The sequence below is a fragment of the Pteropus medius genome, unplaced genomic scaffold (genome assembly GCF_902729225.1).
Source record: "Pteropus medius unplaced genomic scaffold, Ma_sr-lr_union100, whole genome shotgun sequence".
In the NCBI taxonomy this organism is placed as follows: Eukaryota; Metazoa; Chordata; class Mammalia; order Chiroptera; family Pteropodidae; genus Pteropus; species Pteropus medius.
In genome coordinates, this window is record NW_024351568.1 from 1 (window position 1) to 103,012 (window position 103,012).

Sequence of the window (103,012 nt, forward strand, 5' to 3'; positions counted from 1 at the left end):
GACGTGTTTCTTTTTCTCCTCATGCTGTGTTTCTCTGTCTTTGTTTCTATGTCTTAGGCAGATCTGCTATGTCTCCCAGTCTTGGCAGGGTGGTCTTATGCAGTAGGTGTCCTGTGGGGCCGAGTGGCACAGTCTCCCTGATTACCTAAGCTGTATGTTCCAGGAGTGTCCTTTGTGTGGGTTCTTTGTACTCTCCTGCTGTAGTTTAGCCTTGATTGCTGTTGGCCCATCCGTAGGTGGGACTGGCCCTTAGGCTTACTGTGAGGATCGGCCACAACCACAGCACACAAAGTGCTGCGCAGGAGCTGATCTCATGGAGTGGAATACATCCCAGCAGGCTCTGGTGCCTGCCAAGACCACCCTTTGGATGTGTCACTTGTGGGGCTACTTGGGTGGTGTTCTGTTATGGTTTGAAGCTGGCTACTGGGTATGCTGGTTCCGGGGTCTCTTGGAAGGGACTCCTGTGCAGTCAAAGGTCAGCCACCACCTGTGACTGGTCTAGGAATCTCTGGTAGGAGCTCCAAAGCAATCTGTGGCTGGTCACTGCCTGTGCTGGACCTGGAGGTATGTGGGAGAAGCCATGCCGTGAATCGAGGCTGGTCATCACCAAAACCAGGCTTGGGGCAGCTTAGCAAAAGGCCGAGGGACTCCATAGGCCTGCCACCACCTGCTACCCATCCATAAAGCTCAGCCACTGAAAGAGCCTCAGTTGGTACAAGTGGCATGAGAGTTGATTAGGGTGGGGGTCTCAGGGAGTCACCAGCGTTAGGTGACTTGTATTCAGTGGATTAATGCAGATTCAGATTTGGTGCCAGTGCTGAGCCTGGGGCCACTCCGTAAGTCTCAGAGCCCACCAAGGCCAGCCACCACCTGCCTGGGACCTGCAGACCCCCAAGAGCTGTCTAAGAAAAACTGCAGTGCAGGCCAACAGTGGCTTCCTGCCAGCAGAGAAAAAGCCTCTGGTGGTGTGCAAGTTTGGTGGGACAGAGTCCCAGGGAGTCATCAGGGTGCAGTGAGCAGGGCTCACCAGGCCAATGAAAATTCACATTTTAATGTGTGCAGTAGGGCTCAAGACAGAAAGATTGCTTCAGCCCCCTGGCTACACAGGAGGAGGGCTCAACACAGGGGTGATGGTGGCTTTCCCTCCAGCCGTCACCCTGTGGTCATACAACTCAGTCTTTTCCTGTATGTCTGTGTCACCTCTCTAGTTGCTGTCCCTCACTGGTGAATGCCTGGGAGCGTGAGTCTGTGTGCAGGCCCTTTAAGAGGATGCCTGAATTTCCAGCTGCCTTCCATCTCACCAGGACAGATGGAATCCCAACTGATTTTCACAGCCAGAAGTTTTGGGGGCTCCTCTTCCTGGCACCAAGGCTCCAAGCTGGGGAGCCCTGTCTGGGGCTGGGGCCACTCCCTCCCTGTTCAGGGTGGACCTCTGCCGCTGAGATGTCCCTCTCAATTCTTGACTCCCACACGTGGGTGCAGGGCCAGCCCGTTTCCCGTCTTCACCTGTCTTACTAGTCTCAAGATGGCTTTTTTATATTCTTATAGTACTTCCGTTCATCTTAGTTGCAGTTTTAATGCAGTCATGGGATGAGACAAGCACAATGTTCACCTACTCTACCATCTTAACTAGGACTCTTACCTGATTTTTCTTGATCTTTTCATCCTTGTGTTAGTAACTGTACACTTGAGTAAATGGTCTCCTTTCCAGCTGATTTAGACAATTTGTAGCATATATGGACAAACAGGGCTTGCTACTAGGGTCTCTAGTAGCAAGCCCTGTTTGAAACCACTGCCTGTACTCTAAGGTCATGGGATTGCCACTTGCTGGGCTCTGCTGTTAGGTGGGACCGCTGGTTTGGCTCTGTACACAAGCAGGGCTACTGGTGGGCTCCCTGATTGCGTGGGTTTGTGACCTATATTCTGTGGTCAGGTGGGGCCACTAGCTGGGCTCTGCAAACACCTCTGGTTGCAGGCTGTTCTCCTTGATAGGACAGTGCCTCTGGTTGGCTTCCATGATTGGGCAGGGTGGCAGGCTCTGCTCTGCAATTGACCTTGGTTTGGTGGGGTGTCGGAAGCCAGCCGACCAAGTCAAACCGGGTACCTGAATGGGGGAGCGGGGACTGAGAAAAAAGAGAAGACAGACAGGGTGCAGGAGGGAGAACAGATCTCACAACTGTCTCTCCGAGTTTATTTCTTATCCTTCTTTTTATACATAATCTGTTCCTTTTGATCTCCCAAGATAACATAATTAAAGTAACATCCTGAAGATCAAGGTACAATCGACACTTCCTTTCATACTCCCTTTGACACTTCCTTTATCTATACTTAATCTTCTTCTTCCTGGAATTCCACAGAACCAGCCTTTTCCTTTTCATGCAAGCAGGCCTCCCGAGATAATCCATGCACTCTTTTGAATTTGGGGAGCTTTATCTCCCTACAGTGGGGCCTCATGCTGTACTTCCTGACTGGCTGCTGCCACCGGCTGGAGTCCGTGTTCAGGTGAGGCCATAGACGAAGCTTTGCCGTCGGCCAGGGCCTCAGGTTGTGTTGTGTGATCAGGTGGGACTGCAGATTGTGCCCCAAAGATGAGTATGGCTGCAGGCTGGGGTTTGTGATCAGGTATGCCACTGGCTGTGCTTCACTATTGGGAGAAGTCACTGGCCAGGCCCTCTGATTAGGCAGGGACTCTAGCTGTACCTCACAGCTAGGTGGGGCTGGAAATTGTTCCATGATTGGCCTGGGTCATTGTGTTGGTTCCCTGGCTGTGTAGGGCTATAGTCTATGCTCTGTTATTGGGTGGGTCACTGGTCGAGGTCCCTGCCTGGGAGTGGCCACAAGCTGTGTTCAGTAATCAAGCAGGACCACAGGTCAGGATCTACTGCTGGGTGGAGTTGTAGGCTGTGCTCTGCAGCTGGGCAGTACCATAGGCTGGATTCCAAGGCTGTTCGGAGTCACTGTTTAAGATCCCTGGTTTTGCCGGGTCAGAGACTATGCTTAACAGTTGCGCAGGGCTCCTGGGTTAGCTCCCTGCCTGGTTGGGCCACAGGATGTGCTCCGCAGCTTCTGGACATCTGTGGCCACACTTCCTGGAGTGACAGGACTAGAGGATATGCTCAGCCATTGGGTTGGCCTGCGAATTTCTCCCCTGCCCGGGTAGCCTGTAAGATGTGCTCCGTGGGTGCCAGGCATCTGTGGTCATGCTTCCTGAAGGGTCAGGACTCAAGGCTATGCTTAGCAATTGGGTGGTACTGTTAATTTGCTCCACTCCTGGCTGGACAGTTAGATGTGCTCTGTGGGTACTGAACCTCTATACCCAGGCCTTCTGCTGTGGTGGGACTGGTGGCTATGTTTAGCAGTTGGGAAGGGCTGCGAATTTGCTCCCTTCCTCGAGCAGAGCCATAGAATAGGCCCCATGGCCAGTAAGGCCCATTGGTCTAGGGATCCAAATCAGGCAGAAGTGCCAGCTGAGCTCACTGGCCAGATGGGAGCAGTGGCTCAGCTTTGCAGATGGGCAAAGCCACTGGCTGCTCTAAGCAGGAATGCAGTCTGCCAAGACCTAAGTGTTGGGTGCTGTAATCCCCACCTCCCTCTTAGCCTCTATCTGATGCCCAGTGGTAGAGTTCCACACATCTCCCCAGTGATCCTCATGAGGTGAGACCTGAGTGGTCCTCTTGGGAAGTATCCCTCAGCACTGGGGAAGCTACATGTCCATCTTAAATTCTCTTTTTTCCACTAGAGAAACCACAGGCCCGGGGAGGCCTTCTAGGCGTAGAGCTGTATTGGCCTGGGAGGATAGGGCAATGCGATAAAAATGAAGCTGTTCCTCATACCCATTTAATGTGATTCTCAGTCTCTACAGGCTAGGGGAGAGCTTCAGCTCATAGACACCATTTTCATAGTGGTGTCTAATCTATGGATATTTGCTAATTTGTTTTTTCATGCAATACCATAGCATCTGTGGATTGCTTGCTAAATTTTACCAAGTGGCCCCAGAGGGGGTTAAACTTGGCCTGCAGCTGGACCCATCTCAGAACTGTGCCAGTGGGACACCTACTACACAAAGCCATGCTAATAAGACTGGGAGACTTAGGAGCTTCGCTTAGTACATAGAAACAGATGTAGAGAGGCAGCCAAAATGGGAAACAAAGGACAGAACAGAGCTCCAGGAAAAATGGAGTCAAGCAATCTACCAGATTCAAAACACTGGTTATAAGGATGCTCAGAGAACTCAGGGGAAGAGCAGATGAACTCTGTGAGAACTTTAACAAGAGATAAAAATATAAATATGGAGATGGAAATTATAAAAAGGAATCAGTCCGTAATGAAGAATACAATATCTGAGATGAAGAGTATATTAGAGGGAATCAACAGAGTGGATGAAGCAGAGGATCAAATCCTCTCCTATAGAAAATGGGGTAGTGGAGAACACCCAATCAGAATGGCTTAGTTACCAAGATAAAATAATCCAAAATAATGAAGATAACATAAGAGCTTATGAAATTACATCAGACATACCAACATTTGCATTATAGGGGTACCAGAAGGAGAAGGAGAGCAAGAAGTTGAAAACCTATTTGAAGAAATAATGATGGAAAACTTCCCTAACCTGGTGAAGGAAATAAACATACAACCCTAGGAAGCACAGAGAGTCCCACACAAGATGAACCCAAAGAGGCCCAAGCCAAGACACATCATGATTAAAATGCCAAACGTTAAATACAAAGAGAGAATCTTAAAAGTGTCAAGAGTAAATCAGTTACCCACAAGGGAGCACCCAAAAGACTGGGAGTTGATTTCTCAAAAGAAATTTTGCAGGACAGAAGGGCATGGCACAAAATATTCAAAGTGATGAAAACCCAAGATCTACAACCAAGTTACTTTATCCAGCAAAGTTATTATTTAGACTTGAAGGACAAATTAAGAGCTTCCCAGACGAGAAAAAATTAAAGGAGTTTATCACCACCAAGCCAGTATTACAGGAAATGTTGGAAGGACTTCTTTAAGAAGAAGAAAAAATATGTCTTAAAAACATGAATAAAGAATGGCAATAACTACAAGTACCTCAAACGAAAAAGAATTAAGTGCTCCAACCAAAAGATAGGGTGGCTGAATTGATAAGAAAACAAGACTCCTACATATGCTGCCTACAAGAGACTCACTTCAGATTTAAAGACACAGACTAAAAGTAAGGAGATGGAAAAAAGTTATTGCCTTGATGGACCTAGGGGTAATTGTACTGAATGGAGTAAGTCAGATAGAGAAAGACAAATGCCATACGATTTCACGTACACGTGGAATCTAAAAAACAAAATAAACAACAACACATACAGAAACTCATAGATAGAGAATATTTTGAGGGCTACCAAATAGGAGGGGAGGTTGGGAAGAATTGGTCAACAAGGGCAAAGGGATTAACAAGTACCAATGGATAGTTACAAAATAGTCATGGAGATATAAAGAATAGCATAAGGAATATAGTCAATAATATTGTAATATGTAATGGGCAGAGGGGTACTAGATTTATTAGGTTGATCACTCTGTGAGTTATATAGATCTCTAATCACTATGCTGTACAACTGAAACTAATATAGTATTGAATGCCAACTATAATTGAAAAAAAATCATTGAATTGTATATTGTAAATATGAGCAACTAATGGTCTTATATTTCAGTAACGCTGTAAAAAAAGATGAAGGAAGGGAGGGGGAGGGAGGAAGGCAGGAAGGGAAGAAAGGAAAGAAAGAAGGAAAAAGGAAAAAGGAGGGAGGAAAGGAGGAAATGGTAACTAAGCGAGGTGATAGATATGTTTATTAGCTTATGATTATTTCAAAATGTATATCAAATCATCAAGTTGTACATCTTAAATATACACAATTTTTGTTAACTATACCTCAATAAAGCTGGAAAAAATTTTTTGAAAAGACAAAGATTGTCATACTGTATTTTTGTTTAAGATCCAACTATACGCTGTCTACATGAGACACACTTTTGGTTCAAAGATACGAAAACAGTTAAAGTTATTTTAAAAGATATATCATGCAAACACCAACCACAACAAAGCTGGAGTGCTTATACTAATATCAGTCAAAACAGACTAAAATAAAAATTTTACTAGAGGAAAGAGGGACAGTTTTTAATGATAAAAGAGTCAATCCATTAGGAAGATGTAACAAATTGAAACACACATGCATCTAACAATAAAGTACCAAAACACATGACTTAAAAGTGGGGGAAAAAATTAAGAGAGAAATAGATCATTCAACAATAAGAGTAGGAGGGTGAAATACTAACCATTTTCAATAATAAGTAGAAAAACTAGGTAGAAGATCAGCAAGGAAGCGGAGGACTTGCACAACATTATAAACCAACTAGATCTAACAGACATCCACAGGATATCAAAACAGTATGGTATAAAACCAAACAGATTAATGGAACAGAAAGACAGTCCAGATGTAAACTCACACATATATGATCAATTAATTTATGACAAAGGATCCAAGAATATAAAATGGTAAGATGACAGTTTCTTTAACACAGGGTGTTGGGAAAACTAGAGAGCCACGTGCAAAAGAATGAAACTGGACCACTATCTTATACCATGCACAAATATTTTTATTTTATTTTTTATGTTTTATTTTTTAGGCGAGGCAACCTTTGGTTGACCTCACAGATTCCAAGTACCTTGTCAGCTTACAATCCCTTATTTAATTTATTATTATTATTATATTTATTATTATTTACACCTACAGCACCTGGTCTTCCTAGGTGGTCTCCCATCCAAGTACTAACCAGGCCTTACTCTTAGCTTCCGAGATCAGATGGGATCGGGCTTCCTCAGGGTAGCATGGCTGTAGATCCACGCACAAATATTAACTCAAGAATATTAAGACCTGAAATCATAAAATACCTAGAAGAAAACATTGGTGATAAGCTCCTTGACCTGAGTCTTGATGATGATTTTTTGGATCTGACTCCAAAAGCAAAGGCAACGAAAGGAAAAATAAACAAGTGGGACTAAATCAAACTAAAAAGCTTCTTCACAGCAAAGGAAACCATTAACGAAATGAAAAGGGAACCTACTGAATGAAAGAAAATATTTGTAAATCATATATCCAATAAGAGATTAATATCCAAAACATATAAAGAACTCATAGAACTCAATAGCAAATAAATAAATAAATAATCTTATTAAAAAACAAGCAAAGATCTGAATAGAAATTTTTCCAATGAAGACATACAGATGGCCGACAGGTACACAAATAATGCTCACCATCACTAATCATCAGGGAAATGCAAATCAAAACCACAATGAGGTATCACCTCATACCTGTTAGAATGGCTGTAAGCACAAAGACAATAATAAGAGGTCATGAGAATGTGGGAAAAATGAAACCTTTGTGCACTGTTGGTGGGAATGTACATTGGTACAACCGCTATGGAAAAGAGTATGATGGTTCCTCAAACAATTAAAAATAGAACTAACATATGATCCAGCATTGCCAATCTGGGCATTTATCTGAAGAAAATGAAAACACTAATTCAAAAAGATATATGCACCCCATGTTCATTGCAACATTATTTACAATAGCCAAGGTATGAAAATGACCTAAGCCATTCATCAATGGATGAAGGGATAAAGAAAATGTGATATAGATGTATAGACATATCTCATTTTATTACACTTTGCAGGTATTGCATTTTTATGAACGTTTTGGCAAGACCCTCCACCGGCAAAATGATTACAACTTCCTGAAGACTCAGATGATATTTAGCATATTTTTAGCAATACAGATTTTTTTCCTGCCCCAGAACGTGAGAAATTCAGGGTCAAATAAAAGAAGGTAATTTATATGCTTTAACACATTTCATCAGGGCAATACATAATTTCTCTTATGACAAACAAGAGTAGGGATGAAAATATGAAGCAGAAATTATCTGCAAAAATCAGCCCTTCAGCCTATAAAAATGGGGGGAAATGGTAAAAAGTCTTGCCCAACACCCATCATGAGGTCTGCAATACGAAATGAGAAAGTAATCTGCAGGTAAAGTCGTATGTCCATCTCACAGTATTTAAACCTATTTAAATGGATTATATTGAACAGCAACATGGGCTAATCTTTATTAGTATTTAAATACTGTGAGATGGACATATGACTTTACCTGCAGATTATAAGAGATCTGAAGAACCCATCGCTTTATAATCAATACCCTAATAAAAGATATTAAACTTTCAGATATTACTAGCATATTTTAAGTAAGCATTGTGAAGCATTACCTTGTAAAGGTATTAAGGATAAGTTATCAAAGAAATTTCAAAACATACCTGAATTAATATCTACTCAATGTCAATTGTGAATTCATCTTGGATCTCTGTATTTAAAACAAATTAAGATTCAAGATATAATCCCAATGAGTTTTTTAGTTGAAACTGGATAAAGTCATTTAGAAATTCTAATGAAGAAACATCTATTTCCAAATAAAAACTGCATATTAATAATATACATATCTTTATTTCCAAGTAATAAATTGCTGAAATTTTCAAGTAAAAGACTGCTGGAAAATAGAGCACAGAAATAGATTTGAGGATGAGCACTTAATATATGATAAATAATATTTTAATTCAGTAGAGAAAGACAAATAGTTTTAATAATTGGTTCTGACATATTAGCTTTATTTCCAGATAGAAAAAAGCTGACATCCTGTATCACGCCAAATACAATACATATACAATTAATTCTAGGTGGATTAAGATGTTAAATGTGAATGTATATATACTCCCATAACCACATATAAGAAAACTGCAGTTTTTTCCTTTATCCTCTTGCCCTCTGAAATTGTCTATAAGCAAGACCTAAGAAACCAAAACACTGCAAATAATTTTATAGAAATAAGATGAACATAAGAATGTTTATTGAAGCACTACTTTTAAATCGCAAAGAGTTAACAATTTGAAATATCACAATTGGGGAATAGCTGAATAGGTACAGGTAGAAGCATATTGTGAAATACGCTGTAACCATTAAATCATCATTTATGGACTTGAAGGGAAATCCAAAATGTACGGACAAATGTAAAAAAGCAAATGACAGAGAACTGTATAAAATATCATTCCTTTTTGTAAAAATATACTATAATTTATTTGTTAATGTTTAAGGACAAAGAACACAAGGTTGAAACATTACTCAGGAAATATACAGAGGGGGAGTGGGGAAAGGAGGGGACAGAAATATTGATTTTTAAAAGTTTATTGGCATTGTTTCATTGGTTTGGGTGCAAATGCATGATCTCTGTGATTTTTGATGAGGAATTTAATAAATGACTTAAAGTATACTAACAAAGAATAAGAAACTTCATTTAGCAATTCTCATTTGGACAGTAATGCAAAACATTAGAATGAAATAGCCTGTTACTAATCGTCCTATTTGCAGATATTTTGCTTACTCTACTTTTCTCAAATTATGAAATATGCCTGTAAAAAATTAAGTAATTCAATGTTAAAAAAAAACCGAACAAAACCCTCTAACATACCTATGAAAAAGGGAGCAAGGAATGAAAGGGCTGACCTGTAGTTACTTTGGATATATAGGTTTTCCATCCAGGGTAGAAAGCTGTTTGAGCACGAAAAGTTAGGATCAATCTCCAAACGCTAACCCAAACCTAAAAAAAAGCTAAACTATAGGACATTTATTTTTTAAATTTCAGGATTTCTTAATCTAGGACTTTTATAAGTCTTCTATACTATAATTGCAGAGCTGAGTAGTTGCTACGGAAATAGTTTGGCCCACAAATAGTATACCCAGCCCTTTATGGAAAACTTGCTGACCCTTGGTCTAGAACACAATACACAGTATGTAATTCCAGTGACACATTTGCTGCTAGTGCAAAATTGTGACGGCTTGGCTATTTTTTCTCCTGAGAGTTTGACTTTTTAAATTTTCAGTTGTGTATATGGCTCATGAATGGGATATAAAATATATACAATAGTCATGCACCGCAAACTTCAGTCATCAACAGACTAAATATACAAGACTGGTATACCATATAGCCTAGATGTGTGGTAGCAACACAAATTGTGTTTATGTAAGCATACTCGTCTGCCCAACAATGAAATTGCCTAACTACGCATTTCCCAGAACATATTCCTGCCATTAAGTGGTGCGTGACTATCCTATTTAACTCACATAATGCTTAAAATAAAAAATTTCATGTAGAAAATATTAGGGCTGAATCAAGTCCCTTTTTAAAAAGAGTATCTTTATACTTGGAGTTTAGCTACTTTATCTCTGGAAATATTTTAGATCTATAACTGTTCACATCTAAGAAATTCTGGGTAAATTATTTTGTGTGTACTCCTCCCTCCCCCCTTAAATTTGAGGCCCTGGGATTAGCACTATTAAAAACTTCTCCTGCAAGCCTTTTGCACACTCATTGTTCTAGTGTCCAGAATAAAAGTAATCCGTGGGTCACTTGCTACTTGCAGAGTCGATATATCTTCTTTGGTCCTCATGTTTTATCTTAAATCTGAGCTGCCATTTAAAAATCAAGAGTCATCACTGAATAAAAAAGGTAGATTTATGGATTCTCTGAAGTCAGAAAAGCTGGCAAACGGGGCTGACTTAACTCATAGCATCGGTTGGCTGGAACTGGGCACTGGGCATCCTTTCTAGCTACTGTCCCAATCAGGTTCACTTCTATTATTCTTTTGCTACCTACAGTTCCCTTATTTCTTTAGTATGCTCATACATCTCATGGATGATACTGAAAAATAGCTTCCTTGTTTCCTCCTAATGCAATTCTAACATCAAGATTACGTCAGTTTGTTATGACATGCCTACTTCTATATAATAGTTCCTTGAACACCTTAGGTAATGTTTTGCCTAAAAAGCAATTGGGTTTGGTGCTTTGGCAGTTAATAGCTACTATATCTCATGCTAAATTTCCCTTTTCCTTTGTTTGTAAGAGTCTTCCAAGAGTTCTGATTTTGAGTCAACACTGGTACTGTTTGTCTTCCTAAAAAATAATTGTTTAGGTTTTCAAATGTTTTTTATTTTTTTTTAAAAAAACTACTCAGTATAGCATTTTAAATCAGTAACTATAAGGTTTCCCTATCTTTATATGTATGTGCATATATATTTATCCATTTTTCAAACCTAATGCTATTTGTCTTTTCATACTTTTTCTTCATAAGTTACAAATTTTTTGTGTTATTATTATATGTAGTAAAAAGATGCCAGTCTGAATAAAGTCCTTCCCACACATTATACACATTACTTTCCCAACACCCAAGATTATTTCATGTTCTGTAAGACATGAGAAAAAATTTTCTTAATTCATTACCCTCAATGGGTCTTTCTTCAATCGTATATTTTGCCTGATGTTGAGTAAGGTCTGCAGAAATAATTATATTTCAACAACTACTACTAATGACAATGATGAATATAACAGTGACCAACATTCATTCAGTGATTATTTATTATGACAGGCACAATTCTAAACACTCTGTGTCTCATTTGATCCTCACACAAAATTATGAGGTATTATCATTATCCCCATTTTATAATTTCTACTGAGACATACATGTATAAAAAACAGAAAAATGCTCAGGGTGGATAAATACTAAACAGATAACGACTATCCTTTGGAAAGGGAAATGGGTACAAGAATAGTGGTCAAAGGGTATGTTTGCTTTATTTGGAATGTTTAAATCTTTTATAAGGAATCTATATTCATGCATTATCTCTGTAATTAAAAGATACAATACAAAGATATGCCACGGGAGAATGTCCATCAGGACACTGTGTATAATGGCAAACTGTAGAAGAAACTACAGTGTCTATCAATAGGGATTTGATAAAATAATACAGCAACACGAGGAAACACCATAAAGCCAGCCACAAAAGGATCTCTATTTACTGAGTGCAAAGTTGTCTGTGAACGTTTTGACAATAAGAAAGTCTAAATTTTCTAAAGAGCAAAAAGAGTAAGTCATCTTCAAAAATAAAGAGGCCACTTCTCTGTTATTAAAGGTATTTTAAAAATAAAGGTATCTTATAAACCATGATGTAAACAGATGGACTTCATAGTCATATAAATTTAGAATGGATTGAAAAATTAAAAATATTACTACTATAAAGTAGGGGAAAAAATGAAAATCACAGTATTACATTTAAGCACGAATTCTCTGATGTGTAAGGTTAGAAGGGGGTCAAAAAAGTTGCCATTTTCAATATTTGATACGTTGAATTAGGTCAAGAGAAATATAAACTTTATTAAAGGGCTTCCAAAATGTATTCTACCCATGGGGTGTTTTTCCTACATTTTTTTACGGGCTAAATAAGCTGTAGTCAACAAATAAGATGTTTCTACATTATTCTATTTAGAGGGATTATCATCAAGATAAATTCTCTGATTTTGAAGTTCTGAGTTGTAGTTAAAAGCCTTCCCACACATTTCGTATTTCTATGGTTTATCACCAGTACAAATTTTGATGCTGAATAAGTTGTGAGCCATAATTAAAGGTCTTCTCGCATTCCCTATATTCATAGGGTTTCTCAGCGGTATGAATTCTATGATGACTAATAAGTTGTGAACTCTGAGAATAGGCTTTCCCACATATCTTACATTCATAGGGCTTCTCACCAGTATGAATTCTCTGGTGTCGAGTAAGGTCTGAACCAGAACGAAAAGCCTTTTCACACTCCTTACATTCATAGGGTTTCTCACCTGTATGGATTCTCTGATGTTTAATAAGCTGTGAGCTTTGACTAAAGGCATTACCACACTCCTTACATTCATAGGGTTTCTCCCCCGTGTGAATTCTCTGATGTTGAGTAAAGTTGGAGCCACTACTGAAGGCCTTCCCACATTCTTTACATTCATAGGGCTTCTCACCAGTGTGAATCCTCTGATGTCGAGTGAAGTTGGAGCCACTACTAAAGGCCTTCCATTCCTTACATTCATAGGGTTTCTCACCAGTGTGAATCCTCTGATGTCGAGTAAGGTCTGAGCCACAAATAAAGGTTTTTCCACATTCTTTACATTCAAAGGGTTTCTTGCCAGTGTGAATTTTCTGATGATGACTGAGTCTTGAGGGATGTCTAAAGGCCTTTCCACATTCCTTACATTCATAGGGTTTCTCAATGGTGTGAATTATCTGATGTGCTGTATGCTGTGAGTCACGTCTAAAGGCTTTCCTATATTCCTTATTTGGACAGTATTTCTCTTTATTATGCATGATTTGCTGTAATGTCAAGGGTGGATGCTGACTAAAAGTGGGCATGCCTTCATGGGTGTATATCGGTTGACTGAAATGTCTCTCCTGAGAGCCATGTTGTCTTTCAAACTGGCCATTACATTTCCAATCATCTCTGAAACTAGAGCACTGAAGGTCATGTCTTGTAAGTCTTCCCATTATCTCCCACTGGGCTGACTCTATTTCAAAAATTTCCTTCTTCAGAAATAATTTCTTGGTCTGACATCTTGATCCCAGGACTGAAAGAAAATATGAAAGTAATCACTCACATTTTTCTTATTTGGGAAAAATAAAACTTCAATTAAAATGGAAGAATTAAACTGAGTTTTTAAGAAATGGACTAGAAGAGTGAAGAGAGATCACACAGGAAGATGAAGGCAGTAAGTAAGCCAATAGTTTCCAAACATTGCAATAAGATCAGAATTACTTAGGGGAGCTCGCTAACTATAAAGATGTCTTAGTCTTACGTCCCTTGTTATAGGATGATTTTAAACACACGAACACACGAACATCACATATAAGAGCATGCCACAGCATGAACTGTAAATTAAGAGAAATGATCATACCCACTTAACAGAGTCGTCAGGATTAAGTGAATATGTCAAAGGGAAAATTCTAAGGGATTGGCAAACTATGACCTGCAGCACTGCGACAGTTTTTATGAGTATAGTTTTATGGGAACACCGCCAGAGTTATCCATTTATGTATTGTCTACGGCTGTTTTCAAGCTGCGATGGCAGAAGTGAGTAGTTGCACCAGAGATCACACTGACTGCAAGCCCAAAATATTTACAATCTGACCCTTCAAGAAAAAGTTTGCCAACCCCTGGTTAGATCTGTGTCGTCCATTACAGTAGCCACTAGCGTATGTATCTACTGGAGTTTAACAATTAAAAATAAACAAAAATTCGAATTCAGTTGGCACTATCCACTTTTCCAGTCTTCAAGAGCCAAATATGGCTAGTAGCTACCATACTGGAAATATAGGAAAAATACAGGAGATTTCCATCACTGTTGAAAGTTCTATTCGACAGCAATTGTCTAGATTTAGTAACTGGAGGTCTCTTTAACGAATGACAAAGAAATAGAGTGCGGCAATTCACATGGGAGAATAGCTTAAGAAAAGTCAAATGCTGATTGAATTTAGCATGACTGGTAAACAGGTAGGACTCTTTAGTGGCTAGATATATCTTTAGGGTTTGAAGAAAATACTACTTGCTTTGGAATTCTGTGATGCTGACCTCAGGAGAAAAGGACTTACACACACAGGTACTACAGTAGTGCCGACCAACTGACACAAAGGGTATTTGTAGGTTCAGAGAGAAGAAAAGAGAATATAATGGGAGTTGACATACTGAAAGATCATGGAAACGAGAATCGGTTATGAGTTTTGAACCCAGACTCAGTTTATTACAAGCTTTGTTCTCTTGGGTGGATTAGTTCATCTTTCTGAGCCTCCAATTCTGTCTATACGATAGGAATGATAACTAAATTTCATGATCATTGTGAGGCTTAAGAATATATGAAAAGTATTTGGTATAAAATAACAGTTTAGTATTTTTAAGATATTATGAAAGAATTTCTATACAAACATAGGGATGTTAGGCAAGTGAAATGCTTTAAAGAACACACTATGGACCCGGAGAGAAACCTCAAGCCAAAGAATTGAAAATCGTTCTAGTACCACCTTTTCTTCCCTTCACATGATTCAGCACATACTACCTAACCTTGCTCTTAAATATATCTTGAAATTCTTTTATCTTTCCGATCTAACATGAATTCTCTCTCTCTTGGACTACTGGAATAGCCTTCTACCTAGTCTTCCCTCTCGAGGTTTGCAATCTTGAATCCACATCACTAGAACAGCGTTGCCGGCCACTGCTCTGCTTAACATTCTTTAGTAGTTTCCTACGATGTTGCTCTTAAAGTAACAGCCAAGCTCCTGAATGTGGTCTCCAAAGCTGTGAACGATCTGGTTCCCGCCCACCTCTTCAACAGAATCACACGCTATACTCCCTTTTGGTTTCTAAACTCCATCCACGCTGGCCCTATTTTGCAGTTCTTCAAATGCTCCCAGAACTTGGTCCTCCCAGAGGCCTTTCCACATATTTTTCTCTATGTCTGGGTGTTTTCTTTCACTCTTGTCCTTGATGACTATTGCTCATTTTCCAAATATCTACTTAAAAGTCATGCTTTTTGAAGTCTTCCTTGATCCCATTACCAAATTATACCCTCTTTGTAATTATCCTTTAAGCACTGTTCTCTTCCTTAACATTTTCACAGTTTGTAATTACGTATTTATTTAGGTTCATTTAATATCTTTTCCCTCAATAGGTTAAGTTCTGTGAAGGCCAGAAAAATGTCTATTGTCTTCATCAATGTGCATTCGACTCAGCACAGTACATCGTATATACTGGAAGACCAACAAATATTTATTGACTGTCTCAATGTCTCAAAAGTTCTTCTAGAAAAAAAGGGCATACTCTTTTCAAACATGGCACACTGAACATACACATCTGTTACCACTCCTTCATGAAGTCCCACTAAGTGACAGTATTGAGATTCAATGAAAGAAGAAATTCCATTAGGGTAAAGAGAATGGGAGAGGAAAGTGCAGCAGCAAAATTTTGGAAGCTACAGAGTAGATGATGGAATAGTAATAAAGGATATCTCAACCATAAAAAAATGAAACCAAAGTCGCAGATTGGTCCTACTGTGTAGAATCCCAGGGATTTCCAGGAATTGCCAACATCATGTACCTGTGAAAGGAGGGTGCATGAGGGGCTCAGACAGCAAGATTAATCAAAAATCCTTACCAGACAAACCTCAGGATCTCCAACCTGCTCCTTATAGTAGTAGGCTGATCCCCCAGCCTGTTATCCCAGTAAATTCTCTGAATCTGGAAGCCAAGCTTATTTACTAATTCCCAGAAAGGGAAGGATTTCATTCTGGAGAAAACAAGCCCAGGAGAGAAGAAAGACCTGATAGGTGGCATCAGCCAATAAACTGTTCTAGGCAGATCACTCTACAGTGACTACCGCCAATAAATCTACACATCCTTAGACACAAACAAGCTCTAATTGGCTTTTTAATGCCACAGTTTTCTATGTGTAGATAGCCTTGAGTCACTGGCTAGTTCAGAAAAATCTTAAACATAAGAGATTAAAATAAAGAGGAAAAAAAGAACTCAAGAAAGAGACAGGAAGAAATTTTTTTTAATTAAAAGAATTATTCTAAAAACAACATATAACAATCTCTCAAGAATTAGAACTTAAAGTCTCACAGAAAGTAGAGATAAATAAAAGGAGAGATGGAAAATTAAAAACGTTCTAGGACTACGGCAAGATATGTAAGATCTGAATCATTCAAAATGTAATGAGCCCTTGCTATGTGTCAGTCACTGGATATAAAAAGTAAATAACATTCGAAACACAAGGAACAGAGAAAATTATAGGGAACAAATGATCAAGAAAATTTCAGAGATTTTTAGTTTTCAGGAAAAAAAGTCTCAGTGCGTGCCCAACCAAATGAAAAAATAAAATGAACGTCATGATACCTAAACATGAACTATTATAACATCATAAAAAATAAATTCTAAAGGCTTCCAAAGTGATTAAACAGGTCACAAAAAAGTAAGAACCTGAATGGGTTTTAGACTTCTCAAAAACACTAGATGCTGTTAGATTTTAGAAATCCATGGAGCAATGCCTTCAACATTTTAAGTTGAGTTTTTCAACCAAAAATTACATCTCCAATCAAACTTGACGGTAAATGAAAACATATTCAGACATATAAGAATTCACAAAATATATTTACTTCTCTTACACACTTTCCTTGGTTGCTTTTGAAGATATGCTTCAGAATAATGAGGGAATAAATCAAGCAAACGGAAGGCAAGAGCTCCAACATTCAAGGTATGTAAGGCATCGATAATACAGATAGTCAAAAGGAATTCCAAAAAAGGCGGTAAAGGGAATCAACGGGATGATCCTAAGGGAATCCACATAATTATAATGAAGGAAAATTCTAAAATCACAGCTATATAACAGTCTCAACTAGGACAAAAGAACAGAGAGTTAGAGGAGGGATGTCTCAGTTAAAAACCAAACCACAGTTACCTGCAGTGTCTGAAGAGATAGATTAGTGACAGATAAACAGACAATTAAAGACCTCTCAATGAAGATAAGGATTAACAGCATGGGGAAAAAAAAAAAAAGTCACACAAGAAGCAAAATATGACTACATAGCTCAGCAATAAAACCATTTACCTAGTTGTTAAGTGAACTGAAAAATGGCTTAATTTTCAGAATGTGTGATGTAATTCTATTTAGAAGATGAGGACAGAGGGTGTATAGTAAGCTATCTCTTCTAATATCACAGTGTAAAGTCAATCACTAAAATTAGAATTCTTGAAGAAAAAATTCTCAGAAAGGTAGAAAGTGACACCCTCTGCAAAACAGTGAGTCATGGGAAAGGAAGTAAAATGTAAAATGAGTCCTAGAAATATAAGGCGATGATGCAGAACCAACAATGAAACAGATTTCCAGACCTGAAGAAAACTCGTAGTAATCAAATGGTTCCCCTTCTGTGCTGAGCAATTTATGATGGAAGAGTTTTACCTAGCTGTATCTTGGTAGAATTTCTGAGGGTCAAAGAAAAAGAGAAAACTCCATAGAACTAAAAGCCTAGATGAATCAGGTCGTATCCTACTCATGTCTGTACGTGGTTGTTGCCCCAAGAATTCTCTAAATTTTACATAATTACCAGACTTGAGATAGCAGGAGATTTAACACAGAAATCTGGATTTCTGGCTTTCCTTGAAAGACTGGATTATCTGGCACGACTGGGCCTGCATTCTCACATGACAGCTGTCTCCTGGACTTAACGAATGCTTACCCCTTTGAAACAGGGTATAGCCTCTCTCTCATTAGCCACTATCCCCACTACTGCCTAGTCCCATATGAACCCTCAGGCCAGTGTCTCAGTTGCCACGTATATTTGCAGTATTGCTTTCCTTCTTTTAACCTTCATTCCTGAAGGGTTTTTGCTGGATATAGAATTCTGAGTTGAAAGTTTCTCAGCACAATAAAATATTGTTCCACTTTCTTCTAGCCTACATGATTTATGAAATCCATTCATTCAAAATTAGTTTCACTATAAGTAATGCATGATTTTTCTATGGTTCTTTCAACCTATCTTTTGACATCCATTTTCGGCAATTGATTACGATGTATCAGCATGGATTTCTTTGAGCTTATCCATGGGTTTATCCTTTTTGGGGTGGCTGAGCTTCGTGAATTGCTGTATCTTTCACAAAATTTGGTAAGCCATTATTTCTTCAAATATCTTTTTAAGTCCTGAATTTCTCCTCTCTCCCTGGAACTTTAATGACAAAAATGTTAAAACTTTGTTGCTGTCCCACATGTCCCCAAGGTTGTATTTGTTTTGTTTTTTATTTTTTTATTGTTATTCATATTGGCTAATTGGCAAGTTCATTAATTTTCCTTCGTTACCACGTGCGTCTGAACTGGGTGGGTCCACAATCCAAACTTGTGTTGTTCAAATGTCCACTGTAGTTTGAAATCAGGAAGTCTGATGTCTCCAGCTTTGATTTTCTTCCTCAAATTTGCTTTAGCCATTTGGGGTCTTTTGTGGGTCTATACAAATTTTATAACCAAACACTTCTGAAGAGAAAGGTGGAGGATCTGACCCAACAGAGATCAGACTGTTCTATAAAAGCAAGAGTAATTCGGACAGGGATAGATGGAACAAGAGAGACCTATGTATACATGGAATTTTAATACATGACAGATGGAACACTGTGGATCAGTGGAAAACAGATGGACTTTTTATTTAGTGGGCAAAGATAATTTGTTTTCTGTGTGGAAAACGATTACAACTGATCTCTATTTCAAAACTTTTATAAAAATCAATTCGAGTTACTTTAATGGGACTTTAAAAAGAAAGTTGAACATAAAAGATAGTAGAAAACTGGGCTAGAGAAAAGTTTCTTAAGACCACAAAGGTGTGAAGCATACAGGAAAAAAAGTAGAATTTTTGAATAAACTATATATAATTTAACTATTCAATATATAATTTAACCAAACACTGAAAATTACTTTTCGTCAAAAAGATATGAAGAAAGTGAATAAAGAAGCTACAACTGGAAAAGATGTCTATAAAACATGTTCCTAACCAAAAATTAGTATCCGAAAAATACATAAGAAGTTCCTAGAAATCTTAGGAAAAAGATAAATAGCCTAATACAAAAATGATCTAAGTGGTATTATACAGAAGAGACACTAATGACAAATAACATATGGAAAGGAAATCATCTTTAATGGTAACCTGAAATATTTAATTTAAAACAGTAAAATAAGATTTTATACACATCAATCAGAATATTTAAAAAGTGGGAAAAAAATCTTACGATATTAATTATAGGAAGAGATGGTGATACAAACACTTGGAAAATAGTTTGGGATTACCTAGTAAAGCTGAATAAGTATGTATGCCAAGATCCGGCAATTACATTCCTAGGTGTATTTCCTAGCAAATATCTCACATATGCAAATCTAGAGACTTACATGTTATCTTAAAATTTTATGTTAATTATGTTATATACATCTTATTGCATATATATAACTATATACGAAACTATATAATTTTTTTAAAATAACAAACAATGAAAAGGTCGAAGAGTTAAAAGGTCAAAGCTGAAGTATGTATTAGTGAATCAACACAAATCGAGCCTAGAATTCTATGTAAAGGCAGTATAAATGGAAAAACAGATGAAGAGTAAAAGACACTGGAGATGATCCAAATGTTCTAATGTCAGATTAACAGAAGCTTGAGAGAAAGAAGGAAATGGTAGCAAGGTAATAGTTGAAGGATGACTGCCAAATCCATCTCCTATCACCAAAAAAAAAAAAAAAAAGCGAGTCCTCAGATTGAAAAATGTAACAGCAGCAAAAAATGGAGGCAATAAAGGTAACCAAGCTTAAATACATCACAGTAAAAAATTAGCCCATTAGAGGAAAAAGATTATAAAGGAACAACAATCATCATACATCTAGAGGAAAATATAGGAGAATATCTTCATGGTGTCATGATAAGCAGACTTCTAAAATAGGGCAAAGTGCATAAATAGCATAACTCTTGTTTACAGAAGATTCAAAAATAGGCCAAGGAAGAATTTCTTACATAAGACCCATGAGTGTGAAGCACAAAAAAAAGTGATAAATTTGACTAATTTTAAGGACTTCTATTCGCAAAAAGAAATCATAAAGAGAGCTAAAAGACAATTCCGGCAGAAGATATTTGCAATTTTTACAACATACAATGTACTCATAAGCAGAATATATAAATAACCCTTACACATCATTAAGAAAAATAAAGATGATCTGACAGAAATATAGGAAAAAAGTCTTCAACAAATAATTCACTAAAGAATTATTTCACTAGATTGATAACAATATGAAACATGTTCAAACTTATCAGTAAATAATTCAAATAAAAACAACACTGAAGTATAATCATACAACCGCCACTTGGTAAAAAACCAAAGTTTGACAATTCCATACATTAGGAAGCATGTGAAAGAATGGGAGCTCTCATATACTGCTGTTGGAATTGTAAACTAGTACAAGCATTAAACACAAGTTGAGGAAAACCCAATGAGAACAGCAAAAATAAAAAAAAATAAATAAGGATAGTTTAAAGGACTTCTGAGTCAATATTAAGTGTACCAACATTTGCATCATACGGGTACAAGAAGAAGAAGAGAGAAAGCAAGGGATGGAGAAAACCTATTTGAAGAAATAATAATGAAAAACTTCCCTAACCTGGTGATGGAAATAAACATACAAGCCCAGGAAGCGCAGACAATCTCAAACAAGATGAACCTAAAGAGGCCCACACTAAGACACATCATAATCAAAATGCCAACGGTTAAAGACAGAGAATCTTAAAAGCAGCAAGAGAAAGTTATCTAGGAAGAAGCACCCGTAAGACTGTCAGATGATTTCTTAACAGAAACTTTGAAGGCCGGGAAAGCTTGGCATAAAACATTCAAAGTGATGAAAAGCAAGGACCTACAATTAAATTTATTCTACTCTGCAAGGCTATCATTTAGAATTGAAAAAAATAGCTTCTCAGACAAGAAAAAGCTAAAGGAGTTCATCACCACCAAACCAGTATTACAAGAAATGTTAAGGGGACTTCTTTAGGAGGAAAAAAAAGAAATAAATATGAATAGTAAAATGGTAATAACTACGCAACTCTCAATACTTACTTTAAATGTAAATGGATTAAACAGTCCAATCAAAAGATATATGGCAAATGAAGAGATAAAGGAAGACCCATACATATGCTGCCCAGAAGAGAACCATTTCATATTGAAAGACACACACAGGCTGAAAAGTAAAGGGATACAAAGACATTTCATGCAAGTAAAAATTTAAAAAAACAAAACTAGGGTAGCGATACTTATATCAGACAAAAAACACTTTAATACTAAGCCTACAACAAAAGACAAAGGACACTACATAATGATAAAGGCATCAATGCAGCAACAGGATATAACTCTTGTACCCATTTACACACCTGAAACAGGAGCACATAAATTAAGGAAATATTGACGGACATACAGGGAGAGATCGACATTAATACAGTCATTGTAGGGGATTTTAACACCTCACTGACATCAGTGGATAGATCTTCCAGACAATCAACAAGGAAACAATGGGCTTAAATGACATATTTGACAAGATGGTTTAATTGATATTTTTAGAGCATTTCGCCCCAAAGCAGCAGAATATAGTCTTTTCAAGCACAGACAGAACATTTTCCAGGACACACCACATGTTAGGCCACAAAACAAGTCTCAATAAAATTAAGATGACTGAAATCATAGCAAGCAATTTCACCAACCACAATGGCATGAAACTAGAAATCAATTACAAGAAAAATACAAAAACCACACAATTACATGGAGGCTAAAAAACATCAGTAAACTAAACAGTAAATGAGTTAACAAGGAGAGCAAGGAAAAAAAGCAAGATATATTGAGAAATGAAAATGAAAACACAACAGCCCCAAATCTATAGGACACAGCAAAAGCAGTTCAAAGAAGGAAATTCATAGCTCTGCACGCCTACCTCAAGAAACAAGAAAAATATCAAATTCACAATCGAACTTTACCCCCAACTAGAAGAAGAACAAACATAGCTCAAAATGAGTAGCAGGAAGAAAATAATAAAGATCAAAGTGGAAATAAACAAAATAGATTCTTAAAAAAAAAAACAAAACACAACAATATGAAAGATCAATGAAACCAAAAACTGATTCTTTGAAAAAATAAAACTTATAAACCTTTACCCAGATTCATCAAGAGAAAAACAGGAAGGACACAAATAAATAAAATCAGAAATGAAAGAGAAGTGACAAATGACACCATAGAAATATGAAGGATTATAAGAAAATATTACATACAACTATATGCCAACAAATTGGAGAATCTGGAAGAAATGGATAAATTCCTAGAAATATACACTCTGCCAAGAATGAATCAAGAAGAAACAGAAAATCTAAACAGATCATAACTATTAATGAATCAGTCAAAAAGAAATTCTCAAGAAAGTCCTGGATCAGATGACTTTACAGATAAATTTCACTAGACATTCAAAGAATTAACACCTATCCTTCTCAAACTATTCAAAAAATTCAAGGGGAGGGAAAGTTCACAAGCTCATTTTACAAGACCAGCATTACCAAAAGACAAAGACATTACAAAAAATTTAAAAATTATAGTCAATATCTCTGATGAATACAGATGCAAAAATCCTCAACAAAATATTAGCAAACCGAATCTGGCAATACATTAAAAAGCTCATACGGCATGATCAAGTGCGATTTATTCCTGGGATGTGAGGTTGGCTCAATATCCACAAGTCAATTAACGTGATACATCACATAAACAAAATGAGTAAGTCATATGATCATACCAACAGATGCAGAAAAAGCATTTGACAAAACCCAGCATCTATTCATGATAAAAACTCTCAGGAAAGTGGAAAGAGAGGGAAGATACCTCAACACAATAAAGACCATATACGACAAACACAGAGCTAACGCCATATTCAATGGGTAAAAGCTAAGTGTTTTCCTTAAGATCAGTAACGAGACAAGGATGTCCACTTTCACCACTACTACTCAACACAGTACTGGAAGTCGTAGTCACAGCAATCAGACAACAAAAAGAAATAAAAGGCATCCAGATTGAAAAGGAAGAAGTTAAATTGTCGTTATTTGAAGATGACATGATAGAAGATATAGAGAACCCCAAAGAGTCCACCAAAAACTATTAGAACTGATAAACGAATTCAGTAAAGTAGCAAGATACAAAATATTCAGAAATCAGTTGCATTCATATACACTAATAACAAACTATCAGAAAGAGAAATTAAGAAAACAATCCCATTTACGATTGCATCAAAAAAGAAATAACTTACGAATAAATTTAACGGAGGTAAAAGATCTGTATTCGAAAAATTATAAGTCACTGAAGAAAGAAACTGAGGAAGATACAAATAAATTGGAAGTATATACCATGCTCATACATAGGAAGAATTAACATCGTCAAAAAGTCCATATTACCCAAAGATCACTAATAGGGATCAAAATACCAATGGCATTTTTCACAGAAGGAGAACAAGCTATCCTAAAATTTATGTGAAACCATAAAAGACTCTGAATAGCCACAGCAATCTTGAGAAAGACGAACAAAGTTGGAGGTATTGTGCTACCTGATATACTGAGAGGCTACAGTAATCAAAACAGAATAGAACCCAGAAATAAACCCACGCGTAGAAAGAAAATGTGGGCAGCAAACTCTCCTACTGAAATAAGCCAGGCAGAGAAAGACAAATGCCGTATGACTTCACTTATATGTGGAATCTAAAGAACAGTATAAACAAACAAAATGGAAACAGTCTCATAGATACAGAGAATAAACTTAGAGTTGCCAAACTGGGGTGGGAGGATGTTGGGAATCTGGGGGGAAAATGGTGAAGAGGGTAGAAAGTATAAATGTATAAATTAGTAGTTAAAAAATAGTCACTGGGATGTAAAGTACAGAACGGGGAATACAGTCAATAATATTGTAATAACTATACGTGGTGACATGAAAAGTAGACTTATTGGGAGAACCACTTGGTAAATTATATAAATGTCTAACGGCTGTGCTGTATACCTGAAATATAAAATAATAATGAATGTCAACTATAATTGAAAAATAAAATAAAGAAGAAAAAAAAGACCTCCCGACCTGGACAGAGTCATATTTTATCCAACCATACAGCCCCATGAGACTCTAGCAAGGCGCTCTGCCTTCAGACGGCACTCCATAAAATGCTGAATGCATGGCAAAGCTCTTCTTCCCTCACCTTTTGGTTTTATCAGCAGGAACCTAACATTAAATCTGCATAGAAAACCACCAGCCTACAACAGCTTACCTTCAGTATCACCGTAAGACCAGCTTACCATTTGCAGGTCAGTAAACGAAATAAGAAAAGAGAATCAAATAAAATGAGAAGCTTCCTCCTCAAGCCCTCACAAATGCCTTGCAGAACTGGCCATGGCAGAGAAGATCTTTAATAAAGAATGAACATGTGATCATAATGAAGCTATGCCAAGATGGATAAAAACAGGCTGCATGGGAATGTGCCTGAAATCATTCAAGAGTCTTGCAGGTTTGTTGAAGATTTTATGGCCACCTGCTCTCCTGTACCTTCGTACTTGGTACGAGTACTGAAAAGGGGCAAAAAGAGGGGACTGAAAAAAAAAAGAAAAACTGAAAATTTGGCAGCTCAAGATATTACATCTTATGATTCATTCTTTTCTCTCCTAGTCCTAAAATACAGAAAATGTTCATAGTAGCTGTTTCAGTCAAAAACTGAAAACACCAAAACTGCCTATGAATATAGAACTGATAATCTGTAGTGTATTAATATAATGGAACGAATCAGCTCTGCAGTAATGACATGTATGAATCTTAAAGCAAAATGCTCAATAAAAAAGCAAGATAAATATCTTATCATTTACCATATATATATAGTATTAGTCATATTATATATATATATGTATATATATATATATTCCATGTATATAAAATCCAAACTCAGGTTAAACTGTATTTCTGTGGGTGGTACTCTTAGGTGGTAAAATTATGAAAGGACATAAATATATTGTGGATACAGAGATCTTTGCTGGTCATGTTGTAGTTCCTGACGTGGGTGATGATTCCACAAGTGTTCACTTCATAATTGTTTGCCTGTCTACCTTTTCTGTATTTGTGATAATTTGCAATAAAAAGAATTAAAATATATTAACTGTGTGCTAGGCATATCTATGGCATAAGTGGATGGATGAATCAAAGAAATAGAAAAAGAGGCCCTGAAATACAAACTAACATAAATGAGAACTTATCACTGAATAGGCAGATAAAACAATGACAAAATGAGTATTTAAGTAAATGGTGCTAAAATAAGGTGTGTGTATGTGTGTGTGTGTGTGTGGGTGGGGGGAAAGTAATTGATTTGGACTCCCAGTTGATACCTTATTGCAAAGGAAAACTTCAAGTGAATTTAAATGCTATAAAACAAATTGCAGAAAGTTAAAAAAAAAAAAACAGAATAAAATATCTATGAAATTTGTAGAGGTCCATTAATATTCTAAAATCAGAAATCATAATAAATACAAAGGAGTTGACTATAAACACATTAAAACATACATATTAAAGATGCCAATCCAAATTAAAATTAAAAAGTAAAAGCACCCTCTGGAAATGGGTAAATGTTTTTATTTCATAAAATCCATAGAAATTGACTGGAAAAAAAAACCACAATAGTCATAGATAAAATATATAAAATAGAGTAGTGAACAAGTTAAAGATAACAGCATCACTAAGATGAAAGTGTTCACTCTCACTCAGTATCATGATACAAATAATCCAGTGTACCGAGAAAACCACTATAACATTTATCAGAGACGATAATGGCATTAAAGTTAGGTAAGGGAGAAAATGCTCTATTTTTCGGAATTACGTATGAGGTTATGCAACGTGAAATGACACGAGATCTTGGACCTGAAAATACTTGAACATGACAACCTAGACGGGTGAAGCACTTGCTCCTGAAACACAGACAATGCACACGTGCCCCAGGGCCCTCGAATGTTTGCATTCCTCAATCTGAAACGTTCTTCCTCCTAGTAATCACGTACAGTAATTCACTGCTCTACTTCAGGTCTCTGCACAAATGTCGCCTTAATAGAAAAAGTTTCTCATAACGTGTCACATAAAATAGCACCCTCCTTCCCCTCTCTCCACTTTGCTTTTCTTTTTCGCACTTAGTACCTGATATATAGTCCTTTGTGTGTCTCTTCCTGAGCTGTGGGCTAAGCTCTGAGAACAGAGATTTTCTTCATGTTCTATTCACTCCCGTAACCTCCGCGTTGAGAATAGAGCCGGGTGTGTAACAGGGACTCCATCGGCATATACCGAATGATGTGCTGTGCCGTTTTCTCTTCCTTCGCACCAAATCCCTCTATCTTTGCCAGCTCTAAGTTGTCGATGGAGGCACAGACCCTGTTTCCGACATTCTGTCTAGAGTCAGGGGTGTGCACACTCCAGTCTCCTATGACTTCTGTGTGCATCAACTCCTCTACATCGTTAGCCCTCACTTTCTGCCGAGCTCCCTGTTTTAACCTCTTACGGTGGTTCGACTTGATAGACGTTACAGGTAGACGTGTTCTGGTACCTCTACTAAGCCATAAAATCCGTAACTGCTTATTCTTTTTTTCATCTCTGCGGCATCTCGCAGAGTACCTCGCGCACGTTATAAAATCGGTCAACGTTCATTAAAAATATGGATGAATCCGTGAGTGTATGAACTACTGTATCTAAAAACCTCTAGAAAAAAATAAGTCTTTGGCAATGCAGAAAAGAATATATTTCAAGAGAAAGGGATGCTTTTTAATGACTGATACGAAAGAGGATGAGAAGCTGGTAAGGAACTAGATCCAAAATAAGGATAGAAAGGAGCACTGTTAGAGAGTGTGGAAGAGGGCACCAGCTGGTTAGAATCTGGAGAGAAGTGTAAGAGGAAAAAAGCACGCGCAGTGTGTAAATTAAGGGGAAAAGCTGAGGTCACCTGAGAGCTCGTGCTGGAAAGGCTTACTTTTGCACCACAGGCCCAAAGCTTTTAAGGGGAGCTTCCCAGACAGCATCTCAAAGGTGAGGGGGTCTCCACTGACCAACCAGGCTGTTGCTGCCATGCCTCACTTACCTGGACACTGGCCTCCCGTTACTTCTCTGTCAACCAACCAGGGCTCCTTCCCCTGCTCCAAGAAGGAGATCACATCTGGTTTAGAAATAGAATGTCCTGCTTACAAAAGAAGTAACGAGACATGTTTATGATGAGAACGTCCTAGAATTCAAATCCAGTCCCTTCATTAAGAAAGAGTCAAAGAAAGGTATAGGAGATTTATGAAACATTATGAGGCTCTGAAACTTCCCCCACAACTCAACGCGGCTGCTTCTTTCTCGCTCCGTAATATTAAAAACATTCCTCTGGGAACAGGATGTGGAAATCTAACTGGGTACTTGAAAGGCAGGTGAGTATTTCGCCCTGGAGGAAGGAGACCTTCTGAGGACAGAATCTGAATGAACATGGACAGATGTCCTTACCCATCGAAACCAGGTTGTTGTAATTCTCCAACATCACATCTCTGTATAAATGTCTCTGCTCATCATTCAGGCATTCCCACTCCTCCTGAGAGAAGTCTATGGATACATCACTGAACATCACTGACTCCTGGAACAACAACCACGTATATGACTCGATTAATAAAAAGGAGCGTTTTATGAAGGCGAGAGAGAAGAAACAAATAAAGGTAGAGGAAGCGAAAAACAGCAAGAAGACAGATCGGGGCTGACTGTCTGAGATGCGAGGAGAGGGCCGTAAACAAGTCAGCGTGACTCAATCGCTGCGATCCGATGTCTTCGTTTCCTCTGGACAAAACTGCCTGTGTATAGTGGGATGCTTCCACTACCTAAATAATTTTGGGAAGGTACAAAGTCTAGTTAAGAGGAGTTTCCTAATTAAATGAAATAGTAGATACGAATGCCCAGCACAATCCCGGTCATACGATGCGTCATCAACACGTTTGAGCTTCGTTCTCTCTCCTCTTTTCCCAAATACTAAGTAAAATGTCAGAATAAGGGATAAAGAGAACCCATTAAAAGCATCCACGGAAGAGTAGGTCGTATAAAAGACATCAAGAATCAGAGAGGCAATGAGGTTCTTAACGACAGTTCTAAAAACAAGACATAAGGACCATTCTTCAATATTCTGATGGAAAAAGGAAATTCTAAGCGAAAATTCTATAACCAAACTATTATTCTGTTGTGAGAACTGAAAAAAAGACACCCCTAGACGTAAAATGACACAAGCACAAGTTCTTAGGAAACTACCAAAAGATGTGCTCCACCAAAATGGGGAAGGAAACCAGGTAAGAGGAAGACATGGGATTCAAAAAATAGGAGAACTGGGAAGGAAAATCCCAGGTAACCAAAAAAGGGCAGTCTCGGAAAACTGCAGTGGGCCTAGAGAGTAACTAGAGCAGACGGGAGCAGGGCTAAAAAGGGAACAGAGATGGAAGTCTCCATGTCCAAGAGGAATGATGCATTTGACCAGATAGAAAACACTGATTGGCATATGGCAGTGATTGTGGAAAATTCTGGATATAAATACACGGACAGCTAAGCAAATGTGGGGGAAAAAAACAATTAACCCCAGGAAAAATGAGAAGTTGTAATAGAATAAAGCTGAGCTAGCTCGGCAATGAGCAATATTTGCAGTCCTAATGTTGTACACACTATCGATTTAACCAAAAGTTGCGATAGGATTAATAACAGAACCAGAGGGAACAATACGGGTGCAATACGGGAGTACAACGTCCCTTCCACTCTGCGGTAAGTCGATGAGATAATAAGTAAATTGATTCATCAAAAGATAGCAAACTGTACTCAAGAGTTGAGGACAGCCACCTTTTTGGAGTGGGATTGCTGATGGGATAAGACTGGAATAGTACTACTTTACTTGTAAACATATGTAAAATGAGTTTAAAAAATATTTTATCTTAGAAAATTAAATTTGTATGTAATTCAAGACTAATTCGTTCTGATGTCATACTATTATATTAAGAGTTATCCCTTGTTACAACAAATTCTTTTTATAAGCATATTTTTTCACTGAATAATATTCTATTATATGCATATAAATGATAACTTCTCTTTGGCTTTAAGATATGGAGGTATAGGTGATATTTAAATATCTCCCCAATGTGGGCCCAAACTTACTGATAACCACCCATTGTTCAACTGTAAATTCCCTTTGTTCCTGAGCTACAGGAAACTGATGAAGGATGACCCACATTCATACAATAGCATCACTGAGGGCTATTTATCACAGAAGATCTTGTGGGGTATAGGACCTCTGTACTGACCACCAGTCACAGACCCAAACCTAAAAGCTCATGTATCCGGTCATTCCATAAATTAAGACTGAAACCAAACAAAACCATTCTACATATTTTTTTCACTGGAAAACCTGAGTGTGTGGAAATGATCAGGGCTTTTCCCTATGAGGAGTCCTTAATTTCTCATTTTCATGCTATCAAACCATGGCCCAAGCAAATTAGATTCATCAATAAATGGGGAACACATTTCTATCAAGATTTCTGGCAGAAGTCTGAGATGGAAGATGCTGAAGGATTTACGAAATGAATTTGTAAACTGTTTAAAGGAAGAAGGTGGGGAAAAAAGGAAGGGGGATTTGGGGAGCGCACTGGGTTGTTTAGGAGGAAACAGGGGTGGGGGTCCTGAAGGGGACCATGTTAACCAGTGCAAAAAGTTTTTTTTGCAAACCTGGTCTCAATCAGACCACTTTTACATCATGTAATTCCCAATCTCTTTGTGGGAACAAGTAAGGATTCTTAATGAAATTCACAAGGACTTTCCTGATATATTTTAATCTAAGACCTCTTCAGAGAAACTTGTTATCCGACCACATGGCCGTCCTAACAGTTATCACTAAGAGTGTAAAGATCTGTAACCAGATGTTCTTTTTTTCCTACAATGATTATCTACCCATTTCTTTTTTCTATAACTATCTCCACCAAGAGAGAAATATTTGACTTGGCTTATAGGAGACCTTTTCCTTTAGAGCAAGGGTAGGAGAACTTTGGCATTACTTATAACTAAACTGTCTGAGAGTTAAAAAAAACAAAAAACAAAAAAACAAGAAAACGAAAAGTCTCATGATGAGGAAAGCAAACGTTTACATGTACTAGGGGAAAATGACTCCATTTGAGCAAAAGAAAACAGCACCTCACCTGAGCCATGGCTTTGGTATTGCAGAAAAGGACCAGTCCTCCTCTGGACTCCTCTTTTGGAAAAAGGCGGAACTGGGGGAGGCAAAAAAAGCTACATAAGATCTCACTTGCCTTACAGTTCCCCAAATGATCATTTCCCCTCTGTTCACTCCACACAGACACTTGAGGGGTTATTAGAGAGAAGAACGGGCAAATATCTCATTACCCCCAACTCCAGAAACCTCAGGTTTTGACTAGAGCAGGACAGATTTATGCAACCTAATACGGCTTGAGAATATAGTTTGTATATATGCACACATACACACAAAGATATAATTTTTTATACAAATCACAGCATATTATACATACCATTATATATACATTGCTATTTTTACTTGCTTGATAGACGGGATCCCAGCTAGTACCTAGAGTTACATAATTATCTTAGCTACATTGTATTTCATTACATAGATACACTTTATTTAACCAACCTGCTGTGAACAATCATTTGGGTTGTTTCGAGTCTATCATATACATTGCTATTTTTACTTGCTTGATAGACCGGATCCCAACTAGTACCTAGAGTTACATAATTATCTTAGCTACATTGTATTTCATTACATGGATACACTTTATTTAACCAACCTTCTGCCAATGATCATCTGGGTTGTTTCGAGTCTTTCACTATAACAATGTTACAATAGAGATCCCTGTACATATATCATTTTACCGGTATGTGAATTTTGAGTGATTAATTCCTAAAAGTTGATCATAATCATTTTAGTTGGATATACATTGGTCAAAACAGCTTTCAATGATCTTGGATTGTACAATCAGGTCCCATGTCCTGAGCAAGAAACGACTGATTGATAAACTAGGTCCTCTAACCTTGTCTTAAAGAGTCTTGCCTTAAAATAACTGAAATCAAAAAAAGCAAAGTAATATTACTGAAGCTTTAGGAAAATATTAACATTAGCATAACAATAGGAAAGAATTAAGAGTATACAAATAATGAAGAAATGAACTAAACCCACATCACTGATGCTTTAGAATAGCTTCTGACTGTAAGTGAAGCAATAATTTTAATCATCATGTATGTTCTATGTACTTAAGATGCTTAAAATATTCCAAAATAAGTTACGCTAAAATACTAATAGAAGTCAAAATTGTTTAAAGAGAGCAATTAAATTTGTGATTGATGTTTAAATTTTTAAGAAAAATTTTTTTGATTATTAGATATAGGAATATAATAAACAGAGCATTGTAAAAGTATAAACAGCAGTGAGTTATTTGATCATTAAACAATTTGTCAATAATTTCATGTAAAACTAACGACCCAGGAAGCAGTACCATGCTATCAATTATTTAATGGCTACTTCTACCCCTAGACACTCATTGCATTCCCCCAGGTGTATACATAGTCCAGGAAATGAAAACCAAAGTAATCCATACATGTCTCTCCCTTAAAACCTGAAAGCATTCTTTCAATATTATTCTTATTATTATTACATCGAATTATTGAAAAACAAAGAGAAAGGAAAAATATCTTGGAAGTATCCAGAGGAAGAAAAAACATCACCAAAAGCACTGATGAAAAAAATGAACAATATCGGGAATGAAAAAGGTAACATCATTACAGATGCCACGGACATTAAAAAGATAAGCAAATACCAATAACTTTATGTTCTTAAGTGTGAAAGTTTAGACGAAATCGACAAATTCCTTAAAAAATATGCTAAAACTGACAAAACAAACAAAATCCAGAAAATTTAAAGTGTTAAATTGTACAAATAAAAATAACCATTACAGCAGCGTTCACATAAAGTTTTAAAACAAGGGGAAACTACGGTATACTGCTCAGAGAGGCATCCATAAGAAAAAAAATTTCATACATTTATCCAGTCACACAAATCACATAAACGCCACGGGCACATAAAGCTAGAGGGAACCTCCAACCGAGGCGACAGGGCCGCAAACCCAAGGCCTCACACGGTCACAGGCACCGCACACCTGTAAGCAAGCGGTCGCAGAGTCACAATCACACGAACCACAGATCAAACCACACAGTACTCACAAGTGCCTCCATCTCTACTCTGCAGCACAGTCACACGATCACACACCCCTACGGGGACGAACGCGGCCACATCCCCCGAGTCCGAAGGTGCGCACCCCCGCACACACAAAGCCGCACGTGGTCCCCATCCCACACAGACGAGCGCGCCCACACGCACCGCCGGGAGGCGTCGGGTCACGCCCGCACAGTCACAAGCTCCGGGACTGTGCACCGCACGGTCCTCACTGGAACGGCAAGTCAAAATCGCACGGCGGGTCACCGCACAGCACCGCAGAATCTGAATCTCACCTCCTCCGCGGTACAAAGCCGAGACTCTGGCCCCGGCCCCGCCCTCTCCCCGGGATCCTCACCCCGGGCCTTTCGCGCCGGCCGAGCCGCAGCCGCCTACCGCCCCGAACTGCAACACTTGCCGCTGCCGACCTGAGAGTCCCGCCAGCGCGTGACTTTAAGGCTGGCGAGAATTCACGCGAGAATCACGCTGTGCCGAAGAGCTCTCTGGGAAATGCAGTCAGAGACGCATCTGAGGAGGGCAAGATGGCTCCCGGCCATCGGAACTCTTGGCCGGTCTTAACCGCGGCCCCGCCGAAAAGATTGCGCCCCCTCATCGAACCGCGCGCACTGAAGGCCTCACAAAGCCCGGCTCGTGGCTCCCAAAGAAGGCCACTCCGATGCGTTTGGATTGGGTTCCTTTCCGGACCTGCAACACTTTCCCCAGGAGTTGGACAGGTTCAAGAAGAGGAGGGCCAGGTTGCAAGGGAAGACGGTAACGCGCCGCTGGGCCTTCTGGGAAATGTAGTTCTGAGACTGGAATGCGATGGAGGCACCGTTTGAAATTCCCCGTAGTTCTTCACACCCCGGAGACTTCGGGGCTTGTTAACTGCGCCCAAAAAGTCAACCGGTTCCGACGTGACGTGGCTTCGGCATGGGGTTCCTCAAGCAGAGGAGATGTGGAACCTGAGCTTGCGAGTCCCAGAGCTGGACAAGGAGGCCGAAAGGGGGGTGGTGAGGCGGGCTCTGCAGAGAAAAAGAGTCTGGTGTGTGACTTAGGTGTCAGAGGTCGTAGAGAGTGGGAGAAACTGGGTTCAGGGTGAGTACGTGTGACCGGGGTTGGATTTTGGAGAGTAATCGCTGAGCTTCATCGCTGAGCAATGACAAGAACAGGTCATGGTGAGTCATCATGTACCAGACATATAACTTCTTTAGTAAAAGGTTTATCTTTGCCTGAAGCAAGCCCTGTCCAGTGTTTCTGTGCGGCTAGCTTAACACACCTTTGAAATGTCCCTTTTCAGAACCCTCAAGTGGAATCCATCCTCATGCACTTTCATTCTCTCCTTAATCCCCAATTCATAAAAGAAGCTGCAAACCGCTATTCTAAAAACCATTGTGTTTCAGTATATTGAGATCTTCCTTCCAGGCATAACCTCTCGAAGGAAGATCTCAATATACTGAAACACAATGGTTTTTTTGAAATTCTCTACAGGTTTGGATGTTCTTACGTCAACAAACATTAAGACAATTTACAGTCCTACAAGAAAATGAATGAAACTGCCTTTTATCTATTCTTCTATGGGGTCCATTTGTTCAATGAATACATGTTGAATTTTATATGATAACTTAAGAATCATCAATAAATAAAATGGACAGATATTTGTAATAGCAGAACCGGCTTAAAATGGTCCTATCCAGTGTAATGAAATACTGATTTGCCTTTTAGAGACAACAGACCAAAACTTCAAGTCATCTAACTGAAGCATGCACAGAGGAGAGAACTTTGACCTCCGGCTGCACCCGGAACCAAAGTCTTGCCACCCCCACCATGGAACCAAATGACCAAGGTATAACCAGAACTTGAATGCTGGAACCCCTTCAGGCGCCAAGGGCCCATTGTTCAGGAAAATCCGGTGCTGACATCCTTTTACCATAAATGGCCAAGTTCCAAGGTCCTCCAATTAAAACTTGTCCTACTAGCACTTTTACATACCTGTTTTTCCTAACCACTTAAAACTGCTTTTATTCTCCAAATTTTGATGCGTCGTATTGTCATTTTCATTTGTCTCATATCTTTCGATCTCTTGCTTGATTTCTTCTTTGACTTTGTCATTCTTTAGTAGCATGTTGTTCAATCTCCACGTTTGTGGGTTTTTTCCCTTTTTGCGGCTGACTTCCAATTTCAGAGTATTGTAGTCAGAGAATATGCTCGGTGTGATTTGTTTTCTTAAGTTTGTTGAGGCTAGTTGTTTGCCCCTGAGATATGGTCCATGCTTAAGAATGTTTCATGTGCACTAAAGAATATTCTGGTGTTCTGAGATGAAAAGCTGTGTAGGGCAGGCCTTGTGGTGGAAAATTCCCTTAGCTTCTGTATGTTTGGAAAAGTGTTTATTTCTCCTTCATATCTAAAGAACTTTGCTGGATATATTATTCTTGGCTGGTGATTTCTCTCTTTCAATAGTTTGAATGTTTGATTCCACTGTCTCCTGTCTTGTAGGGTTTCTGCTAAATAGTCCAATGATAATCTGATGGGATTTCCCTTATAGGTTATTGTCTTTTCTCTGCCATCTTGATTGGAACTCTCTGCTTTTCTTGTAAAAGTGTTTAAGACTTCTCTATTCAGCAGGATATATAGAGGTCTTTTATTTCCCAGTAGGTGACACTGACATGCAAGATTTCATTTTCTCTTACAATGATCAGGCTACTCAGATCTCTGTGGGGTGGTGGGAAATGCCCTTTATTCCATGGGGAGGTGAGCATCTCCTCTGTGACCAGGTCACTGTGCTCTCAGGGCACCACCCCTGTGGGGGAATGTGATGATGGGGGATATTATTCCAAGCCTGTGAAACCCCAGCACTGCCCCTTGCAGTCAGACTCTGTGAGCAGTGCTGCATTACCCAAGGTGTTCTAGGTGTCACAGCTGTGATGGTTTTGGGTAGGATGGGCTGGGCTGGGCTGGGAGAGGCCAGCTACTTTATTTATGGCTTTGTTCTTTTCTCAGTAATGGCTGCTGCCAGGCCTCAGCTGCTATACCTCTGTATCTCCACCCCTGTTACTGGGATCAGCCACAGTGTGTGTGCCTGCCTCTTGGGCGTGGGGGGTGGGGGCAGGGGGAGGAGGACTGGGTTGGTGCCTGCTCAAGACCAAGGTCACTGCCATGCTGGGGAGGAGTGGGACAAGAGGAAAAAATGCTACAAAACTTATATTTTGAAGATATTTTTTCTTGACTGAGCACTTGCTTGTTCCTATATACATTTGACTGTTTTCCAGAGGTACTGCATTGTTAGTTCAGAAAACTTGTTTTATTCAGTTTCTGTGGGGTAACAACTGCTTGGAGCTTTTTAATTCAACATTTTGGTGATGTCACTCCCAGGAATTATATGTCACATATTTCTTGTTTCAACAATTTTTATTTTAAAATGAAATTGGGGCTTAGGGAAGTTTTATAAATTCTCCAAAATTACAGTTTGTTGATAGAGTTGGGATTATAGCCTCCCAATGAAGCGTCTTTGTCTTACCATCTATTAGGAGCACACAGGAAGCATCTGAGACACTTACCCCATATGTAATTGACTGCAGTAGAATTAAGCAGGAAATGAATTGTCTTAGCTTGGGCTACTATAATAAAACACCACAGACTAGATGGCTGAAACAACAGACATTTATTTCTCACAGTTCTGGAGGCTGCAAAGTCCCAAGATCAAAATGCTGGCAGACTTGGTTCCTGATAAGGTCTACTCCCCAGCTTGTACATAGCTGCCTTCCATTGTGTGCTCACGTGGCCTTTCCTTGCTACATACACATGGAGAGAGATCTCTCTTCCTATAAGTGTCCCACCCTCATTCCCAAGGCCCCATCTCCAAATACTATCACACTGGAAATTAGGGATTCAACAGATGAACTCTGAGGGGATTAAAACATCACAATTTGAATAAATGCAAAGGCATACTATATTTGGGGGCCGAATATCAATATTATGTTACTTCTCCTGAAATAAATGTATAAATTTAATGCAATCCCAATTAGAATACCAAAGGATTTTCATCATGAGAAAACTTCATTTATATAGAAATGAAATCAATTTAGACTAGGCAATAAAACTGGAAAACAGCAAGAGGGACCTTACTCTTGTTACGCAGTATCAAAATATAAGGCTAATGTCAAACTAATGTTATCGATTAGTATGACATTAGTATGGGAACAGAAAAATAGATGAGTGAAACAATACAGAAATAGGTTTTGATATAAATGAAAATGCAAAGGGGTTTCAGTTGAAGAAAAAAAACCATATGGGTAAATGATGACATGGCAGTTTCGGTTCAATGGTGTGGTATGATTATCAGTAAAGCATCAAGAACAGGCCTTTCCCACTGACCTATGTCTTAGATTTACCTTAGATATACCTTTCCATCAGTTTTCTTGAATAACATTGTAAATCCCTCATTTGTAGTCTCTGTAAATCCCTCATTTGAATGGGGAGAGCTATGAATTGGCATGTAGACACTGACAGCCTATGTGATAAAGCATCATAAGTCATGGGAAACCAAGGAAGTGGTCCCCTGTGCCTAAGTGGATATTAGTCTTACGACTGAGTATGCCCCAGGTAAGGATGGCATACCATGCAAACGCATGGGTGGATTATTTTAAAATGTCCCGGATGAGAACATTAATGTTTCCCAGCGCTTAGGTGAAGCATACCCATTCTGACCTCTTTCCTCTACAGTGCTGAGGCCTTGGAAGCTATGTTTATTTGGGCAGTTGCAGGGCAGTCTGATGAACCTGTAATCAGAACAAAGGTGCTAATGAACCTAATGCAGCGTTAAAGCCTATTCTGTTTATTTGCTTCCCAGTTCAAATCTGTGATTGCTGTTGATGTCAGCTGTGTGACTAGCTGTTGAACAGATGAATTATTTTAATGAACTGTGCTTGTTCGATGGAAATCTGTCTGGAAGAAAAGAACAATGAACCTGATTTTATGTTACATTAAAAATTAAATTCTAGATGGATTATTTACATATTGAAAAAACTTGCAAGAAAACGAGAATATATGCAATCTAGAGGTTAAAAATATCTTAATCCATAAGCTTAGAAACAATTAATACATATTTGATTATATAGAATTAAAATGTCACTTTTATAAGAAGTATTAGACAAATTCCTAATATCTAATATACAAAGAGGTCTTCAAAACTGACAAAAATATAGATAATCCTATAGCAAAATGGGCTAACAATATCAAAATTTCCGAAGAAGCAAACCTAGGAGCAGGTGAATTTTATACTCATCAGACAAGCATGAATTTGTGTAGCATAATACTGTTGTTGGGCTTGAGGAAACTTGGTTTTTTTTAAATCACTGATGGCGTCTATTAAAATTTTAAAATAGCACATATCTTTTGATATGTCTAGCCATCTCTTGCCTGTAATCTACCCCCCAGCAATAAAACACCTAAAATATAAGAGCCAATTACAAGCATGTTTAGTGTAATGTCCATGGTGGCAATAACTAGCAACAAGCTGAATCAGTAGGGGATTGGCTGAATAAATTTACAGTACACAGTATCACAGAATACTGTGCAGCAACTGCTCATCCTATTTTATCTGACCATTATAATTAATCTCGTCGCCGGGCCCTAACACTTCCTAGTTTGGTCTGAATTGAGAGTTCATAGTTCTGGGAACTTCGAAGGTGTGCAAGCACAAGGGTAGAACACTTAAATATAAATGTTTAATGAGAACTGGAAGAAAATACAACTTAGATTCATGTTGATATACATGTATGTTATTTAGATACATTACATAAGAAAACCAACTGCTGGCATTTATCATCTTATCTCGACACTAACTTTTGAAAATGCTAACAACAAGCAGGGCAGTGCTATAGTTATATTAGCATTTTGTTATTTTGAATTTAAAAGAAATTCATACATTTGAAACCAAGCTGAAGTTTAAATGTTGTATACTCATTTTTATCAATTCAAAAAGAGCACTAACAGCTTTTTATATTGTTATTGTGAAAAAGGATCAAGTATCCCTTTCAAAAATCTCCCCTTACCCCAAATTTGCTTCAAATAAAATACTGTTTAGGACTGAGATCTCTTTTCAGCATCCTTTCTCCCCAAAGAAACAAACAAGAGGGAAGGGATTGATTGTCTCTGGCAGAATAGACAAAATATTGGTCTGACATTAAAATTGAAGCTGAAATGCAAGAGTGGATGTTTTACTGTGTCACCTTAAAAAAAATAAGAGTAGCGTGGTTTCCTTATTTAAAAAATGTCTAATTTCTAATAACAGTACTGGGGGTATTAAGTTCTCTGATGTTTCGGTAAAAATTCTCTCTACCAGCTCTGTACATGATCCTTAAATATATGTGATTTGCCCAATCTGTTGGCAAATCATGCTAAACTTCTTGCTGTAACTTCTAATTGATAACAGATTAGTGATTTGATATGTAAGAGTTAATTTAAATAGTTGGAGCTGTTAAGATACCATCCCAATTTAAAAAGTTATTTCACATCTTAAAGATATGACTTTAGAAACATTTCCTATAAAATATTAGCATGAGTAGGAATGTGTGTCCATTTTAACATATGTTTTATGCACAGCTCCCCTACTCATCTTTTTTTAATTTTCAGAAGTTTAAAAGTGGCACAAAAAATAAAATGAGCACATATAGTATCACAACCTAGAATTAATGTTTGGTTATGTTTACCTAGAATCTTTACTTTTTTAATGAGACATTTAGATACAAAACTGAATTATCCTTTAACTACCATGCTTCATTCCATTTCCCTTCCACTGCATTCCATTTCCCTTCTAGCTGCAACCACTTTTGAGAACTGAGTATGTATCCTCTCAATCCATTCTTCAGAGTTTTACATAAAAATGTTCATCCATAACTAGTGTTTAATATTGGCGTTGGTTAGTGGTGATTTAATTAAAATCTCCACAGATATCATAACATATTCATCATTTTCATTTTTCTTCACTATTTTTTAGATCTTTCTGTTAATACAAATTTGTTGTACTTAATTACTAGAGAATATTCTACCATGTGACGATGTCATATTTTACTTAACCATTTTACAAGACACATTTGTTTATGTTATTTTGTTAATATAATTCATGCTGCATTGAACATAAAATTACATGACTTCTTGGGTACATGTATGTTTCTTAAGTATATGTATATATATTCAAGAATGAGTATTCTGGAATCTAGTTTAGATTTCCCCTCCTCCAAGGTTTAAAAAACATTCTATAAAATTCTTGTATTACTAAGTTTTGCTTTTTGCATTCTAGTGTTTAATGTTACTGAGTTTCATGATAAATATTTTAATGTATGGTGACAGCAAATATCTATTATTTTTCTATATGAAGACTCAATTACCCTGAGACCATTTTTGACTCGACCATGATTTCCCTACAAACTTGTGATGCCACTTCTGTCAATTACCAATTCTTCCCAAAGGCATGCATATGTTTCTGGATACAATATTGTTACAATCTCTTTTTAATGACTGAATCAAGAGCCAATAATTGATTATGCATATAGCAAAACATATAACAAAAAAAAATGACAATTTCCTTAGTTACAAATCTTTATCTTAATGCATCACGCAGGCCTTCCAGAACCATGTCGATTAGTGTCCACGACTGGATCCCTACTTCAATGAAAATACTTCCAAAACAGCATTAACAATATTTGTTATGGGGATCCTAAGGGTGTAAATCTCAGTGTTTTGAGTTGTTGCTAAAGGATTTTCCACATTCATGTCACTTTATATAAAATGAATTTTATGAAATAGTATTAAGTGTGAATTCTGTTGAAGGCTTCCCTAAATTGAGAGCATTTGTAGAGCTTTAATGAGTGTGAATTCTCTGGTGTCTAATGTGATGTGACTTCTGGCTGAAAGCTTTCCCACATTCACTACACTGATAAGGCTTTTCTCCAGTATGAATTCTCATATGTAGAGCAAGAGTTGAGAACTGAGAGAAAGCTTTCCCGCATTCGTTACAACCATACGGCTTCTCACCCGTATGGCTTCTCATATGCACAGTAAGAGAAGAGCTTTGACAGAAGGCTTTCCCGCATATTTTACATTCATAAGGTTTATCACCTGTATGAATTCTCACATGTACGATAAGTGATGTGATTCGAGAAAAGGCTTTTCCGCATTTATTACATTCATAGGGTTTCTCTCCTGTATGAATATTGTGATGTTTAATGAGGTATTGTTTCTGCCTAAAGATTGTTCCACATTCATTACATTTATAGGGTTTCTCTCCAATATGAATTTTCTCATGCTCAGTGAGATTTGACTTGCCACTAAAGGCTTTTCCACATTCCTTACATATATAGGGTTTCTCTCCTGTGTGACTTCTCTGATGTCTAATGAGGCTTGATTTCTGAATAAAAGCTTTCCCACACCCTTTACACTCATAAGGTTTCTCTCCAGTATGTATTCTTTGATGGATAATAAGGTTTTCCTTCTGGCTAAAGGCTTTTCCACACTCATTACATTTAAAGGGTTTCTTTCCGCTATGAATATTCTGATGTTTAATGAGGTATTGCTTCTGGCTGAAGGCTCTTCCACACTGATTACATTCAAACGGTTTCTCTCCTGTATGAATCTTCTTATGCTCAGTGAGATATGATTTGCCATTGAAGCCTTTCCCACATTCTTTACATACGTACGGTTTGTTTCCAGTGTGACTTCTCTGGTGTTTAATAAGGCATGGCATCTGAATAGAAGCTCTCCCACATTCGTACGGTTTCTCTTCAGGATGATGTTTTTGATGAGAAAGGAAGTTTCCCTTCTGGCTGAAGGCTTTTCCACACTTACTACATTTATATGGTTTATTTCCTGTATGACTTCTCAAATGTAGAGTAAGGGATGAGACTCGAGAGAATACTTTACCACATTCAGTACATTCATGTGATTTCTCTCCAGGATGCATTTGCTTATGCTCTGTGAGGTTCTGCTTCAGGCCAAAGGTTTTTCCACATTCGTTACATTCATCACATTTCTCTCTAGTACCAATTTGACCATGCTGAAGGAGATCTGACTCAGTCTGAAGGCTTTCCAACATTCTTATCAAGCAGGTATTTTCCCCGATAAGACTTCTTGAGTATCTCTTAACATGTGACATAAATAAAAGCCTTTCCACATTCACTAAATTTACATAGTTTCTCTCCACTATCAATTCTCAGGTATCTAATGAAGTTAAATTTGATGAAAATTTTTCACATTGATTATCCTGAGATGAGATGATTACAAAACATGATGAAACACAGCATTCTCATTATATTCTTAATGGTTCTTTCTTAGCTTCTCTCATATTTAAGTATAAACTACTTTCCAAACTCTTAAATTAAGTCTCATACGTATAGGTGTAGTCTTAAAAATCAATGTCTGTGATCAGAGGAAATGCTTTTCTGTTTCCTAGGTTTTCTGACTTTTTCTTTAGCTGTATTTTCATGGAGAAGGATGAGACTTAACTCACAAGTCTTTCAACGTGTGTCTTTATAAATTTCCCAGGCCTCTTCTAAAAAGAATATAAATAAATCATCATTGAAGAGTTAATAACTAAAATATTTAGTACCTAGCATGCAGTAAACATCCAATAAAGTAGCTAACGTTATCATCATCACTAATACTTGTGAATTTTTCCACTATTAATAAAAATTCAAAGATACTCTATTATAAAATAAACTGTATTTCAAACCTACTCTGCTAGTATAAAACAAAGCTCAGATGCAAATAACATTCACGGGTGCATGTAGTTTTAATTGCTTTTAAATGTAAGCTTGCACATTTCATAAATTAGTAGAATAAAAGAAAACAAAGAGCAGGTGACAGGATGAAAGGACAAACACATAAAATTGGGAGAGCCTAGGATGAAGGGATAAAAAAATAAAATGAATACAAGTATTATTAAAGAGGATGTTAAAGAGCATGTGTGGTTAATTAAGATACAGCCATGCACTGAATGATGACATTTTGGTCAGTGATGGACCACACACAGGATGATGGTCCCACAAGGTTATGTATATAACGTAGGTTTGTAGTATCTAGATGGTAGGCTATACCATCTAGGTTTGTGTAAGTACATTCTATGGTCTTCATACAGTGATGAAGTTGCCTGACACATTTCTCACAATGTATCCCCATCATCAAGCAGCGCATGACTGTATTCATTTCTACATCTTCCTTCTACTACATTAAAATGGAAGTAAGAGGGTGAAGGGGAGCACATACTCATAAAAACGAAAAGGTCGGAGAGACATCAGTAGATGAAAAGTATCAAGAAGTTTTGAAAGGAAAGCAAATAAAGGGCTATAAATTAACAGCAGAACTCAGTGGCTTACATAAAAAGCCAGCAGATGAGGATAAAACCTAAAAGCAAGGTAATTTGTGACATAGCTATCAACAGATAAGCTCTGTAACTGCAGAAACTGAGATGAGGCATAAATAAATTTATTTTAAAAAGCAGCTGATGTGCCTAACTCTCATAGCTGGAAGGAAACAGGAATTTATTATCCAGATAAAAGATAACGTAGTGTCCCCAATTTTAGTAATGACAGGCAAAATAGATGAGAGTACCATACTGAGAAGAGGATGAGGAAAAGTTTCTATATAGAATAAGGTCCCAAACCCTTTCTACCATTGGACTCCAGAAATGCTGATGGTTGCCAGGTGTCAAATAACTGAAAGGTTCTTTTCTGAAAATATGAGAAGACTTTGAGAACGCCTATATACGTTGACATTTGGAGTCATCTTCAAACTCAATTATAAAAAGATAAATAATCTAGTTTTTAAATTTGGCAAAAAACTAGAACAGACATTTCACAAAATAAGATATAGGAATGGCCAGTAAGCATATTAAATGAAGTTCATCTGAATTAGTAATTAGGAAAATGCATATTAAAACCTCAATAAGATATACCCATTAAAATGGCTAGTTAAAAGGACTGCCAATCCAAGTGTGATAGCCTGAAGCAACTGTGATTCTCATACATTATTGGTGGACATGAAAAATGGTAGTCCCCTTGGAAAACAATTTGAAAAAGTTAAATATACATTTGCTATTCTACCCAGCAATCTCACTCCTAGGCATTTATTCAAGAAAAATGAACATATATGTTCACACATAAACTAGGATTTGAATGTTCATAATAACATCATTTGTAATAGCCAAAAAAATGTCTATCAACTGGTGAATAGACAAATTATGTCCATGTTGTATACTAATCAGCAATAAAAAGGAATAAAATATTAATATGTTCAACATGAAGTAATCTCAAAATGTAAAACTAAGTCAATGAAATTAAATGCAAAAAATGATGTACTATATGGCTACATTTATATGAAATTCTAGAAAAGGCAAAGCTATAGTGACATAAAGCAGATTAGAGTCACGAGGGTATGCAAGGGGGACTGGTTCCAAGACCACCCCTCGCTCCACCCCTACCCTCATAGATACCAAAATCCATGGAAGCTCAAGTCCCTTATATAAAATGACATAGTATTTGCATATAACCTATGCACATTTCCCCATCTATTTTATTTATTCATTTATTTTATTTGTTTTCAGGATTAGGGTTAGATTTAGGGTTAGGGTTAGGGTTAGAATTAGGGTTAAGATTTAGGGTTAGGTTTAGGTTTACTCTCCCATGTATCTTAAACCATTTCTAGATTACTTATCATACCTAATACAAAGTGAATGGTACGTAAATAGATGTTGTACTGAATTGTTTAGTGGCTAATGACAAGGAAAAAGTCTGTACGTGCTCGATACAGATGCAACCATCATAAGCCTAACTACAGGTATACCTCGAACATACTGCAAGTTCAGTTCCAGACCAACACAATAAAGTGAATATCACAATGAAGTGAGTCACACAACTTGTCTGGTTTCCCGCTGCATGTAAAAGTTATGTTTAAACTACGCTGTAGTTACTAGGTGTGCAAAGCATTATGTGTAAAAAAAAGTACATAAGTTAAAAAAGTACATAAGTTAAAAAATTCCATATTGTTAAAAAATGCTAACTATTATCCGAACCTGTTGGAAAAATAACGCTGATAAACTTGCTCAGTGCAGAGTTGCCACAAACCTCCAATTTGTAAAAAAAATGCAGTATTGACAAAGTGTGATAAAGTGAAGCAAAAGAAAATGAGGTGTGCCTGTACATCGTATAAATCAGCAGCAATGTAACTTTTTTTCCCAAATATTTTCAATCTAAGGTTGGTTGAATCCTTGGATGTGGAAACTAGATATGAAGGGCTGACTGTATACAATTACCAAAATGTATCAAATAATATCCTTAAAGAGGGTGTAAATTAACCTCAATAAAGCTGAAAAAGTAAATCTTTCCACACTGAAGCTCTACAACAATTACAAATTATTAAATAATTATCTTGTTTGTGCTGAAGACTGTAGGCAAAAAAGGGAAAGACACCGGCCTTTCCATCAGAGAGCTTAGATGTATGTCTTAGACATCAAAGTGAAAAATACAAAGATAAGAGTGTATAAACTTAGGATCCAAGTTGCTTGTGAGCTACAATATGGGATGGAAGTACAGAGATTGGAAGGCCGGGAGTTACAGACATTTTAATAAAAATGAAGTTCAAGGTTAAACAATGGATGGGACTTTGATGGATGGATCACTGTACAAACTATGGCAAAGATGCAAAAAATTTCATATATACGGAGGGAAAGGTAAGAAGGGTACAACCAATCCTATATTAAACTGGAATAATAATAATCATAGTCACCAAGTATGTGGTGAGAGAGGGAGATTGAAAATATATTCATGTATAAAATATACATCACCCCTGGTGGAGAGTAAATAGATATTGTTTAAAGAAATCAGGGACGGAGACTAAGAAAGTTATGAATGTAAAGGCAACCAAGAGAAAGGGAAAAACACCAACTTTCCAAATTTTCAGAAGAAAGGACATATTCTAAAAACAAAGCAATTAAGATTCTACAGTGATAGATAAAAAAGATGAGGTGAAAGTTAAAACAAAATGTATAATATTAAATAAGAGAACCAATTCCAACCATATTGTTCCTGTTAATAAATGCAGGTAGCAGGGAGGGGGGGAAGGTAGACAGTGGAAAATATTAAATCATTTCTTCAATTAAAAGTTAATTAAAGAAACAAACAAAATATTTCTAGCTAAAGTCTAATACTTACATAGTAAAACCCACCTAAACTATACATATACATATACACACACACACACACACATATATGCATCTAAAACAATATGTATCAGAAATGCTGAAAATATAGAATAAAAATAAAGATAATCATGAGTATATAAACTATAGAAATCCAAGATACAAAAACACATTAGTAATGGAGAAAACTACCTCTCTCAAGCTGTGAGATAAAATCCATAAAACGTGTATGAAAAATAGGAAAATAAAAATATGTACTAGCCTATAACAGCTAATCAGTTTATTCTGTATTTTGAAAACAGATAGTAAACCATCTTTTTAAATGCTCAAAGAACAGTCTCAAAATCTGCCCATATAATAAATAGTCCTATGAAACCTCAAATATTCCACAAAGTAGAAGAGAGACAAACAAAATACTATGACAAAAAAAAAATTAGGAAAATAAATATCTTTCATTTGTAAATTTCAAAATGTATTGGCTTGAACAAACTCACTGAATAACTGTAATAAGTCTAGCCCATTCATACATGCTAGTTTCTTAATTACTCACCTGAAGACCACGTTCTTTACACTTTTTCCTCAATCATCCATTGCTCTTCTTTGAACTGGCAGCTTTAAACGTCTAAATAGTGGCAAGGGACTTGGAAGTTACTATTGAGGATCAAAGCAACATTCCAGAATTCAGGCTGAGCCTTTAGGACTGGCAGAAGTTTTAACGGATAAGGAAAGGGCGGCTCCTAGGGATGCGCAAGGAAGTTGGCCTGTGAAACAGAATAAAGTTAATGATGACACTTTGATTTAGAAGCTGAAGTATGTGCATCCATGTGAGCGCACGGAAGAGTATTTGTACTTTGCGCCTCAGGCCAAATCCATCATTGTGGGGAGTCAGTTATGGACATGTGAAAGCGTGTAACAAGGAACAAGGATATTTGTGTACTTGGCAACAATGTAAGAAGTTGATATTTGTGTACTTGGCAACAATGTAAAGCGCTGGGAAAAACCGGGAGGTAACTGTTCACATAGCAATCACTGCAAATTCCTTGCTACAGTTTAGCAGAGAGTTCTGAGTTGTGAGAATCTCATTGTTCTACTAGATAAGTAATCTGGCTAACCTTGGCTCTTGACTACTGTCTTTCTTATTGTAATGCTATAAATGGTGTGTTCTAAATAAACTCGGGGACACAGCTTGAATCTGTGATCCCTCCTGCAATTCTGTCTGTCTTCTTTCTTTTCCTCAGTCCATGCTCCCCCTTTCAGGTACCCTCAATTACTTCGTCGGCTGGCTCCGACACATCATACAATTTAAATGCACACATTTCAGCAATGGGAAACATTTCTCTTCAGAATTTAGGTTATACAGACAAACTATGTGACTAAGTTGCCAGAGTTCTCCAGAATCAGAACTCATGCGAGTCCTTTTGCGCAGGTGTTACTTGTGGCCTTGCTCTTGATTGAACAGTCACTTTTGAATATAATCTTCTCCCATAACAACACTTTTTTCATAAATTTAAAGTCACCAACCCTGAGTGATATGGATAAAATGTAAAGGAAGTTATTCCAGTATTATTCAAGGCTCAGAGTTCTTTAAATTTTTAGAAGCCTAATATTTTACCTAGGTTATGAAACTCTAAGAGAAATGAAATATTTTAAGTGGCCTATAATTACATGGTCATTCATGGACTTAGCAAGCACATCTCTTTATCATTCATTAAATGTAATGATGAGACCATAGTCTCCAATTTTTAATGGGGCGTGACAAAGGATCAGACTTACTCAGAAGCTCTTCCATTACTCAGATATGAGGCTTAGAATCTGGCCGGACAGTATTATGAATTGATGAAACAGGTAATACAAAAGAGGCAATGAATGGAGGCAAACTGTAGGAAGATGGTATCAGAATGACATTTTAAACAGAAACAGTTTGAAGTTCCTGTGCAACCTCCAGGTGGATCTGTCCATTAGACAGTCAGATAGGTGGATGAGGAGCTCAGGACAAGCCTCAAATAGGAATGGACACTGGTTATTCTTTTGTGTCAACTGAACCCACAGTAGAATGCTGTTACTCTTAGAGTTCTTAGAGGCAAAAAAAGACAATCGAAGTCAGAAACTTACTAATACTAAGAGCTGAAGGACAAAGAGAAATATAAGTCACTAATGGAGTTGTGTGTACGTGGGAGGGGGGTGGCTCCTTGGTTTTGACTGGAATTATAAAAATGAGTAGTATCAGGGAAGTCAAGGAAACATTCAAAAATGAGGCAGTGATAAACATGTGAAAAGCAATGAAGCGGACACCGAAATCTAATTCCTCCACCCCAGTTAAAAAATGAAAATGTACAAAACAGGCAAGCAAAAAATGTGATTCTCACCCCTGCCCTAGCTGCTGCATCCTCTGTCCCCTGACAACTGTTTCTGTGTAAATTTCAAGTTTCTCCATGGAACTACAAATATACATTCTTATCTCCATTTACTCAAAATACCCATATTTTACACCAAACCCTGTGTACCTTGCTTTCTTCAGGTAACAAAATACCTTGCAGACTTTTAAAATCTATCTAAAAGATGACATATACTTCCATTTGCTAAAGTCTTCTTTTGGGTCCTTCATTAACATTTAAAAACAATGTTAATATAGCTTTTACACATTTCTTTATCCCTAGGTGTTTTATCTGATTTGCTGCTCCAAGTACCATCTTCTCTATAACTATTACTGATTATTTTTTATATATCAAAGCTATTATTTTTGTATATAAATTTTTGTACCGCGGTACTTTTTTCATTTTATTGAAAAATATGTTGTGTGATAATGCTGGAAGTAAGTGTCTTTGTAGATAGAAGAAAATTTGTTAAACTATATTTACAAAGGCCATTTGGTTTGGGGAAAACCTGGTCAAATCGGGAATCACGCTCATTTACAAACTAGACAGTTTTCAATTGGTTACCTGATCTCGCTGCACCAAAGACAGGACAACTTGCTTCTCAATTATGTTGTCCTGTAGTAGTGTAAATTACCTCTTAAAGCTACTCCTGGGTCCGGGGCTTCTCAAAACAGCCTCACCCAAGTTCCTCCAAAGACTTAATTAAAGTCAATCCCTACGGGGCCCCCAATAAAAAGTTTTTCGGAAATCCCCCCACCCCAAAATTTACTGATTTTATTTTCTATACGACTCCGCTTTTATGTAAAAATCGCTTTAAAAATTATCGCTCGATTGCTTAGCCGTCTTCCTTTGGCTTTCAGAGAAATGAATGTTCCAGGAAGGTGCATAGGTATCATCATTATTTCAGAAACGAGAAAGGTGAGGTTTAGAAGTTGCTGCCCCACAGTGCTCACAACGCCATCCATGCTCACAACGCCATTCATCCTCACAACCTTGGAACCACGCGGTTTTTCGCGCAGGCTGTTACACTCACCCTGTTACCCTCCCGTCCCCCAGCCGCGACCCACTCCGGTTTCTTCGTGTAACCCTGCCCCTCCACAGCGGCTTCGAACCCAACACGTCACCGGCGATTCCTCCCCTGCCGCTTCCCGGACCCGGTACTGAGCCCAGAAACCCGGGCCCCAAGGCCGGACCCGCGCCCGGAGGAGCCGACCCCACACTCACCAGCAAACAAAGACCGCGATGGCGAGCAGCACCGTGTGCGCCTGCGCACTGCCCGGGCCGGGGCGCCCTCCCGGGGCTGGGGCGCACTTCCGGGGCCCCCACGCCGGAGATCGGGACCGGAGGGAGTCAGCTGGCACTGTTCCGACAACGGTGGACCGCGAGGCCCAGCAGTTCGGTGGCCGGGTCGGCTTTCCGCGCGCTCCCGCCTCCGCCGGGCTTCGCGGCGCTGTCTCCTGGGGGGAGGCAGCGTGAGGAGGCCGCGGCCGGCTCTCGGCTGACGTCGGGGCGAGGCTGCCGCTGGGCAGGGGCAGTGAGTGGTGTGCTCGGGCGGAGAAGCTCGGTTGCAGCACGCCCGGCCGACGCCGACTGGGAGCCACAGCGCGGCGGGCCCGGAGCGCCCGGCGGATCCAGCGCCTCCTAGTCGGGCGCGAGCGCCGCGCGAACTACATTTCCCAGAGGGCGCTGCGCCTGCCGCGCCGCCGCGCCGCCGCGCCGGGACGCGGTGATTCGACTCGGGCCGCGTCCGCTGCGGGCGCGGTGCCCGAGTGGTTCCCTCCGGCCGCGGACCCGACCCGGGGAGACCGAAAGTGGAAAGTCCAGAGCCTTGTGTGTCAGGGTGACAGCGTCTGGTCCCGTGTGTGCGGGCGTGAGGAGCGTTCTGCAGGTGCGGCCGTGAATCCCTGTAGTATGACCGTTACCGTTGGACCGTGTGTGCGGGTGTGCGCGCCTGCGGATTACCCGTGACCGTGTCCCTGTGGCGGGTGTGTGATTGCGACCGTGTACTCCTGTTTCTGTGCACGTGTAGGGAGCTTTGTGGCTGTTCTGTCACCGAGGCCCTGTGGGGATTTTGACAGCAGCCACTGTGTGGGGAGGGGAGGGAGCGGGTTTGTGACTGACGGTGTTTGTGTCTAGTGGCGGGCGTGTGCCTGCACGCAGTGTGTGTGTGTGTGTGTGTGTGTGTGTGTGTGTGTGTGTGTGTGTGTGTGTGTGACTGTGACTGTCCAGTTTGTGTCCAGTGACCGTCACATAGTCATATGTTGAAGGAGGAGAGGGCTCTGCCCCTAGACAGTAAAGACCCTGACTCCTCTCTGTGACACTGAGCTTGACGTAGAAGCCCCATTCTCCTCTGTAGCCCTTCTGTGACGGAGGGGAAACCCGAGCAGGATGACCTTGTCATCTGGGCCCCAGAAAGATTCCTTGTCTCCCCCGCTATCTCTATCCTTCTCCGAATTAGCTCTCCGGGGGAAGAGGAAAAAATGGTTGTGACATCAAAAAGTCATGTTTAAGGTGCACTGGTACTTTCTCTTTGTTCTGGAACTACTTTATTTTCTCAGGATGTGATTCTTTTTCTTTCTTTCTCGGCAACACCTAACAAAGACCCATCGAATAACCTAGAACCTACTATTTCTCTTTGGAAATATCCAGAAGCCTAATTTACCATACTCATATTTCTTATGGCTTCAGGCTTCTGGTCAAGATTGAGGAGTAGGTATACGCTGTGCTCGCCTCTCTCACCACATCAAAATTACCACTAAACTACGGAAGAGCCATCATTGGGAGTTACCTGAAGTCTGGCCGAACAGAAGTCCTACAGCTGGGAACACAGAAGAGGCCACCTCAAGACTGTTTAAAAAGTAAGTAAAATATAGCAAATGATTCAGGTTTTCTTGTGTGCAGAATATTTTGGTTTTACCTATATACACAAATGTAAACATGTAGATACATATGCACATGTGTGTACACGTATACTTACATATTTTATATTTTCATGTAGGTGATACTATAACTTCCCACATAATTGAATGATCTTTGAGAATATTTTTAATATTAGATACTATTAGTTGTTTTGTCATGTGCGACCAACCCAATATCCATTCTTTCTTGCTATAAAAATTCTCATTTTGTTTGAAGAACTGTGCTCAGCTTAAATAAAGACAGACAAACAAAAACCCTACATGTTCTAGCTTCCCTTATATCTGTAAACAAAAGTTGTTAGATTGGGCTTTTCAGACAGTTCCAGACAGGTATGAGGTGGAGGCAGGGCACGCTCAATGGGCATGAGTTCTTCAGGCCCTCTTCCTTTCCCCTTCCTGCCTGGACTGTGGCTGTGGTGCTGCATGTGGAGCAGCCATCTTATAAACATGTATTTTCTCAGAAAGGAAGGCTATGAGAATTTACACTATTATGTTCATTCGAAATTGAGGATTTTAATTTGCATATGTTCTGTTGACCTTAAAACAGTTATTTTACCAGCAAAAATGGGTTTATTCAGGAATAGCAAAGAGTTGCAATTTGGGACATATAAGCTATGGCAAAACATGAGCAAATCTGTAGAACAAATAATCCGTATTTGTGCCACTGATTAGAAATGCCACCTTTATAATATCGATAGTACTATATTCCCTTCTAAGTTTAGTTAACATCCACCCCTGCACAGTTACAGGGTTTTTTTTTTTTGCTTTTATCGAGGAACTTTTAAGATCTACTCTCAGGTGCTTTCACATATACAGTGTGGTAGTCATCAGGCTGTACATTACACTCCTAGGACTTATTTTTCTTATGACTGGAAATTTGTACTTTTTGACTATCTGCACCCATTTTGCCTATGCCTCTGGCTCCCACCTCCGGCAATGAGCAACATGTTCTCTGTATCTATGGGTTCAGATTATTAAGATTCCAGATATCAGTGAGATTTACAACATATTTTTTTCCTCTGACTTATTTCACTTAGCATAATGCCTTCAAGGTCCATCCCTGTTGTCACAAATGGCAAAATTTCCTTCTTATGCCTGAAAATATTCGTACATATATATATATATCAATTTCTTTTTTAAGCCAAGACATGGAAATAACCTAAGTTAAACATGTCTTGGATTTGTAAATAATGCTGGAATGAACATGGAGTGCAGATATCTTTTTGAGATAGATATCGTTTCCTTCAGTAGGTATCCAGAAGTGTAATTGCCGGATCACATGGTAGTTCTATTTTTAATTTTTTTGAGGAAGTTCTACACTCTTTTCCATGGCTGCGTCATGGACAAAGTGGCTGCACACATTTACATTCCCACCAACAGTGCACAAGGGCTCCCTTTTCTCTGTATCCTCACCAACACTTGTTATTTCTTATCATTTTAATATTGCTATTCTAACAGATGTGAGGTGATATCTCTTCATGGTTTTAATTTGCGTTTCTCTAATGATTTGTAATGTTAAGCATATTTTCATGTCCCTGTTGGCCATTTGTATGTCTTTGGAGAGATGTCTATTCAGATCCTCTGTCCAATTTTTAAAGCAGATTTTTTTTTTTTTTTGCTATCGAGTTATATAACTTCTTTATATATTTTGGATATTGATCCCTTATCAGACATATGAATTGCAAATATTTTACTGGTTGATCCTGGTCTTAACATATGCATCCTAACTTATCAGAAACAGCTTTTGGTTTATACTAGATTCCTGTGAGATACAGAAATGTTACTCCTACATAATCCTATTCCTTATCACCTCCATTTGTGGTAATGTGTTATTTACATCACATCTATAAGTGTTTCGACAAAATTTGTTGTAATTTTTACTTTATATAAATGTATGTCTTCTAAAAAGCTATGAGAACAAAAGAAAACCTGTATACATTTGTAGCTTTTATATTAATTTTATCGTTTTTGATAAATTACTCTGTGGCAGCCTGACCCTGCCTGACCATTTCCTGCCATTTCCTGCTCGAATAAGTTAGTTCCTGACTGACTCCCGTCCCCAGGAATCTGCGGCTGACATGGCAGTTGGGACACCTGCTGAAAAGGTTAAGCCAGTTTCCTTATAGCTTGGCAGCCAATCAGTGTTCTCCTTCCTGATGTGGACTTTCTGTAGCTGTGTGTATATGCAGTAATACGAGACTATATAAATCTGCCCGCCCTGTTACAGTCGGGGCTCAGCCCTTGGATGTGAATCCGCTGAGCCGGTGTCGGCATCAATAAACGCTGCTTCCTGCTCACAGCTTCAGTGTCCCGTCTTTCTGTCAAGAATCCCACAACGACTTCAGTGTGCTTTTGGCAAGAAGGAATGGGTAGGGTAAGGTAAGCAGGCTTAGGATTGGTTCGTTTGAACAATTTCACAGCGCTGTGGGGCCTAAAGCTGTCCCTAGTTGTAGATGGCCCGGAGGTGACTTGAGCAGGGGAATAGTGGCCCTGAATGTAAGAGCCTGGTAATGGAAGTTGTTGAAGCACAAGTTCCCGTTGGCTAGTTTGCATGTGAATAGCCTGCTCACAGGTGAGTCGTTTACAGGCATACTTTGTTGAATGGTTTCACTTTATTGTGCTTCGCAGATATTGTGTTTATGACAAATTGAAGATCTGTGGCAACCCTGTGTGGAGCAAGTCTGTTGGCATAAATTTTCCCAGCAGCATTTGCTCACTTCGTGGTTCACACTTTGGTAATTCCTGCAATATTTTAAACTTTTAATTATTTTTATATTTGTTATAATGATTTGTGATCAGTGATTTTGATGGTACTATTGTCATTGTTTTGGGGTGCCACAAACCAGCACCACATACGTTGATGAACTTAACAGTAAATGTTGTGTGTGTTCTGAGTGCTCCGCCAACTGCCTGTTTTCCTCTCTCCCCCTCTCCTTGGTCCTCCCTATTACCTGAGACACAAGAATCTTGAAATTAGGCCAATTAACAACCCTACAATGGGCTCTAAATGTTCCGGGAAAGGAAGAGTTACATATCTCCCATTTTAAATCAAAAGCTTAGATTACGAAATGATTTAGCTCAGTGAGGATGGCATGTCAAAAGCCAAGGTAGGCTGAAAGCTAAGCCTGTTGCACCAAACAGCCGAGTTGTGACTGCAAAGAAAATTAAAAGTGCTACTCCATTGAACACACAAATTGTAAGAAAGCAAAACATCCTTATTGCTCATATGGAAAAACCTTTTAGTGATTGGATAGAAGATCAAACCAACCATAACTTTCCCTTAAGCCAAAGCCTCATCCAAAGAGAAGCCCTAACTTTCTTCAAATCTATGAAGGCTGAAAGATGAAGAAGCTGCATAAGAAAAGTCAGAGTTTGATTCATGAGGTTTAAGGAAAGAAACCATCTCCATAATATAAAAGTGCAAGGTGAAGCAGCAAGTGCTGATGTAGAAGCTGTGCAAGTTATCCAGAAGATCTAGCCCAGATCACGAATGAAGGTGGCTACACTAAATGAGAGATTTTCAATGTAGCTGAAACAGCCCTCTGTTGAAAGAAGATGCCATCTAGGACTTTCATAGCTAAAGATGAGAAGTTGTTGCCTGGCTTCAAAGCTTCAAAGACAGGCTGACTCTCCCGCTAAGGACTAATGCAGCTGGTGACTGTAAGGTGAAGTCAGTTCTCATCTACTATTCTGAAAGTCCTAGAGCCCTTAAACCTTCTACTAAAATCTATGAAACAACAAAACCTGGATGACAGTACATCTGTTTACAGCACTGTTTACTGAATATTTTAAGCCTACTCTTGAGACCTACAGCTCAGGTTTCTTTCAAAATATGACTGCTCAGTGATAATTCACCCAGTCACCCAAGAGCTCTGATGGGGATATATAAATTAATGTTTTCATGTCCGCTAACACACATCCATTACGCAGCCCATAGATCAAGGGTGATTTTGTCTTTTGAGTCTTTAAAAACAAACATTTTGTGAGCTTATAACTGACATAGAGAGTGAGTCCTATGGATGGATCTTGGAAAAATAAATTGATTAAGAACATTTATGATTGGGGGAAAGTCACAATATCAATATTAACAAGAGAGTGGAAGAAGTCTATTTGATTCCAACTTGGATGACTTTGAGGGGTTCAAGACTCCAGTGGAGGAAGTAACTGCGGATGTGGTCGAATAGCAGAAAAATTAGAGGTGGAGCCTGTAGAGGTGACTCAATGGCTGTGATCTCATAATTAAACTAACGAAGGAAGAGTTGCTGTCTTATGAATGAACTAAGAAAATAGTTTCTTAGGATGGAAGCTACTCTTGGTGAAGATGCTCTGAAGATTTCTGAAATGACATCAAAGGATTTAGAATATGACATAAACTTAGTCAATAATGCAGCAGAAGGGTTTGAAAGGGTTGACTCCAATTTTGAGAAGTTTTACTATGGGTAAAATGCTATCAAGCAGCATCAGATGCTTCAGAGAAAATCATTCCTGAAGGAAGGAATCAATCGATGCAGTAAACATCATTGTTTTCTTATTTTAAGAAATTGCCAAGCCACCTAACCTTTGGCAGCTGCCACCACGATCAGTCAGAAGCCATCAAGGAGGTAAGACTCTCCACAGAAAAAAAGATTATGGCTCACTGAAGGCTCAGATGAGGGCTAACATTTAATTTTGAGTAATAATGTATTTTAAATAAAGATCTGTGCATTGTTTTCTTAGATATAGTTATTGTATACTAGCCTATGTTTATAGTATGGTGTAAACATAACTTTATATGCACTTGGAAACCAAAAAATGTATGTGACTTGCTTTATTGTGATATTCGCGTTATTGTGGTGGTCTGGAACTGAAAATATCTTATGAGGTCTGCCTGTGCTATCTCTAGGAATTGGCTGTCCTGAGAGGCACATTTTCTCCAGGGTCAGGAAGGCCCCAGGCATCAAATAATCATAAATACATAAAACAAAAAGGCACTTATTTCATTAAGAAATATGCATTTAAGGGTCCTCTATGTGTTTTATGGCTTAATGATTCATTTATTTAAGTCACTGAATAATAATCCATTGTATAGATGTACAGAAGTTTGTTTATCCATTCACATTTTAAGGACTTCTCGGTTGCTTCCAATTTGGGTAATTAAGAGTAAATATGCTGCAAACATTCAAGAGTGAATTTTGGGGGATGTAAGTTTTCTACTTCTTCGGGTGAATGCGTCGAAGAAAAACTGTTAGATCCCATGTTAAGACCATGTTTAACTTTGTAAAAAACTGCTGTCTTCCAAAGTACTTGTTGCATTTTGCATTCCCACTAGTAGTGAATAAGAGTTACTGTTCCTCCACATCCTTACCAGCATTTGGTTTGTCAGCATTTTGGCTTTGACTCATTCAAATAGGTATATAGTGGTATCTCATTATTTTAATTTACAATTGCCTAAGGTCGTATGATGTTAAACATCTTTACATATGCTTATTTGCTATTTGTATATCTTCTTTTGCGGGGTATCTGTTCATGTTTTAATGAATTGGATTGTTAGTTTTTACTGTTAAGTTTTAAGAGTTCTTTGCACATTTTGAATGCATTTATAACATGTGTGTTTTGAGAATCTTTTCTCTCGGTCTGTGCCTAGTCTTTTTATTCTCTTAAAAGTGTCTTTGAACAGCAAAATTTTAAAATTTTAACGAAGTCTAATTTATCAAGTTGTATCTTTCATGGATCATGTTTTTTGGTGTTTCTAAAAAAATTATTGCCAGTCCCAAAGTCACCTACATTTTATCCTGTTATCTTCTAGAAGGTTTTTAGTTTTTCATTGTACGTTTGGATCTATGATGAATTTTGAATTTTTGAAATATTTAAAGCCTGTGTCTAGATTCATTTTTTTAATGTGGACGTTCAGTTGTTCCAGCAGCATTTAATGAATGGCCTCTTTCTCCATTAAATTCTTGGCTTTGTTGTCAGAGATCAGTTTGCTCTATTCGTGTGAATCTATTCTTGAGCACTCTAGTTCATTCCATTGAACTATCTATTATTTGCTAATACATACTGTCTTGATTATTGTAGATTTATAGTAAATCTGAAGTTGGATAGTGGTTATTTTTCCAACATATTCTTTTTCAGTATTGGGTTGACTCTTCTGGGTCATTTGCTTTTCCATAGAAACAGTTTCGTTTTTTCAAATTAAATTTATTGTGGTGACATAGGTTAATGAAATTATATAGGCTTCAAGTGTACAGTTCAGGAATACATTATATGTATATTGCATTGTGTGTTTACCACCAAAAGTTGACTTTCTTTTTGTCACCATATGCTCGACTCCCCTTTACCCTTATCTACCACCCTCTCCTCCTCCCTCTGGTAACCACTAAACTGTTGTTGCTTTCAGTTTTTTACTCCACATATGAGTGAAATCATATGGTTCTCATCTTTCTTTATTTTGCTTAGCATGATGATCTCAAGCTCCATTCATGTTGTCGCAAATGGCAGTATTTTATCTCTTCTTGTGGCTGAGTGGTATTCCATTGTGTATATGCACCATATTTCATTTGTCTCATCATCCATCGAAGGCCACTTCAGTTGTTTCCATGTCTTGGCCACCTCGAATAATGCTGCGATGAACATCAGGATGTATAGATCTTTACAGATAAATATTTTCAAATTTTTTAGGTAGATACCCAAAAGTGGGATTGCTGGGTGACATGGTAATTCTATTCTTCATTTTTGAGGAACCTCTATATTGTTTTTCATAGTGACTGTACCAATTTACATTCCCACTAGCAGTGTATGAGGGCTCCTTTTTGCCCACAATCTCTCCAACACTTGTTATTACTTGTCCTGTTGATGACAGCCATTCTAACAGGTGCAAGGAGCTCTGGTTGTGGTTTTGATTTACATTTCCCTAATAGCTAGTGAAACTGAGCATCTTTTTATATGTCTCTTGGCCATTTGTGTGTCTTCTTGGAAGAAGTGTCTGTTCACGTCCTCTGCCCATTTTTAATTGGATTATTCGTCTTTTATTGTTGAGTTGTATGAGTTCTTTGTGTGTTTTAGATTTAGGCCCTTCTCAGAGGCATTGTTTGCAAATATCTTCTCTTATTCAGTTGGTTGCCTCTTTGTTTTGTCGATGGTTTCTTTTACTGTGCAGAAGCTTTTTAGTTTGATGCAATCTCATTCACTTATTTTTGCTTTAACTTCCCTTGCCTTTGAGGTCAAATTCATAAAATCCTCTCTAAATCTAGGGTCCACGAGTTTAGTATCTATGTTTTTTTCTATGAAGTTTATTGCTTCAGGTCTTATATTTAGGTCTTTGATCCATTTCGAGTTAATTTTGGTGTATGGTGACAGAGAGCAGTATAGTTTAATTCCTTTGCATATAGCTTTCCAGTTTTCCAGCACCATCTATTGAAGAGGCTTTTCTTTCTCCATTGTATGTTTTTGGCTCCTTTGTCAAAAATTAGTTGCCCATATATATCTGGGTTCATTTGTGAACTCTCAGTTCTGTTACATTGGACTGTGTGTCTGTTTTTCTGCTAAAACCATGCTGTTTAGATTATCCTTACTTTGTAGTATAATTTGAAGTCAGGCCGAGTGATACCTCTGGCCTTGTTCTTTTTTCTCAGGGTTGCTTTGGGTATTCGGGGTCTTTTATGGTTCCATACACATCTGATGATTTTCTTGTTCTAGTTCTTTCTTAAATGTCATTGGGATTTTGGTGGAGATTGCATTAAATTTGTATATCGCTTTGGGTAATATAGCCATTGTAACTGTGTTGAGTCTTCTAGTCCATGAACACGGAGTATCTTTCCATTTCTTTGAGCCTTCCTCAATATCATTTAATAATGTCTTGTAGTTTTCGGTGTGTAAGTCCTATGTGTTTTATTCTTTTTGTTGCAGTTGCGAAAGGAATTGGTTTGTTTTGTTTTCCATTTCTTTTTCTGCAATTTCATTGTTAGTATATATGAATGCAATGGATTTTTGTGCATCGATTTTTGTATCCTGCTACTTTAAGGTGTTTATTGTTTCTAACAGTTCTTGGGTGAAGTCTTAGGGGTTTGTATATAAAGAATTATGTCATCTACAAAAAGTGACAGTTTGATTTCTTCATTTCCTATTTGGATACCTTTTATTTCTTTCTCTTGCCTGATTGCAATCGCAAGGACTTCCAATACTATATTGAATAAGAATGACAAGAGCGGGTAGCCATATCTTGTTCACGATTTAAGAGGAAAAGCTTTCAATTTTTCACCATTGAGTATCCTATTAGCTGAGGGTTTGTCATATATGGCCTCTATTTATGTCAAGGTACTTCCTTTCTAGGCCCATTTTATTAAGTGTTTTAATTATAAATGGATGCTGTATGTTGTCAAATTCTTTTTCTGCCATCTATCGATACGATCATATGATTTTTATATTTTATTTAGTTTACGTGGTGTATCACATTGGTTGATTTGCACATGTTGAACTATACTTGTGCCCCTGGAAGGAACCCCACTTGATCGTGATGTATAATCTTTTTAATGTGTTACTGTATTCACTTTGCTAGTATTTTGTTTAGGATTTCTGCATCTCTATTTATCAGAGATATCAATCTGTAGTTTTCTTTTTTGTGTGTTATCTTTACCAGGTTTTGGAATCAGGGTGATGTTGGCCTGATAAAATAAGTTAGGCAGTATTACTGCGTCTTCAGTTCTTTAGACGAGTTTGAGAAGAACAAGTGTTAAATCATCTTTGAATGTTTGCTAAGGTTAACTAGCGAAGTTATCTGGTCTTTTATTTTTAGGGAGTTAGGTGATTCTTTCAATTTTCTTACTGTTGCCTGGTCTATGTAGATTTTCCAGTTCTTCATGGTTCAGCCTAGGAAGGTTGTATATTTCTAAGAACTCATCCATTTCTTCTCAGTTATTGATTTTGGTGTCATATAATCTTTCATAGTGTTCTTGTATCCTTTGTAGTTCTGTGGTATCTGTCATGACTTCTCTTCTTTCAGTTCTGATTTTGTTTATTTGTGTCTTTTCTCTTTTTCCCTTAGTGAGTCTAGCCATGGGTGTGTCATTTTACTAATCTTTTCAAAGAATCAGCTTTTCGTTGCATTAGTTTTTCCTATTGTCTTTTAAAATGGTTTTTATATTTTTATTCTTTAAATTATAGTTGACATACAACATTATATTAGTTTAAGGTGTACAACACAATGATTAGACATTTATATAAGTTATGAGGTCATCACCCCAATAAACCCAGCACCCATCTGACACCATACATAATTATTACAATACTACTGACTATATTCCCCACGCTATACTCTACATCTTCATGACTATTTTGAAACTACCAATTTGTATCTTTTAAACCTCTCCACCTTCACGCATCCCCCCATCCCCCCAAATGGACAACCATGAAAATGCTCTCTGTATCTACGAGCTTGTTTCTGTTGTTTGTTTATCCTGTTCTCTAGGTTCCACATGTGACATTTGTCTTTCTCTGTCTGACTTACTCCACTGAGCACAATACCCTCTAGGTATTCCACGTTGTTGCAAATAGCAAGATTTCATTCTTTTCGATGGCTGAGTACTGTCGTATTGTGTATATATACCACATCTTCTGTCTCCTTTCATCCACTGAGAGACACTCAGGATGCCTACATATCTTGGCTGCGATGAACATATGGATTCACACTTCTCTTCAAAGAAGTGTTTTGGGTTTCTTCAGATACATACGTGTGGTCAGTCCCCACATAGCAGCTCATACACTGCGGTGGTGGCCAATCCACATAACCAGTCAGTCTGAGGGTCAGTCCCACCCACTCACATGCCAACAGAAATCACGGCTTAGCTATAACAGAAGGGCACACGACCCACACAAGGGACACTCCTGGAGCTCCCAGCTTACGTGTTTAGTCTCTCTGGTCTCCCAGTTTCCTGTCACTGAGACCCACAGGACACCTACTACATAACGCTTCCCTGCCAAGCCTGGGAGACGGCAGATCTACCCAGTACACAGAAACTGGTTGATCAGGCCCTGACCTCGGTCAAAGCAGGCTGAGGCCCAGGCTGGCAGCTGGACAGCGTATCAGAGAGAAGCTGGGGAGCCTCACCCCGGAGGCCTCAGCACAGGGCAACCCAGGGGTGCCAGAACACCATCTGGTCTCTGGGTGGGCACATCTTGGGTTCAGGCCACTGGCTTATTCAACTCCAGACTGTCACACACACGCTGACATCCTGCACCACTGCCCAGTCGCATGGGGTACTATCCAGTCAGGGACAGTGGGATCGGGGCGGGGTCCCAGTGACAGGGAACCGCGGAGGTTCCCCGTTGGCCAGATCTCCCCACTTAGCGGAGGAGGCGTGGCTGCGGGAGACAAAGGGCCCCGGGTCCCACCCAAGGCCTGGATCCCACCCAGTGGAAAGGCTCTGCACATGTGCAAGGGGAGTTGCTCCAGTGAAAGGAAGATAGTGTTTTATTTTCCAGCCGCGGGGATCTATGTCGCGAGGTGGTGGGAGCGCCCCATGGGCCTTTCCCCACCGGGAGCGCAGACGCGAGGCTGTGGGCACAGCAAGCAGAGCATCCTCCATCGTCCGCGAGGGTTAGGTCCCGCCGAGAGAGCGCGAGCGCCACAGGCATCGCTATGGGAAGCCGGAGGGGCTCCGTCAGCCTCACCGCCCTTCTGAGGTGACAGTGGGCCACAACCTCTGGGGCAGGAGGCCTAACACGCTCCACGAAGGCTGCAGGTGGGGTCGCGGTGTCCGCACCAGGCTCCCGCAGCGGCGTGTGCACGGCGTGGGGATCCCCACTGCCCTTGGGCGCTGGAGCACGGGGCCCCGCTGCCCGAGCCCCGGACGCATGAGAGCCGGCTCCCACATCCAGGCTCCCGCATCCAGGCGGGCGGCACCGGCAGTAGGGACGGAGCCGGGCGGGGTCACGGTCACGCCCGGAGCCCTGGGCGCCCAGTGAGCCGACCTCTTCCTCCACCATCACCGCAGAGCGGGTCTTTGTTAGGTTCGCCCAAGGGGTTAAGCAAGGTTTATTGCAGCAGGGGGACAGCGGGGCTGAGCCGAAGATGGCATCGGCCCGGAATGCGAGGAGACCCGAAACATGGGGCTGGAGGCGGGCTTTTTCGCTGGGAATATTTCGGGCGCGGATATCGGCGGGGAAGGGAGGAGTCAGTGAGGTGCGAGGTGAGCGTGCAGCGTTGCCAACCTGGGCGTTGCAAGCTCCGGTTCCCACACAACGGTCGGGGAAGTCTGGTTCCCACACGGGGAACAAGGATGGGTAGGGATAGGACCCTCCTGGACCTAACAGTCTACCTACGCCGCGCCAGAAAATACTCATTTCGGGCACCGCAGCCGGTGACGGGGTTGGCCGTCAGGTCATGCTGGTGTCCTTGAAAACGGCCCATGCAACGACCCCAGTATCGACGCCACCCTGGAGCTCTCAGAGACCATCTAGTCGCCTCCTGGGTGTGGTGGCTGAGAGTGCGGGCGCTGGGAGGAAGGGTGCACGGGCAAGCGACAGGGACTCAGAAAACAGCGGCCCGCCGGTGGCCTTCTACCCGGGGCTCCGTGTATCGCCCAGGCCCATTTCCCCCAGCAGCGAGATACGGGAAATTTGAGAAAACGCCAGTCCGAACTGGGACCACGTGTGCTTCTGGCGCCCTCCACGAGCTCCCGTGACAGCGCCGCCTCCAGCTCCACCTCCGGTACCTGCGGGCGACGGGTGCGGAACACCTGCTCCCGGCCCCCCACCGCGATTGGGGCTGGCTTCCGCGAGCCGATCAGCACAGGGGGGTGCTGGTCGACCCCACATGGATACACTCTCTGGCGAACTGAAGCAGCACCAATGCCCAGGAGTGACCCTGAGAAACCTGAGAGACCCGATGGGGTCTCCTGCAACCCAGAAATTGGAGAAAACGCCCTCAGGATGTTTGGATTCAAGCTGCCCTTCACCGCTGCGGTGTGCGGGGCACCGTCTCCTATTCGCCCACGGCAACCCTGGTCACCTTCCGCGGATTAGGGCCACTAGAGGGTGCTGGTCGACCCTTCCAGAGTGCCACCACCCTTACTGGGACTTGCCCAGTCACTGCATCAAACTCCTGCAGGTACAATCTCCGTTGACTGGAGAAAACATCATCCATGCGGGACCGGGATAAACCTGATAACGCCGCCGGTCTCTTGGAACTCTGCCTCGGGCACCGAGGCCAAATCCCATCCCTTCACTCCTGCGGAGCTCCAAGAAGAGCGAGAACAGCCGCGCCCGTGAGAGGCTCTGCCTAGACCCAGGCTGGCCAATCCAACTGTCCGGACAGAGCCGGGTGGGTGACATGGCCATGCCCGGAGCTCTGTGCACCGGGAAGCCGACCTCATCGGCCATTAACACCGCAGAGTGGGTCTGGGCTAATGAGGCGGAAGAAAATGCGGATTTCGGTTACGCAACAGGTGACGGGCCTTGGGCACCGTAACCAAATCCCACTCCTTCTGATTTCCATGGAGCTCCGGGTCGAGAAAACTCACAGCGGCCACCAGGTAGCGACCGTCAGCCGGATGGATTCTCATCACAGGCAGCCACGACCGACCACGGGCCATCCAATTGTAACCGGTCCACCTCGGAGCGTGACTCTTGCGCGGGCCCAAGCTGGGAGGAGAGGCTGGCGGCTCAGCAAACAGAGTGTCCTCTCACGCGCACCGGTGGGCTCCAGCCAGGTGAGCCCGAGCGATCACGGGCATGACTCTAAGCTCCAGGGGAGCTCCGAAGACAACTGGAGGGGCTGCGTCAGCCTCGATAGCCTTCTCAAGCCACGGCGGGCCACAGACTCGGGAGGAGGACGCCTGACCATGGGGCACGAAGCCTGCGTGGTGCGGTCGCCCTGTTCGCAGCAGGCTCCAGCGGCGACGCGTGCCCGCTGTGAGGACACGCATGGCCCTTCCGCGCTGGAGCCCGGAGACAGTACCGCAGCCCAAGCCCCGGGCTCACGGGAGCCGGTTCCCACATCCAGGCGGGCGGCATCAGCCGGATGAACAGAGCGCAGTGGAGGTCATGGTCATGCCCAGAGCTGTGTTCTCGGGGAGCGGAACACATCGGCCACTAACACCGAAAAGCGATTCCTGGCTTACGTGGCGGATTTCGGGTACCGCAGCTGGTGACGGCGCGGTTGCACAGGTCACGGAGGGCTCCTTGACCACGGCGCATCCACCCACATCGTAGTCCCTACCACGCCAGAGCTCTGGCGTTCGCGTCCACCGGCAGGGACCATTCTGTCCGCGTTTCGCGGAGAGGACACGGATGCCCAGGACTCAGGAGGACCCGGCCGACCCGTGGCCGCCTACTCCGTGCCCGTTTCCCATTCTCCATCGCGGAAGCGAAACCAGAAAATTTGCGGAAAATGCGTTCGGGATGCTGGGACCCAGGCCGGCCTTCACCTCTGGGGTGTGCGCGCGTCCTGACACGAGACACCGTCTCCTGTTCTCTCATGGCAACCGTGGTCGCCTCCCGCGGGTCAGGGCCACCGGCCGGAGCTGGTCGAACCCCTGCAGGGTGTCCAACACGTTCACTGCAACTCGCCCAGTCACTCGAACTCCTGCAGATACAATCTCCGGTGACTGGACAAAACGGCAACGTCCGCAAATGACTAGGAAAAAGCAGATCGAGCCGGCGGCTTCCTGGAACTCCGCCTCCAGCACCATGGTCAGATCCCACTCCTTGGGTTTCCAAGGAGTTCGGGGAAGAGAAAACAGCAGCCACCAGGTGGCGACCGTCAGCAGCATGGATCCTCATCAACCAGCGGCCATGGCCCGCCGCGGGCCATCATCCTGAATCTTAATCGGTCCACCTCGGAGCGCGACTCTTCCCGGGGCACGAGCTAGGAGAGCCTGGCGGCTCAGCAGAGCGTCCTTTCCCGTGGGCGCGGGTGGAGTCTGGCCAGGAGAGCGCAAGCGATCACGTGCATGGCTCTGCGAAGCCCGAGGGGAGCACCGCACAGAGCAACCATACGGGCTGCGTCGGCCTCGCTGGCCTCCTCAAGTGACGGCCGGCCACAGACTCGGGAGGAGGACGCCTGACCATGGGGCACGAAGCCTGCTTGGGGCAGTACCTCTACCAGCACCAGGTCCAGCATGTGCCCGGCATGAGGACACCCGTGGCCCTTCCGCACTGGAGCCCGGAGACAGGACTGTGGCCGGAGCCCCGGGCAGCGGCTTCCCACATCCAGGCAAGCGGCATCAGCCAGAGGAACGGATTCGAGTGCGGTCAGTGTCATGCCCGGAAATCTGTGCGCCGGGGAGCCGACCTTGTTGGCCACTAACACCGCAGAGTGTGTCGTGGCTCACATGCCAGAAGATAATAGATTTCAGTAACCGCAACTGGTGACGCGGCGGTCCGCAGATCACGGAGGGCTCCTTGACCACGGCCCTGTCACTACCATGTCAGAGCTTCGGTATTCGCACCCACGCGCAGCGCTGGTATGTTTGCATTTTGCGAAGAGGCTTCCGACGCCCAGGACTCATACGGACCCGGCCAGCCCGCGGCCTTTGAGTCCGTTTCCCCGTTCTCCACCGCGGAAGCCAGACCTGAAAATGTGAGAAACGCATTCGGGATGTTGAGACCCAGGTTGGCCTTCGCCTGTGGTGGATGCGGGCGTCCGGGTCACGATCTCTTGTTTCCTGCGCAACCGTGGTCGCCTTCTGTGGGTTAGGGCCGCTGAGCGGTGCTGGCCGACCACCTTCAGGTTGCCCACCACCATCACTGGGACTTGCCCAGTCACTGCCTCAAACTCCTGCAGATACAATCTCCGGTGACTGGTCAAAACATCAACATCCACTTTTGACCGGGACAAACCTGGTAACGCCACTGGCCTCCTGGAACTCCGCCTCGGGCACTGAGGCCAAATCCCATCCCTTCACTGCTGCGGAGCTCCAAGAGGTACGAGAACGGCCGCGTCCGTGAGAGGCTCTGCCTAGACCCAGGCTGGCCACTCCAAATGTCCGGACAGAGCCTGGTGGGCGACATGGTCATGCCCGGAGCTCTGTGCGCCGGGGAGCTGAGGTCCTCGGCCCCTAACACCGCAGAGCGGTGATGGAACAAAGTACGGATTTCGGTTATACGATGGATGACGGGCCTCGGGAACCATGGCCAAATCCACTCCTTTGAGTTTCCGCGGAGCTCCGGGCCGAGAAAACTGACAGCGGCTATCAGGTGGCTACAGTCAGTAGGATGGTTCGTCATCGCGGACGGCCACCGCCCACCGTGCACCATCACATCATCCAAGCTTAATCGGTCCACCTCAGAGCGTGACTCTAGCCCGGGCCGGAGCTGGGAAGAGAGGCTGGCGGCTCAGCCTCGGCCAGGAAGGCGCGAGCGATCACGTGCATGGCTTTGCGAAGCCTGAGGGGAGCCTCGGAGACAGCGAACGAGGCGCTGCGTCAGCCTCGTCGACCTTCTTAGGCGACGGAGGGCCACAGACTCGGGAGGAGGACGCCTGACCTAGGAGCAGGAAGCCTGCGTGGGGCAGTCGCCCAGTACGCAGCGGGCTGTAGCACCACCAAGTGCCCGACGTGAGGACACCCGCTGCCCTTCCGCACTGGAGTCCGGAGACAGGAACGCGGCTCACGCCCCGTTTGCAAAGAGGCGGCTCCCACATCCAGGCGGGCGGCATCAGCCAGAGGAACGAAGACAAGGGAGGTCTCGGTCACGCCCGGAGCTCTGTGCACCCGGGGAGCCGACCTCATCGGCCACTAACACCGCAGAGCGGGTCTTGGCTCACGTGGTGGAAGAAAATACGGATTTTGAGAATCTCAAATGGTGAGGCAAGTTCCACAGGTCACGGAGGGCTCCTTGACACTGCTCATCCATCGACGCCCCCACCACCACGTCAGAGCGCCGGTGTTCGCGCCGCGCGCAGGGCCGGGCCGGTCCGCGTTCCGGCGGAGACGTCTCAGACACCCAGGACTCACAAGAACTTGGCCGGCCCGCGGCCTCCTACGCCGAGCTCCGAGTGCGTTTCCCCGTTCTCCATCAAGGGAGCGAGACCCAAAAATTTGAAACGCCTTCGGGATGTTGGGACCCGACTGGCCTTCACCTACGGAGTATGCGGATGTCCGCACGCGGGACACCGTCCCCTGGTCTCTCATGGTCTCTCATGGTCTCTTCCGCACATTAGGGCCACCGGCCAGTGTTGGTCGACCCCCTCCAGGGTGCCCACCACCTTCACTGGGAATCGCCATCCCCCAAACTGCTGCATGTACAGTCTCTGGCGAATGGACAAAGCACCAGCATCCGCGCATGACCGGGACAAGCCTGATAATGACGCCAGCCTCCTGGAACTTTGCCTTGGGCACCGAGGCCAGATCCCATCCCTTCACTTGTCTGCAGCAACTGCGCCTGTGAGAGGCTCTGCCTAGACCCAGGCTGGCCACTCCAACAGTCGGGACAGAGCCGGGTGTGCGTCATGCATATCTGGAGAGTGCGTCATTGCCTAAGGCGGCACAAAATACCGTTTTTGGGCGCCACAGCGGGGGACAGAGCTGGTCCACAGGTCATTTCGCACTGCCGGTATTGCGGCCCACCCGTGGACTTGACGCTTCACTGCCGACCCAGAAATCTCATGTTCGTGCCCACGGGCAGGAGACAGTCCACCTGTTTCCAGATGTGAACTTACATGTCTGCGGAGCCGTGAGGATCAGGCTCGCGAAAGACAGTGGGCGGCCGGTGGCCTCCTACGCAGGGCTCTGGGTACTGTCCGGGCCAGTTCCCAGCCTGAAGCGAGACACGAAAATGTCGAGACCAGCCGAGGCCTGCTACTGGAATTACCGTGATCCTGTCACATCTTAGAACCACCTTGCGTCCCCGGACTGCCGCAAATGATTACGAGTCGGTTCCATAGGTCACGAAGGGCTCCTTGACCATGGCACATCCAAGGACACCCTCATTCCTATCACGGCAGAGCGCCTGTGTTCACGGTCACGGTCAGAGTCCGATCTATCCACGTTTCCGCGGGGAAGCCTCGGACGCCCAGGACTCACAAGGACACGCCCATAGCACGGCCTCCTACCTTGGGCTCCGTGTCCATTTCCACATTCTCCTCTGGGAAAGTGAGACCGGAAAATTTGAGGGGAGCTCCTTCAGGATGTTGAGACCGAGGCTGGCCTTCACCGCTGGGGTGTGCGGGCCTCCAGGTGCAGGACACCATCTCCCGTTCTACCGTGGCAACCTCGGTCGCTTTCCGCGGGTTAGGGCCACAGGAGGATGCTGGGTGACCGCCTTCAGAGTGCCCACCACCTCCACTGGGAGTTAGTCACATTTTCGTGCTCCTGCAGATACAATCTCCGGTGACTGGACAAAGCACCATCTGCGTGTGACCGGGATAAAGCCGATAACGCTGCCGGCCTCATGGAACTCTGCCTCGGGCACCGTGGCCAAATCCCACTCCTTCGAATTTCCATGCACCTCCGGGGCGAGAAAACTGACAGCTGCCACCAGGTAGCGACTGTCAGCCGGATAGATCCTCATCGCGGGTGGCCACGGCACACCGCAGGCCATCACGTCATCCAAACTAAATCGGTCCACCTCGGAGCGAGACTCTTGTCCAGGCCCGAGCTGGGAGGAGAGGCTGGCGGCTCAGCAAACAGCGTCGAGTCTCGTGCGTGCGGTGCGCTCTGGCCAGGAGAGCTCGAGCGATCGCGTGCATGGCCCTGCGAGGCCAGAAGCGGCCCCGGAGACAGCACCCGGAGGGGATGCATCAGCCTGGCAGAACTTCTCACTCGAGGGCACCCCACAGACTCCGAAGGACGCCTGACGACCGGGCACGAAGCCTGCATGCTGCGGTCGCCCTGTCCGCAGCAGGTTCCAGCAGCGGTAGCACGTGCCCGGCATGAGGACACCCGCTGCCCTTCCACGCTGGAGCCTAGAGAATACCACGGCCCAAGCCCCTGGCGCTCGGGAGCCTGTTCCAACATCCAGGCGGGCGGCATCAGCCAGATGAACACGGGGAATGCAGTCATGGTCAGGCAGAGAATTCTGGCGCCCAGGGAGCCGACCACAATGGCCACAAACACCGAAAAGCGAATATTGGCTTACGTGGAGGATTTCGTTTACCGCAGCTGGTCACGATGCAGGTTACAGAGGGTTCTTTGGACCACAGCGCATCCATCCACACCCTCGTCCCTACCATGCCCCAGCTCCGCTGAGAAGCCTGGGCACCCAGGACTCACAGGGACCCGGCCGTCTCGTGGCCTCCAACCATGTGCTCCGTGTCCGTTTCCCCGTTCTCCACAGCAGAAGCCAGGAGGGAAAATTTGAGAAACACATACGGGATTTCGGGAGCCAGCCTGGCCTTCACCTCTGCGGTGTGCGGGCGTCCGCGGGCAGGACGTCTCCTGTTCTCTCGCGGCAACCCTCGTCACCTTTCGCATGCTAGGGCCAACGACTGGTGCTGGTTGGCCCACTCCAGAGCACACAGCACTTTCACTGGGACTTGCCCAGTCAACTCAAACTCCTGCAGATACAATCTCCAGTGACTGGAGGAAACATCAACATCCGTGCGTGATCGGGACAAACCTGATAACGCCGCCGGCCTTCTGGAACTCTGCCTCGGGCACGGAGGCCAAATCCCAACCCTTCACTTCTGCGGAACTCCAAGAGGAGCGAGAACAGCCGCGCCCGTGAGAGGCTTTGCCTAGACCCAGGCTGGCCACTGCAGCAGTCGGGACAGAGCCGGGTGGGCGACATGGTCATGGCCGGAGCTCTGTGCGCCGGGGAGCCGACCTCATCGGCTATTAACACCGCAGAGCAGTTCTTGGCTACTGTGACGGAATAAACTACGGATTTCGGTTACGCAACTAGTCACGGGCCTGGCCACCATGGCCAAATCCACTCCTTCGGATTTCCGCGGAGCTCCGGGCCGAGAAAACTCACAGCGGACACCTGGTGGCAACCGTCAACCGGATGGATCATCCTCAAGGGAGGCCACGGCCCACCATGTCACCCAATTTTAATCAGTCCACCTCAGAGCACGACTCTTGCCCGGGCCCGAGCTGGGAGGAGAGGCTGGTGGCTCAGCACACAGAGCATCGTCTCATGTGCGTGACCGATCACACGCATGGCTTTGCGAAGCCTGAGGGGAGCCTCGGAGACAACAAATGAGGCGCTGCATCATCCTTGTCGACCTTCTTCGGCGACGGAGGGCCAGAGACTCGGGAGGAGGACGCCTGACTTAGCTGCACGAAGCCTGTGTGAGACAGTCGCCCTGTACGCAGCCGACTGCAGATTCTCCCTGTGCCCGACGTGAGGACACGCGCTGCCCTTCCGCACTGGAGCCCAGAGACGCGAACGCGTTGTAAGCCCCGTGTACAAAAAGGCAGCTTCCACATCCAGGCGGGTGGCGTCAGGCAGAGGAACGAAGTCAAGGAAGGGGTCTTGGTCACTCCCGGAGCTCTGTGCACCCGGGGAGCCGAACTCATAGTCCAATAACACCGCAGAGCATGTCTTGGCTTAGGTGGTGGAAGAAAATAGATTTTGGGGGACCACAACGGGTGACAGGGCGGTCCACACATCATGGAAGGCTCCTTGACTCCGGGCATCCATCGACAACCCACACCTACCGCGCCAGAGCTCCGGTGTTCGCGCCCACGTGCAGGGACCGTTCCGTCTGTGTTTCCGCAGAGACGTCTCGGACGCCCAGGACTCATGAGGACCCAGCCGGCCCGCGGCCTCCTTACCCCATGCTCGGGTTCGGTTTTCCCATTCTCCAGCACAGAGGCAAGACCCGAAAATGTAAGAGAAACGCTTCAGGATGTTGGGACTCAGGCTGGCCTTCGCCTCTGAGGTGTGCGGGCGTCCGGGCACCATCTCCCATTCTACCGTGGCAACCTTGGTCGCTTTCCGTGGGTTAGGGCCACAGGCGGATGCTGGGCGACCCCCTTCAGGGTGCCCACCACCTCCACTGGGAGTTGCAGTCACATTTTCGTGCTCCTGCAGATACAATCTCCAGTGACTAGACAAAGCACCAACATCTGCATGTGAGCAGGATAAAGCTGACAGCACCGCCAGGCTCCTGGAACTCTGACTCGTGCACCGTGGCAAAATCCCACTCCTTCCGATTTCCGCGGAGCTCCACAGGGTGACAGCTATAAAAGTGGACACCAGGTGGCGACCGTCAGCCAAATGGAGCCTCATCAGGGTCAGCCATGGCCCACCGCGTGCCATCACATCATCCAATCTTAATCGGTCCACCATGGAGCGCAACTCTGGCCCCGGCACATGCTGGGAGAGGCTGGCGTCTCAGCAAACAGAGCTTCCTCTCTTGTGCGCATGCGGTTTCCACCAGGAGAGCGCGAGCGACCATGTGCATGGCTCTGCGAAGCCCGAGGGGAGCACCGCAGACAGCAACCGGACGGGCTGCATTAGCCTCGCCGACTTTCTCATGTGATGGCGGGCCACAGATTCCTGAGGAAGACGCTTGACCATGGGGCATGAAGTCTGTGTGGAGCAGTTGCCCTGTCATCACTAGGGTCCAGACGTGGCGTGTGTCCGGTGTGAGGACTCCTGCGGCCTTTCCACACTGGAGCCCAGAAACAAGACCGCAGCCTTAGCCCTGGGCGGCGGCTCCCACATCCAGGCGGGCGGCATCAGCCAGAGGAACGGATCCGAGTACGGTCAATGTCATGCCCGGAGCTCTGTGCGCCAGGGGTGCCGACCACATCGGCCACTAACACCGCAGAGCGGGTCTTGGCTCACGTGTCAGAAGATAATACGAATTTCGAGAACTGCAACTGGTGATGGGGTGGTCGTACAGGTCACTGAAAGCTCCTTGACCGTGGCGCAGCCAAGGACGTCCCCATCGCTGCCACGCCAGAGCTCGACTGTTTGCGTCCACGCGCAGGGCTAGTTCTGTCCGCATTTCGGCAGAGAAGCATCGGATGCCCAGGACTCACCAGGACCCGGCCCGCCCGCGGCCTCATGTCCATTTCCACATTCTCCACTGCAGAAGCCAGACCAGAAAATTTGAGAAACGCATTCGGGATGTTGGGACCCAGGCTGGCCTTCATCTCTGTTGTGTGCGGCTGTCCGGGTGCCGGACACCATCTCCTGTTCTCCCGCGGCAACCCTCGTAGCCTTCCGCGGGGTGGGGCCAGTGGCCGGTGCTGGTCGACCCCCGCCAGGGTGCCACCACCTTCACTGGGACTTGCACAGTCACTCCCTCAATCTCCTGCAGATACAATCTGCAGTGACTGGACAAAACATTAACATCCGCACGTGACCGGGACAAACCTGATAATGCCGCCGGCTTCCTGGAACTCTGCCTCGGGCACTGTGGCCAAATCCCACTCCTTCCAATTTCCACGGAGCTCCGGGCCGAGAAAACTAACAGCGGCCACCAGGTAGCAACCGCTAGCCAGATGAATCGTCATCACGGGCAGCCACGGCCCACCACGGGCCGTCATGTCATCCAATCTTAATCGGTCCACCTCAAAGCGCGACTCTTATCTGGGCCGGAGCTGGGAGGAGAGGCTGGTGGCTCAGCCAACAGAGGGTCCTCTTTCGTGCGTGCGACTGGCCTCTGGCCAGGAGAGTGCGAACGATCATGTGCATGGCTCTGCGAAGCTCAAGTGGAGCCCTGGAGACAGCACCTGGAGGGACTGTGTCAACCTCATCGACCTTCCCATGCGGCAGCGGGCTACAGTCTCGGAAGGAGTATGCCTGACGACCGTACACGAAGCCTTCGTGGTACAGTCGGCTTGTCCGCAGCAGGCTCCTGCACGGTGTGTGCCCGGCATGAGGACACCCGCCGCCCTTTCGTTTCTGAGCCCGGACACAGGACCGCAGCCAAGCACGGGGCTCACTGGAGCCACTTCCCACATCCAGGTGGGTGACATCAGCCAGAAGAATGGAGCCGAGCGGGGTCACGGTCATGCCCAGAGCTCTGTGCTCCGTGGAACCGACCCCATGGGCCACTAACACCGCAGAGTGGGTCTTGGCTTACGCGGTGGAACAAAATACGGATTCTGGGAACCACAACCAGGGACGAGGCGGTACCACTGGTCACAGAGGGCTCCTGGACCACGACACGTCCAACGACGACCCGTCCCTCCGTGCCACAGCTCCCGTGTTCGTGCCCAAGCACAGGGCCGGGTCCGTCCGCGTTTCCACGGAGAGGTCTCCCTTGCCCAGGACGCACTAGGAGCCAGCCGGCCCGCGGCCTCCTATGCCGGGCTTCGTGTCCATTACACATTCTCCACCATAGTAGCCAGACCAGAAAATTTGAGAAACTCATTCGGGATGTTGGGACCCAGGCTGGCCTTCACCTCAGTGATGTGCGGGCATCCGCGGGCAGGACACCGTCTCCTGTTCTTCCCAGGCAACTTTCGTAGCCTTTCGTGGGTTAGGGCCAGTGTCTGGTGCTGGTCGACCCCTCTAGGGCGCCCAACACTTTCCTTGGGACTTGCCCAAACCGTCGCTCCCTCAATCTCCTGCAGATACAATCTCCGGAGACTGGAGAAAACATTAACATCCACGCATGACCGGGGCAAACCTGATAACGCCGCCGGCCTCCTGGAACTCCGCCTCGGGCACCGAGGCCAAATCCCATCCCTTCACTCCTGCGGAGCTCCAAGAGGAGCGAGAACTGCCAAGCCCGTGAGAGGCTCTGCCTAGACCCAGGCTGCCCACTCCAGCAGTCGGGGCAGAGCTGGGTGGGCGACATGGTCATGCCCGGAGCTCTGCGCCAGGGAGCGACCTCGTCACCCACTAACACCGCAGAGCGGGTCTGGGCTAACATGGCGGAAGAAAATGCGGATTTCGGCTACACAACAGGTGATGGGCCTCGGGTTCAGTAACCAAATCCCATTCCTGATTTCCATGGAGCTCCGGGGAGGGATAACAGCGGCCACCAGGTAGCGACCGTCAGCAGGATCATTCTCATCACGTGCAGCCACGGCCCACCAAGGGCCATCACGTCATCCAACTGTAACCGGTCCACCTCGGAGCGTGACTCTTGCGCGGGCCCAAGCTGGGAGGAGAGGCTGGCGGCTCAGCAAACAGAGCGTCCTCTCTCACGCGCACCGGTGGGCTCCAGCCAGGTGAGCCCGAGAGATCACGGGCATGACTCTAAGCTCCAGGGGAGCTCCGAAGACAACTGGAGGGGCTGCGTCAGCCTCGACAGCCTTCTCAAGCGACGGCGGGCCACAGACTCGGGAGGAGGACGCCTGACCATGGGGCACACGAAGCCTGTGTAGTGCGGTCGCCCTTTCTGCAGCAGGCTCCAGTAGCGGCTGCTGCCCGGCATGAGGACACCGAAGGCCCTTCCGCGCTGGAGCCCCGGACTCACGGGAGTCAGTTCCCACCTCCAGGCGGGCGGCATCGGCCAGAGGAACGGATCCGAGTGCGGTCAATGTCATGCCCGGAGCTCTGTGCACCAGGGATGCCGACCTCATCGGCTACTAACACCGCAGAGTGGGTCTTGGCTGACGTGTCGGAAAATACGGATTTTGAGAACTGCAACTGGTGATGGGGTGGTCCCACAGGTCACCGAAGGCTCCCTGACCATGGATCATCCACGGACGTCGTCCTCCATACCGTGCCAGAGCGCAACTGTTTGCCTCCACGCGCAGAGCTGGGTCTGTCCATGTTTCGGCAGAGAAGCCTCCGACGCCCAGGACACACCAGGACCGGGCCAGCCCGCGGCCTCCTACCCCAGGCCTCATGTCCGTTTCCACATTCTCCGCAGTGGAAACCAGACCGGAAAATTTCAAAAACGCGTCCGGGATGTTGTGACCCAAGCTGGGCTTCACCTCCGCGGTGTGCGGCCATCCGCGGGAGGGACACCGTCTCCCGCTCTCCTGAGGCAACCCGCACCGCTTTACACGGAGTAGGGCCAACGGCCGGTGCTGGTTGGCCCACTCCAGAGCACACAGCACTTTCACTGGGACTTGCCCAGTCAACTCTCTCAAACTCCTACAGATACAATCTCCGGTGACTCGACCAAACATCACCATCCCCCCGTGACCGGGCAGAACCTGAAAATGCCGCCGGCCTCCTGGAACTCTGCCTCGGGCACCGAGGCCAAATCCCATCCCTTCACTTCTGCGGAGCTCCAAGTGGAGTGAGAATAGGTGCGCCCGTGAGAGGCTCTGCCTAGACCCAGGCTGGCCACGCCAACAATCGTGACAGAGCCAGGTGGGCGTCATGGTCCGACCTCAGCCCTGCACCCCTAGGGAGCGCATCCTTGCCCAACGCAGCACAAAATACCATTTTCGGGAAAAGCAGTGGGTGACAGCGCCAGTCCACAGGTCAATATGTCTTCACAGTACCGCGGTCCGCCTATAAACCTGACCCATCGCTCCTCACCCAGAATTGCCATGTGCGTGCCCACGCACAGGAGCCACTTCACTTGTGTGTTCGCTGATGCGAACTTACATTTCCCGCAAGAGCTCAGAGGATCAGGCCTGTGAAAGACAGCGGGCGGCCTGTGGCCTCCTAACCATGTCTTCGGGCCACTTTCCAGCGTGAAACGAGGCACGAAAGTGTTCAGACAAATCGAGTCCTGCCACTAGAATCAACAGGAGCCCGTTTCAATGTCCTGGAGCCACCGTGCACACGCGATTTGTCACAATGGTGATGTGGCGGTTCCACAGATCACAGAGGGCTCCTTGACCGTAGCGCATCCAAGGACGTCCCGTCCCTACCACGCCACAGCTCCGTTTTTTGCGCCCACGGTCAGGGGCGGGTCTGTCCGCGTTTCTGTGGAGAGGTCTCGGACGCCCAGGACTGACGAGGACATGGCCGTACCATGGCCTCCTGCCTTGGGCCCCGTGTCCGTTTCCACGTTCTCCACCACGGAAGCGAGACCAGATAGTTTGAGAGGAACGCATTCAGGATGCTGAGACCCACGCTGGCCTTCACCCCTCTGGTGTGCGGGCGTCCGTGTGCAGGACACCGTCTCCTGTTCTCCCGCGGCAACCCTCATCACCTTCCACGGGGTAGAGCCAGTGGCCGGTGCTGGTCGACCCCCGCCAGGTTGCCACCACCTTCACTGGGACTTGCCCAGTCACTCCCTCGAACTCCTGCAGATACAATCTCCAAGGACTGGACAAAATATTAACATCTGCGCGTGACCGGGACAAGCCTGATAACGCTGCCGGCCTCATGGAACTCTGCCTCGGGCACCATGGCCGAATACCACTCCTTCCAATTTCCACAGAGCTCCGGGGCAAGAAAACAGTGGCCACCAGGTGGCGACCATTAGCCGGATAGATCCTCGTCACGGGCAGCCACGGCCCACCGCAGGCCATCACATCCTCCATTCCTAATCGGTCCACCTCGGAGCGTGACTCTTGTCTGGGCCCGAACTCTAAGGAGAGGCCGGCAGCTCAGGAAGCAGCGTCCTCTCGTGCGTGCATGTGGTTTCGACCAGGAGAGCGCGAGCGATCACGTGCATGGCTCTGCGAAGCCCGAGGGGAGCACCGCAGACAGCAACCGGACGGGCTGCATTAGCCTCGCCGACTCTCTCATGTGATGGCGGGCCACAGATTCGTGAGGAAGACGCTTGACCATGGGACACAAAGTCTGTGTGGAGCAGTCGCCCTGTCATCACTAGGGTCCAGACGTGGCGTGTGTCCGGTGTGAGGACTCCTGCGGCCTTTCCACACTGGAGCCCAGAAACAAGACCGCAGCCTTAGCCCTGGGCGGCGGCTCCCACATCCAGGCGGGCGGCATCGGCCAGAGGAACGGATCCGAGTACGGTCAATGTCATGCCCGGAGCTCTGTGCGCCAGGGGTGCCGACCACATTGGCCACTAACACCGCAGAGCGGGTCTTGGCTCACGTGTCAGAAGATAATACAAATTTCGAGAATTGCAACTGGTGATGGGGTGGTCGTACAGGTCACTGAAAGCCCCTTGACCGTGGCGCAGCCAAGGACGTCCCCAATCGCTGCCACGCCAGAGCTCGACTGTTTGCGTCCACGCGCAGGGCCAGGTCTGTCCGCATTTCGGCAGAGAAGCATCGGACGCCCAAGACTCACCAGGACCTGGCCCGCCCGCGGCCTCATGTCCATTTTCACATTCTCCACTGCGGAAGCCAGACCAGAAAATTTGAGAAACGCATTCAGGATGTTGGACCCAGGCTGGCCTTCATGTCTGCTGTGTGCGGCTGTCCGGGTGCCGGACACCATCTCCTGTTCTCCCGCGGCAACACTCGTAGCCTTCCGCGGGGTGGGGCCAGTGGCCGGTGCAGGTCGACCCCCGCCAGGGTGCCACCACCTTCACTGGGACTGGCACAGTCACTCCCTCAATCTCCTGCAGATACAATCTGCAGTGACTGGACAAAACATTAACATCTGCACGCGACCGGGACAAACCTGATAATGCCGCCGGCTTCCTGGAACTCTGCCTCGGGCACTGTGGCCAAATCCCACTCCTTTCAATTTCCACGGAGCTCCGGGGCGAGAAAACTAACAGCGGCCACCAGGTAGCAACCGCTAGCCAGATGAATCGTCATCACGGGCAGCCACGGCCCACCGCGGGCCGTCACGTCATCCAATCTTAATCGGTCCACCTCAAAGCGCGACTCTTATCTGGGCCGGAGCTGGGAGGAGAGGCTGGTGGCTCAGCCAACAGAGCGTCCTCTCTCGTGCGTGCGAGTGGCCTCTGGCTGGGAGAGCGCGAATGATCATGTGCATGGCTCTGCGAAGCTCAAGTGGAGCCCCGGAGACAGCACCTGGAGGGACTGTGTCAACCTCATCGACCTTCCCATGCAGCAGCGGGCCACAGTCTCGGAAGGAATATGCCTGACGACCGGACACGAAGCCTTCGTGGTACAGTCGGCTTGTCCGCAGCAGGCTCCTGCACGGTGTGTGTCCGGCATGAGGACCCTCGCCGCCCTTTCGTTTTTGAGCCCGGACACAGGACCGCAGCCAAGCCCGGGGCTCACTGGAGCCACTTCCCACATCCAGGCGGGTGGCATCAGCCAGAAGAATGGAGCCGAGCGGTGTCATGCTCATGCCCAGAGCTCTGTGCTCCGTGGAACCGACCCCATGGGCCCCTAACACCTCAGAGTGGGTCTTGGCTTACGCGGTGGAAGAAAATACGGATTCTGGGAACCACAACCAGGGACGAGGCGGTACCACTGGTCACGAAGGGCTCCTGGACCACGGCGCGTCCAACGACGTCCCGTCCCTCCGCGCCACAGCTCCGGTGTTCGTGCCCAAGCACAGGCCCGGGTCTGTCCGCGTTTCCACGGAGAGGTCTCCCTTGCCCAGGACGCACTAGGAGCCAGCCGGCCCGCGGCCTCCTATGCCGGGCTTCGTGTCCATTACACATTCTCCACCATAGTAGCCAGACCAGAAAATTTGAGAAACTCATTCGGGATGTTGGGACCCAGGCTGGCCTTCACCTCAGTGGTGTGCGGGCATCCGCGGGCAGGACACCATCTCCTGTTCTCCCCAGGCAACCTTCGTAGCCTTTCGTGGGTTAGGGCCAGTGTCTGGTGCTGGTCGACCCCTCTGGGGCGCCCAACACTTTCCTTGGGACTTGCCCAAACCGTTGCTCCCTCAATCTCCTGCAGATACAATCTCCGGGGACTGGAGAAAACATCAACATCCACGCATGTCCGGGGCAAACCTGATAACGCCGCCGGCCTCCTGGAACTCTGCCTCGGGCACCGAGGCCAAATCTCATCCCTTCACTCCTGCGGAGCTCCAAGAGGAGCGAGAACTGCCGCGCCCGTGAAAGGCCCTGCCTAGAACCAGGCTGGCCACGCCAACAGTCGGGAGAGAGCCAGGTGGGCATCATGGTCAGACCTGAGCCCTGCACCCCTAGGGAGCGCATCCTTGCCCAATGCAGCACAAAATACCATTTTCGGGAAAAGCAGTGGGTGACAGCGCCAGTCCACAGGTCAATATGTCCTCCCAGTACCGCGGTCCGCCTATAGACTCGACCCATCGCTCCTCACCCAGAACGGCCATGTACGTGCCCACGCGCAGGAGCCACTTCACCTTTGTGTTCGCACATGCGAACTGACATTTCCCACAAGAGTGCAGAGGATCAGGCCTGCGAAAGACAGCGGGCGGCCTGTGGCCTCCTAACCATGTCTTCGGGCCACTTTCCAGCGTGAAACGAGGCACGAAAGTGTTCAGACAAATCGAGTCCTGCCACTAGAATCAACAGGAGCCCGTTTCAATGTCCTGGAGCCACCGTGCACACGCGATTTGTCACAATGGTGATGTGGCGGTTCCACAGATCACAGAGGGCTCCTTGACCGTAGCGCATCCAAGGACGTCCCGTCCCTACCACGCCACAGCTCCGTTTTTTGCGCCCACGGTCAGGAGAGGGTCTGTCCGCGTTTCTGTGGAGAGGTCTCGGACGCCCAGGACTGACGAGGACATGGCCGTACCATGGCCTCCTACCTTGGGCCCCGTGTCCGTTTCCACGTTCTCCACCACGGAAGCGAGACCAGATACTTTGAGAGGAACGCATTCAGGATGTTGAGACCCACGCTGGCCTTCACCTCTCTGGTGTGCGGGCGTCCGTGTGCAGGACACCGTCTCCTGTCCTCCCGCGGCAACTCTCATCACCTTCCACGGGGTAGGGCCAGTGGCCGGTGCTGGTCGACCCCCGCCAGGTTGCCACCACCTTCACTGGGACTTGCCCAGTCACTCCCTCGAACTCCTGCAGATACAATCTCCAAGGACTGGACAAAATATTAACATCTGCGCGTGACCGGGACAAACCTGATAACGCTGCCGGCCTCACGGAACTCTGCCTCGGGCACCATGGCCGAATACCACTCCTTCCAATTTCCACGGAGCTCCGGGGCCACCAGGTGGCGACCATTAGCCGGATAGATCCTCGTCACGGGCAGCCACGGCCCACCGCAGGCCATCACATCCTCCATTCCTAATCGGTCCACCTCGGAGTGTGACTCTTGTCTGGGCCCGAACTCTAAGGAGAGGCCGGCAGCTCAGGAAATAGCGTTCTCTCGTGCGCACGGGTGCGGTCCGGCGAGGACAGTGCGAGCGATCATGTGCGTGGTCTGCGAGACCCGAGGAAGCCTTGGAGACAGCAACCGGAGGGAATGCTTTGGCCTGGCCGACTTTCTCAATCGAGGGCACCCCACGGACTCAGGCGGACGCCTGACGACTGGGCATGAAGCCTGCGTGGTGAGTTCGCCCTGTCCGCAACAGGGTGCCGTGGCGGCGTGTGCCCTGCGTGAGGACACCCGCTGTCCTTCCGCACTGGAGCCCGGAGAGTACTGTGGCCCAAGCCCCCGGCGCACCGGAGCCTGTTCCAACATCCAGGCGGGCGGCATCAGCCAGATGAACGCGGGCGAATGGAGTCATGGTCAGGCACAGAATTCTGGCGCCCAGGGAGCTGATCACCATGGCCACAAACACCGAAAAGCAAATATTGGCTTCCGTGGAGGATTTCGTTTACCGCAGCTAGTGACGAGGCGGACCCACAGGTTACGGAGGGCTCCTTGGACCACGGCACATCCATCCACACCCTCCACTCTACCGCGCCCGAGCTCCGCTGTTCGGGCTCACGCAGAGAAGCCTTGGGCGCCCGGGCCTCATGAGGACCCGGCCATCTCGCGGCCTCCAACCATGTGCTCCATGTCCGCTTCCCATTCTCCACAGCGGAAGCCAGGCCGGAAAATTCCAGAAACGCATTCGGGATGTTGGGACCCGGGCTGGCCTTCACCTACCCCGTCCACGGGCGGGACACCGACTCCCGTTCTCCCGCGGCAACCATCGTTGCCTTATGCGGGGTAGGGCCGATGGCCGGTGCTGGTCGACCCCCTTCAGAGCGCCCACCAGCTTCCCTGGGATTTGCCCAAGCAGTCACTCCCTCATACTCCTGCAGATACAATCTCCGGTGACTGGACGAAACATCAACATCCACCCGTGACCGGGAGAAATCTGATAATGCCGCCGGGCTCCTGGAACTCTGCCTCGGGCACCGAGGCCAAATCCCATCCCTTCACTCCTGCGGAGCTCCAAGTGCAGTGAGAACAGCCGCGGCCGTGAGAGGCTCTGCCTAGACCCAGGCTGGCCACTCCAGCAGCCGGGACAGAGCCGGGTGGGCGTCATGGTCATGCCCGGAGCTCTGTGTGCCCGGGGAGACGACCACGAAGGCCAAAACCACCAAAAAGCGCTTCCTGGCTTAGTGGCTGATTTCGGGTACCGCAGCTGGTGACGGGGCGGTTCCACAAGTCACGGAGGGCTCCCTGAGCACGGCGCATCCATCTACACTCCCGTTCCGACCACGCCAGAGCTCCGGTGCTCGTGCAAGGGCTGGTCTGTCCGTGTTTCCGCTGAGACGCCTTGGATGCCCAGGCCCCACGAGGACCGGGCCGGCCGGCGGCCTCCTACACCAGGCTCCATGTCCGTTTCCCCCGTCTCCGACCCGAAGCGAGACGAAAAAGTTTGAGAGGAACGCATTCGGGATGTTGGGACCCAAGCTGGCATCCGGCCGCGGGACACCGTCTCCTGTTCTCCCGCGGCAACCCTCGTTGCCTTCCGCGGATTAGGGCCACTGGAGGGTGCTGGTCGACACCTCCAGAGCGCCCACCAGCTTCGGTGGGACTCGCCCAACAGCCGCTCCCTCATACTCCTGCAGATACAATCTCCGGGGACTGGGCAACACATCAACATCCACCCGTGACCGGGGAAAACCTGATAACGCTGCCGGCCTCCTGGAACTCTGCTTCGGGCACTGAGGCCAAATCCCATCCCTTCACTCCTGCGGAGCTCCAAGTGGAGTGAGAACAGCTGCGCCCGTGAGAGGCTCTGCCTAGACAGGCTGGCCACGCCAACAATCGTGACAGAGCCAGGTGGGCGTCATGGTCAGACCTGAGCCCTGCACCCCATGGGAGCGTGTCCTCGACTAATGCGGCACAAAATACCGTTTTTGGGCACCGGAACGGGTGACAGGGCTGGTCGACAGGTCAATTCGCCTTCACGGTACCATGGTCCATTAGACTTGACCCATCGCTCCTGACCCAGAATTGTCGTGTTCGTGCCCACGAGCAGGAGCCACTCCACCTGTGTTTCCGATGTGAGCTGACATTTCTGCGGAGGAGCCCTGAGGATCAGGCCCGCGATAGACAGCAGGTGGCCTGTGGCCTCCTACCCAGGGCTCCGGGTACTGTCCGCGCCAGTTCCCAGCCTGAAGCGAGACACGAAAATGTCAAGACCAGTCGAGTCCCGCCATGGGAATCAACGTGAGCCCGTCGCAACCTCCTCGAGCTCCTTACACGCCGGGGCCACGTCTATCTCCGAAGTGTGCTGGCGACCAGGGCGACACACTCTCTCCTCTCCTACCTCACAGACGACGGCCAGTTTCCGTGGTCAGGGACCTCCTGGGGGTGCTGTCCGACCCCTCCGGGGTGCCCAGTAATGCAGCCGACAGTTCCCGCAACGTCGCTCGCCCTGACGCCCGCAGCTCCAATCTCCAGCGAATGATCGAGGTGCCAACACCTCAGCGGGACCGGGACGAAACTCACGGCGCTGCCCGCCTCTTGGAGCTCTGTGTCAGGCACGATGGCCAAATCTCATCTCTTTCCCATGTCCCTGCAGCTCAGGAGGGAGCACAGGAGATCAACACTGTCACCAGACGGCGCCTGACCACCCGTTTGAACGCAGCGGGACGGATCCGCGTGACAGGCAGTCAGGACGCCCGACCTCGTCCCGGTCACCTCGGAGCGCGTTTCTCTGAGTGGAGCCAGCGGAGGGCGTCCCGCTCGTCCACCTCTGAACTCCTGGCCGGCGCCGCCCGACAGGCGCAGAACGGAGCCTTGGACATTTGCCTTCTCCGGTGGCTGCCGGGAAGGGGACAGACTCCCCAGGCGACTCCCCAGCGGCCATGTGGACATGGAACACTCCCGGGAAGCGCTGGCAGGCCGGGCGCCGGCCGGGCTTCCCTGACACGCCGGCGTTGTCACCCGGCTCCTGAGCGACTCATTGGCAGCCCCGCCAGGACTGGAACACACGGACCATGCAAGTCTTCAGGGGACAGCGACGGACGAATCGTCTTTATTCTGAGATGGAAACCGGGTGCTAACACGGAAGTCGCACCCTGATAGTTTGTCCTAAATTTATTTTTTTAGGTTGCATTTTCTTTCCTTTCCAGAGTTAACCGCCTGCATCCTCACAGCCCCCGAAGGAGAAGCTTCTGGTTCCAAGAGCCATAGAGGCGAGTGTCCTAAGGAACAAAGGTGAGTGGGCCACTACCCAGAATGCTCTGGAGGAAACCAGAGCGTCTCCCCCGCAAAAGGTGCTTATCTGGCACATTATCAGCAACCCCAGGCACTGAGGACACAGCGAATGCCAGGAGGACACGCCGAACCGCTCATCTTCCTGAGAACGGGAGATCAAACTCCCATGGGAAAGAGACCGTCCCTGGACCGGGAGGGAGGGAGACATTCCTCATCACCGGAGACGGGACGCAGAGGTGCAACTGACGGCTGAGCGATTCGTACCTTGAAACCTGTCAAACGCGCCCCCACCTTCCTACTTACTTCTTCACCGCGAATGACCCTCGGCGCGACCCCCCGAACCTTCCGTCTTGTCAATTCTTCTGGAATCGACAGATCTTATCCATTCTTTGTCTCAAAGGTAAAGCTTCGTGCTCTGGTCGCTTCTTCACGTCTTCGTTCTCTCGTGGAACCTTCACACACCCGTGTGTGTAAATGCGTCATAAAATCAGTTGCTCTTCTCCTCTTAATCTGCCTTAGGTCACTTTTGGTCTTAGGCCCTGCCAGAGATGTAAGAATACAGAATGTTCCTCTCCTACAGCTGCTCGAGTGTCCAGTAAGGTGGGAAATGGAAACTGGGCATTAGACGTTCACCGCTGAAGTCATCGGTGTCCCGTGGGGAAAGAGAGTCGTTCTTTGTGCGGTCCGGTGGGCGACAAGTGCGCACTGAAATGTGCGGTAGATGGCGGGTGAAGACATTGAAAGGATGCGTGTGGAAAGTACAGGTATTTACAGAAGTTTGTTGCTAAACTGGCCCAGACTAATCAGGGTCTCGGAGACGAGCCGTGTGATAGTGCTGGAATTTTGAAACGTGTACTTGTTTTTTTAGAGCAGTTCTGAGTTCACAGAAAAATTGAGCAGAGAGTAGATTTCCCATGTGCCCCCTGCTTTGCCTTTGCTGCTCTCTGACTCCCAAACACAGACACACGCACACATGCATGTGCACACACCCGCAGTCACTCAGAGCCGCCCCTCTCCCACTATCCAGTCAACACCCTGCACCAGAACGGTGTGTTACTGATTGATCAGTGATGATGTTTGACTTCTGCAGACGTGTTTGACGGTCACTGTCAGGGAAATAAAATATATTCCCAGCCGAGACACACCCTCGTAGTAGAGATAGAAAAGTTTTATTGAATGAGTACTCAGCCGGAATGAGATGTGCATCATTGGCGCTCTGCTAAGAAATTACGAAGAGAGAAAACCGTTCTCATTCCCCTCTACAACTAAATAGAGATACAATACGGCACATGTTCTTTAAGCAAAAACAACAACAGCAACAAAAAGAAAAAAAAAAAACCCTTGTCCTGAAATAAGGGGACTTGATAGCACCATTTGTCACACAGAGGTCATCCTAACTTTGCCTGTGTGACCACCTGTGTTAGACTATTGGCTTTATCCAGAGGGGGAAAAACCTTTGTGACAGGAGGTAGTTTTGCAAATGGACAAGGTGCCTGCTGAGGATAGGCTCCTTCTCTAACAGGAACTAGGAGACTGAGGTGGCAAAAAGGCCTACCTAGTCTTCAAAGGCACACAGTTTAAAGAGACAGGCAAGAACTTCCATGTTTTCTAAGATAAATGCCGGAAAAAAGAGAAAGAAATCTCTTTTCCCATTTTCAACAGGGAGAATTAAGCCTCTTATTTTTATGTTGTATTTGTCCTTATAAATTATTGGCCAACTTCACAAGACTGTGACTCTTACTAGCACACAGCAGCGCAGCCTGGAAACAACCTTTTAAGATGTCAGTTTCGATGGGGACCCTGTGAAACATAGAACCCTGACACCTAGCACAGCCTGGGAAACCTCTTACACATCCCAAGGACCCACTGCGATAGGTGTGACGTGCTGTCCTGTCATATGTGATAGGTGCACGATGAACGGGAGGGAGCCAGACCTAGTGTAGCCCGGCTAGGGACCGGCTGTCTTAGTTCATCTGTGAGAAAGGGAACATTCTTAGGGATTGGCAGTCCCTGTCTGTCTTTGATTTGCAATTTCCTGGGAGGGGTGTGGAGGACCAGTCAGGGATAAAGTCCCCTGTTGGAGCGGTGGGGAGAAAGAGCCCTGGAAGCAGGGATTTATGAGGATCACCTTAGACATTCTCAGTCTGTCAACATCTCATCAATGTCCAGAACTCCCCATCACTGCTATGACAACTGAGTACTGAAGCACTGACTGTGGGGAGCACCCCACAGTGATCTTAGGTGGAAGATCAACAGTCTTTAGGGACAGGATCTGCAGGGCCTCCTAGGCATGGGGCGGGTGGAGAAAGACTGAGAAGAACTCTCAGAGGACTCAGAAGGACCCAGGAGGGGCATTCTTGGGGTGGAACCAGGCTGGGAGGAAAGTGGGTCGCAGTGGGGCAGACTTTCTGAGACACTGGGCTGTGGGTTTGGAATTGACTCCTGGATCCCCATCATCACTGAGGGTCACAAGAGATGCCTCCTCCAATCCCAGACCAGGTTGTTTCCAACCGTGAAAGGTAGGGAGAGGGAACAGTTCAGCCTCAGGGGTTGCGGGAAGAAATTAAGCACTCATGAGCCTAGGAAGGGGCCCAGAGGGAGGAGGTAGTCTTAGAGTCCCGATCTTCTGGGGGCAGTGGGTGGTGTGGCGCAGGGCACGTGGGCAGAGGCCACTGTGGGAGGACGTTGAGATATTTCTATGTGGGCGGAATTACTGGGGTGCGTTGAGTGCCTGGGGAGGAATGGCGTGGTTTCCGCCTGCCTCTTCCAAAGCTCTGATCCCCCAGTCTGGGGTGGGGTGGTGGTGAATAGGGTATACATGGCCCTGGCCCCCCAAAACCACCACGGAGACCTGGGTAGGGAACAGCCATACCTCAAGGGCCCTTCGAATACCTTCAGATGGATTTTATCCAGCTTCTACCCTACATGAGAATTATGTTTCAGACTGGGTTACGGCATTTCTGTATTGAGAAGCTACAGCTCCTAATCGCTGAAAAACTGAATAATGTTGTTTCCAACCTGGGATCATCCTACTGTCTTATGTCGAGTGGTCGGGTCACCTGCTTCATGTGGACCATTACGAAATAACTCTCTTAAGGTGTTCCCTCGACTCAAAACCTACACTGTCTATTTCACCCAAAATCTTCTGGTAAAGTTGAAAGGACTGATGGCATTCTTAAAATCAGCAAAACGTCCAGAAAACTTTGAGCTCCCTTGGCCAAAGGTATTCTCACTAACCCATTTGGCCACATTGTCCACTCACTCAGGAACAAGTCGGTTATCCACTTGTCTTATGCATCACTGACTGGAAGATCCATGTGTCTAGGGATTTCACCCCTAATATTAGCCTCTGCCCTACTGTATCAGACATGGCAAAATATCACGAGAGATACATGTACTATATATACTCAGTCTCTCTCACCAACTTGGTAATGCTTCTGTTTGGCCATGAGAAGAATTACCAAAAAAAAAAAAAAATTAATGGCTATCTTTCACAATGAAGCCAAATAGGTTGAATTACAATTAATAGTATTGGACCTATGGAGAACAATGTGCCACGGAGGATGGTCCTTTATCAGTATGTGACAACTGATAGGGCATTTACTGATCATTTTCCAGGAGCAAGTGCTAACGATGAATCTTTTACATCTACAAAGTGTATTCTCTTTAGGGACAAGTAAAGTAGTAACTATATTCTGTATTTCTGGTCCATGGGATAAGATTCTCTTCCATTGCTCTGTTTCTCAATGGTTCAGATTATGGCTGTGCGTGCGTGTGTGTGTGTGTGTGTGTATGTGTGTAATTTCAGTCTTCTAAAAAAAGCTTTACTGAGGTATAGTTGACAAACCTGTGAGATATTTAAGATATGTTGTGATGATTTGATACATGCATACTAAGTGAAAGGCAAATTGATACATGTATACTAAGTGAAAGGCCAATTAAGGCTTTGATCTGGGTTTTCTGACTTCCTGTTTTACAGTTAACAATAAAAAAACTAATAGAAATTGGAATTTGTGAACTGACAAAGGTGTACCTTTAAAATGTTAATGTTCTATTTAACTGATAAATAGAAGGTAGAAAAGTCTAATAATGTTAAGTATTAGGAGGTATAACTTATTACAGCTGGATTATTCTAGTGACTCAGGATTTTAAGTTACACGAGAAATACTGGGCAGACCATATAAAACATTAACACTTTAATAAGTAACTTTTCAATGAACAGCAAAGAAAAGGTAAGGAGTACATACAGGTGAACAGACTTGAAAGACGCACGTAAGAAAAGCCATACAAATGTATTCCGTATCCTGATTGCAATCTGCCTTACATTACTACTTAACAACTTATGCATGGACAAATGTACCATGTTTTAAAAATACTTTTGTGTCTATGGCCATGCCACCCTGAATAAGCCTGATCAAGCCTGATTTTGGAAGCTAAGCAGGGTTGGGGCTGGTTAGTACTTGGATGGGAGACCACCTAGGAAGACCAGGTGCTGTAGTAGTAAAAAATAAATACTGAAAAATAAGGGATTGTAAGCTGACAAGGTCCTTGCAATCTGTGAGGTCAACCAAGGGTTGCCGTGCCTAAAGCAATAATAATAAATAAAATTAAAATTAAAAAATAAAGACTTCTGTGTATTGGGCTATCTGAATTATGAGCCCTTACATTCCAGAAATGCATTATGAAAATGGTAGGCATCGACTGATCCGGAAGCATAAGTAAAATAACTCATTGATGTGCATGAAGATGGATACAGGAACCACCATGAAGATAAATGATGGTGCACTGGGATAGATAGGATTCATAGGGCTTCACATCTTTTCCGTTTATGGCTAAATTTGAAAATAGCTATTATAAAAGGTCTTTGTATCAGTGATTTTATATGCTGAGAAAGACACATTAAAAAGGACAGGATACTTGGTTTGGGGGACACAAACATGTATGGAAACATAAAAATGCACACTTTAAATCAATTACATTTAAATCAAATCCTTGTTAAATGTATAAAACTTGCCATTTCCAAATCATGTTAATGCATCAGTATCGCTGTTCTTGAGGTTATGCTGCTACTGCATCAGAATATTGTAAATAAAATATAATGGTACGCTACTACAATCCATGCTCACTGACATCGTTTTCTTGGCAGCTTGAAATTGACCTCAATGGGAACATTTACACCAGAGAAATTGACGAAGATTACAAATCTGGGCTTGACGTAATGTATTAGTGAATGTTTAGATGGAAAGAAAGTGGTTGAGAATATGTTAATGATGAAGATTGAATGTCTATGTGTATGGTGTAAGTGGGCTTTAAATTGTACATAGGACACACAGTTAAGGGAAAATATTTCCTTTCAACATTCAAAAACTAATATTCCATATGGCAAAAGAGTGATGCACATCATTGAGGAATGACATTCCAACACATGTCATTGTTGCACTGTCTTCCTATTGCTTAAAGTAATGCATTCAAAAAAATGTCAAAAGATGATGAGCAGACATTTTATAAAAGATAGAAATGGTAAATAAATGCATGGGGAAAAAAATCACCCAACATCATAAGTCCTTCGGGAAACGAAATTAAAACCAAAGTGAGTTTCCAATACACATTTATTTATAAACTGAATAGTACCCGGCAATAAAACCAAAAAGTAATTAATGTGAGCAATATTGTTGAATCTCAAAATAATTGTGCAGCATTAACGAAACCAGTATTTAAAAACATAAGAGTATACGCTTTATGATGCCTATTTAAAATTACAGAAAACACAAACCAATCTCTTGTCAAGGAAGGTAAATTGATGATGGCTGGAGGGCTGGAGAAGGGAGAGAGATTATAAAAAAGCTCAAGGAAAGTATGCGGGTGACAAGGTAAGTTCACCTTCACGTGTGATGGTTTCGTATCTTTATCCCTGTCAAAGCCTACCAAATTGTACACGTTCGATAATTGCACTTTGCTGCACATCGATGATACACACATCTGAATAAAGCTTTAGAAATTGGTTCGTAGATGTCACTTTTCTTGGAAAATTAGGTTGGCAACCCTCTATGGACTCTACCACCTCTCTCCTCGGGCCCGGGGAGGCACAGCGTGCCTCAGTGGCAGCAAATACTGGCAAGCAATGAAGACTGTTGCCACCTGAACAGGAATGCCGACTGGGTCACAAAAGACACATCACTGGACTACAGGATCATTCTTCTAGTCTTGTTTTCTTGCCTCTAGAGCAATGGCCTTGATGTGAACACCCCAAAGGCTAAGGGAATCCACAAAACCTTTAATTATTCTCCCTGCCAATGACCTCAGCTACAGGAAGGAGCTATGGAGGTCTTGAGAAATTCTGTACATACTGATCACACCAGGCAGTCAGAGGGACATCTGTGGATGAACTTTCAAAAGAGGCACATCCCATCTAAAAATACTGCATTCTCCTGCACTCCTTATTAAGCCAGTGTTTCTGTCCTAATTATGTTTCCACCTGACCCTTACTGTTACAACAATGACACTAACCCAGAAAGTTGTGTACATCATGGCACATGACTCCCTTACAGGCCTGGGGGAGGAGGTCTCAACTTCTCTCCTGGTACCATGATTATGAGGACCACAGAGCCATGCATCCTTTCTTTCAAGGCTTTGGGAATCAGTGCAGAATAAACCAATAACAGACAATCAGTTACTTTCTTGCACCATAGTGTCCCTTCTGAAGCAGAAAGGTTGGGATCCCAACAAAACTCTGTTCAGCTCTATGTGTTGAGAGATAACAGTTCTACTTTCAAATAACCCTGTGCAGTGAGCAGTACTGCCAAATTTAAAAGTACAAAAAGACCTTTTACAAAAAGATCATAAGCAAGAGCAGTTTCCAGGTTGGTGAATTAGAACCTGGAAAAATTCATCACTAGTATAACATGAGAACACTGTCCCTGAAAGAGATAGTCCTTTTTAGCTGAGGATGGGTCCTCTGACCAAAACTGGGTCAGGTCCATCCCCTGAAGTCAGAGAAAAAAGAAAGAGGATTCTGCCAAGGGCTCAGGGTATTCATAATGTCCTCAAGCAAAAGGGGGAACAGAGGTCAGGTTCCCTGAGTATATTAGCACTGGGACTGATGCACTGTGCAGTAAACCCAGGTGGGAGAGGTGAAATGGCTTCGACCACAGAAACTGGCCGCGACATAAATCTAGTAACAGCCAGGGGCAGGTTAGAAAGTGCAATGCAGTTCCTGAAAACCTCACACGTACCTGAAACTTCTCAGAATCTAGCACAGTGAATATCTGGACAAAAGAGATTTAAAATCAGGTAATGGCTTCGACAGTGTCTCCTCCAGGAATGTTATACTGAATGACAGAAGAAAACATTCCCGGAACACTGAAGGCTCTTCTCCAGTGTGAACTGGCTGGGGTTTGAGGTTAGATTTATGGCAAATGACTTCCCACATTCACTACACATGATGTCTTTCTTTAGCGTGAAGTCTCTGGTGTGGATGGAGATCAGATTTGTAGGTGAAGGGTTTCCTACATTCGCCACACTCATAAGCCTTTTCTCCAGAATGGATTCGACGGTGATGAGTAAGGCCAGCACGTTGGCTAAAGGATCTCTTACACTCACTGCACTCATAAGGCCTTGTGCCAGTATGAATTCTCAGGTGTTGAATGAGATCAGATTTGCGGGTAAAGGATTTCCCACATTCGCTGCACTCGTACGGCCTTTCTCCGGTGTGAACGCTCTGATGCTGAGTGAGAATAAGTTTGCGGCTAAAGCTTTTCCCACAGACGCTGCACTCATATGGCCTTTCTCCAGTGTGGACATTCCGGTGTCCAATTAAGTTACAGAACTGTCTAAAGGACTTCCCACATTCACTACACACGTAAGGCCTTTCTCCAGTGTGAACTCTCTGATGCTGAATGAAATCAGATTTGTAGGTAAAGGACTTCCCACATTCATTGCATGTATAGGGCTTTTCTCCAGTGTGACCTCTCTGGTGTTGAATGAGGCTAGAGCTTTGGCTAAAGGACTTCCCACATTCCCTACACTCATAGGGCTTTTCTCCAGTGTGAACTCTCCGATGCTTATTGAGGCAAGAGCTTCGGCGAAAGGATTTCCTACATTCGCCACACTCATAAGGTTTTTCTCCAGAATGGACTCGACGGTGATGAGTAAGGCCAGAGCGCTGGCTAAAAGACTTCCCACAGTCACCGCACTCATAAGGTCTTGTGCCAGTATGAATTCTCAGATGTTGAAGGAGATCGGATTTGCGGGTAAAGGATTTTCCACATTCGCTGCACTCATAAGGTCTTTCTCCGGTGTGAATTCTCTGATGTTCAGTGAGGATAACTTGATGGCTAAAGCATTTCCCACAGACACTGCACTCATACGGCCTTTCTCCACTGTGGACACTGCGGTGTGCAATGAGGGTGAAGAACTGTCTAAAGGACTTCCCACAGTCACCACACACATAAGGTCTCTCTCCAGTGTGAACTCTCTGGTGTCGAATGAGATCTGATCGGTGGGTAAAGGGCTTCCCACATTCATTGCACTCATAAGGCCTTTCACCAGTGTGACTTCTCTGGTGTTGAATGAGGCTCGAGACGTGGCTAAAGGACTTCCCACATTCGCTGCACTCGTAGGGCTTTTCTCCACTGTGAACTCTGTGGTGTTTAATGAGACTAGAGCTTTGGCTAAAGGACTTCCCACATTCGCCACACTCATAAGGTTTTTCTCCAGAATGGACTCGACGGTGATGAGTAAGGCTGGAGCTTAGCCTAAAGGACTTCCCACATTTTTCACACTCATAGGGCTTTTCCCCAGTGTGAACTCTCCAGTGGTCATTAAGGCTATAGCTTGTGCTATAAGATTTTCCACATTCACTGCACATGTAGCATCTCTCTCTAGTATGGACTCTCTGGTGCTGAACAAGTGTACGTTTGCAAATGAAGTCACTTGTACCTTCATCAGAGTCATGATGAGTTTCCCCCCTGTGAAAGGCTGGCCCACTCTCAGTGTTCCTGTTTGACTTGTCCCTGGTGCGTGTTGCCTCATGCTGGAGAACCCTTGAGATGGCCGAGAAGTCCCTCACACCCTCTCCACAGATTAAGGTCTTCCCAGACACACAGAATGTGCAATCCTTCACAAAAGAGACTTTGCCCGTGTTGCTTCCAAAGCGTTTCTCTCCAGTGTGCTGCTTCTGATGCTGAAGTTCTGCACTGAAATACAACTGTCTTCCATATGCTCCAGTCCTGTACAGTTTCTGCCCATGAGGTGTTCCCTGGTGCTTAGTTAAGTGCAAAATGTCTCGCACGTCCGCACCATACATCTCACGAAAACAGGGCTTCTGGAGAGACACGCCTGCCTTGGGAGTCCTGACTCGTGATCCCGACCCTCCTTGTACAGAAATGCTCTGCTCAGAAGGTGCCTCCTCATCCTGGACTCCATGCCAACTACCTGAAAGCAAGAAATGCCTGTAAAGTTCGTGTCACCTTTGTTGGGGGGAAACAGCTACTATGCAAGTTCATGTCTGACGAACCTAGCAACCAATAATCCAAGTGATTGTGTGCGAGATCTGGGAGTTGGTTCAGGTGGAGAATGGGGCTTCCTAGCATGAGTGCGCTATCAAAAGCACAGAATGGGGGAGTCTTCATGAAGTGAAAGACACCACCGTTCAATGTGACAGAGAAGACAGGGTCTACGATTCATTTCTGCACTAATGACTTTCCAAAGGAATTTGTCTGCTGTTGACATGTGAGTGCAGTGCAGAAAGGTGTGTCCAGACCCAAGAAGATACGACTGTGATGGGGCAGCTGGTGATCCAGGACTGCTGCAGACTATGTGCACACCTGGGACACGACACACATGAGCCAATGTAGAAAGCAGTGCCAATGGAGTGGTGAGCTAAACGGGTGAGACGTAAAGTTCAGATGTGAGGTTAACCCCAGGCTGGAAGTCAGAGTAGGAGCGACAAGTGGTAGAGTTGACAATTTGACAAACTGTCAAGAAAGGGAAAGACAGAAATGAAGTGTGACTGTCGGCACTGACATCGAAATATTAGTGAAACAGAAGAGGTTTCTGGTATGATTTGAACACAGTACTGACATCATGCCCTTGTCCACGTGCCGCTCCTCAGGGCCAGGCTCCCTCCGAGCCCATCTTGCCACGGCTGGATTCAGTATACGTGTGAACCACTACCTTCCAACCTGACCCAAATGCCTCGATAAGCAGATGCATGGCACCTTGATGACACAAGTACTAAGAGAAAGACGGGACAGATGAGCAGCCAGCACTAGCCCAGGACAACTCAGCACATGACAGGACACGGGAACAAGAACAACATACTGCAGAGAACTTTGGGAGAGGATCTTGGTAAGAACAGCCGACAGTCCGTGTAAGGAGTAACTACGGCAGTGATAGCAATTGCTGGCATGGGCAGGCATGAGGAAATGTCTGTCAGCTAGAAGAAGGAAGCTGGCCTAGGATCACAGGTGCCTGGGATCTAGAAAAGTCACCTGGGCAAGGAGAAGGCAAGTAAGGTGGTGTGCATCATGTTCACTGGCAGACTCTTGACCTTGATTCCTTCCCTGCAAACCTGCAGGGCAGCAGGGGTTGGGGCTGCTCAAGGAAGGAGAGGGCAGTGCACACACCTCAGCCCAGCCGACCACGGCGCCTACCCAGGGAACTGGGGAAGGAAGCAGAGCCCGGGTTCCTGCTGTGAGGACAGACCTGCTCCTGGAGAAAAGGAAAGGGCAGAGCCTAGCTCACAGCACAGGGGTGAGTCTGAAGACCTTACCCAAGGAGGTTATAAGTGCCCAGTTCTCCAGCATCACATCCCGGTACAGACGTCTCTGAGCCTCATCAAGGAGATCCCATTCCTCTGAGGAGAAGTACACAATCACATCTTCAAAGGTCACCCTGCCCTGGCATGATGGGGACAGATAAAATCAGGAAAAGCTCCTCTCCTAAGAACCCACAATCTCTTCCTGCCACATCCACCCGATGCCCGTCCTCCTCCCAATCTTCCCAACTCAAAGGACAAACTAGGCCCTGTTGCCATTGGCGCCACTGTCTCCTCATGGGCTCACTGATCACAGGGCACAGTCATAACCAAGAAGAGGCAGGTGGATAAGCGGAATATCCGAGTTGTGGACCTGGTATGGAGTGCTCCGCTGACTCATGTCAGACTTGCCAAAGTCACACAAGTCTTGATACCAGGGCCCTAGAGCCATCAGGCATACTCCCGAAGTACACATGTTCCTGAGATCCCACAGCCACATGTCTAGGTTCATCACCAAAGGAATCTCCCTGGCCTCCCTGCATGTTACTGCTCTTTTAATTACCTTCTCTTTAGCTCACCGGTGAGGGTGGGATTCTCATCTCAGGGTTATGGGGATGCCCAAACCCATGACGCCTGACCCTGTCCAGAGGCGATGGACAGCAGTTTATTAATCACATAGATTCACAACCTGGGAGGAGGACACCACAGACTATACAGGGCCATGTGTGTCTGCACTCTGAAAAAGAGTGTACAACCAGAACCTGTAGAATGCAAGCTTTATAAGATCAAGGGGGCGGGATATCTCCTGGTTCCTGGGAAACAGTATGACTGGCTTTTCTGAATAACTCTGGGCTGGTGGGAACAGAAACCCATAGGGATGGATAAGCAAAAATGGCATCTGCTCCCTTTGATGAGAAAGTTGTTTGACCGGGAGACTTTATCAGTGGCAGAAAAATGGGGAGAACTTGCACTCAGGCCATTTGAGTCCTTCCAGCTATCACATGTAAAGGCAGCACATAATCCTGGACCTTAGTGTTTGGCCTTAACACAACTGGGCAACAGCATCCAATGTTACCCGAGACCTACCAGGGTTTTGAATAGCAGTGGCAGCCCCAAATCCTTCTACGAAGGCCTCCCTGCCTGGCTCCATTCCAGGCCTCAGACTTAGCATCACAGAACTATATGTGGATCTCAGATACCCATGGTCCTCTTCAGCTTGTGCTGCACTTGATGTCCCCTCAGCAGTCACAACTTTCCTCTGCCCACGTTAGCCTCCTTCAAAGATGCATCTCACTGGTGCCCACTCCAGGCTGACTCACACAGGTCACCACACCTGGAAGTCACAGATGACCTAATTCTCCAGGGTGAATGACACACGCCGGTCCGCACTAATCCTCACAAATTTGTAGTGGAGTTCTAAGTGGTGAATAAGCACGATCTCAGGCGCGAGTATCATGTTGACTTAATCACTCCTAAGCTTTTGCACCCATCTCATATCTACGTTTCCACTGGCAACCTGGGCCACCTGCCACAGTATCCTGCACCTGAGACACTCGCTATGCTTGGCCACTTACCTCCTTCACTTCCATTTGAAATCCAAAACCATTACCCAGGAATCCAAGAGAGACAGTCCCAAGCCCCTAACCCCCATCTCCCACCGATTCCTGGCATCCTAACAGCTTTACCACCGTCGCTAGAAAAATGCTCCTCTTAAACATTACCAGTGATTCATTTACCCTGGCCCACACAGTAGCCATGACATTTTCGATATCTCCATCCTTGATCCTTCCCCAGATTTCAAGACTTGTGTGGGTAACTGCTCACTTCATACCTACACCTAGTGATTCTCAAATCTCAGATGATCCAGATACCTCCCATGAATATCACTCCTACCACCAGCTGCCTCATCTCAGATGATGGAGCTTCCATTCCCACAGCTAAGAAGAAAAGCCCAGGAATATCCCCGAGTCTTCCGCTTCACTCCCTCACCAGCCACCCTGGAAAATAAGAGCTGCCATTTAAACGCACTTCCAGAATTCAATCATATCTCTTATGCCACCACTCTCTCTAGTCAATTACCTTTACACTGAGTTATGGCGGCAGCCTCCACCATCTTCCTCCTTCATCCCTCTCAACCCCACCATCTATAATCAGACTATAGCCAGATGGAGCCAGTTAGGACCTCGATAGTATCACATCCCTCCTCTAACTCAACTGTTTCATTAACGCCAGGACAGACACACTGCTTCCCAGGCTGTCATTCCAATCCCGACTCCTGTTTCCGTGCCCTTTGTTACCACATGGGAAGACCAGATCTGTGGCTTCCTGAACATTCAAAAAGTTCTACTTCACACATGTGCACACCCTGTAACCCGTTCATGGACTAACGTTCCACACCTGTTGACATCGGTTGACAAAAATGGGAAAAACTTCATGTAACCCTTGCCATGGACTTCAGACCCTGGGCTTGGGGTTTCCCCAGGGTCTCCAGACGCCAAATCCGGGGAAATGGCGCTTAAGAGCCCCAAGAGGCATTCTCGAGAACGTGTGGGTAGGGGTGAGGGGCTAGGACACCCTCCGCTTCCCGATGGTTCCAGTAGCACTTGGCAGCCATGGGAATGTGGAACGAGGCAAGCCTTGGAGGACCGAGGGCACGGCGGAGTTCAGGGGGTTCGGGCCTCCCTGCACCCCTGTCCCGGCCAGGAAGATGGGACTGGAGCTGTTTAACATGGAGGCCTCCGTGCTCGGGATCACCGCTGCCCAGATGTCCTTTTCCGTCACCCCGATGGCGCCCACCGACGCCGGGCCTGGGCTGCAGGACGGGAGCAGCACGCGCACGCGGGGCTTTACGGTCGAGGGGCTGAGGGCGGTGAGGCCCCAGAGACTCGCATTCACCTCAGCCGGGCCCCTCGGCGCGGCCGCCGCCATTGGACTCTGGGGCGAAACTGGAGCGGAGGGGGCGCCTGGCACCGTGGTCCCCGACTCGGTCTGGCGGAGGGCACCGGGCTGCGTCGCCGCGCCTCACACCCGCGCCTGTGAAACGGGTACCACGACGCCTCTCGCGTCTTCTCTAGTTTCGTCACCTCGGTCTCGACTCAGAACCCTGGAGCTGGCACCGGGCGAACAAAACCCATAGCAGCCAAAATAGCCGCCATGAGTAGGAAGCCGGAAGTACTGGCCCGTGGGGCGGGCCACACGCAGAACATCCTCTCTTCTAAGTTCTTACTGGCTAGTGGTGCTGCCGCTCGACTCTGAGCATTCTGGGTAATGTAGTCCGCTCAGAGCCAAAGACTGCGGATAGAGAAAGACTTATGGCATAAAAGATGAGGCTCAGCCCGGAAGTGCGTTGGGAAGTGGCGGATTCCCCCTCTTTAAACGGATGGTAGTCATATTTCCGCGAAGCGCTCTCTGCAGCTGATCACCCAACTTTGGGAGACTTCATTTCAGACGGGTGTGTAGCTCAGCGCGGTACCAGAGGCTACAAATCCAAATCCACATGTTCCGTGGAGTCATTCTGCCACAAAACATGTTCCCCGTTAGCAGAAGCCAGTAAACATCATCTTATTTTAATGCAAACGCATGCACTGCATATCATAACAGCAGTGTTATCAGTTTATGTATGTTTGGTCAGGGACAAGAGAGAAAACACTCCAGATTGTGTCATACCAAGAAATATAGAGGGATGCCGTTGGGTACAAAGATGGATCTGACAGCGTTTAACCTCAACTACATTTCAGACTCTTCGAAGCTTATTGACTAATCCCACTCTTTAAATCTTATCCTCAGTAGCAATAATCCTGCTAAATTGGTTTGGCAAGAATTTCCCATCCTCAGTATCAGACCACCAATGATGTTTTATCAAATGTCCTCATCTCTGTACACGGTACTGCTTGTAAGATCTATGTGTCTGGGGATTTCACCTCCAATACTAGACTCCGTTCTACTATATCAGACACGGCAAAACATTACAAGGGACACAAATACTAGACTCAGTCCCTTTCACCAACTTGGTAAGGCCACCTTTTGGTCCTGAAGGAATTATGAAAAATCAATGACTATCTTTCAAAATGAAGCCTTAAAGGTTGAATCACAGTTAACAGAGCTGGAACTATGAAGAGCAATGTGTCAGGGCGATGGTCCCTTATCAATATCCAACCATTGATAAGACAGTAATTATTCCCCCAAAGTAACTCCTGACAACAAACCTTTTCCACCTCTAAATACAAAGCGTTGACTTACTTTGCTTAGCATAATGCCCTCAAGATTCATTTTTGTTGTCACAAGTAGCAGGATTTCCCTCTTTCTCATGGCCGAATAAATTTTATTGTATATCTCTATACTGCATCTTCTTTATCCATTTTTCCATTGAACACTTACTAAATAGAGAAGGCTGCTGAATTTGACATCTGGCTAAACCTCATAATGGGCCTGTCACTAATCCTAGGACAAAAGTTTGAACTCAAAATGGGTCCTATAATGTATTTTGGAACAAGTCATTACATATATTTATTGCTTCCTTTCTGTCCACATGTCTTTGCATTCTCTACATTCCAAACGAGATTGATTTCTTCAGATCACTGAAAACTGTATGTGACTTCACATACAGGTATCTTTCCAGGTGATTTTATTTTTTCCTACAGAAATCGGCTAGGCTGTAATATCCTCTAAAAATTTATGATGTTTTCCAGGTAGCCTTGTGGAAATCAAGCACACAGTGACACAGCACTTTCTCCCAAATTTGATGTTTCTCTCCATATATCTACTCAAAACTTTCACGGAACTCCCCATGGGGTTAGTGAAGCAGAATTAGTTTAAATAAAATCTCTATAAGTGTGTAAAAATTTTTATTTTCCAATTGTACTTTTAGCTCCAGAAAAGCATCTGTTGTCACTCAACATTTTATCACAGATTCCAGGAGAATGCTTTGTACCTGATTAATCACCTACTTAAAAAAAGTGAAAACAATTTAATAATCAATCCGAATGCAGAAACCAGAGAGTTATATCTGTTGAACCAGATTAAGAAAAAAATATTTCCTGGTGCATGAGTCAGAGAATAACGGAGACATATTTCAAAATTCCAGCACTATCACATGTCTCGTCTCCGGGACCCCGATTTGTCTGGGCCACTTTAGCGGCAATCTTCTATAAACACCTGTACTTTCCACACGCATCCTTTCAACGTCTTCACCCGCCATCCGCCCCATATTTCACTACACACTTGTCGCCCACCAGACTGCTCCAAAAACGACTCTCTTTCCCCAAGGGACACCAATGACTTAAGTGGTGAATGTCTAATGCCCACTTTCCATTTTCCACCTTATTGGACACTCGAGCAGCTGTAGGAGAGGAACATTCTCTATTCTTATGTCTCTGGCGGCGCCTAAGACCAAAAGTGACCTAAGGCAGATTAACAAGAAAAGAGCACCCGATTTTATGACATGTTTACACACGCACACGGGAACCTTCACAAAAGAATAAAGACGTGAAGAAGTGACCAGAGCACGAAGCTTTACCTTGGAGACAAAGAATGGATAAGATCTGTCCATTCGAGAAGAATCGACAAGACAGAGGGTTTGGGGGTCGCGCCGTGGGTCATTTGTGGTGAAGAAGTATTAGGAAGATGGGGGCGCGTTTGACAGGTTTCCGGGTACGGATCGCTCAGCCGTCAGTTGTGCCTCTGCGGCCCGTCTCCGGTGATGAGGAATGTCTCCCTCCCTCCCGGTCCAGGGACGTTCTCTTTCCCATGGGAGTTTCCTCTCCCATTCTGAGGAATATGAGCGGTTCGGCGTGTCCTCCTGGCATTCGCTGTGTCTTCCGTGCCTGGGGTTGCTGATAATGTCCCAGATAGGCACCTTTTGCGGGGGAGACACTCTGGTTTCCTTCAGAGCATTCTGGGTAGTGGCCCACTCACCTTTGTTCCTCAGGACACTCGCCTCTATGGCTCCAGAAGCCAGAAGCTTCTCTCCTTCGGGGGCTGTGAGGATGCAGGCAGTTATCTCTGGAAAGGAAAAAAAATGCAACCTAAAAAAATAAATTGAGGACAAACTATCAAGGTGTGACTTCCGTGTTAGCACCCGGTTTCAATCACAGAATAAAGACGATTCGTCCGTCGCTGTCCCCTGAAGACGTGCACGGTTTGTGTGTTCAAGTCGCACAGGAGCCGGGTGACCGTGCCGGTGTGTCTGGGAAGCGTGGCCGGCGCACGGCCTGCCAGCGCTTCGGGGGAGTGTTCCACGTCCACCTGGCCGCCCGGGAGTCACCTGGGGAGTTTATCCCCTTCCCGGCAGTCACCGGAAAAGCGGAATGTCCAAGGTTCCCGTCTGTGCCTGTCGGCAGCGACAGCCAGGAGTTCAGAGATGGGCAAGCGGGATGCCCTGCGCCGGCTCGGCTCAGAGAAACGCGCTCCGAGGTGACCGGGACGAGGTAGGGCGTTCTGATAGCCCAGACGCGGATACGTCCCGCTGCGTTCGCACGGGTTGTCAGGCGCCGTCTGGTGACAGCGTTGATCTCGTTGTTAAGGGTAGAAGATTTTCAAGTGAGCCAACTAGCTAAGTCAGCTACAGGGAAGAAATATCTTTAGATACCTGAAGTTGTCCTACTTGCTTGTGTGTGGTTTAGGAAATGTATTGTATAAAATATGAAGATGGCCAATGTCTGCTTCTGTAATCCATTTACTTGTTAATTAAGGGTGTTGTTCCGGACAAAGATATGCTAACAGCCAACTTCCACTTCTGTAACCTGCTTGCTTGTTCAGGAGACAACCAGGATATGGCCTTAAGCTTTATCAGCTGCCTCGTTTGAAAGCTCGGGGCTGATCTCCTCTAGCCCTGCGTGGTACAGAGTCAGTCGCCGGCCAGCCAATAAAGGCTCACAATTAATCTCAATTGGCTCCGTGGGTCCCAGATTCGTTCGCGCCATAACACTCGTGTGCTCCCTCCAGAGCTGTGGGGACGTGGGGAAGAGATAATATTTCGCTGTTGTGCCCGACACAGAGCGGGACTGGACTGGTCTCGACATTTTCGTGTTTCGCTTCAGGCTGGGAACTGGCCCGGGCAGTACCCGGAGCCCTAGGTAGGAGGCCACCGGCCACCCGCTGTCTTTTGCGGGCCTGATCCTCAGGGCTCCTCCACAGACATGTCAGCTCACATCGGAAACACAGGTGGAGAGACTCTTGCCCGTGGGCACGAAGACGAGAGTTCTGGGCCAAGAGCGATGGGTCAAGTCTATGGGCGGACCGTGGTACCGCAAGGACGAATTGACCTGTCGACCAGCCCTGTCACCCGCTACGGTGCCCGAAAACGGTATTTTGTGCCGCATTAGGCAAGGACATGCTCCCCAGGGGTGCAGGGCTCAGATCTGACCATGACGCCCACCCGGCTCTGTCCCGACTGTTGGCGTGGCCAGCCTGGGTCTAGGCAGAGCCTCTCACGAGCGCGGCAGTTCTCGCTCCTCTTGGAGCTCCGCAGGAGTGAAGGGATGGGATTTGGCCTCGGTGCCCGAGACGGAGTTCCAGGAGGCCGGCGGCGTTATCAGGTTTGCCCCGGTCATGCGTGCATGTTAATGTTTTCTCCAGTCACCGGAGATTGTATCTGCAGGAGATTGAGGGAGCGACGGTTTGGGCAAGTCCCAAGAAAACTGTTGGGCGCCCTAGAGGGGTCGACCAGCACCAGACACTGGCCCTAACCCACGAAAGGCTACGAAGGTTGCCTGGGGAGAACAGGAGACGGTGTCCTGCCCGCGGATGCCCGCACACCACTGAGGTGAAGGCCAGCCTGGGTCCCAACATCCCGAATGAGTTTCTCAAATTTTCTGGTCTGGCTACTATGGTGGGGAATGTGTAATGGACACGAAGCCCGGCATAGGAGGCCGCGGGCCGGATGGCTCCTAGTGCGTCCTGGGCAAGGGAGACCTCTCCGTGGAAACGCGGACAGACCCGGAGCTGTGGCGCGGAGGGACGGGTCGTCGTTGGACGTGCCGTGGTCCAGGAGCCCTCCGTGACCAGTGGTACCGCCTCGTCCCTGGTTGTGGTTCCCAGAATCCGTATTTTCTTCCACCGTGTAAGCCAAGACCCACTCTGCGGTGTTAGTGGCCCATGGGGTCGGTTCCACGGAGCACAGAGCTCTGGGCATGACCGTGACACCGCTCGGCTCCATTCTTCTGGCTGATGCCACCCGCCTGGATGTGGGAAGTGGCTCCAGTGAGCCCCGGGCTTGGCTGCGGTCCTGTGTCCGGGCTCAAAAACGAAAGGGCGGCGGGTGTCCTCATGCCGGGCACACAGCGTGCAGGAGCCTGCTGCGGACAAGGCGACTGTACCACGAAGGCTTCCTGTCCGGTCGTCAGGCATATTCCTTCCGAGACTGTAGCCCGCTGCCGCATGGGAAGGTCGATGAGGTTGACACAGTCCCTCCAGGTGCTGTCTCCAGGGCTCCACTTGAGCTTCGCAGAGCCATGCACATGATCGTTCGCGCTCTCCTGGCCAGGGGCCACTCGCACGCACGAGAGAGGACGCTCTGTTGGCTGAGCCACCAGCCTCTCCTCCCAGCTCCGGCCCAGATAAGAGTCGCGCTTTGAGGTGGACCGATTAAGACTGGATGACATGACGGCCCACGGTGGGCCGTGGCTGCCCGTGATGACGATTCATCTGGCTAGCGGTTGCTACCTGGTGGCCGCTGTTAGTTTTCTCGGCCTGGAGCTCCGTGGAAATTGGAAGGAGTGGGATTTGGCCACAGTGCCCGAGGCATAGTTCCAGGAAGCCGGCGGCATTATCAGGTTTGTCCCGGTCGCGTGCGGATGTTAATGTTTTGTCCAGTCACTGCAGATTGTATCTGCAGGAGATTGA

At 45.2% G+C, this 103,012-nt stretch overlaps 3 protein-coding genes, 2 long non-coding RNA genes and 2 pseudogenes across 8 annotated transcripts; 3 read left to right on the top strand and 4 right to left on the bottom strand.

The window, feature by feature from the left end:
* Positions 1 to 6,743: 6,743 nt before the first annotated feature.
* On the bottom strand, positions 6,744 to 6,859 carry LOC120587053 (uncharacterized; annotated as a pseudogene).
* A 2,018-nt stretch (positions 6,860 to 8,877) lies between these two features.
* Positions 8,878 to 32,899, bottom strand: ZNF566 (zinc finger protein 566). Of its 2 annotated transcripts, none has more exons than XM_039843652.1 (5): positions 32,762 to 32,899; positions 30,709 to 30,780; positions 28,001 to 28,127; positions 27,600 to 27,695; positions 8,878 to 13,494 (listed from the first exon to the last, which is right to left on the bottom strand). In XM_039843652.1, the coding sequence occupies exons 1-5, from the start codon at positions 32,771 to 32,773 to the stop codon at positions 12,473 to 12,475; spliced, it is 1,329 nt and encodes a 442-aa protein (XP_039699586.1). In that variant the 5' UTR covers positions 32,774 to 32,899; the 3' UTR covers positions 8,878 to 12,472. The 2 variants fall into 2 exon arrangements, with proteins under 2 accessions (XP_039699586.1, XP_039699585.1); XM_039843651.1 differs by having other exon boundaries at positions 27,600 to 27,698.
* On the top strand, positions 32,894 to 34,783 carry LOC120587047 (uncharacterized). The gene is made up of 2 exons (XR_005648858.1): positions 32,894 to 33,524; positions 34,476 to 34,783. It is a non-coding gene; the product is annotated as an uncharacterized LOC120587047 (long non-coding RNA).
* Positions 34,784 to 36,392: 1,609 nt separating this feature from the next.
* On the bottom strand, positions 36,393 to 49,924 carry ZNF260 (zinc finger protein 260). Its single transcript, XM_039843653.1, has 3 exons — positions 49,539 to 49,924; positions 46,490 to 46,700; positions 36,393 to 42,297 (listed from the first exon to the last, which is right to left on the bottom strand). The coding sequence occupies exon 3, from the start codon at positions 41,899 to 41,901 to the stop codon at positions 40,612 to 40,614; it is 1,290 nt and encodes a 429-aa protein (XP_039699587.1). The 5' UTR covers positions 41,902 to 42,297; positions 46,490 to 46,700; positions 49,539 to 49,924; the 3' UTR covers positions 36,393 to 40,611.
* Positions 49,925 to 50,015: 91 nt separating this feature from the next.
* On the top strand, positions 50,016 to 83,721 carry LOC120587046 (uncharacterized). Of its 2 annotated transcripts, none has more exons than XR_005648857.1 (3): positions 50,016 to 50,202; positions 51,003 to 51,172; positions 83,331 to 83,721. It is a non-coding gene; the product is annotated as an uncharacterized LOC120587046 (long non-coding RNA). The 2 variants fall into 2 exon arrangements; XR_005648856.1 differs by lacking the exon at positions 83,331 to 83,721 and adding an exon at positions 53,223 to 53,531.
* A 4,076-nt stretch (positions 83,722 to 87,797) lies between these two features.
* Positions 87,798 to 87,916, top strand: LOC120587055 (uncharacterized; annotated as a pseudogene).
* Positions 87,917 to 90,726: 2,810 nt separating this feature from the next.
* LOC120587042 (zinc finger protein 256-like) lies at positions 90,727 to 97,493 on the bottom strand. 2 transcript variants are annotated; one of them, XM_039843650.1, is made up of 4 exons: positions 97,067 to 97,489; positions 94,187 to 94,313; positions 91,275 to 92,847; positions 91,073 to 91,099 (listed from the first exon to the last, which is right to left on the bottom strand). In XM_039843650.1, coding segments are annotated over exons 1-4 (1,734 nt in total). In that variant the 5' UTR covers positions 97,100 to 97,489; the 3' UTR covers positions 91,073 to 91,098. The 2 variants fall into 2 exon arrangements, with proteins under 2 accessions (XP_039699583.1, XP_039699584.1); XM_039843649.1 differs by having other exon boundaries at positions 90,727 to 92,847; positions 97,067 to 97,493.
* Positions 97,494 to 103,012: the final 5,519 nt, after the last annotated feature.

Excerpts from the sequence above, each read along its gene's own strand:
- ZNF260 (XM_039843653.1), bottom strand. The coding sequence starts at position 41,901 with ATGTCACATGTTAAGAGATACTCAAGAAGTCTTATCGGGGAAAATACC.
- ZNF566 (XM_039843651.1), bottom strand. Across the intron at positions 28,128-30,708 it reads ATACCAAAGCCATGGCTCAG|GAGTCAGTGATGTTCAGTGA; the intron begins GTGAGGTGCTGT and ends TTGTTGTTCCAG. Across the intron at positions 13,495-27,599 it reads AACGGGAGGCCAGTGTCCAG|TCCTGGGATCAAGATGTCAG; the intron begins GTAAGTGAGGCA and ends ATTTTCTTTCAG.
- LOC120587042 (XM_039843649.1), bottom strand. The coding sequence starts at position 97,099 with ATGGCGGCGGCCGCGCCGAGGGGCCCGGCTGAG. Across the intron at positions 94,314-97,066 it reads CGCCGAGGGGCCCGGCTGAG|GGCAGGGTGACCTTTGAAGA; the intron begins GTGAATGCGAGT and ends CCATCATGCCAG. Across the intron at positions 92,848-94,186 it reads GGCACTTATAACCTCCTTGG|GTAGTTGGCATGGAGTCCAG; the intron begins GTAAGGTCTTCA and ends TCTTGCTTTCAG.